A 133,073-nucleotide genomic window follows, 5' to 3' on the forward strand; every position below is an offset into this window, starting at 1 on the left:
ATTTCACAGATTTTAGTGTTGGGTGGAGAGATTATTCTTTCCAAGTTGGTGTTTTCTATTGGATGTTCGCGTAAAATTTGAGAAACTTCCATCGATTGCCATATGAATTTGGCCAGGCTTGGGGATTAAGTCCACGATAAGCTAAGCTATCCTTTTGAAACAGTTTGTGCTTTCAGGGCCTGTAAACTCGACAGAAAAATGTTTCAAAAAAACAGCCGTAATGTTTGCAGCCTTGGGGACGATAAAATGCATGATCAACGACCTGGCTGCGAGAGTTTGTTCAGGTAGGCGTAGGCCGATGTCACAACGATAAGAGCATGCCAAGGAATACTCATCCAGTATAGCTAGTGCCTACATTAGTTCGGGTAAATTTGGCCATGCACACCCTAACTAGGCCGGGAGCATGGCCAAATAATCTTCCGACCGAGCAGTTTGTTCGTGTCGTCTGCCAAGAGAGCTGGATGGCGTGATTACTTTTCCTTGCTACAAAGGGAGCACTTTTTCCCCGGTTAAGCATGGGAAAGTCATGAGGTTCTGAAGCAACGATAGGAGCAAACGCTTCTTTTGGTAAAACCCGCCCATATTTCTATTCATGTGGCTGTGAGCTTCCTGAGCCTGCTGCTGTTGCTTTCGGTATTGGCTGGCAAAACTGCAGGGGTAGGGACGGCGCCTCCTGCAATGGCAATTTTGGCATTTTGACGTTCTCTTGTTTCATCCATTTTTCTGGTTTTGTTGTTGTTGTTCATTGTCATTTTTGGTGTCTCCAAACTTGGATCGGCTCGTATCATCATCGTACTACTTTATTCCTCCTTCAAAGAAAAGGTTTTACTTTATTCATATTCCTATCCAGGGCTATCCTTTATTACCTTGCATCCAGTCCATCTTGTTTTTGTTGACATTTTTTTATTTGATATTAACACGTTTGCTTCTTTGCTAATTAGCGCGAGACTATCTTCAAACCATTTAGCTAGGTCCATCTTAAAATCCTGTTTGTTAACATGTCCTCTGATTGATGAATAAAAGGGTCCATGCATTGCAAGCAGCTGGACATGAAGCAATGCATGAGTTAAACAAGCTGGAATGCATGGAGGATTGCTAGTAGTTTGTTACACCTGATGTCGCGCATAGCTCTATCCTGGGATGATCCCATTAGTAGTTGCTAAAAATATGCCTTGTGTCCTTTTCATGCCCCTTTCCACCTGTCCATTCAGTATGCCTTTTTCTCTTCTTAAACCTGCTGGTATATTCATACTTATATCTACGTTCATCTGCCCGGTGTCCTTTGTTAAATTTCCCCAATTTTTTTTTTTGAAGGAACCAACTATTTATCTGAAATTCCGGCATTCCTAGTGGAGCCTGATAAATATGAATTGTAGACTGTGTGTAGTCGTCTTGCATATACAGTTGCATACCCTTCCTAGTTTTTCTATTGTTTGTTGAAATAGGTTTGGGATTAGGACATTTTGTGCTCGTGTGACTTTGAACCCGTCCACACATTGTACGTGATGCGTCCTTTAGGTAACTTCTAAAGCGCATTTTGGAAGTTATATCCTGAGGTTTGCTTAGCACCTCCTTGAAAGAGGCTTCTTTGCGGGAAAGCTAGGCTTTCTCGACTAACCTGGCAACCAACGTGTGTATTCGGCCAGTTTGCGCCTTGCCCATGTTCATGTCTTGATGAGGTTGGGCAAGCGTTTGATCTCACCTTGATATTTTATCTTTGCTCTAAAATTCTCTCACTTCTCGTTTATATAGATATTATATACTTTCTCCGTCTCATATTAAGTGACAAAAATTTGTCCAAATATGGTATCTATATCTAAAAAACGTCTAAATACACGTAATACAAAGTCACTTAATATGAGACATAGTGAGTAATATTCTAGAAAATATAGATATTATATAGTGTGTTTGAAGCATGCAAGTTGAAGCTTGACCGTAGTTTTGTACATATATAGTTAGTAAAAAATCCCAACCGTAGTAAGGAAGTACTCTTGAAACTCCCGAGAAAAGAGTTACTATGCCGCTGGGTCTAAGTTAGTCTAGAACAAGCGTGTACCACGAATTAAAGTTCTTCTTTCTTTACATCGTGGTTCGCCACGTCTTAGAAAAGCGCTTTCCTTTTTGCAATCTTAAAAGGGCGCGCACTCCGCGAGATTACACGGCCAAGGTCGGCCATGTGGTTTTTGATGCGCTATCCGTTGGATTGGGGCCGGCCGTGCAGGGCATAAACGGAAACGGGTGTCAGGGTGTGCTGCTGTGTGCGGAGCATTTCTCGCGTTTCGGTGGTGCATGACTGTGCGGGCTTCCAAGCTTTTGCCCACCTTCTTCCCTGTGATCCTTGTATGTGGACTGTGTCACTACTAGGTATTCGTGGACCCTGCCGCCCTTTGGGTCAGATGTCTTTTGTTTCTGGCAAGTGTAAACTTGGGTCTGATTGTGTCTTCTTTTATTTCACAAAAGCCGGTTGCACACAAAATGATGTGGACTGAATCTTTAATTAGTTCCCTCTTCTAATCTAATTTATAGTTGCTTGTTCTGGTGTTCCTTCATCCTATAATATTCCAGTTTTTTTTAGATAATGGACCTTTAATATTCCAACATAAACTTCATTGTCTTGCAAAAAGGATGTCCTTTTTTCCCCCTTCTAAAGTTCGATGCCGGTTAAATTCCGTGCGTTTGGCATTTTTGGTGTTCGTGTGTGTGCGTGCGTGCGTGGGTGTGCGTGTGTGGAATAAAGTCATAAACACCCTGTTCCCATTGATGTCTTTGAGGACACATATGCAAAGGGAGGGTCACATCAGGCTAACCAATCGCCATAGCCTACGTACACAGGGTCTGTCGACATGCCCACAGAGCTTTATCCAACGCGATAAAGTACGCCCACGCAGGAGGAAATTCACCCACAGGACTGCTCTGAATATTCGACCAAAAAGCCTAGCAAAATCAACAACAGACAAATGCAAGTCGTCCAGTTCTCTTTTCTAGAAACTTCTATGTTCCGGCCCCCTTGCCTTTACCATTTTGCAGAATAGTACTACTGTATTGTGTGGTGACCTGACGTTCTCTCGCTTACTTTATGTCTTCTTTTAGTGAATATCTCCTTTGTGGTTGAAAAGTAGCCCCCATATCTGTCGAGCAATCCAATTTGCAAACACATCTACAGGGAGCAGTGTGGGCCTCTCCCTCTGTTAAATAATTGAAAAAATCTGGTGGTGTCTCTCAATTTGTTTTTTCTGTGACTAGGTATGGAAATCAAGTATGGTCCACGCTCTGATTTCCCCGCTAGCTTAGAATTTTGTGCCCATGCTACGACTATCGCAGACTAAATTATACTTCCTCGCTCTCGTCGTATTATATTAAATGAGTTTCTATTACATTATTTAGACATTTTTAGACATAGATACATTTTTCGGATTTTAATATTATCTTGGAAGACAGTATGTCCCAAATTATCTCCACAAGCGAGCCCGCAAGTCAGCTATGCTTGCACGGCTGAGACTTAACACGAAGGTCACGTCAGAGTCCTGCATGACAGCCATTTCTGCAATCTTTTTTCCCTTTTCTGTGTCCCGGGAAAAAGCGAGAAAGGAACAGACGGATAATGACAGCAGCAACACTTGGACAGCAGCAAAGCATACAGAGAAAGGTCAAATCCGAGGCAGGAAGATGCAGACGGAAAAGAAGAACAGGTGTCGACCGGGACGATTTAGCTAATAAAAAAGATGAAGTGCAGATAAATCCAAGAGTTTTATGATAAGAACGGAGAAGACGAGCTAGATTTTTTTGTGCTCGTCTGAAAGCGAAAGGTTTGGGGTTTCCTGCTTTGTCTTTGGGCTTTTGGATTGGTACGCTTGGGAAGAAATTGGCAGAAGACACGGGGGTTGTCGTGGCCTGATGGGCTTTCTCCAAGCCTTTAAGCCCATACCTCGGTCACGTAGCCCACGTATTCTTTTAGCGACCCTGAGCAAGCCAGAGGTCCCAAGTCAGATTATTCGTAACTGCTTTATTTCCTTCTCCGATGACGATTGACTGCTGATGCTCTAGGATCGCGCGGTACCTGTTCGACGAATTGCGCCGCCGAAGCTGGTCTCTTCGTGCCATGGCAACGGTGCCACTGCTACGCCCCATGCTCTCCTGGCCACCCTCGCCATGCCCCGCCACCTCCAGGCACAATTGCTTCGTGTTCTCTCTTCCGCGACAGCCAGGTGAGCCACGCCGGCAACACGGTCGCCTTCTAGCTTTTCGCCGTGGCCCTTACCCACCGGCCCGGCCGGGCAACAAGTGTCATGTTCTGCGTCTTATCTGACAGGCCGCCGGCGCGCCGCTTACCCCAGGATCGAGGCCACGGCGAGGCGCGGCGCGCGGACGGAGAACGCCAAGGTCAGGAACCGCCGGCTGCAGAGGAAGGTACGCTTGCTGGGTTTCAAATTTCCACCACTACGAAATTACGAATCTGATGTTAAGCTGTGGCTAACGAGGGGAGTTCTCTTGCAGTACAACGGCACGGCGGCGAAGCCCAGGCTCTCCGTGTTCTGCTCCAACAGGCAGCTCTACGCCATGCTCGTGGACGACCACGGCAAGAGGATCCTCTTCTACGGCAGCACCCTGCAGGAGGCCATCTGCGGCGACCCGCGCTGCAGCACCGTCGTAAGGAGTAAAACCGAACCCGCCCCAACTCAGCATTGCATATTTGCATCTCAAATCTCAAATAGGAGTATAAAACCACGGTGGGTCATTGTTTGAATTGTTGGCGAGCAGGAGGCGGCTCGGAGGGTCGGGGAGGAGCTGGTGAAGGCGTGCAAGGAGCTGGACGTCTCCGAGATCTCCTGCTACGACCGCAACGGGTTCGCTCGAGGGGAGAAGATGATGGCGTTCGAGGGTCCGGTCGCGCAGCACGGGTTCCTACCGAGATAGCACCATCGTTAGGATAACAGATTGTCTAGAATCGGTAGGAAAGATGTTTGCTCCGTGGAATTACTGGATGTATGATAGAAGAAGCATGTAAGCCACACACCGTTCGCAATGACAAAGGTATTTCTCCATTTGTCTTATGAATCAAATGCCCAACTGCACATCTCTTCACCAAGAAATATTCACAAAAGGTTCGCAAGCTACTCCAGTATATCAAAAATTAAAAGAGGAAAAAAGAACAAGTTATGCATTCAATGTCGTCAGGACGCCTTACAGAGACTCAAAACTTCCAACAGCCTAAATTCTCCAAATTTCTTCATCTGGTGGACTAGGTAGAAGGCAGGATAGCATACTATGCTGAAGCTGTTCCTCTTAGTCCCATCTTGTAGAGGAGGCCATGGACTTGTGATGCCTGGGCTAATGGATGTTTGTTCAAGGAACCGTACAGCTTTGTCACCGGCCAATTCTTTGCACCAACCCATTCGGTTCAACATGCCGGATCCTGGACAGGCACATCTGCTAAGAATGATAATACCACATAGGCAATGTATTAAGCAGCGAATGATGAAGGACCTTGCATCAATACTTGAGCTGAGCAGCTCAGCAAAAATCGAGTGCTGTTCATCCTCAAGTTTGTCCCAGCTGTGACACCCAGCATGCTGTGCAGGGATCCATGGAAGTTTCTCCAAAATCAAGCCTCCGGAAGGCCTCCAGCAACCGCCCAAGGTACATAAATGTATCACACCTGTTATTAGTAACAACAAAACCTGAATGGATTGTTTTGTCGTGGTCCGTATAAAATAGGAAAAGAAAGCCCCAGATATGTAGTGTCATAGTTACTTTGGATACAAATTGTTCTCATGTTGTGGCCCGTTTCTTTATATGTTGCTTTCCACAGACCACAAAACAAGTGTAAGGTTCCCCGAAAATTGTTCTCATGTCAATTCCGATGACATCAATCCCTTCCGATGTTCTACCACTATGCACAATGAGCACGCTACATTTTTAGTGAATAAACATTCATCAAACATGTAGAATTAAGCATGTAGAGTGAAAAAAAATTCCTTTGCCAGAACACAATGAGCTAGTAACCAAGATGCAAGGAATCAGCAATCACAGAGAATGCGCCAAGAGAAGAGATAAATCTAATCAAAACGCGGCCTGTGATGAGTACCCAAACATGTTTAAATGAACATCTTCAGGTATTTCAGTGGAATCTAACTGTTTATGGTGCCAAACCCACAAGATCAATCAATTAATTCCAATCAAGCCTCCCACTTCGTAGATGTAAGTGTCATTCACTAGTTACTTGAAGTTGCTAAACAGTTTCTCCAAAACCAGCAAGACTTCAAATTTAAGGACTTCTGCAAATTTTATTCACTACTCCACTAGATGTAAGGACCTCTTAAAGTAACTACTCCCTCCGATCCTAAATTGTTGTCGAAATATTACATGTATCTAGACACTTTTTAAGAATAGATACATCCATATTTGGGCAAATTTGAGTCAATAATTTAGGATCAGAGGGAGTACTAACTATCACCGGAGTTCACAGTGTATAATTTATTTGAAGCTCATTAGGGTAATTTCATCACCTTGTGGTGAGCCATCATTATTGGTGACACACACAAGGTAATGAAGATATTGGTCTTGGGATGTAAAACCGGCCTCCGGTGCATGCCAGAGCCAATCCTAATGACAATGCACACCTGGTTGTGAAGAGTAAGATGTTGGAGGATTGATCTTTAAGAAGCCTGAGCCTTCAAAGTTAAGTATCGACAATGCCAGGTCATGAATGTAACTTTTCTGTGTGTATGTATTACAGTATGGACTGCTACATATATAGTACTCCCTCTGATCCAAAATTCTTGTCGTGGTTTTAGTTGAGTATATGTTATAGCTAAAACTGCTCTAATGAAGGTTGAAATTGGCTTCTTCTTTTTTGAGAATAGAAATTGGCTTTTTTGTGGCAACCCTTGTCTATGTACCATCACCTGACTCAACTTGACTTGTCTATCACTAAAAGAAAGCAATTGCACAAGTATTCTGATTACCTTAGCCTTAGTCGCCGCTTGCCACCAGCCTTACACCTTTGGGTTTGACATTAATCACCACACCATTGGCGAGAAGACGGAGACAAATTGAAACAATCCATAGGCATTGTCTGGTGTGAAGTGAAGATGGATTGCCGGATTGGCATATTCCATCTGGCTTCTGGCTGACATGATATGCTTGTGAATTGTGACCCCAAGGATGGCTAGAAAGGGTAAACTACTGCAGCGGCAGAAAGGTTGTGCTCTGGCCTATAGTCTTCTGGACCCTGCTCTCATTCATGGCATGTCTAATCTCTGTGGCCTCTGCTATCCGGCCAACAGAAGTGTACATATCACTGAGCAAAATGTAGTAACCACCCTCCTCTGGGTTAAGTCTCCTTAGCTCCTGCACTGCACGCTCTGCCATGTCAATATCCCCATGTGTCCGACAAGCACCGAGTAGAGCACCCCAGACCACAGAATTGCTGGGAATTGGCATTTGCTCAATTATTCGGACTGCCTCCTTGAGATTCCCTGCCCGACCAAGCATATCCACCATACACCCGTAGTGCTCGATTGTGAGCTGCACTTTGCCATAGTCACCACGCTGCATTGTATTGAACATGGTACGCCCCTCCTCAACACAGCCATTGTACGCGTACGCCATAAGCACTGCGAGCAGTGTCGCCCCATCTGGCTTCACAGTTTTCCCTTCTGCCAACATATGGTAGAACACAGCAAGCGTGTTGCCTAGATCGCCATGTGATGCATATGCAGAGATAAGTGTGTTCCAAGATGCCAAGCTCCTCATCGTCATCCCGTCAAACAAAGCGCGTGCTTCAGGGAGGCACCCACACTTAGCATACATGTCCATGAGTGCATTGCGGAGTGACACCATCCATCCAAAACCATTGGAATCGATGTGCCTCCGCACACGCTCCCCAGTTGCAAGATCCCCGATTGCGGTGCATGCAGATACAATACTCACCATGGTCACCTCGTCTGGCTGCATCGGCATTGCATCAAACAATGCCAATGCCTCCTGTGGCCGGCATGCCTTGGCATATGCAGAAATCATCGCAGTCCATGAAACGACATCCTGGTAAGGCATCTGGTCGAACACAGCACGGGCAGCATCCAAATCATTGGCTTTGAGATGCGCGGTGAGCAGCCCTGAGAAGGAGACCACGTCCCGAACGGGAATTTCCTCAAACACCCTGCACGCGTCGTCGACTGCCACACGGCAGGCATAAGCGTGAAGCAGCGCATTGTGTACGTGCGTGTGCGCGCTGAGCTCCCCGAGGCAGCCGTGCTTGATCGCCTGGGCATGGAGGTCGGAAGGTAACCGCCGGCGCGAAGGGCAGCGAGAGCAAGACTTGAGGACGAAGGTGAAGGTGAAGGCGTCAGGCGCGGCGCCAACGCGGCGCATCGCCGTGAAGAGCCCGATGGCGTCGCCGGGCGAGGAGGACGCGGCGAGGCCGCGCATGAGGGTGCTGTAGAAGAAGGCTAGGTGGGAAGAGGCCGATGAGAGGAAAGGGAGGTGGATGGAGAAGATAGCGTTGGCTTGGCGGAGGTCGCCGGCGGGTGAGACGGCAGCGAACCTGAGGAGTTTGGCGAGCGCCGCGACAGCGTCGGCGGCGGGGAGGAGGTGGCGGCGTCGTAGGATAGTGCCGTGGAGGAGGCGGAGGTCGCGCTTCGTGGAGCACCGGCCGGAGAGCGCCACTAGATCCCCCGGCGAGATGGACGGCGGCATCATGCCATCATCGGTGTCGTCCGCCGTAGCCTGACCGGGTTGGGGTTGTGTTGTATGAAAATTCTGACTGTTGTGTTCACTCTCAATGTAAAGCTGGGTGAAAATTCCCCCGATGCTCTATGTTGCAGGTTAACTTGTCAACAAAAACTCTAATCTGTAGTGCTCTATGGTAGTGATGAACAGTACATTGGGCTCATATTCACAGTAGATTTTTTTCTTTTGTTTCTCGAACAGCTATCGAATTTGGATTTGAAATTTTGTAGCATATAGATATATTTTGTATCATATTGTGTAAAGAAACAAAATATTTTGTGTTTTTTTAGCTAGCAATTATGAGTAGGTGGCAGGGTACCACCTACTAAAAGAGTAATAACACTAAATATTTCCTTTGAGTCGTTGTGAAGCAAATGTACCAAAAGACAAGCCCTTAAATGGCCGGCCGGTGCGGCAGCAAAATTCCAAAGACTTGCGTATAACTAGTGGACGGCTGAGACTGAGAGGCTAACATATGCTATTTCAATAGAGGGGTACTTAACACGTAGTACCAGTATAGTTCAATATAAATACTCCAAAGTACTAGTATCGGTACTGGCGTACTGCCCTGAATCAAACTTGCCGGAGAATCCGACGGCACAACACGAAGGGGCAGGGGCTCCTCCTGGAAATGCCTCTGCTTATCGTGTAGCGTAGTCGTCCACCACTCCACCTTCTGGTCATCACTGAGCTGGGTCACTCAGCTAGAATTGGAAGATAATCGCACGTTCACGTCACCACCCAAAAGCCAAGCCAAGCCAAGAAAACGAACTAAACAAACCGCAAACAGCCGCTGCTACACACACTGCACTCTCTCCCCAGTCCCCACAGGCTAACGAGATCGCAGCTCCCCACCCACGGGCCCTCCCGAGATCTTCTTCCAACCGCCGCCTGCCGCCGCGTCCTCCAAATGCCGGCGGCGATCGTCGGGAGGCGGCGCCGGCTGTAGCCTGTGGGCTTGCCGCGATGGCGCGGTCCAGGCCTAGGGTTTGGCTCGTGGCGGGCTGCGCGGCCGTGCTGGTTTGGGCCTCCGTCGCGCAGCTCCTCGCCGTCGGCCGCCTCCTCGCCATCTTCGGCCTCGCAGGTGGCGCGCCCGGGCCCTCGCAGCCGCCTTCCCCGCTTCCACCCCCAAGTGCGTGCTTTCCGGGTTATTTTGTTACTAGCAGTAGTACTGGCTAAAATTTTGATAGTATTAGTGTGTTTTTGACTCCAAATAAGTGGGGAAGTTATCAAATAGTAAATGGTATTGGAGATGTTAGAGTCGGTGCAATTTGTGTTATTGCCCTTCCCCAACTTCATTTCAAGTTTGTAAATGATATTGGAGATGCAAGAGTGGATGCATAGCTGCAATTAGTCAGCGAGATGCTGCACTCTTAAGGGCATGGCAGATCAGTATACTGGTGCCAGTAACTGATTGATATTTTGGGAGATTTATTTTAAGGTGCATATTAAAGTTGATTTGTTCAGATACTTATGTTAAAAAAATGTAAATGCTTTGTCAAGATAGTACTGTTTCAGTAAATCACCACTGAATATGGTGGAATTTTCCCCCAGGAATCTACAAAAGCAATGGTTATCTGAAGATATCTTGCAATGGCGGGCTTAATCAGATGCGTTCAGAGGTCAGTTGTTTTTGCTTACTTCCGTCGTTCAATCCTAAAATTCCCATTGTAACTCTTCTTCTTGTTTGAACCCCTTGTGTTTCAGATCTGTGACATGGTGGCAGTCGCACGTTTGCTCAACCTCACGATGCTTGTACCGGAACTTGACAAGAGATCATTCTGGGCTGATCAAAGGTACAGTGAGTCAATTTCCCTGAAGAGGTGCTCTATCTATCATCAACCTGGCTGATGTCTTAAGCGAGTAGTATTCTGTATGATTTTCAGCAATTTTGGAGACATATTTGATGTGAGGCATTTCATCGACTCATTAAGAGATGAAGTGCACATTGTTAAACGGTTGCCAAAGAGGTTTGGTCCAACAGATTCAAGCACTATACTTGAAATGCAACCTGTCAGCTGGTCAGATGAAAAATATTACTTGCATCAGGTTTGTCAACTTATCTGGGATCTACCCTTGCGTTCATGGTACCTGCACACCTTCACAGTCTCTCACCCGTGCAGATCTTACCACTATTCAGCAAATATAGAGTCATCCATTTTAACAAGACAGATGCTCGGTTAGCAAATAATGGCATCAGTACAGAGCTTCAGCTGGTTAGGTGCCGTGTTAATTTTCACGCACTGAAGTTCACCCCTCAGATTGAGGCATTGGGAAATAAACTAGTACAGAAACTTCGAGACAAAGGAGCATTTGTGGCTTTGCATTTGCGATATGAGATGGACATGCTGGCCTTTTCTGGTTGCAATCATGGTCTTAATCCTGAAGAAGCCGAGGAGCTCAAAAGAATGAGGTACAATTTTCTTGTGCTGTCTTAGACATCATAAATACACACAGTAGCTTTCCGGATCTGGACTCATGTAGATGTAGTTCCTCACACAAGGAAGACATAGATACTGTAGCGGGTACTTATCTACAGTACTATGGCAATGATGACATATGTGATGTATTTAATAGTCTGTCTCATGTGGTCCTACATACAGTTCTCATTTTACATTCTGGTGTTCAGATGCATAGTCCTTGTAACATCAGTATCAGTCTAAATGTGTTGCACATTTTTGTACACGGTTCATTTCCCTTTTTTTTTATAAATTCATTTTGATGGAATAAAAATGAACTGATCATCTGTTGATAACATCGCCAAATTAGTTGAGGGCTAGCTAATCTTGTTCTTGCTGTTTTTTAAGAGCTGGAAAGTGAAGCTTAAATTTTAAGTTACAAGAATTTAACTTTTTTCTACCTATCAGATATGCATATCCATGGTGGAGAGAAAAAGAAATCGATTCCAGAGGCAAGAGATCAGAAGGACTATGCCCACTTACACCTGAGGAGACATCACTTGTTTTGAAAGCCTTGGGCTTTGAAAAGGATACTCTCATATACATTGCTGCTGGTGAAATTTACGGGGGAGAAAAGAGATTGGAACCATTACATGCTGCATTTCCAAAACTTGTAAGTGTGCATGCATTCTTTGCTAGCAGTGTGTCAATTACCTTACCTTTTCCATGCGTCGTGGAAAGGACTGTAGTGCAGTTTCTACACATCATATGGCAAGTGAGAATTTACTTACGTTCGCCAAGACTGCATTGCAATTTCATGATCTTGAACGACACATATGGTGGCATCCTACTCCCTATGTCAACCAAACTCGCTAATACAAGCAGTGCTGAATATCTTTCAGGTAAGAAAAGATATGCTGCTAGACTCAGAAGCTCTGCGTCAATTTCAAAACCATTCTTCTCAAATGGCTGCACTTGATTTCATTGTATCCACCGCTAGTGATGTTTTCCTTCCGACTTATGATGGTAACATGGCAAAACTTGTTGAAGGCCACAGAAGGTACACATCAATATATCATCTTACGGATTGAATTACTTTTCAGGATGTAGTATGGATATTTATCCAGTATTCTGCAATCAGATTAGTAGTTTACTTCTCTTTGTGTATAAATTAAAACTAGTATCATCTGGTTATGATCATTTTGTTGCATTATTATCTTCAGGTTCCTAGGTTTCCGGAGAAGTGTGTTGCCAGACCGACGGAAATTAGTTGAACTTATAGACCTGTACAATAGTAATACAATTTCTTGGGACAATTTTACATCTTCTGTCCAGGAAGTTCATAGAGATCGTGTTGCCCAACAATCCTGTCGGCAAAAGCTTGAAAACAAGCCGAAAGAGGAGGATTACTTCTACGCTAACCCCCACGAATGCCTGGCCAATTCAAGCCTGTGCAGTGGAACCAAGGACGCAGTTACTGCAAGGTGAGCACATTTGCTGCCTCGCCTGGCCAAGTTACTGTTTCTAATGATCGGTGGACTGAAGCCAACAAGCAGGCAGAGTCCATTACGATCATTTAACCACTGTCCACTGTTACCATTGTCTGTTGTATAGGTCGGGGGTTTTTTTTTTCAGTCCTGCTGTCGATTCATTTATTTCCGGCTTGCCAAAATCGGGAAGCTTTGTGTAAATTTTGGTTTGTTATATCTGCTGAATTCACGATGATAGCCAAAGAGATGAAGCCTTCTTTAGCCATCAAAATCACGCGTTGTCATAAGCTCGCCCTATATTGTCCGTTGAAAAGTCATCAGCTTAGGCTGCCCTGCCCAGTCCTTGGATTAATAATACTCGCTGAGAAACTTAAACTAGTCTTTCTAATCTAGCATCCTGATCTTCAGAAAATTCATCAACCAAGAAGGCGAGAAGTATCGCATGACAAGCAAGCTTCTCTTGAAGCAGTAGCACTGACAGAACGCATGAATCTATTCAAGTCAGTGAATCTAACACAGCATACTCTTCCAGAGAATGATAAAAGCCCTGTTTGTTTTGCAAGGTGAAACATGAATGCCCTTCTGGGCTTACAAGAACAACCCCAACGAGCTCGAGTTTTTTTTTCCTAGAATACAACGAACTCGGGTTTTGACTAAAGCACAAATAGAACAAAGAGCATTCACACTAATCAAACTGCCAACAAAGCCAGACGCATGTGACACTGAAGTTCACCTCAAAACCTTACAAAACAAAAGCAGACCAATCCATCATTCTGACGCCATTTGACTACATTGCCGTCGTAGCAGTGACACCTGCTCCTGAAGCCCTACCAGAACACCCGCCAACATTACGCACTGCACCGGAAGAAAAAAAACCAAACAATGCTTTATAGATGATCTTTACCCCCGCAAAATCATCTTATTTCTAGCTGAGTAAAACCACAAAGGGATAGAGGAACACAACATGACTCGATATGGAATTACAATGCCAAAGTTTGTACCTCCAGTGTAGAAGCTCGTGTAGGGCATGATTTTCTCGAAGAACATCTTTCTGTATATCTTCCTGCTTCGGCCTGAATTGAGCTCAATTTTGAACAACCCAGCCTCTGTACTCAGGAAGATGGCACCAATACCTTCTGCAAAACCAACCACCGAGGCTTTCAGCAGGGCACGAGAGGGGAGCAACGGTTTGAGCGCAATGATCCTGCAGCGCACCCAGGCCACAGCTCCATTGGGACCAGCCTCCATTGACAACAGGTGGAGCTTAGACTCCCTCAGGCCCGCGAACAGCAGCATGCCGTCCTCTACTCCCACAAGGGCAAGGTATGCCTGGTTGAACGGCTTATTGATCACCGCTAGCTTATGTTCACCCATGTTAAACTCCACGATTTGGGTGCTCTGCTTACAGGGGAAGTACACCTTACTTCCCAGAACAGCACTGTGCCCGGCCTCCATAATGGCGTTCGGTTGGTTCAGGAAGATCACCTTGCTCCATTGATCAGTCTCTGATGAGTAGACTGAGGCGAATGTGCCCCGTTGCTCGTCGGATCCCACGAAGGCGACGAGGAAAGGGCCGCCATGGCAGTCGAGGTGGTCGCAGCGGTCCTTGGCGCAGAGCACCGCGGCGTTCCAGGTCTTCTCCTCCTCGTCCTCGTCGCCGTCCTGCGGTTTCCACATGACGTCCGAGTACCGAGGGTCGGCGTGGATCGCCCAGCGGTCGTCGGTGATGGGGTCGCAGACGACGAAGTCCTCGTCGGATTTAGGGGTGTAGAAGAGAGCGCGGCCGTGGCGGGAGTCGAGGGCGTACCAGTGGCGGCGGCCGTGGCAGGCCGGCGGGCGGAAAGAGGGCGTCGCCGTGGTGGAGACGAAGTGGGAGAGGCAGTGCGTCTTGTAGCATTTGTTGTGGAGGAAGCCCAGCATGGGCGGCGGCGGCCCGTGGAAGGCGCGGTAGTCGCGGGCGAAGGAGGCGGCGTCGTCGGAGGAGAGGAGGATGGCGCGCCAGGCCTTGCAGACGGCGGCGGCGCGGACGAGGCTCGCGGGGTCGTCCGGAGGGACGCGCAGGAAGATCTCGCGCATGGCGTCGTCGACGAGCGCCGGCGGCGGGTGGCGGCCGCGCTGCGTCGGCGGCGGCAGGCTCATGGCTTAGGGCCTAGGGGAACTGTGCCCGCGGTTGTGCGTCGCGCGATTTTTGTTTTGTTTGTTTTTGTCCCGCAGGAATTATTTGGGGGCGCGTCGCTTTAACAGTGGAAGTCGAATGGATTTGTTGAGATACGAGCAGTTCCTGTTTTCCGAGATAGTATAGGAACGTGGCATTTCACTGAAGCCGCGTGGGCAACGTGGAGGAATTGGATCGATGGACCGGCCCTGCTGTTGCTGCATAGGAAGAAGAAGACGAGGGGACGAGTAAAGAAAAATGAAAAAGTCAAGGGATCCAATGAAAAAGACAAAGACGTGATGTCTGACAAGCGGGATCTGCTTGAAAGAACTGTCAAAATCAGGTGAGCGTTCGTTTTGGACGAGGCAAGACAATTGGGGCAGAATTTGTGGTTTTGCGAACAAATTAGCAAAAACAGTGTCTTGATGAGAAAGAAGCCTCGAAAGATGTGGTTCCGTAAAATTTACTTTTCATTAAAAATCTCCATGACCGTCCAGTTGAATCGATTGTTGTTTTTCTCAAACTCAAACCGGTACATGTCGAAGTCTCCTGGTAAGATCCAAGGACCAGCAATTTGCTGCGCTGTGGCACTGATTGATTGCAAGAAATCCGACCTGAGTTCAGCTGAGTAGGGCGCAGACCCTAAACCCTTCGGATGTTGGTCTTGATAAACTTAATCAAGTCAAACGACATCACGAGGCGCACGACGGGCTTCTCTTCTAGCACTTGGCAAAATACAGATTGAGAAACACCAATACCCTGTCGGGGTTATTACAGACTAACAACACATGGAAATGACTAAAACTGACGAACTCAAGTTTTGGTACCAACACACCAAGCAGAAGTTCAGTTCAAATTCTTACAATCCATCCATCATTTTGGCACCATTTGATCATACCGTTGTAGCACCAAACAAATGGGCATGAAGCTTCTCAATCGGTGCGGCGCCCCGTTCTACACAATGAGAGAGAAGGCTTCATTAGATGATATGATGAGTAGGACCACAGGAAATGCACTTTTCATTACTCCTATAAAAGACTCAAGTAGCACCATCATCTTGGGATAAAACTATTTGTTGATTTGGCACAAATAATTAAGGACGAGAATGAATATAAATATATAATTTAAGATAACAACAATCTATTTAGACATGTAGTGGATTTATTTAGACATGGCATTGCACAGGTATTAAAATATTCATAATAAACAGTTCAAATCAACCAAGCAATAGCAAGAAGCATCCACAAGAAGATTTGATAGAGGCACACAGCAAGGAAATCATCTCTTTCCCTTGGGAAGATTCACAGAAGCTCTGACTAGGTTAACCTATTCGTAAGGCCTGGTTTTTTTGGATTAAGGAGAACAGCTCCAGATTTCAAGGTCTGTTAAGAAACAACAGAACAGGAAAAAGAGCCAAACCTCCAGCTCAAGCTGCTTGGTTGCCAAAGTGCCAATTCCACAAAACTTACATTAGTTTTTTCTCTGGCATGTATCAACACAAACAACATGGCAGAAAAATCACTGGCTACTCATTAGTGCCAACAAATCTATAATCAACCGAGTTTTTTTTTATAAAAAAACTAGCAAACCTACATAGAAACATTATCAAGTTACACACAAAAATGAAAAGAAAAACCTCTGCATAATCGTCGGTGTTTAGAAATCATATGCCACATCGCGAACTCTCAAAACTGAAAGCATTCAACAATCTAAGCTACAAGCAAAAGCACTCGAATACCTGTGTTTAGTGTTCATGACTTCGTGTGCATGTTTGAAAAACAGTATGAGACTAGTCTGTACCTCCAGTGTAGAATCTCGTGTAGGGCATGACTTTGTCGAAGGATGTCCCTTCATGTACCTTCTTGCTTCGACCTGCAGTGAGCTCGATTTTGAACAACCCGGCCACTGTCCTCAGGAAGATGACACCAACACCTTCCGCAAAACCAACCACCGAAATGTCCTCCCGGAGAGCACGAAGAGGGAGCAACGGTTTGAGCTCAATAACCCTGCTTCGCGCCCATCCCTCAGCTCTGTTCGGGCCAGCCTCCATTGACAATAGGCAGAGTTTAGAGTTCTGCACGGTCGTGAACAGCAGCATGCCATCCTCTGCCCCCATGAGGACAATGTCCGACTGATACTCAGATGGCGCGTCAATCACCGATAGTTCTTGCTCAGCCATGTCGTAATTCACGATTCTGTTGCGCTCCTCACAGGGGAAATAGACATTATTTCCCACAAGGGCACTGTGCCCCCTCTTGTCGATGGTCTCCGGTTGCGCAATGGAGTTCGTGCCGCTCCACTCACCAGTCTCCGATGAGTAGACAGAGGCAAGAATTATCCCCTCTTTATCATAGGAGCCCACGAAAACCACTTGGAAAGGGAGGCCATGACAGTCGAGGTGGCCGCATCCTTCCTTGGCGCAGAACATCATGGCATTCCAGGTTCTGTTCTCGTCCTCGTCATGGTCATCCAAATCAGCCGACATGATGTCCTTGCACTTTGGGCTGGCATTAATCCACCATCGCTTGCAGGTGACGAGGTCGCAGACAAGGAAATCATGGCGCGTTTTGGGGGTGTAGAAGAGGACGAGGCCATGCCGGGAGTCCAGGACGTGCCAATGGCGGCGCTTGCGGCGTGCAGGCGGGCAGAAGGACGCGGTGGAGACGAAGATGGAGGTCCAGACCTTCACTTCGACCTCGTAAGGGAGCCCGGAGACGAAGGCCATTTCGTAGCTTCTCCTGATGGCGTAGTGTTCGCGGTTGTGGAAGAAGCCTAGCACGGGCGGCGCGCCGTGGAACTCTTTGTAGCAGCGGTCGAAGGCGGCGTCGGAGATGATGCCGCGCCAGCTCGTGCAGACGGCGGCGGCGCTGCGGCGGAGGCGGCAGGCTCATTGCGAGGGGATCGAGGCCGAGTTACCGCGGGGCTCGGCCGCTCGGGGCTTCTGTCGAGGGTTATTAAAGGGCTTTTGCATCCTGGCGATGGATTCATCACCGTACATGGGCTCGGGCCGCTGGGCTATTGTGCGTCTTGCTCTTTGGGTCGGCAAACCGCATACTGTGAAAATTTGGTGCAAACCACGTTTACAAAGTAGAAAAGGCTCTCAAAATACGGCACGCTTGGGCTGGTGCTGTTTAAGACCAACATTCAGGTTCAGACTATGCATATTCGACAGGTAACTTCCTCCAGAAAAAAAAGGGTGTAAACTAGTACGAAATTTTACGATGCTGCATAAATTCCGTCCCAGACTGTTTTACTTGTTTGTCAGCCAAACCTGTTTCGGCATTGATATGTCCTGTTTTGGCGTCTGCACGAGCACGCTGGACGACCCCGATCAAAATTGTCACTCGAGAGAACAACACAGCCCACCTTGTGTTGCAAGGTCAAACATGAAACATAAATGCCCTACCGGGGGTTAAAGACATAACTATTCAAACGAACGAGCTCAAGTCCAAAGACAAGGCACAAATACAAAGGCCATCCACTCTACTAACCAAACTGTCCAACACCAAGGTTCACTTCAAATTGTTCAGGCAGCAGAAGTGAAACAATTCGTCTGTACGTCTGACGCCATCTGACTACGGCCCTACGGGCTTGTTTGGTTTGGGTTAAAACTGTTTTCTGACTTTTGGCTTATAAGCCACGAAAGCACCAAATTAGATGCTTTCGGCTTTGGTTTTTGACATTTGACTTGATACTGTTAGATGATGGTATAAGCAAAAAGCCAAAGTCAAAAGCAACTATTTAGGTGCTTTTGTGACTTATAAGCCAAAAGTCAAAAAACAGTTTTAAACCCAACCAAACAGGGCCTACATCCTTGTCGCACCAACAACTGCATGGAAGCTTACTCAGAGGTCGGCTGCCGCCCCCACTCTGCACGGTAAGAGACAATACTTTATAAGATGATATGGTGAGTAGGAGAGGTGCACACATTGCCCATCAAAATCATTTCAATTGTAGATGTCCAAATCAACCAAGCAATAGAGAGAAGCATGCAAATTGCAATATGATTCGATCTGCGTCCAAATCGGGAAGTACTAATTGTTAAATAGCAAGAACCATGTGTCTAGTTGCCTGCATGGGACCAATTTATCCTACCCAAAACACCATGGAGTTCTTTGGTCAGCTGCTTGGCTAATCTACCTTAGGCGATTCCACACAACTACTAGGAACTCTAAATATAAATGTCTATCTAGTTACACAGAAACATGAAAAGAAAAACTCTACCCATGATGTTTAGAAATCAAATGCTGAACTCGGAATTCTTGAATGTAAATTATTGAACAACCTAAGCTACAAGCAAAAGCACTGAAGATCTGAAATAGTAGTTAATGGTGTGTTATACCCATGGACGTTTAGAAATCAAATGCTGAACTGGGAATTCTCAAATGTAAATTATTGAACAATCAAACCCGCAAAATTTTTTTGAACAATCTAAGCTACAAGGAAAGCACTGAAAATCTAAAATACTGTAGTTAACGGTGTGTTAAATGTTCATGACTCACATTTAAAATAAAAAAATAGTAGGAGGCTAGTTTTCGTTTGTACCTTTAGTGAAGAAGCTCATGTAGGGCATGACTTTTGTGAAAGATGTATCTCCATCTACCTTCTTTCTTCGGCCTGAAGCAAGCTCAACTGTGAACAACCCAGCCTCTGTGTTCAGGAAGATGAGACCAAGACCTTGCGCAAAACCAACCACCGACACGTCCAATAGGGCATGAGAAGGGAGCAATGGCTCAAGGTTAACGACCCTGCATCGCGCCCATTCCTTAGTTCCGTCAGGACCAGCCACCATTGACAACAGGTAGAGCCTAGAGTTCTTCAGGGTCGTGAACAGCAGCATGCCATCCTCAACCCCCACGAGATCAACCAGCTCGCTCTCAAATGGCGTATCGATCACACACAGCTCTTGCTCACCCATGTCGTACTCCACGACACTCTCGGTCTCCTCACAGTGGAAATAGACCTTGTTTCCCACAACAGCACTGTGCCCCGTCATCAAAATGGCATGCGGTTCGTCGATAGAGATCATGCCACTCCACTTCCGAGTCACCGATGAGTAGAAGGAGGCAAAGGTCTTCTCCTCGTCGGAGCCCACGAGAGCCACGAAGAAAGGGCCGCCATGGCAGTAGATGTGGTTGCACTGTTCCTTGGCGCAGATCACAGCGGCATTCCAGGTTATGTCCTCGTCATTCGCATTCGAGATGACGGTCCGGAACTCGCTGATGGCGTTAATTCTCCAGCGGTCGTAGGTGACGAGGTCGCAGACGACGAAGTCCTCGTCCCTCTTAGGAGTGTGGAAGAGGGCGAGGCCGTGGCGGGAGTCGAGAGCGTGCCAGTGCCGGCGCTCGTGGCACGCAGGCGGGCGGAAGGAGGCGGTGGAGACGAAGTTGGAGACCAGGTACGCTTCGCGGCGCTTGTTTCTCCCTTTCCCGTACGTCCTCTCGTGGCGCTTGTTGTGGAGGAAGCCTAGCACGGGCGGCGCGCCGTGGAACTCCCTGTAGCAGCGGTCGAAGGCGGCGTCGGAGAGGATGCCGCGCCAGGTCGTGCAGACGGCGGCGGCGCGGACGAGGCTCTTGGGGTCGTCCGGCGGGATGCGCAGGAAGATCTCGCCCAGGGCGTCGTCGACCAGCACCGGCGGCGATTGGCGGCCGCGCTGCGGCGGAGGCGGCAGGCTCATGGCGAGGGGATCGAGCCCGCGTTTGGTCGCCTGACTGGATTGGGTTTTCTGTCGAGGGATTTGGGGGCCGTGTCGAGGGATTGGGGAACTGCCGCGGTTTGGAGTGGAGTGGAGAGGGGGCGATAGACTCGTGAGAGAGAGAGACTCGTCTCAGTCGTCAAACATGGGCCAAAGGAACCGCTTGAGTACTTTTTTAGGCTACTATTCATTCCTCTTGGGCTGGGCCTGGGCTTCATGAGGCCGAGGAAACAGTGTTTTTTTGTCCCACGGTGAAGGGCTGTGAAGAAACAGTAGGAGTAGTACTTTACTTGGTCAAAAAAGAAACACAGTAGGAGTACGTTGACGTGCGAGCACCACAAAAGACAATTACCCATAATTAGCATCCTCCCCTAAAAAAAACCATAATTAGCGGCCGATTATTCTAAAAAAATAATTAGCGGCTGATATTAATTCGGACGCATCCTAAAAAATTTTTAGTACCGTTAATACATGGACGGAGATAGCTAGATCATTCTCAACACATTGTTGCACACGAAACTGTGATGGAGATGGAACCCTAGAGAAGGGTGACCTGACGACGAAGACATTAGGATTCTACTCACGTTCTTTTTACATTATTACTCATTATGGTTTAACCCTGTGACAGAGGGACGCAACTGACTATCTTGAGCCAATTTATGACATTAGGAGTATTTCTTTCCGATGCATTTTGTTTATTATTTTCCGTGACGTTCTTATTGTATTGTATCAACAGAGTTGTAATATATTATAAAAAAAACAGAGTTGTAATACATGCATTTGTGCATCTATGTAAATTTATCACGTCATAGTTGAATTGATATGTATGCATACTTACTATCCTTGAGAAAGTACGATGAGCATATCCAGTCCAGAAATACTTGTTATGTAATATCATAGGATTGAATGTGACATTGTCCTTAAGTGAACAACTGTAAGCTTAGGATAATTTTGGCCAGGTATTCCCGTTTCCTAACAGTCGCACAACATTGGCGATACCAGTGAGATAGTATCGTGCAAGTAATTCGCATGGGAGCGGATCGATCGAAGGGCACGGACAAGATCTCATGAAAGAGATTGTTAGTTTAGGGTTACAAAAATTAGAGGATTTCATACGTCGGTATAGGTGGCTAATTGTCTACAACTTATATTGCTAAAGTCTACTTTCAAGATCTGATGGTTGTGGTTCATTAAAATAGCTCTGAAAGTACGTCTCACTTTGGCGGGTCATGTTTTGGAGAACCAAAATCATTCAAGTTCCTAATTATTATCATTTGTAAACTATGTACGGAATTTTAAAATTACGTTCCAGACCATGGTTCTCCTGTTTGTCTGTCAAACCTGTCAGCATTGATGTGTCCTGTTTTGGCGTGTGCACAAGTACGCTGGACGGCGCAGATCGAGATTGCCACTCGAGAGACCAACACAGCACACCTTTGTTTCAAGGTGAAACATAAACATAAACGCCCAACCAGGGGTTAAAGTCTTAAAGACATAACTATTCAAACGAACGAGCTCAAGTCCACACACAAGGCACAAGTACAAACTACAAAGTAAGGCCATCCGCCCTAACCAAACTGTCCAACACCAAGGTCCACTTCAAATTATTTGTGGCAGCAAAAGGTGAAACAATTCATCCGTCCTGACGCCATCTGATTACGTCGTTGTAGCACCAACAACTGCACGGAAGCTTAGTCAGAGGTCGGCTCCCGCCCCCACACTGCACGATAAGAGACAATGCTTTATAAGATGATATGGTGAGTAGGAGAGGTGCACACATTGCCCATCAAAATCATTTCATTTCTAGCTGCTCAAATCAACCAAGCAATATCAAGAAGCATGCAAATCACAATTTGATTCGATCTCTGTCCAAACCTGGAAGTACTACATTGTTGAATAGCAAGAACCAGGTGTCTAGTGGCCTGCATGGGACTAAGTTATCCTACCCAAAACACCAGTGTTGGCTCGCACCAAAGCTCTGGTCACTTGATTGCTTTGCAAATTGTTCATGGCAGTGCTAGGGTCTGATCAGCAAAGCTCTGACTAGGTTAACCAACCCGTTAGGCCTGATTAGCCCAGTATGTATACTAGAGCAGCCTGCAAAACATACAGCACCAACTATAGAATGGAGCTCCTTGGTTAATCTACCTAAAGGCCGATTCCACACAACTGCTGGGAATTCTAAATGTAAATGTCTATCTAGTTACACAGAAAAATGAAAGAAAAACTCTACCCATGACGTTTAGAAATCAAATGCTGAACTGGGAATTCTCGAATGTAAATTATCGAACAACCTAAGCTACAAGCAGAAGCACTGAAGATCTGAAATAGCAGTTAACGGTGTGTTAAACCCATAGACATTTAGAAATCAAATGCTGAACTGGGAATTCTCGAATGTAAATTATCGAACAACCAAAGCTACAAGAAAAGGCACTGAAAATCTGAAATCGTAGTTAACGGTGTGTTAAGTGTTCATGACACCATGTGCACATTAAAAAAAAATTAGTAGGATGCTAGGTTAAGTTTGTACCTTTAGTGTAGAAGCTCATGTAGGGATGACTTTTCTGAAAGATGTATCTTTGTCTACCTTCTTTGTTCGGCCTGAATAAAGCTCAACAGTGAATAACCCAGCCTCTGTATTCAGAAAGATGAGACCAAGACCTTGTGCGAAACCAACCACCGATACAACCGATAGTAGGGCAGGAGTAGGGAGCAAAGGTTTGAGGTTAACGACCCTTCTTCGCGCCCATTCCTCAGGTTCGTCGGGGCCAGCCTCCATTGACAATAGGTGCAGCCTCGTGTTCTGCACAGCCGCAAACAGCAGCATGCCATCCTCAACCCCCACAAGGTCAATCTGCTCCTCCTCAAATGGTGTATCAATCACAGACAGCTCTTGCTCAGCCATGTCGTACTCCACGACACTGTCGGTCTCCTGACAGGGGAAATAGACCTTGTTTCCCACAACGGCACTGTGCCCCATCATATCAATGGCATGCGGTTTGTCAATAGAGATCATGTCACTCCACTTGTGAGTCACCGATGAGTATACGGAGGCAAAGGTTATCCCCTTTTGCTCGTCGGCGCCCACGACGGCAACGAGGAAAGGGCCGCCATGGCAGTAGATGTGCCTGCATTGTTCCTTGGCGCAGAGCACTGCGGCACTCCAGGTTATGTGCTCGTCGTCGTCGTCATCATGATCTTCCCAGATGGCGCTGGGGAACTGGAGGTTGGCGTCAATTCTCCAGCGGTCGTAGGTGACGAGGTCGCAGATGACGAAGTCCTCCTCCCTCTGAGGAGTGTGGAAGAGGGCGAGGCCGTGGCGGGAGTCGAGAGCTTCCCAGTGGCGGCGCTCGTGGCCCGCATGCAGGCGGAAGGAGGCGGTGGAGACGAAGCAGGAGACCAGGAACGCTTCCTCTTGCTTGTTTCTCCCTCTCCCGAACGACATCTCGCGGATCTCGTTGTGGAGGAAGCCCAGCATCGGTGGCGCCCCGTGGAATGCGCGGTACTCGCGGGTGAAGACGACCTTGGAGAGGATGGCCTGCCAGCCCGTGCAGACGGCGGCGGCGCGGACGAGGCTCTTGGGGTCGTCCGGCGGGATGCGCAGGAAGATCTCGCTCATGGCGTCGTCGATCAGCGCCGTCGGCGAACGGCGGCAGCGCTGCGGCGACGGCGGCAGGCTCATGGCGAAAGGATCGAGCCCGCGTTGGGTCGCCGGACCGGATTGGGGTTTCTGTCTAGGGATTCGGGGGCGTGTCGAGGGACAGGGGAACGACAGGGGCGGGGGAGTGGTGGAGTGGAGTGGTGACTGGTTTTTTTTAGCGGTGGAGTGTTTTTTTTTTTCTTTTTGAGCGGAACGCGGTGGAGTGGTGACTGGTGCGGGTTCGGCCGTGCATCCCTGGTGAGATGGGCTACTGTCAGTTCTCACCCATGGGCCAGGGAATCGTTTGCGCTGGTGCGTTGGGCTATTCCTCTTGGGCTTGTGCTCCAAAGGCGAAACTACGAGGCTACGAGCACACGGACTAACACATATATGAGGTGGAGACCAAGATAATAAGTCCACCCCTTCCAAAAAACAGATAATAAGTCCACACCATCTAAAAAAAGATAATAAGTCCACAAAATCTCACTGAATGCACCAGCGTGCGTGGGCCGATGCGATGCATTATATATGAACTTATGAAGCACACTCGTGCACCCGAACTCCACCGGAGCGAAAAGACAAAATAGAGTCCGCAACACGATGATGCATAGGCACACTCTTCAGTCCAATCGTGATGGATTCATGATACAAAAATGAGAGGACGAGTTAACTATGAACAATGTTATGATGTTCCCACACAGCGTTCACCTTGTAGAAATAGACATCCTTGCAGTCGCAGACAACTAGCAAAAACAAAATATCTTTCTTTACTGCCTCTTATTTCCCATTTGACGGTGATTTCTGTGACACAACGTATGGCTGCACAATGACAGGCATCTATGCAAAACAACAACAATGGTAGAAACAGCTTACACGGCATAACAGCGTAAATGTGCATTCTCCGGTTCATCATGCTGGTACAGCTACAGGTCTTTGGCTGGTCTTAATTCCGCTAATAGCTGCAAGTTGCACGAGGATGGTACAATCCATCAGTATACATTCATATCTAAGCACTTTAAAAGGTAGAAGAATTAAGTGAATGCCGTTGAAAAGAAGCCATACCTTCAGCATAGTCTTTAGCCCCAAAAACCGCAGAACCAGCAACAAGGGCATTAGCTCCAGCTTCAATGACCTGTCATTTAATAAAGTGGATGGCAAAAAATCAGCACACTTGTTGACATAGGAGATCGCCCAAGGAAAATGCTATCATGGAAAAATCAGAACAAAAACTAGTGCTAGACAATAAAAAGAGGTAGAAAGTAGGTCACCTTGTAGGCATTTTTGGGACTAACTCCACCATCAACCTCAATCCAGGGGTTCACTCCCTAAAACATTAGGAAATTGAATTTGAGCATTTTTAAACATCTGGGCTTGAGAACACCTGCAAGGCTGCAAGACATAAGGGATATATACCTTCTCTTCACATAATTTTCTCAAATCTGCAATTTTCTTTACTTGACTCTCAATAAAGCTTTGCCCACCAAATCCAGGATTGACTGACATAATCAATACCAGATCAACAGCTGCACAGACAAAAAAAATTGCAATAGCTTGTCAGCTGTCAGTACATGATGGATGGTCAAGAAGATCACGAAAAGGTGATATATATTCCTTGTTGAGCTAATTATGAACTAAAGAGATATTTACTTGTCTACTGTAAGGCAAAGTAAGAAAGACAAATAAGTGTTACTGACATTGATCTTATCCAAGGCAAAACACTGTTGCACGGAAAGCAATAAAAGAGGTGGACAGTGTGAGGTACACTAAAAAAGCTGCTTGAAAGTTTTACTGTGAATCCAGTTATCTAATGTTATCCAAGTCACCCCATGCGAGTACATGTGAGATAGTCTAGAAAGTCAAGATGACCATGTAGCAAGAACTCAAATTCTCACCAGAAGCAATTCCGTCTGGAGGGAGTAGCATTTCAGTTAACATGCAAATTGTGCCGCTGATAGAAGAAAGATGAGTAGCTAAATTACTAGCCCCGCCCGCAGAATCACATGCATACCCTGAATAGTTTCTGTGCTCCTTCCAATACTAATCCTTTATCAGTCTCCATTTTAGTATTAAATATTAATCTGGTACCATCAATGGGTTTTCCAAATACATTGCAAGATACCATCAGTATTGGAGGGAGAAGAAATCTTACATTCAAGTACATACTCTATCGCACTGAGTGGGGTCCCAGGGTTCAAAACAACTCCAGCCTTTGCTCCTAGACTTTTAATCTGGCAAAAATATATGAGATGAATATAATCAATCCAGATTTTCCGTGTTAAATATAATTACTCACAAGCAACAGTAATTTAGTTTTGGCTCAGAGAATGAATATGCTATTAGGTGAAACAACAATTAGACAGGTGAGAGGAATCCAGGCATATTACAGCCCTTGCCACAACATAATGTGACTTATCTTTGGATTAGCTGCTGATGGTTACTTAAAAGGTGCAAATAAACCATTATCGCTAGGATAGTGAAAGATCTAAAGAAGAACTTGGTGTGTCAAGTGGTCCTACATGGCTACTTTACAGTGCATCAACGAATGTATAGGTGTAACACGAATACTATCAAGTAGAACAGGCCTAGTAATAAACTAATAATCCAGCTTATTTAACGCAAGGCTCACTCAACTCAGAAGGAACTCACGGTGATGTGTTACTTCATGCATGAAAAGAAAATACAGCATGGTTGTCAAGTACAATACTCTGAAACCCTCCTTATCACTATAGCAGATCTAAACAAAAAAAATTCTCAAGGAGCAAAAATAATGTCAAAGATGACATGGACTCCAATGAAAGTTGAAGTTGCTCACATTCAAATGTATTATCTGAAATATTGGCATATGGATATAGACACTGAGTGAACATTTACCTGATCAATTGTCCGGTGCAGATGGATGGTTGCCGTTTGCTCACAATGAACACTAACAATATCAGCACCTGCTTTGACAAAATCTGGAATTCGCTGCTCAGGTTCCACAATCATCTGCAATTAAAATCACAAATCACGACAAGGATCAAAGGTGGTGAAATTACGGCACACTAAGATCATGAACTTCACTAGGGTTTGCCAAGAAGTACCAGATGTACATCCAATGGAAGATCAGTCACTGGACGCAGAGCATCAACAATCAATGGTCCAATCGTGATATTTGGCACAAACCGTCCATCCATGACATCAACATGAATCCAGTCACATCCTGCAACCTCCACAGCTTTTACCTAGTAATATTAAAACTGGGTCACAAGATGACTGTGAACTATTCATCAAATGTTTTAGAAATAATAAATTGCAGAGTAGTAACATTATCAACAATCATTTGCGTCATGTAGGTGTTGGTTGCATATAACCATTACACTATATCAAGCTACTTATCCAACAGTAGCCTAAAGCTATTATTTTTATACATTAGCAATTCATGTTCAGTAGACTACAGCGACCATCTCAGAGCTATGTGGTGCGGTCGGATGTTAGTATCTTAACGGACCTGTTCACCAAGCTTGGCAAAGTTTGCAGAAAGAATGGAAGGGGACACAATGATGTCACTCTTTGAGAACTTGTCGACCCGAGATGATGCCTTCACTTGGAATACCTTCCTGGACACCATAAACCAAAACAAAAGAGGAGATAAATAAGTAGACAATTCAGAACTAAACGAGACAACACCCAGATCACCAATATGTGTCCGTTCCATATTAATTGAACGGAGGGAGTAGTCATCAACAAGTAAACTGACTAGAATTTTATCTTTGCCCCTTTTTGTATGTAACTACTGTAAAAACAAGTGCCAAAAGCCCCTCGCTCTAGCTGCCTAGCTGCGAGGCGAGAAAATTCGGTGCTACAGGACAGCGGTTGCTCAATTCCCTGGAGACGTGGAGCACGGCTCTTCACCACAAGTCCGGGAACAAGCTGCACCGCGGGCGATGGCGCAAAGGCCATTTGTACTCGCACGCGCTTCGACGCTCGGTGCCATGACATCGGGCGGCAGGCAACGGAACAAGGCGTCGCTAACTACCCCGCGGAGCGCACCCCGAGATTGCCACCGAACCGAACCAGGATCGAGTCGCCTCACGTTTGGGCGGGCGCGGATACAGAGAGAGGAGAAAAAGGCCTCGCCGTGGCGGGGCAGGGGCGCGTACCTGGTGGAGGAGAAGACGACGCGGCGGCGGTGGCCGAAGGAGGCGGCGCGCGGGTAACCGAGGCTGGAGCAGAGCGACGACGACGGCGACGCCATCTGTATCTGTCTACCAACTCCCCTTCGACGAGCAGAGCAGCCTTTGCCTTTGATTTCCTTCTGGAATGGAAGCGTAGGCGATTTGGTGGGGGCTACACCGACGCGCCTGGCTACGAGAGGAGGAGGGGAAATCCAGCCGCAGCCGCAGCCTCACGGCTCTGGCTCCGATTCGCTCGTTATCTGCTGCCCCCAACCCGAGGCCACAGAAATCGCAGCCGCGCTTCCTCTCGCCTTTTCGGGGGCGCAGCACATTGCGTAGGTTTTGGTTGGTGGCGGCGGAGCGAGGCAGCCAACGACCGGGGTTTCGTCGTATGCCAGCCAGACTTGGGAGGCCCGAATGCGTGTGTGTCGTGTGCGCCTGGCCTTCCGCCTTCCTGCCCTGTGCCGCCCACGATGCCGCAATCTAGGACGGAGCACCGGAATGGCATCAGGATCTGGCAGGGGCATCTGTTTCTTTCCTGTCGATCTAAAATCTGTTTCTTTCCTGGATTTTATTTTATTTTTGCCCCGGGGTCAGATATCCTGGATTATTCAGGTCTACGGATTCCTTGGCTCTGTGTTGGACAGGATCGGCAAGGTGTTTAGGCAAACAACGAAGCAGAGCCCCAAATACCAACCAAAGTTTTATTACAGACCCAAGACACCCACGAATCATGAAACTGTATTAGAGGTATTTATTAGGGGTTGAGCTGTATTATCATGAACACTACGTACCCAAGACATCCACGAATCATGAAACTGTATTACATGTGTTATTAGGGGTTGGGCAGTATTGTCATGAACACATGGTATGTCCGTTTACATTCGGTAGGATAAGAGATAAATCCATCTGTTCCTTCTTTGTTGGATATGAAAGAAGGATGTAGCATTCCCAGTGTAGGCCATCAATCCATCATTGATCATGGTTAAAACAATGATCTTCTGGTATCAGCTTCGGATGAGCAAAACACGGGACATGCTACTTTTTTACTTTTATTTTGGTGTGAATGAGGCATCCTACTAGTCTACTGGAACGTAGCAACACACAACACTAACCATCTCAGAAAACCCAGTCTAGGCAGGTTATCGTGCCACACAGCATCGTGCAATTCAAACTGAAGTCTACATTTGATTAACTGCTTCCGAAGAGAACAACAGCAGAATTCAAAATGAAATGTGTGAACTTTCATGGTATTATGATGTTCAGCCATAGCTTGATGTGCAAATTGAAATCGAACATTTATGAGCTTGAGTCGCCGGGTTCCCTCTTTCTCCGCTGCAACAGTAGAAGTGGGGCTGCTTCACTCGTCCACGGCACTTGAAACCCACACGATCATATCTAGTTATGCAGTTCCGGACATATCACAAGGTATCATTCAATGATGCTTATTAGGACATCTCCAATGGTGGTTGGTACTATTTTTTTTCTTTTTCAATATGTTTTCTTTTTTCTTATTCTTTTCTCTTTCTTCAAGGACCCACATGGCACATTATCTTCTTTCTTGGTACCCGCGTAGCAGCGGTTACTTATTTAAGTAACCCATACTTACTTGTTATATTTATCTCTCCTCCTCATTGGCTAGTATCTTCTTGGTACCCATGTAGCAACAAGTAAGACATCTTCAACAGGGCACGCGTATAGGGTCCATGTCATCACTTATCTCTTTATTTTAATCTCATCTCTCTTTTATTATATAGAGGACATTTATTTTATATTTTTCTCTTTCCTAGCAGGTCCACTGTCATCCTCTTTTCCAGTCTTGGTGCCCATGTAGTAGTGGTATCTTGCAAGAAAAACCATCTCTTCAACTTTTGGTTCCACCTCAGCCCAAAAAGCAAGAAAGAGAATATAAGTACCTGCTAAGTACCCTTGTTGAAGATGCCCTTACTAATTTCTATTTTATGGTTTCTCTCTCTTATTTCTCTTTTTTATTCACTTCTCTTTCCTAATGAACCCACATGGCATCCTCCTTTTGTTCTTGGTTCCCGCATAGAAGTTGTACTTCTGCAAGTAACAGGTACTATTCTTTTCTATCTATCTCTCCGTCACAGAGGACTGGTACCTGCTTAGTATCAACCATTGGAGATGCCCTTAGTATTCATAGGATTCAGCATTCTGAAAAAGTTGCTCTAGAATAATCATGCAATAGAATTGATGCTCATGAAACAAAACGTTTAAATCTCAGTTGATAGTATATGGACATCATCTCTACTCCCTTCTCTTCAACATTCATTCTGAATCTTAAAGCACGATTTAGATCCAATGGCTGAACAAACTTATCACTAAATAAAAATCAGGCGACTCAGATATAGCAAACCCGAATATCTATTTGATTTTTTTAGCATGTATGGAGATATTTCTAGAAATAAAAATTTATAACTATATATTTACTCTTATAAAGAAGATACTTGATAATCCACCTCCATGTGTTTTATTCTTGCGTGAAATATTGAATTCTTAGAAATAAAACATAGCATCGAGTTTATTACACAATTTATACTTGCATGTGATGTGATGTTATACTTACATGGGACATAGATAAGTTATTACCTACTTGCAAGCCTATTCAAATATCAAGTTATTACCTGCTTGCAAGCATGTTTAAAACGTGACATTGTAAGAATTATTATAAAAATACAAACAAACACATTAAATGCACTTTTGCAACTGTACAAAATAAATATTGAATGATATATGTCTGTTGTACAAGTATGATGCATTCTTCACAAAATCTAGTGTCCACTCAAGCGATGTTGTAAAGAAAACTTAGTACGAATATTAAGGACATTTTTAACTTACTTTAGTTCAGCGAACATGTATCCAATCATTCAATGCATTTATTGAGGATGGACTTCATGGATTTTTTAGTAAATGTGACCGACTGCCCAAAACCTGAACTATATTGATAGCGACAGTATTGTGTATTGCCAGCAAGTTTGCACATCCCAGGCATCCTTAAAGTGCAGTTGGAACGAAATTGTCATTAACATTGAGCGCTAGTATCTTGTACCGGGTCGACATGGTGCCTAACGAAGAAACCATGTTACTTAGGGTTAGGGTTCGGAACTCATCCAGAGAAGGAAGGAACGGCAACGACACTCGAGTAAGAAGGAGGTGTTGGAACTCGGAACATACCAGTCGCAAAGATCGGGTGCTCCGGCGCGGAAGGAGAGAGTGAAGAGATGGTCTTGGATGCTTGGGCAAGAGAGAGGAAATCCTACTAGTCTACTATACCAAATTGACGGAGATTAGTTCAGTATTATTACCCATGGTGTCAAGCCTGATTTTTTCAATACACATTTTATCTATTCATTGAAGCATTTATGAATAAATGTATATACTATTTTTTGTCTTAAAAAACCGAACAGTTAGTCGGTGAACTAGTGGTCCGATTGGTAAAAATCTATAAGGTCTCACCGAAGCTCCACCATTGCGGTCTCTGGCGAGACCCTACCACCCGTGCGACGGGCTCCTTCTTTCCCTTTCTCCCTCCGGTCGCCACCGCCCCGAATTGTAAATTATTTGATTTTTTTCAGATAGATAATTTTGCTATGTATGTAGACATATTATATTTAGGTGAGTAAAAAAAATTACACATAATAAAAAAGTAAAATAGCTTATAGAATTTAATAAAAATAGATAAATTACTACATATACTACAACGAAAATAATATGTATATGCGAAAGCATAAGTAAATTACGAACTTAGCCTCCCTAACTTGGCGGCACATCTCAAGGTAATATTTTTTTAGCCTCAGCTGGGATACATGCTATAGAAACTGATCAGACGCTTAACAACACGTACGCACACCGGCTAAGCCCCTAACAAGACCTACAACCTATACCAAGTAGGTCCCAAGAGACTTCTGAGGCCGATGGCTTCAGAAACGGCGGTCATGTTGTGGCTCGTGGACGTAAGACTGAGGCACCTGTAAAAGTTATTTGGGGACAGGGCCTCTCGTGAAACGTCCAAATATTCATTCCCGCTGGGAATCGAACACGGGACAGCCGGAGGCAGGAGATGTGTGTGTGGGGGGGGGGGGGGGCGCCTACCAAGCAACAAAATAACCATGAAAGACATAATATAGTATGTGCAAGTTCATCCAACATGAATAAAAATTACATATGGATTAATTTAAAGTTGCCTCTACGACTTCGGAGATCAAAGGTCTAGAAAAAAAAGGCGTAACTAAATTTGGCTCCACGTTTTCCTGTCAAATTTTTTTTTTGGCTCCACGTTCAGACGGCTGCGACCTTGAACTAATTGGTTTCAAAACGCTATCAACCTTTCTCTTCATAATTTCTACTTCTGTGTGAGTGTTTAGGGCACCAATTTATAAACAATTAAAGAAGCCATGAAGAAGTACTCACTAACGCCTAAATTTGCCGTGACGGCCGCCGACGTCGCCCGTCTGCCGCCGCGAGAGAAGAAAAACGATCGGGGCGCACGGGATCGATTGGGAATTGGAGCAGGCGGACGTGCATCGATTGGGTTGCGTTCTCTGTCAGTTACGGGCTAGCTGGCCTGCTTTCTATTGCAGCTGGGCTTTAGGGGATTAGGTGCCAGGGTTGGAACTGGCCAGTGCCAGTCAACCACCGAGCTAGCTGCTCGTTCTCCGCATGTCAAGGTATGAAGGTGAGACTCGAGCTAAAAAAAAATTAACACAACATTCCATAATAGGAAGAAAAACAATGCTCCAGTTTGGAAGAAACATGTCCAATGGAGACAAAAAGGATTTTCTCCAGTTTGGAAGAAACATGTCCAATGAAGACAAAAAGGATTTTGTACCGTGAAATTTTTTTCTGAGTTTCACCACGAATGGGACACGAGATATGATGGTGTCAGAAAAAAAGTCCATCACGATTATGGTTGAAACAATGATCTGTTAGTATCAACTTCTTTCAGCTTCTGATGATCAAAACTCACAAAACAAGAGACATGCTACTACTCCCTCCGTTCCTAAATTCTTGTCGCTATTTTAGTACAAATTTGAACTAAAACAGCGACAAGAATTTACGAACGGAGGGAATACTTTTTTACTTTATTACTCTTTTGGTGGAAATGCGGGATCCTACTAGTCTTACTGGAAGGAAGCAACAGACAAACCCTGATCTCAGAAAACACTCAAGGCAGGCAAACTTGCAACACAGCATCGTGCAATTCAAACTAAAGTCTACATTTGATGATCTGCTTGCGAAGAGAACAACAGCAGAATTCAAAACGAAATCTGGGAACTTCCATGGTATTATGACGTTCAGCCATAGCTTGATGTGCAACCTGAAATGGTTGAAAACTGAACATTCATGAGCTCGAGTCACCAGGGTTCCCTCTTTCTCCGCTGCAACAGTAGAAGTGGGGCAGCTTCACTCGACCGCAGCACCTGAAAACAACAAAATCACATCCAGTCACACAGTTAGCAACATATCATGACAGGGGCCTGTAGCTGGTATCATTCTATGATGCTCATTACTAGTGTTCACAGGATTCAGCAATCTGGAAAGTTGCTCCAGAATAATGGCGTGAAGAGAATTGCATGAAACAAACAGCAAAAATATTCAAGGATAAAAGGCTGAAAATAGAGAAGAGGCAGACATTTCCTGAATCATATGGGAAGAGCTGACATGCCATACCCGCAACCAAAAATGTTGTTTAGAGCCTGTGAGATGCCAAGATCATGGCCTACTGTCTGAACCTATGAATTTCGGAAGGTGCACACAATCTACAGTTATTGGTAGCATTGCATGTATGTCCCTAAGAGTGTGTGAAATGTCCATTCCACAAGCAAAATTTGTGTATCAATACCACTGTACATGTAGCTTTGATGTTCTATGCCACCTTCAGTAATCAATAGTGGAAAAAATAACAAGATCCATTTGTTTTGTTGATTAGACTTGTCTCAGTTTGGAACAAGGGTATTTTGGTCTTTTTCCACCGTTGCATTGAAAGTGGCATCAAACATCAACGCCATGTATTTTTCTGACAGCAAATACAACAGTACTACAAAAACTCTGATGTCAGAACTAACTCTTGAAAATCACAGTGGCATAAAGATATTTTTCCCTACATTCAAAATGGTGATGGTACCACTACAAGCGTAGCATCTAAAGTCTAACATCTAAAGTGACTAATAGTTGTTTAGGTGAATAGTAAAGCAATCCGCCAATCAGAATCAGGCATAAGGAAATGGTATATTTATTTTTTATACAACGATGAGTAGTTACAACGTTAGCAAGATCATAACAAATTAGAAGCACTGACACGCATATCTTCAGTTCTAAATGTACCTGCAACGGACAATCACTGGAACAGGTTTCAAGGCTTTGGGCCCATTTCTCAAACCCCTCTTATACTTTGAGATCTGAAAATGCACAAGTATGAGGTGCAACCATCATTATCTTTATAACTACAATATAAAAAAGCAGAAACCCAAGAACAAAAAAAGCAGAAATTCACAGCTGAAGCATCTGTCTGAGGGCAATGAGATGGTGCAGATCCTCTGAAGAACACATAGATAGCAGACCTGAATATGATGGATCCTTACAATATATAGTGTTGAGGATGTGAGTTTAGTGTTACAAATGTTATTATTATTGTAGGAATAATTCATTTATTACACCTAGAAATTCTAGCACTTTGCATGTACATTACTGCCAAAATGTGTTGGATAATCTCGTGTTTTCAACCAGCTGTTCAGACAAACACACCCCTGTATCGGACCTTATGCTTGAACTGAATCTAGCTTAAACGCAACCCACTATCTACAGGTGGTCTGCACCATATACCTATCGGCTATGTTCCATTGGCATACTATTTCGGCGGTGCTGTCTAGTTTCTATCCACCAGGCAATTGAACGAACACCTAGAGTGCACCCTCTCGGTGCTTGGTTAAATCAAATAGAAGAGATCACCAAAACTGGTGCACTCGTATGCAAATGAAAAGGATAACCACGGAATAGAAGGGAAGATAAGCGGTGAGACCTTCTTCTTGGGGACGGCCATAAGTTCCATAGCGGGGCCGACGGCGGCGCCAAGGCCGGGGAGCACGAGCGACTGAGCCTCCGGGAGAGGAGCGGGGGGAGGAGTTGGCATGAGGGGCAGTCCAGAAGGCATGCGAGGCAACGACACCGCCGATGCAGCTCGCCGGAGCCAACCAGCCGCCGCCGCCATGGATCGCCTACGGGGTTCCGGGGTTCAGAGCCCGTCGGGAGGTCTCGGCGAGGCGAGGGGAGGTGAGAGGCGCCGATCTAGACCGTCTACATCTAGTGGGCGGGTCAGATCATCAGATGGAGGAATGAGAAGGCGGTAAATTCAATAATACGTAAACGGCTTCATAATACGGAACAGCGGTTTCCAGATCGCGGCCTCCGTATCTTCAACCGCATAAAGCCAAAGCTAAAACCCTCTGAATTTTTAGGCGTCCTTCGGATTTTTAGAAAAAGAGCTTTTTAGGAGTCCTTCGGATTGGAGTTTTTGTTGTGAGTTAGATATATCTGTGGAGTAAATTTCAACGCATTATTACTTGCTCAAGTTCATTTTTATAGATCCAATGAGTTTTATGGCTCCGTGCACTGTGCATCGATCGATGCAGAGGTTGAAGAGTTGACGATCTAATAAGCTTATGAGCATCTCACTCTGATAAAAAACTTGGTGTAATAGGCTACCTGTTGTGAAATGTAAGAAGTTTTTTGCATTTTAGAATATAAGTTCCGTCAGCAATTGGTGTCATAAATTGTGAGTTGTAAAGTGATCACAACTAATTGCACTCAAGACTATAGGCCTGAACAATCTCAGCGAGCGACGCGCTTAATCACGGCGTCCGATCAGCTAATCCATGCGCAATTGAGTTCTTACTACATCATGAAATGCTTCCCCTCCTCTGCCACATTCAGATTTAGAGAAAGAGCAATTTTCCAAATCGAAGCATTCATAACGCAGAGAACAACATTTGAGATGTGAGAATGTACTACGTTCATGTGTTACCGTGAGTTTTGTGCGAATTTGATGCAAGACTGAGGATGGATTTCAGCCCACGTTCCTTTCTTTCACCTGCTTCCGTTAGCAGAAAGGTAGAGTATTAAATTCAGCCAGTCTGAGTCTGACGGTCTTCGTAACAATAAAAACACCTGACCTACACTGACAGCTCTCATAGCCGTTGCTACTCCAGCAATCCAATTCCAGATCCGAACGTTAAACTCCAAAAAGCTTTCGAGTCCAAGCAACCACCCCCGCCGGAGTAGCCGCCACACTGCACACCACCAGAGCAGTACCCCTACCACGCCACTCGCATCTGAAACAACAACCAGCCAGCCAGCTCACGGGCGTCGGCGATGGCCGCCGGGGGAGCGCGAGACAACAACGCCGACGAGTGGCTGCAGGAGCTCCGGAGCCGCGCGACGCGGCTGCTGCTCAAGGAGGACTGGGAGGGGTACATCGGCGTCTGCTCCCGCATCGTCGACGACGCCAAGGCGGACCGCCGGGTCCTCTGCTCAGCGCTCGCCCACCGCGCCGACGCCCGCGCGCGCCTCGGCGACGCCCCCGGCGCCCTGGCCGACTGCGACGCCGCGCTCGCCGCCGACCCGGCCCACCCGGCCGCTCTGCTCGCCAAGGGCGCGGTCCTCCGGGGCCTCGGCCGCTACGTGCTTGCTGCCGATTGCTTCCGCGCGGCGCTGCTCCCCATGGGAAGCGGCGCCGCCGCGGACGAGGTGCGGGAGCTGCTCGGCCAGTGCAGGCGCCTGGAGGCGCAGGCGAGGAGCGGGGCAGTGGACTTGTCGGAGTGGGTCCTCGCGGGGTTCGCCGGGAAGTGCCCGGATCTCGCGGAGCACGTCGGGCCGGTGGAGGTGCGCCGGTCCGCGCACGGCGGCCGAGGGGTCTTCGCGTTGAAGAGCGTCGAGGCGGGGGCCACTCTGATTATCGCCAAGGCTGTGGCGACCGGGAGAGGGGTGATCCCGGACGCGGACAATAGCGGCGAGAAGATGGTGGTCTGGAAGGACTTGGTCGACAAGGTGCTCGACGCCGCCGAGAAGTGCCCGAGGACGGCGTCGTTGATCTATGCTCTGTCCACCGGCGAGGAGCAGCAAGACGAGCTCGCCGTCCCGGACATGGCATTGTTCAACCAACAAGAGCCCGAGGATCTCACTCTCGGCGCTTCGTTGGTGTCGGGGGCAAGGAGACGAGAGGTTCTCGATGTGGACAGGATCTTGAAGGTGCTCGACGTGAATTGCTTGACCGAGGACGCGCCGTCCGCCAATCTGCTCGGCAACAATGGCGTCGTCAACTGCGGCGTGGGGCTGTGGGTCTTGCCGTCGTTCATAAACCACTCCTGCCACCCCAATGCCTGCCGCACTCACGTCGGGGACCATGCCATCGTTCACGCCTCGAGGGAGATCAAGGCCGGGGAGGAGATCACGTTCCCCTACTTCGATGTGCTCGTGCCAGTGGGGAAGCGCCAGGAGGCAGCAAGAGCGTGGGGGTTCGAATGCCGGTGTGACCGGTGCCGGTTCGAAGCCGAGGACGCTATTCTTCGGCAGGAGCTTGTAAGATCAGAGAACGAGTTGGTTAATGGAGGAGGAGATATGGGGGCACTGGTGGTACGGCTTGAGGACAAGATGAGGAAGTCCATGGTGAAGGAGAGGCGAAAGGCATTCTTGCGCGCGTCCTTCTGGAGCGCGTACTCCGCCTTGTTCGACAATGGCAGGTTGGTCAGGAAGTGGGGGAGGCGGGTTCCAAGCGAGTCTGTTGTCGCTGCGAGCATCGCCGATGCGGTCGGTGCGAATGAGAGTGTGCTGAGGGCAATGCTGAGGGGCGCCAACGATGGCAACGGTTGCGGCAATCGGCTGGAGGTTGAGGACAAGGTGGTGAGGATTGGGAGGGCTACCTATGGCAAGGTAGTGAAGAGACAGGCAATGAGAGCTCTCTTCAGACTTACATTGGATGGTGACAACAGCAAATGCCTCTAGATTTTAATTTAATCTTCTTTCTGATTCTTTATTCATTAGTTCGGCTGCTTTCTGTAGGTTCATAATAAGAGGATGCAGCAAATGTTCTTGTTTGCACAATGTTTGTAATAGGAGGATTGCTGAGAAATCAAGATCATACATGAGAGCTCTATTTTCATGCTCTCTTGGTCTTGGTTTCAGATGATTGTTTCATTGCTTGACAGGAATTATCCCATTTTATCCATTTCATTGAAAAGTGATTAGGTATGAAATTGTGCCTTCCACATAACTCACAGCTGATAGGGTATTATTTTATCAGCAGAAAAGGAAATCAATTGTGATAAGCATGAATGTTCTATGAATGCAATGTCGGGAAAGTTCAGGAATGCAATGTTGGATTATATTTTCAGTGTTGGCATAAAGACATGAACGATCCTCATTTTATACATGGAACTTTTGAGGTGATCTTCATTTAATTGTACTGTAGTTTAGGAGTGAAATCTTGTCTTACACATCATTAGCAACTTCTTTTTTTTTTGAAAAAGAGGGGGATCTCCCTCCTGTTTCCATTAGAGAAACCGAAGTTTTGCTACAAGTCTCAATGAGCATTCAGCTCTAAAAGAAAAACAGAACGACCAGAATTCCACCAGCATAACAACCAGAGTTTACATCAGCACTACATCTAGCAGAAAAGAGATAGAGCAACCAGCAATAGCAGCAGCTCCACTGAGCAAACCTCCATCTCCTCCCTCCCAGGTTAAAGCAGACGTAGCACAATGGACTCCAGAGTGTGCGGTGTCAAACGCCCAGCAAGATCCAAATCCTCCAGGCAGTTAAAGTAGAACACAAAAGCATCTCTCATTTCCTCAGATCCAAGCTATCTGTTGACGCAGAGGATTCCATCCCTTGGCAGCTTCAAAAATCTCTCTTGACACTTCCTCAACTAGTCTTACTCCCCATTGAAGCAGGTTTCTGTTTCTCTCCTTTGTCTGCATTAGTGACCACAGGTTAAGAAAGTAGCAGAAACGCTTTATAACTCCAAATGGAGAAGTCAGTCTAACATTTCTGAAACAAGCATCATTTCTAGTATTCCATACAAACCATACCAAACCAGCCACCCCCACCATTGCCAGCTTCCTGTTCTTGCCAGCAAAAGAAGGAAGCCACGCAGTCCAGATTTCCTCAACTGTATTTGGGAGACTGGGTAAATCAAAAGCACATCTTATAATGTTCCAGCAGAAGCGCGCCAAAGTGCAATGTAAGAACAAATGATCAATTGTCTCAGTTGTTCCACAAAACTGACATCTAGCGTCGCCCTTCCATCCTCTGTGCAGAAGCACATCTTTAGTTAAAATACTTTTCTGGGTGATTAGCCACAGAAATATTCTAATTTTCAGGGGCACCTTGATTTTCCACAAAAAAATTTGTGGGAAGTCAGTGCTTTGTTGCATTAACTGTCTGTAAAAGGAACTGACAGTAAATCGGCCATTTTGATTTAAGTTCCACCAAAGTTTATCATCACCATTTGATAATCTAACTTTGTCACAGAATTGAAGCATATATGTGAATGAAGCCCTCTGGCCTGTAGAACATTTTTTTGCGAGGAAGGACCTGTAGAACATATTTGGCAGTACATTATTAGATGTTCTCACAAATTGCAAGGTTTCATTTCATTTGCTTTGTTTCTGTTACAAGTTTCTAATAAATGGATTTCAGCCACTTCCATCGAGAAGATTTGTGATTTTCAGCATTTTGACATTCAGGGGGAGCATCAAAGCACCTCTTGATACCACCCCCTTCCATTTCCAATTTGCACAATTTGTTTTAACTGACAGATGGATCATTTTCTAAATTAAACTCATTATGCACACTGGTTAGTGCAGTTCTACTACTGACCACATGAGTTACACAATCCTAGCTGTCATCAAATGCTTCAATTGCATGTATGGTAAAGCAGAAAGAAATGCAGAATCCATGTTCTGGCTTAGCATAAAACACACCTAAAATACCGAGTTATCCATATAAAATTGAGTCTTTTCTTGGTGAGCATATCACAAAAAGGAAACAAATGGTCAGCTCCAACTTCTCAGGGAGTTAGGTCAGGGACACCATGTGAATGAGGCGATCTTAATTCCCGGTCACACCAAGATTGTCCTCAAGGTTGGTGCTTGGCAGCAGCATTGCCCAATATATCACCGAACCAAGCCATCTAATGCTACATAGCATTCTGTTGTAGACTGAACACCCCCCCCCCCCCCCCCCCACTCCATGAACAGCCCCATGGAGGAATCTCATGACATGCCGGTGACGGCCTTCTTCCCACTAGCAGGGCTCCACAAGTACGTTGCCATCTTCGTCATCGTCCTCTCATGGATCTTGGTCCACAGGTGGAGCCTGAGGAACCAGAAGGGGCCAAAGTCATGGCCAGTCATCGGCGCGACGTTGGAGCAGCTGAGGAACTACTATAGGATGCACGACTGGCTCGTGGAGTACCTGTCCAAGTACAGGACGGTGACTGTTGACATGCCGTTCACCTCATACACCTACATTGCAGACCCGGTGAACGTCGAGCATGTCCTCAAGACCAACTTCAACAACTACCCCAAGGTGAAAGCACACCCCAACTCTCCAGCCTTCTGAAAGAAATGCCAAGGCTTCGGTACACTGAAACTGGTACAAGTATCTGAAATTGTGTAGGGGGAGGTGTACAGGTCCTACATGGATGTTCTGCTCGGCGACGGGATATTCAACGCCGACGGTGAGTTGTGGAGGAAGCAGAGGAAGACGGCGAGCTTCGAGTTTGCCTCCAAGAACTTGAGAGATTTCAGTACCATTGTGTTCAGGGAGTACTCCCTGAAGCTGTCGAGCATACTGAGCCAAGCCTGCAAGACCGGCAAAGTTGTGGACATGCAGGTATCTCTATCTGAGCATTTCTTGGAGGACTGATCAAAATTGCAAGATTGCTTCTAACTTGTAATGCATGAACTGAGAGTTCAGGAACTGTTCATGAGGATGACGCTGGACTCAATCTGCAAGGTCGGGTTCGGGGTGGAGATCGGCACGCTGTCGCCGGACCTCCCGGAGAACAGCTTCGCGCAGGCCTTCGACGCGGCCAACATCATCGTGACGCTGCGGTTCATCGACCCGCTGTGGCGCCTGAAGAAGCTCCTGCGCGTGGGTTCCGAGGCCTTGCTGGAGCAGAGCATCAAGCTCGTGGACGAGTTCACCTACAGCGTCATCCGCCGGCGCAAGGCCGAGATCGTGCAGGCGCGAGCCAGCGGCAAGCAGGAGAAGGTAGTTAGCTACAGTAGTAATCATCGTCTCAAGCTCTCCGTCCCTAGTTTCTGCAAATTAATTCCATGAATCAGAGATGAAACATCGGCGTGATGCGTGCGACAGATCAAGCACGACATCCTGTCGCGGTTCATCGAGCTAGGCGAGGCCGGCGTCGACAACGACAACGGCGGCGGCATCAGCTTGTTCGGCGACGACAAGGGCCTCCGCGACGTGGTGCTCAACTTCGTGATCGCCGGGCGCGACACGACGGCGACGACACTCTCGTGGTTCACCTACATGGCCATGACCCACCCGCCCGTGGCCGAGAAGCTCCGCCGCGAGCTGGCCGCCTTCGAGTCCGACCGCGCCCGCGAAGAAGGCATCTCGCTGATCCCCTTCTTCTCCGACTCCGACGGGCCGGAAAACCAATCCTCCTTCGCGGCCCGCGTGGCCCAGTTCGCGGCCCTCCTGACCTACGACGGGCTCGGGAAGCTGACGTACCTCCACGCGTGCGTGACGGAGACGCTCCGGCTGTACCCGGCGGTGCCGCAGGACCCCAAGGGCGTGGCGGAGGACGACGTGCTCCCGGACGGCACCAAGGTGAAGGCCGGCGGGATGGTGACGTACGTGCCCTACTCCATGGGCCGGATGGAGTACAACTGGGGCCCCGACGCCGGCTGCTTCCGGCCCGAGCGGTGGATCGGGGAAGACGGCGGGTTCCGCAACGCGTCGCCGTTCAAGTTCACGGCGTTCCAGGCCGGGCCAAGGATCTGCCTCGGCAAGGACTCGGCGTACTTACAGATGAAGATGGCCCTGGCGATCCTGTTCAGGTTCTACAGGTTTGAGATCCTGGAGGGGCACCCTGTCAAGTACCGCATGATGACTATCCTGTCCATGGCGCATGGGCTCAAGGTCCGCGTCTCCAGGGCGCCAGCGCTCGTGTGAATGATGGGGTGATCTCGTCTGGTCGGGGAAGACGGTGCATGATGCTCCGGCGGGCGGCGCGACGTGGCTAGCTAGCTAGCTCGATCTCGGTTTTAACTTAGCAAGGTAATAATCTGGTATATGTTGTAGACAGAGCTCGGGAGGGTGTTTGATCCCGATGTGTGTCCATTGTTACCGTGTAGTATGCTTCTAGAGTGCTTCATGTTTGTGTGGATTTGATCTGTATGTTGTTGCATGGAACCTGATACTCCAAATGAGATGAAATCGAAGAAAATGCAGTTAATTATAGTCAGTGTTTAGCTTAGAGGAAATGCACTAGTATTTCTCATTCTCCCGTGTGCTCTGCTGAACGGTGCGCGCGCGCTCTGTCTCAGTCGCACTTTTGGCACCGGAGATGCTGCGGAAGTCTGGCGCGCAGCGCCGGCAGCCGCCGCTGTGGCGGCGGTGCCGTAGCCTCCGGCAAATAAAGCAGGTACACGCCCTCATGGTGCTCCGGGGCTTCCTATCGGACCCCTCCGCGCTCCGCGAGCTCCTCTTCGCCTCCGCCGTCGCCGTCCGCGGCGCCATCGCCCACGCCTACCTCGTGTTCGACCAAATCCCGCGCCCGGACCTCTTCATGTACAACACCCTCATCCGTGGCGCCGCGCACACCGCCGCGCCCCGGGACGCCGTCTCCCTGTACGCGCGCATGGCGCGGCGCGGCAGCTGCGGCGGCGTGAGGCCCGATAAGATCACCTTCCCGTTCGTGCTCCGAGCGTGCACCGCGATGGGCGCGGGCGGCACCGGGGCGCAGGTGCACGCCCACGTCGTCAAGGCTGGATGCGAGTCCGACGCGTTCGTCAGGAACGCGCTCATCGGCATGCACGCGAGCTGCGGGGAGCTGGGCGTCGCGAGTGCTCTGTTTGACGGCAGGGCGCGTGAGGATGCCGTGGCGTGGTCGGCCATGATCACCGGGTGTGCAAGGAGAGGGGACATTGTTGCCGCACGGAAGCTGTTCGACGAGTGTCCTGTGAAGGACCACGTGTCTTGGAACGTGATGATCACGGCTTATGCAAAGCGGGGAGAGATGGCACCAGCAAGGGTGTTGTTCAACCGGATACCTGAGCGTGACGTTGTGTCCTGGAACGCCATGATTTCTGGGCATGTGAGATGCGGCTCACATGTGTATGCAATGGAGCTGTTCGAGCAGATGCAACGTATGGGACAAAAGCCAGATGTTGTCACAATGCTCAGCTTGCTGTCAGCTTGTGCTGATTCCGGTGATATAGATGTTGGACGAAGGTTGCATTCCTCTCTCTCAGAGATGTTCTTGAGAACTGGTTTTACTGTCATCCTGGGCAACGCACTGATCGACATGTACGCGAAATGTGGAAGCATGAAGAGTGCACTTCAGGTGTTCTGGGTGATGCGAGATAAGGATGTCTCAACTTGGAACTCAATCATAGGAGGATTGGCACTGCATGGGCATGTCCTGGAGTCCATAGATGTGTTCAAGAAAATGTTGAAAGAGAAAGTCAGGCCTGATGAGATCACCTTCGTTGCTGTCCTCATCGCATGCAGCCACGGCGGGATGGTTGACAAAGGACGTGAGTACTTCAACTTGATGCAACATCATTACAGGATTGAGCCCAATGTCAAGCACTATGGTTGCATGGTTGACATGCTGGGTCGTGCAGGGCTCCTGAAAGAAGCATTCGAGTTCATTGACACCATGAAGGTCGAGCCTAATTCTGTCATCTGGAGGACGCTTCTTGGGGCTTGCAGGGTCCATGGTGAGATCGAACTGGCTGAGCATGCAAACAGACAACTACTAAAGGCGAGGAATGATGAAAGTGGGGATTATGTGCTCCTCTCGAACATCTATGCTTCAGCTGGGGAATGGTCTGAGTCAGAGAAAATGAGAAAGTTGATGGATGATAGTGGTGTCAACAAACAAGCAGGTCGCACGGTTGTAGATGGCAGCGCGAAGGATCTAATGCAGTCTTTCGGATAGTCAACATCACATCCTGGAGTGAAAGGGTCTATTAATTATGTCAACTTTGTGCTCCCATTTCGTGGGTCAGAAACTGAACATCCAGCACTGGTAAAATTGAGATATGGATGTATCTGCGGGCGAAGAGCAAAAGGCTGCTTTGAATGCTGCTTCTCATGCTAATTTAGCTGACTGGCTCTATTCTATGCTTGCCAGACATTATTGCTGAAGATTGTGTTGGCCTATATGCAGCTGAAAAGGCTAGATAAGACTGTCTGCTTTAGAAAAACAAATTCATACATCCGCTTGCATACCTTCTATTTAATCGGACTGTGTTGATGTGGAAGCAAAAGTCACACCTTGAGCAATGCAAATAATGGCGCCTGTCATTGGTGCCTGCACTGAGTTGTGAACAATCTTGGTTGATGCTCCTGCAAGAAAAATTAGAAACGGAGCACGTAGCAGTGATAAATCTGAGATGTGGATGCATCTGCCAGCGAAGAGCAAAAGGCTACCTTGAATGCTGCTTCTCATGCTAATTTGGCAAATAGGCTCTATTCTATGCTTGCCAGACATTATTGCTGAAGGTTGTGTTGGCTTATATGCAGCTGAAAAGGCTAGCCAAGACTGTCAGCTTCAGAAAAACAAATTCATACATCAGGTTGCATACCTTCTATTCAATTGGACCGTGTTGATGTGGTAGCGGAAGTCACACCTTGAGCAACACGAAGGATGGAGCCTGTCATTGGTCCCTTCACTGGGTTTTGAACAATCATGGTTGATACTTCTAAAAGAAAAGGTAGTTCTTCAATGAGCTGAAGCGGCACACAGGCTACTGAAAATAATGACCCACTGAATTCACCACCACATGTTTTATCAGGTGGTGGTAATCAACATAGGGATATCATCCAAGGCCGCTCAACTGCATATCATTTTCCTCCCATTAGATTAGGAGGTATGAGAAGTCAACTCTTTAGTTCAAAAAATGGAGAAAAGAAGTACGTATGTTGTTTTAAATTTCCTCTAAACCTTTGCTCAGTCTCTTGAACTCTTCTTTTCTTTGCTTACTCCTGTGTATAATTCTCTGTCAGAACTCAGAACCTTTCTGGCACCCTTTGACAATAAAATAGTCTGTTCGTGCAAAATAAAAAAGTTCCTGCATCATCTCAAATATGTAGAGTGCAATTTTCATCCATGGATTCGTTATTTAGTTTATTATTCAAGTGGATCACAGTTTTTTTTAATAAAACCTTTTCTAATATTGCATCCCCTTATTAGAAAATTCAGGTGCAAATAAGTACCTTAATTTCAATTTAGATGTGTACCATTTTGTATGGAAATGGTAAATTCCATTCTACCAAAGTTTTTAGGTAGATCTAAAAATTTAGTTGTACTTCTTAGCTTCAAAGGAACATAGTCGTAAATGAGGCCCCATTTATACTTGCTAGTTTTTTGTGACTAACAAGATGCAAGTTAATAAAAAAAATGCAAGTCAATTCATATGTAAATCTTGAGCGTACAGGCAGTCAGCGAGGCAGAAACAAATGTTTAATTCACAAAAGAATCTAAATCGAGCAGAATGGTGCAAAACCAGACGTTAACCCATCGTATAACAAATTTTAAGCGATGGACACATAGAAGCAGAGTGCAATAGAGAAAAGGATATCGAATTTTTCATGATTTACGCATACACGATACTTCAGGATTGACACAAAAGGAGAAGACTCTTGTTCACAGATGGCCATTTCACACAAGACATCGGCCTCCTCCACTCCTAAGCGCGCCTCGGTTAGAAATCAGCATAGATTGTAGGAAACACCAAAACTTTAGCTCAAGATTCGCAGGTGGGGAAATAAAGTGCCTTGCAAGTCCAAAAGTGGTCACAAGGAGAAACAACTCTGGCTTTCACTATCTGCATTTTGGATAAAGAACAGGATTACTTTCAAGGGTCGTTGAACTAAAAAGTGTGAATAGAGGAGCTGTATAGGTACATTGATGTATCCTTTGCTTTTGGAACATTTTTTATATTTCATTGCACAAAGATTTCCAGCTCTTGAAATGCTTGTGAAAACAGGTTGTGGTATGATTTGTTTTCAAATGCTACCTTTTCTTCAGCATTTCGCGAAGGCGCTCACTTGCTTCATGTTCTTTTCTTTTTCTCAATTGAGGGATGTCGATTTGTCTCATCATTGATACAAGAACAATGGTCCTGATGTTCCTTCAAGGTGCCAGCTTGGAACCACAATGTGATCAAAGGTCAACTCCTCTTGCTCAAAGAAAAGGTCGCTTCAACTGGTCGGCATATCACCAAAACTGTACCAGAAAAGTCAATAGATGTAAATTATAACTTATAATTTATTACGCATGTGAACTTTAGTTGTTCTTTTACACAATAATTGAAAGATAAAAACATGGAGTTTTACTTGCTTAGAGATGGTTAAATTACAAAAACCAATGCTTTCAGAAGACTACCTGCTAGGGTAACAACAAGGTGCTTTTGATGTCAATTATTAGAAAATACAGCACAGCTCGTTAGGACAAAGGGCATATCAAACATTAAAAAAATGTCGCCTCTTTATTTATTTTAAGGTGTTCAGATTTTAAAACTCACTGCCAATTTTTAGATTGCCAAGTGTCTAAAAGACCTTATGTTCGTTATGCTGTTCAGAGTCCAAGGAGACACCGATATCATTTTGTTCTGTGAATTATGATCGATAACACATGTATGAGCATTTATGTTGGTTTAATTGATTTGTTGCTAGGTCATCCATATCATGTGAAGAAACTTGTGATTTTATTGTCCCTTCTATACCCAAAAGGCTGCAAAATACACATCAGAACAATTAAACATCTGTTGACAATATGTGCTCAATATACTCGTTTCTTTTTACTAGTACATGCGGCCTTTTAGAGACAAAATAAGCTAAGGGGACAAATTGCTACTTGGCATCCCTTTTCGTATTCTCATGCAATTAATTGAACCACTCATTCAATCTTCATCCAATGTTTCCTCAATCCCACCCCCACCCAATAGGATGTAGCACTTAAATTATTTGTCCAGGAAAAGTAAGGGTAAAATGATTAATTAGGCTTCAGGAGTCTAAATGTGCAAGTATTTTGAGGAAACTTGCAAGGGATGCATCATGCATGTACAAGTGACAAAGAAATGGAAGCTCACCAGGAGTTTACTTCTTTTCCCTAGTTGCGGAGCTTGTAAGGCCCTACAGTACAAGGTAAAAGAACACCAAGCATGCATATTATTTAAAGAAATTGCTACATAAGTCAATAGGACCAAATATGTTGTAATTAAGCAGAAAATATTATGTACCTCTTTTCTTAATATTCACAAAGGTATGTCAATTAGCTGGGAAGCATCCACAGCTGCAATTTCTTATAGGCAGCCATGATGAACAGAAAGAGATTTGTCATAGGCTCAATGTCCATGTATTGCCACTGTTCCATTTTTACAGAGGTGCAGAAGGTTGTACCTCTAGCTTTAGCTGCACCATTTTAACTGTAAGTCTTGGATAATTTAGCCCATTTATGAACAGAAGCTTTTAAGCTCCTTCAAACTACTAACCTTTTGCTATTTCAGAATCACAGGCTCAAAGATGTGTTAAAAATGCATGCACTTCAGCCAGAGAAGGTCGGACAGGGCAGGACAAGGGCTTAGAGGAATCTAAACAGCAAAACTTTGCCCCGCAAACTGATATCCCAAATGCATGCTTCAGATAACCTGGATGGAGATTTTGATACTGTTGCACCCAACAATGACCAGACTTCAGTATTATGATGCAAGACTGCAAGTTGCACGATGCACATAGAAACCCGAGGGGGCAAATGTTCCGAAAATTAGAGGGCATGCATGCTTACAAAGGCCGTGTACTTCTAAATAATCAATGTGAAACAACATTATGTATGTTTCTAGCACGTAACATCCCAAGTGAGACTTTATAAGCTTCTTGCACTTCATTTCCTTGTTTTATAAAAAATAATGGTAGTGTGAAGTAAATGCATCTCTCTTTTAGTTTGATTCCCGCGCCAGTAGTTTTCATTCCCTAGAAATGACAATATTCCTCTAGCAAAAGCTATAATTCTATAGCTCGTTCTTTTTCCAAATACATGTAATACTCCCTCCGATCCTAATTAATTCAAATTTGTACTAAAACCATGACAAGAATTTAGGATCGGAGGGAGTACTATTTTGTGTCTTGTTTTCAGGTAAGCATATGAGGTAAATTTGCAACACGACTCCCCTGAGTTTTTCAATCCAGTTTGTCTTAAAGTCTTAACAAGGCATATTTTGACAATTATAATGAGGCGCAACCTTTTAACATCTGAATTTGGGAACAGGAAGGGGACAGGACATCACTAAATTTGTTGGGATACAGACTAGCAAATCAGGGCTACATAAATGGACAACTCCACATCAATACAAGAATTTTTGTGAATCGCACAGTGTCAGTCACAGGAGACATGTACCCTGCACGTCCAAAAAATACGTCTCAAGATTATTAGGCTTAAAAAAACAAGAGATGGACCACCCCTCTCCCCGCTTCAACTATCATCGATAATGGAAGGGTGATGGAAGTAACATAGTCTGATGGTATACATCATCCATTACTTCTATATAACTGAACACACAAACAGTCGCTTCTGCTCATCAAAAGTTGATTACCTTGGAGCTTCGAGAGCAAGCAGTCACAGTCCTACAGACCTTCAGCATTGAGTGGCAGCACAAGTACATGCCTTAAAGGCTTAAATATCGAACCCCGCAATTTGGTCCCAAAAGACTGCAGGAAAATATGCAATTGTGTCTCAGTATACCACAGAAAAAGGAGGGCCTTCAAGAAAATAGAAGAAAGCAAAATGCAACAACACAAGACAGCACCAACTACAAAGGAGCATATGCCACACACTAGCAATAATACCTCGCAATGGTGATGAAGTGAGGGAATGGTTCTTGAAGCATTATTAGGCAAAGTATTATTTGACGGTGTTGAGGAAACCCTTTTTTTTGTAGTAGCTGTGCAGTGTAGAGAAAACTTCGACTAGCAGTGATCCCATGTTCCTGAAGCTGCTCACCTGCTCAGCACAGTGATGCAGGGAACGATGCCTGAGCTAGATAGCATAGCACTCAATCTGGTAGACAAGGATCAGGAGGTGCAGCCATTACATGTACTTTCAACAGAGTAGTTGATTAGGTATGCTTTGTGAGGGACTGAAAAGCAGTGGGAGCGAATCAAAGAAGTGAAAGGCCTTTATTCAAGTGATAATGATAATATAAGCAAGTTTGGGGATTATTCTTTCCGTACTAGAAAATATGACTTTGTATGATATTACCTTCTCGTGACCTCTTCAGCTGTGAGTACAACGTTCAACGGTTCAAGTTGTGATTTTGTATTGGCTGATTTCATTGAGTTTTGTCAGTTCCACCATGAGTCTAGTGTTCAACTCGACAATGGACATCATTTCTGAAAATCACACATCAGAATTGGTTATATCTTTGCATCACAAATCCTTGCTTCCTATCATCCTTCATAGGGAACACACTCGAAATGAGGTTTGACAAAATAGGCTGTTCATATCCTCCAGTCTTCTTATCAGTACGGCTTAAATTGCTTATCACAGACCAATGCATCTCAAAGTTGGGTGTGTGTCCTGCTTGCTGCATGTCATGCAAAAGTTGTGTGGCTTCCAGAGTATTGTTACTCGTGCAGTAGTTATCAAAAACAATTCTGTACATGCCAAAGGAAGGTACAGAACCAAAGGTCATTAGCATTTCCAAAATATTCTTAGCATCACTTATTCTTCCAATTGCACAAAGGCCACGAATGAGTGCATCGCATGAGATGTCACTTGGTTTTAGGTGTTCCAACTTCATCTCAGCAAGAAAGTCAAGCGCTTGATCGAATTCTTTCAATATGCATAGCCTGTATATAACAGAGCTGTAACTAGCTTCACCCGGAAGTCTGCCTTTCTTTAACATTGTATTCAGCAGATTAACAGACATTTCCACGTCTCCCTGTATGCAGAATTCCTTGATTAGGACGTCGAAATTGATGTCAGATATAATTAATGCATTTCTGCTGAGGTTGTTCAGACAAGATTTTGCTTCAGAATGTCTTCTAAATGAAAGAAGACTGGAAATGAGAGTCATCTCAATGAGTAAACCATGCTTCCATCCACTGCGCTCAATCAGATAAAATAATTCTAGTGATTTCTCAAGGTTACCTAACCTGCAATAGTGACTCAATACTATTCTGAGACTGCGGTTGCTTGGTGTTAATCCCTGAGCAATGCAAGCATCAAGCATACTAACTGAACGATCAGAATCCCCAGACTTGTGAAACCCGTAGACAAGGAAGTCATAGGTTGTTTTGTCTGGAGAAATACCGTTATGTTTCATATCCTTCAATACATCATGAATCTGCAAAATGTTTCTCCGCCGAATAAGATAGAATATCAGAATGTTGTATAAAATCAGATCTGTTGACTTGTCGCTGTCTTGGACCAGCTCCTTAAGTCTTAGCGCGCTAGAAAACTGACTTTGCTCACACATTCTGTGGACGAGAAAGCGGTAGCTAGAAATAGAAATGCTAGCATGAATCTTTAGCATTGTGCAAAGAACTGCATCTACCTTTCTCCACTTGTTTAGACAACAATAGGATTGTAGGAGGGAATTTACAAATGTGCCACTTGATCTCATTCCCAAAGTGGATGCTTGAAAGAACGACAATGCCTGACCTATTTTTCCAATTTGTAGTAATTCCTTCACAATGCAACTGCAAGCTGAGACAGCAGAACATTCCAGGTTCATAATAGGTTGTACCAAGTCCATGCATCGTTCTGCATCAAACCTTGCTAGTGAAGAGAATGGAAATTGGTAGGTCAACACATCTGATACTCTGCTTTTATTAAGCCACATGTCATACAGACCAATTGATTCAGCAGACTTCTGCTCCTTTAGGAAGCCCTCTGTCACGCTAAGAATTAGTGAGTGACGCACAGCCACACCCTTTTCTAGAAGAGCCTCCAGCATTGCACATCCAACACTGGTGTAACCCGTCCTGCATAACTCTTTGAGAAGTGCACAATATGCACTCAAACACAAATTAGGATAGCAGTCGGTCAGCACGCTGATAAGCTTCAAGGCTTCCTCAATTACTCCCCATTCGCACATGTGACTGATGAGGGCTATCATATCTTTGCTGTCAGGTGACCAACTAAACTCCGTTGCAACATTCCAGCATTCCCAAAACCCCACTATGTTCCTTTCTACGCAGAAGCCTAAAAGCAAATAAGTATAAGTATCTTGATTAATTGGCAAGCCTCTTCTGGACAGCCTGTCCAAAACCAATCTTGCACGAGCTGACATCCTATTCTTACTCAATGTCTGCACGACTAAATTTAGAGTTTGAGCATCAAATTTATCAAATGTACATGGCATTTCCTCCATAAGGTCAATAGCATTCATAGCATGTTCAGGGCTCATGCATAAGGTCTTTATTAGTTCTGAGCAGCTCGCTGGTGAAATGTCATGTCCCCATTGAAAAGCTTCATCTTTCATCAGAAGAGCACTTGCAACATTACCTTGCTGACATGCACTGACTATCTCCGAGCTAATATCGGGGTAAAGAGCATTATTGAGAATCTGTACCAACAAAGTCTCAAACTTTTTGGAGTCGGTATCCAAATAAAGGCCATTCCCTACTGAATCAAAAAACTCCGCTTTTGGAAAGCCAGTGGCATTATCTCTCTTGACCTTCACTCCCAAGTGGTCTAGCCCCAGAAAGGATAAGGCCTTAGAGAACACACAGTTTCCAGAGGGGGGGTCATTTATACCATTGGTTTTCATAGTCCTCAAGATTTCTTCTATATCATCAAACTGCCTATACTTGCAATATCCTGCCAACAGTACCTTATATGTTAAAAGTTCGGGCATTATCTTTCTTTCGATCATGTCTTCAAAGATATATTTTGCATGTCTGTACAGTCCCTCCGTGAAAACACTACCTATAATAGCATTGTAAGCAGAAACTTTAGGTTCAACATGTCTAGAAAAGCACTCAGATAAATATAGGAATGCAGCTTTGAGTTTCATTTCTCTACAACTATGGCTTATGAAAATTCCAAAGGTTGTAGCATCTGGCGTAAATCCTAAGGCCTCCAATCTTTGGAAGACAAACCATGCCTCGTCACTACCAAGATTTGTGCACAAAGACACAAGAATTCTATTACAAAGACGCAACTCAGGTAAATGCTTCCACTCTTCCAGGAAATTCATCATATCTCCGATGTCCTTCTTCTGGCAAAATTCTTTTGCGACGGTTGACAAGGATCCCTTGCTTATTTCAATGTCCAAGCTCTTTAACTGCCGAATTACACCAATTGCTTGTAAAAGTTTGTCTCTCTTGACTAAAGCCTTGATAACAAAATCAAGAATATGTCCTTCTGTGCAAGAACCTAATCCAACTTCAAGCATGTCCAAATATACTCTTAAAACTAACTCATCTTTTCTCTTTCTAACCAGAAGATTAAGAAGTACTTGATAGCAAGAGGCTGAAGGAATCAAACACTTGTACCTTGCATGATCAAAAAGTGCCACCGATTTGTCAAGGTGTCCAGTTTCTGAATACGCCTGTGTAATCTGACTGAACAGTCCACCTGCATTGGTCAGAGCCTTGTTGTCATCCAGCAAGAGAAGCAATGATTCAGCTTGGTTGAACATCTGAGCATATGCAAGTATTGACACCATGAGGTCGTTCGACCTTGGAAGATGTCGAAAGTCCTTGCTCTGCCACGAAGCCCACCTGTATAAATTCCACAAAAACCTTGCTTTTCTAATTTCTGCTGCACCTTGTCCAAAACCAATCAAAATGTCAAAAAAATCCTCGGGCTTCAGCGTCGAAGCACGCCAGAACCTGCGGAGGGTCTCCGGTGAGAGCCAGAGACCAGGCTTAAGAAGATCATGCAAGCTGCAATTCCCTTCAAAGGTGTCCCTTCCACTCTCAAAAATGGATGAGCACTTGGCTATAATCAATTCCCCAATACCAGGGCACAATTTTACTGCAGAATGGACATCAGCTCCACACTTTTCCGCAGTTTCTTGCTCCACATTGAATCTGGCTACCTCTGAATGGCACACAGAGGTGCCTTCTTTCTTCCCTAAATTGCAGCAATGTTCACCTTTCAGCAGGCGCCCTCTGTTGGAGTTCAGTTCTGGAACATTACTGGCATAACTTCTTTCTTCAATCTTGGGTTCTCTCACGTTCGCGCTGGAATTGGTTGAAAAAACAATTAGTGCGCAGGCACCAATAGGAACAGCAATGCTATTCTCGAACTAGAAGCTCTCTCGCGACGCACCTTAGACGACACCGCAGAAGGATTGCTCGGCGCAACTGCCATGACTTCCACATCCCATCCCTCACCACCTAAGCTGTTGGGGGGACGCTCCTCCCTCGGAATTCTAAAGAGACGGGCCGCGCTGGCGTAGAGGCAATGTCAGGTTGCGCGGGGCGTAGACGGCGGGTAAGGGGCGCGACGGCGGCGCTGCGAGGTCGCCGCCGGCAACGAGTGGTGGAGATGGGGAAGGGCCCCCGCAGAGCTCGTTGCCGTCGTGGGACACCGGAGAAGAGACGCGGGGGCGAGTGTGAGGAGGGGGGCAGGACGAGGCGCGCGGTAATCCTAGCCGGTGAAGACGACCGGAGTTGCGCGGTGGACCGCCCCCCGTGAGCCGGCGACGCGGCGATGGACTGAAGAGAAAAATAATCTTACGTCATGCTTTAGGGAAAAAAGGCCTACCCAAGGAAGCCCAATACAAAACTGACACAGGCTTCCTCGGCATGTTTTAGAGAAAAAAAGGCCCACCAAGGAAGACAAAAAAAACTGGTAGTGCTCAGTAAATTTGATCGGTCCCCTAAAAAAAGTAAATTTGATCTCTGCTATGGAACAAAAGAATACTAATACAGTTTTGGAACACCAAAGGTAGAGTCAGGTAAAGCACATACGTATTTCGGACGCTTTGCCCAGCCGTGGCGTGCGTGTCTCCTTTGGGTGGTTGTCAGGTCGGGGCTTACGTGCACGCAGAGAACTCGTCACGCATCCCAGCCCGGGTTTGGCCTTGGTTTCACTCTCATTTCGCTCCAAAAAAGAGGTCAATTTCGTGCAAACAATACGAGGGCCCAAAACATATTTCTGAACCCTCTACAGTTAGTTTTCAAAAACAGAAAAAAAAAACCCTCTGCAATTCGGTACATCAGATATTTCTGTTTTGATGACGAAGGTAAAGCAGATATTATACGTAACCCTTCTACAGTTGATGTTTTGATCTTCACGTAGTCACAACCATCTCACTTAGAAAGTCGAAACCCAAAGGAGAGAAACTTCGGAAACTCGTTTCCCGGAAGAAACGGCGTGTAGGGCCTACGCAGACTCTGTTGCCTTTCCTTGCAAGAGTTCTCAACTCTGCTTCATATGCCTCGTGGAGCCTGTTTACTTATTGGCACAGGAATCAATTACAAGAAAGCTCACAAGTCCATCACCGAAAAGACAAAAAAAGAAGAAGAGGAAAAACAATACCATTGCAAGGAGAGCAGAGGGAGATGACATCGCCAAGCCTGACGACATACCGGCACGCTGTAGTTCATCCGGGTGCAGGCAGGAGGATCGTAGCATGCAGTGGCATCAAGGTGACGCCGATCAGATCAGGAGGGGAGAGTTCAACATCAAGATCAAGGAAGAATTGTGTTATGAATGTCTCGTTGTCGTCGTCGTCGCCGCCGCCGCCGCTGCCGCGAGCGATCACCACTTGCTCTCTGAAGCCTCCGCCTTCGCACCGCGGCAAGGCGAAGGACAGGAAGAAGATCAATCCCAGAGACCTCTTCACCTTCTCCTACAGGTTCAACACTGACATCCCCATGGGTGAAACTCCAGGGGTAGGTTGCTGCTGTCTCTGTCTAAAGCTTTTGAACTTCATTTCTGTTATTTCTGAAAACTCGACTTTGGAAATTTGGTAGTAAGCCGTTTCATGTGATCTGATCCCCTGAGAGGTTCTTTCTCTCTGCAGGCTTCCATTGACGATTACCTCAATAACAGGCCCAGGATCGTTGGAGCCGTGTTCCCTGATAAGCGCAAGCGAACCAAACTCAACGATGTGAGTGACCTTGTTACCATCTCTTTGCAAACATTTTCAGTGGTCATCTTTCATTCCACCGGCTCTGAGTCTGAACCCCAGAAAATGTCACAACGACTTGTCACGCTTCTCTTGCCGGCAAAGCTGTCATGCTTTGAGAAAGAAAAAAAAACAATACTACTGTACCATCGTTGCACGCAGCTCTGACAAAAGCACGACTGATCCGTCAACTGATGGACCTCGCAGGAGGAGTGGAGCGTGCAGCTGCTCCCGATCCAGTTCCTCTTCCTGTCGGCGTCTCCGGTGATCGCCATCCGCTTCGTCTTCAAGTCCGGCGGCAAGGGTTACCCGCCCCACGTCCCCCTCCGCGCCACCAGCCTCCTCCTCATGGAAGTCGTAAGTAACACTACCAAAATTCCCCAATTCACTTCCATTTCCCTTACCTCGTCCGTGGCGAACCTGAAGCCTGAACTCACCGGGCATGGATGGATGCAGACGGACTACAAGCTGAAGGGACTGGAGAGCGAGGCGATGCCGCCGCACCTGGCGCTGACGGTGCGGGGGGCGCTGTACCCGCAGCCGGAAGGGAGGCGGAGCCTGAGGGGACACGTGGAGATGAGCGTCGGCTTCAACCTCCCGCCCGTGCTGGCGCTGGTGCCGCCGGGCATCATCCGGGGCGTCGGCGACACGGTGCTCAGGCAGCTCGGGGAGCAGATGAAGCACGACTTCGACAAGGGCCTCGCCGCGGACTTCAAGAAGTACACCAGGGAGAAGCTAACCGACAAGAGGACTAGACACTGACTTGATCTCCTTTCCTTTCACCGCCCAGAAACAACAGTAGCGATAGAAGTGAGTAGTAAATTTTACATAAGATTCTTTTGGATCTCATCGCATGATCAAAAAGATAGCACGCACACAAATAGCGTCGCGTTATTTCATCAGTGCGATGGTGGAGCATGAGTGAGAGGTTAAAAGAAGTTAGGATCTCATTTGTTCACTGTAAATATTGAAGTAGTACAATAATATTTACATGAATATTCATTCAGCCTTACCATTGAAGTTGCCGTCTCAAGCTTTATTCCTTCCGGGCAACTAACTGAAATGAGAACATTACACTAACTTTTGTGAAGCATTCGCAACCCAGCTAAGAATAGTACCAACGATCCTCTTATCACTTTCACGTGCCATTAAAATTTCAACACCAGTGTATCGTACTCCTTACACAAATTCACGTCAGTTAATTTGAGACGGAGGAAGTACTATTCATCAGCGGGATGATAGGACTGAGGGAATAGTACTCAGTAACTTAAAATCTCATTTATTCACTGTAAACAATGTACACAAATACAAGAATATTCAGCTTCACAGCCTGCTAATCTGAAGCTAATTTATGTGTTTACTGTCAGACTTGACTTCCATAATCATTGAATCTATGTACCAATTTTTTTTTGTATCTCTTTTTCAACTTGAATCTATGTACCATGTAGGCCTTTGCTTCAACAGCTAGAGGCAATTAACAGATCTATACACTGTAAACCAAACATCCTAGTCTTCTAATGAACGGTTTCTTGCCCTCAAGTCACGCTGGAGGCTTTGAGGCATTGGAGGAGTCCTTCCACGGCGGAAAAGGACAGCAAGAGCTTTCATTTTATGGCAAATGTTGAAAACCTACAAATAAATAAGAGTATGATCAGTCTTCAACCACACAATGGTACTTAGAAGGTCATGTCTATCTGTGATCTTACTGATGATGCTTCTAGCTCTGCAATTCCCTCACATCCTTGACCACCCCCCTGTAGAAGGTCACAGTATTTTACAGCATCATCCTTGTCTTCAAACACCTGTAGCAAAAGAGGGACATAATCAAGAAGTATATAGAGCAAGCACTTACCAATCTTTTTGGCAACAAGCTGGTATTTAAGAAAGTGGCACCAACCACGAAAGCACATGCTCACAGACATAACACATGAACCAACAGAAGAGCACAACCTTCAAAATGTGCCTTAAGAAGGTTGCCAAATAAACCATCCAATGCACATATAAACAGTCCCTTATATTCTTGGCTTCTCGCCCAGAGACATCAAATTCAGGAATTTAGAGTTCCAAAATGCAGTATTTAACAGTATAGCAAACTGAAATCATGTTGCCGTACTAAAAATGTACTCATTTCTAGAGGTATGAAGAAAAACACTAATGTAGAGGTCCTCATATGGTCATATCAGAAAGCACCAAATCTTTGTATGTTGCCTGATAGCAAGCATAAAACATTCAGTCCTGAAACAAATCTATGTATTTTATCAATATTGCAGTCCTTTTCTAGACCACACAGTGCTGTTTAGTCCTTCTGGTCCTTCAATAGATGAACAGGCTAATTCTACTATGATATACCGACAGGGGACCTTACAGAAGTTACAGTCATAAACAGTAGTTTATATTAACCTCTCTTCCTTTAGAATATGCACCAAGCACCTTATTAATAATTCTACTCCATCTGATCAAATGCCTTATCACTTTTTCTTGCATGTCAGGTTACAAATAGGCGGATGTTTCTTTTCTTCCTTTTTTTTTGCGGGTGGCATGTTTCATATATTGAATGCACACAAACCCAATGTATGTAAAGCGACGGATTTAGAAAAATGCATTAAAGGCACCATATGGCAGAGAATGCAGGGCAAATAGCTGGCCTTCAAGAACGTATCCACTAGAATGTACTCCCTTTGTAGTAACTACTCACCAGTACTCCCTCTGTGATATCTTCAACAAGCATACTAAACTTGGAGCCATACTTCGATTTAGTCCCAACTCCTGAACCCCCTCCCTTTGAGAAAAGCATTCCGAGTTCCCTTTCAACTTCACTGCAGAAAATAATAGATAACACCGTGTTCATAGTTTTCAGTTAAACGTCCAATTAGGACAAACTAGTAACATTAGCATAACAATTGTCACCTGCGGTTCCTGCGGGTTTTCATTGTCCATAGTTGATTATCTCTTCTAGCCAGAACATAGACTGGCTTGGGTTGCTCTCTCCATGGATTTGTCTCCAGAACTGAACCATCATGAAAAATAGGACACGGTTACTACACTTAGAACTTCTGCATTCAAAAACAAATCTGTGTTTCTTCATCACACACATCCATAGAAATCATTATAACAAAAGTCATTTTTAAAGGCCTCAATCATATGGCATGGTTCATGAGCATCAGTGCATCAGCCCTTAAGAGTCCAGACACCACTAACTCCAGTTTGCAGTCTTAGTGGGGGCAGCATAAGCACAGACCATAGCACACATGCCTTCAGCACTTGATGCAAAGACAATACAGCATTGCACAATCCATGATAAAACCTGAGGAGACGGATGGGACTTGAACAGTTACTAATCGCACAATAGCAGCATACACATGATCATATCTTGGCCTACCGCAAATTAAACATCCCAAAATACAATAGGCTGAGCGCAAAAGCTTCACGTAGTCTATGCTGATCTTCAGTTCATTTCAACACGCAATTATCCCGTACACACAAAGATCACACATCTTTGGACGCTTGAGAGTTTGGACTCCGCATATCGTCATACACTAGGGGTGCTAACCTAAACACTACCAAACCTCGATCATTTGCTATTAATAATCACCGGTCATTAAAGCCGCTAAAGCTAAATTTTGAACCCCTCATACAATCTAAAACCCTAAGCGAATCGATCCGATAAGCATCCGATACATGAGAAAAAAGCCTAATATCTGAAGATCTTTTACCGTCGTAGGCGAGGGAGTCGAGCGACTCCATGAGGTGGCGCCGCATGCCGTAGGCGCGTGATGAGACGCGGCGCAGCAGCTCGCCGGAAGTCCCAGGGATGCTGCCGTCCATGCCCAAGGCCCTCTCCACCTCCTCCTCCTCCTCGCCGCCCCCTTCCGGGGACGGCGGAGGTGGGGGCCTGGACGAGGCCGCCGCGACGACCGCTCGGCGGGGCGCGGCGGCGAGGCGGGCCCGCGGCGCAGGGAAGGAGAGGAGGTTGCTGGCTAGCGCGGTGGCCGCCGGGGACGGCGGCGGCGGGAGGGACGGAAAGGAAGCTGCCATTTTTACGGTCTAGTGGAACAGTGGAAGGTGGGAGGAGTTGGGACTTGGGAGTGAAACGTGGACACGGCACGGCAGCGCTGGTCTCCTTGAGTTCCGGAGATTTTTCTACCGCGGTGGCTGTGTCCGGCACGCTGCCGCGCGCTCGGGTAGGTCGGGCCGGCGCCGTGCCGTGCCACGACTCACGAGCGGCCGTGGCTGTGTGATGGCAATCCGGCCGTCCGCGTTGCAACTTGCAACTGGACCGGTTTTCTTTCAAATTGTATCGCTTTTTTGTTGAACGCAATGTCATTAGTGGTTAGCGGAGCTTCATTGGACCCTATCACGAATGCGGACATGTGCTCTAGCTAGGTGTAGGTACGGTAAATTCGGCTATGCTTCCATCCACTTTCTTTTTTTATCAACACTAGATCGAAGTTGGGAATCATGTCTCGTTTTCCCTCTATCAACCATGCCATCCCTTCCACTCCCCAGAGAGGGATCTAATTTTCAATATTAGATTCAAAAAGACATCGCGTTTGATTCAATATTAGTACTTGGGTCACTTATTTATTTAAGGGGATGTTTTAAGAGAGAAAATAGTTGTGTAAATATATGGTCTCTTATATATTCTTTTTCCACACTTCTCTTGTTTGGTATAGCTTTGTTATGCATCATAGCAATATCGATGGACGGTCTGTGAAAGGACATGTGTAAGAATCGTCCAATTTCTTTCCGCCAGCCCTTTAATCCTAGGAAAATCTTGCATCAAGACTCTAGAAAGATCTTGCATCAGAACTGTACAGATCATCGACCTTTTGTTGATGGATGAAACTAAACATATCGTACAGTAACGCAAATGGGTCACCATTAGAATACCCGCCTAACCCAGTTCGATCAAATGAACTAAAATTTTAAAATTGTAGTCTCATATTTTGAAAGAAAAAAAAGATAAATGAAGGATGGTGACCCATTTGCATCGCCAGTGTTTTCTTTTAGAATTCGTTGATTATTTATTTTTCCTTCGCTGAATCGTAAGATTGCACTGGCGGGATCCTTAGATAAATTCGAAAACCAAACACGTCTAAACGAGACCGAGCTACTCATTTGCATAACCGGGCTTGGGTGCATTCGATCCAGAGCGAGTGACTGCACAAGAGGATCTAGCCCGCTTGACGCCACATCTGTCTGTTTTAAACACGAGACCTCGCGCACACGTAGAGACGTGCGGCTTAGTTCTGTCCCCGTCGGCCGTCGCGCTGACACGAATCAGGTCGGTCGATCACTGGCAGTATCAGCACTCCACGCGGCCCACCGAGCAGACGGCCATGCCTTTGGAAACGGCTCGTCTCCGTACGCGACGTACTACGCCAGGGCCGAAGAAGAAGAAGAAGCCGAAGCGACTAGAAGCAGCCCGTCGTCCAGAGCGATCGATCAGCTGATGAGCACCCTTTCCGATGACCCCCCACGACGTGTCGCGGCAACGTGCCACCTTGCCAGGACACCCGTCGCGGCGCCACCAGCCTCGCTCATACACGCGTCCAACCACTCCTTCCCCATAAAACCCCCCCGCCCGCGCTCCAAAACCCAAACCCGATCACTCCTACTACTGAGACTCCCTCGCATCCAGTCAGTCCATCTCGCAAAGCACACGATCAACAAATCGAACTAGAACTAGCCAGTTTGAGCCAATGGCGGCCATGTCGCGGTCCAGGAGGCTGGCGGCGCTGCTGCTGCTGCTTGCGCTGGCGGCCGCGTCGGGCGTGGCGGCCAAGCTGACGTCGACGGAGCAGCAGGGCGCGGCAGCAGCGGCCAAGGAGGGCGACCCGTCGTGGACGGGTTGGGCCAAGGACAAGATCTCCGAGGGGCTCGGCCTCGACAAGATCTCCGAGGGCCTCGGCCTCAAGCACGCCGTAGCCGACGACGAGGAGGACGCCGCCCGCAAGGCCGGCCACACCGTCAAGTCCGCGCGCGAGTCCGCCCAGCACGTCGCCTCCGGTAACCTTACTTTACTTGAGACTTGAGAGATCTCGTATTGTTCCTTCCTCGTGTTATCGAGACTGACAGAGCTCTCGTATTGTTCGTTCTGTGTGTGCGTGTGCAGAGACGGGGAGGCAGGCGAGCGGCAAGGCGGGCGACGCCAAGGAGGCGGCGGAGCAGGCGGCGACTGGGGCGGCCAACAAGGCGGGGCAGGCCAAGGAGACGGCCAAGGAGGCGGCGACGGGGACCGCCGGTACGGCGTCGAGGACGGCGGAGCAGGCCAAGCACAAGGCCAAGGAAACCGCGGAAGCTGCCAGCCAGAGGGGCGCCGAGGCGCACGAGCGGTCCAAGCAGGGGAAGGCGAAAGTGGAGGAGACGGCCAAGGAGAAGGCCGGACAGGGGTACGAGACGCTGAAGCAGACCAAGGACTCCGCCGCCGACAAGGCCGGCTCCGCCAAGGACACGGCAGCTCAAAAGGCCGCTGCCGCCAAGGACGCTGCTGCTCACAAGGCCGGTGCCGCCAAGGACGCCGCCGCTGACAAGGCCGGTGCCGCGAGGGACGCGACGTGGAAGGCGCAGGAGAAGGTGAAGGAGTACAACGAGGCGGCCGCGGAGAAGGCCGGGAGCGCTAAGGACGCCGCCGCGGAGAAGGCGGCGGCAGCGAAGGACGCGGCGGCGGAGAAGGCAGCGGCCGCGAAAGACACCGCGGCGGAGAAGGCCGGGAGCGCCAAGGACGCGGCGTGGAAGACCGCCGAGCAGGCGAAGGGGAAGGCGGGGAGCGCCAAGGATGCGGCGCTGGAGAAGACGGAGTCGGCGAAGGAGGCCGCGTGGGAGACGGCGGAGGCGGCCAAGGGGATGGCGGGAGACGGGTACGAGAAGGTGAAGGAGAAGGCGTGGGAGGCCGCTGACGCGACCAAGGAGAAGCTCGGGGAGGTCAAGGACAAGGTCACCGGCGCGGCGGACGGCAAGCAGAAGAAGCTCCGGACGGACGACGAGCTGTGAAGAGGAGGGAAGACGATGATGATCCCCGCATTTCTTGCCGTAGTTCCTTCTTGATGATGCATTCGAAGTCCCTAGTTTGAGTTACGCTCTTTTGCTCTAGTTCCTTCCTTTTATGTTGCTCCAATGCTCCTTGTAAAATAATGTAAACAAACTTTTTTATCTTGCACGAACAAGTTCTTGGCTATTTTCCGGCTGTATTGGATTCGGATGTGCGTGTGCATAGTGGTACACAACGAACACGAGAAACTTTTTTGAGAGAGAAATACACGCGTGGCCCAAACGACGCTGGAAACAACTCGAAACTCATTGCCCACTGAAAACCTGAGGTAAAACTATGAACGACGAACACGACGGCTAGTACAGAGAGAAGCCTCCTCCCAAATCTAATTGGAAAGTGCAGCTCTAATAAAATTTATCACTTTCCTTTTCAAACCTAATTGAAAAAGGATTTTCCACATCTCCTTCCTGATGCAGTACATACAGAGCCAGCCACGGATGAACGAAGCTTCAGAGACTTCAGACAAGCAGCGGAGCTTCCAGCGCGGCAGACGCTCTCCCTCCGTCTCTCATGTCCTCACCGGCGTCGTCGTCCCGCAGCCTGAGCGTGGACACGACCACCAGCGTGAGCACGGCCCAGCACGACGGGATGAGCCCGGCGCCGTAGCGGCTGGCCGTGTTGAGCCCCCTGGCCCCGGCGCCGCAGCCGGGCCCGACATCATACGACTCGAGCACGAAGAGTGCCACCCCGCAGGACATCTTGTCGAGGAAGCTCAGCGAGCCGTAGACGAAGGCGCAGCCGTTGAGGTCCTCCCCGACCAGCGCGCTCTCCAGCCCGATCGTCGTCACCATCACCAGCGCGTTGGCGGCGCCGATCACCATGGCCAGCGGGTACATCAGGTTCCGCATCTCGCCCGGGAGCACGAACACCGCCGCGCCGGAGATCACCCACAGCGTCGCCCCGATCGCCAGCAGCGACTTGAGGCGCCGGCTGTTCCACTTCATCTCCTGGAGCACGATGGACACGAAGAAGCTGCAGCAGAATATGATCCCTGGAATCTGCAAACATGTGACAAATACCAAATTAATGTCTGAATAAAGAAGCAAGTTGTTTTTCCTTCAAGTCTTTGGCCGTCAGCAAGTGAGCAATAAGACTGAATGTGATGAACTGAAAAAAAGCTTACGATTGCTTTCGAGTATTCGTTCATTTTCAGGTCTCTGGTGACGTAGAACGCGATGAGCGACTGTAAACAGCAGAAACAGAAATAAAGTTTGTATTCAGGTTAATCACAATGTCATACTGAATCGGTGGTCTTCTGATGACTGAGAGAGCAAGGTTGTTGCTAACCTGGGAGACGTTTGTGATCAGTCTCGCGAGCATGTACAGGAGAGCGACTTGGTAGTACAGGGTCTTCTTGAACCAGTAGCTCCAGGCAATCCGAGCCCGCTTCTTGCAGTTAGGCTCAGATTTCAATCTGCAGACAAGAACACACAGGATTTCGTTCAGCAAACACTATTTGTTTGTTTACAGTTACACCGATGCTGAAACTTGATACTCTGTCAGCAGGCATACGTTGGTTCCTTTGTCCCAACATGGAACAGCACCAGGAAGCAGCATCCTACGAAGATGGAAACGTACGCGATCCATCGGTACTGCAGGCCAAGAAATGGAAGGCAATTACAGTTACAATGCATGTAAAGCAAACTGTTCATAAAAGGAGTGGTAAAGGTACTTAAGAAGAATAACTCTGAAAAGGTTAGAATTTCACCTGAAGGACAATGTCTGTGCATGATTTCGCCTTCACTGCACCAAAGACAGCTAACGCGATCCCATATAAACCAAGGTTTGCCACCTGTGTTTGCCACACTCACTCGTAGTCAGAATCTTCCTTATGTGAAAAAAAAATACTCGGTGGAACAAGACAAAGGTTGGTACTACGTTAAAAGTAAGCATGAATTGCTTCAAGCCACGTTCAGCCAGAAAAGGAAATCCATAAAGAGATATACGGAGTAGTACTGCTTTTCCTTTTTCAAAATTCTTTTGGCCTCCTATATATGTACACCAGTTATTACAGCAATAGGATTGTGTGGAAATATACATGGAATGGCAGAATTCCGGAGCTAACTCCGGTAACAAAAGAATGCGGCCAGTTTTTAATACTCACCATAGTGGACGCATTTCTGCAGCTCGCCAACGCCACCCGGCTTGTCGGATTCGATGTCATGCAGTTCACCATGGACCTGGATCAAGGTACAACCAATCAATCAAAGCTGAAAACACTCGTCAGAGAAAAGGTTCAGTTCTTCAGCCATCCAGAGTTGAAGAAGCAAATTCAAGGGCGTTTATTTACATGTGGGAAACTTGTGTGGCCGCCCAGCCGACGTTGAACACGGCGGCGAAGAAGCTGTAGCCGATGGTCTTTAGAAGGTAAGAGTCGGTGCCGAGGATGGTGCAGAGCAGGCATCCGCCGAAGACGGAGGAGAAGGAGACGCCGACCAGGACAGAGCCTCCGATGTGCCACAGCTTGAAACGCCCAAACCGGTCAATCTGATGATCAAAACACAATTAACACAATGTTCAATTCACAGGATCCAGAATTTCACTTCCGAATGAATGTTTGTTTCGAGTACCATCTCGCCTGCGACAATGGTCATCAGCCCGTCCGCGACCTGGCCGGAGAGCATCACGATAGCCGCGTCCCTGCAAGGAGATTAAAAGCTGATTACAAAGATGTCGAAGCTTTGGGGTGGAGACAGCTGCGTGCGTTACGCCATTAGTTACCTTGGAGCGAGGCCGATTTCCTGCAGGAAGAGCAGGAGGTAGGTGAACCAGCAGGCGGAGGTGATGTCGTTCAGCATGTGGCCGACGCCGTACGACAGCACCGGCCACCGCCCGAGCGGCCTGGCGGCGACCTCGGCCAGCTGCTCCACGCCGTGCTTGGGATCATCTGCCATGGCGCCTGCAGACTACAGACTACAGAGTTCAGAATAGAGAGCAGCAACGGCAGCAGCGATTGTTTCTGAAGAAAGATGCTGGATCCAGCGGTGGTATTTATAGGAGTTCAGAAGAAGAAGGCGCAAATTAAAGGCAGGCGCCGAGTCCGCGACTGATTTTTCTTTTTTTGGTTCTTCTTCTGCTGCTTGGTCTTCGTGACCTGGTGTTTGGCCTTTCTTTTCTTTCGTTTTTCCTCTCCTGCGGCTCTTCCTCTGCATTCTCGATCTGACCATCTTTTGCTGCTTTCTTTGGCGCAGCGGGAGAGAAGGGAATTTTGCTGGCTGGCTGGCTGGCTGGCTTTGATGAGATCAGTTACTGATCAATGCGAAAGATTTTGCGGCGTGATATATTGCTCGATTGCGTGGAACTGTCTGTCGAAAAGAAGAAGCAGATAAATACGACATCTATGTCATTAATGTGAAAGTTATTGCACGTTGCTTCAAGGGCAACAGGCTAGCTATCACACACTATGATGAGTACGTTCTCGCCCGGTTACAATGATAACATTTCGGCCGGGCCGAAACCTCGAGTTGCTTCTGGTACCGTCGAACCTGAAATACATGCACCGAGTGTTAAAGGTTTAAAAAGAAATTCAACATGTATCTACCGTGAGTCCATGGCAGTGGCACGCTCTTTAGACAAAAAGAAACTGGAGAATGGGAAATAGGTGCTGGTTGACCCACCACACGGAAAAAAAAATACTCCCTCAGTTCCAAATTAACTTACAAATCCACGTCAGTTAGGAAGTACAAAAATAAACTAAGTGTAATCCGGAAAAAAGAATGAAAAAAAAAAACTAAGTGTAAGACTAGTTATGTGCTTATTACACTCTGTTTGTTCATTTCGTTAGCTAATAGAGTATATAGTACTCTTTCTAATTCTAAATTCTTGACTCAAATTTGTCCAAATATAGATATATCTATTCTTAAAAAACGTCTACATACATGTAATATCTCGACAACAACTTAAGATCGGAGGGAGTAACGTTTTATATGCATGTGCATTACGAGGAAGCAGCACGTTGACAGTCAAATTGATCCTGGCCAGAGGTAAACAACACAATGGCTTGCTAATCGAGTTACAATCACTGCTCTCGTGCAATAAAAAGATCATCCTCTGACTAGCTGGGTCAACAAAACAATGTGAAATCAAGAACAGATTTCCCGTGAAGTCATGTCAGATTCGGTCATCAAAGAAATCAGGAATTGACAGATTTAGCCGCCTGCCTGTCGTGTACTATTATGAAAGCGTAGGTGCTTAACTAGATTGCTAAACCCAGTCTTGTCGTCAGCGTTTGCTAAAAGGCCGGTGATCAAACTACTCTGTCAGACTATAGCTTCCATGTGAAAATGTGATGTACAGTACCACTAAAAAAATTAAGGTGGCTATTTCCATTACTAGAAGCTGCATGCATGTACCAACCTTTCAATGGAGGCATGGAGCTCAGGCATGTGCCCTGAGCCATATCTTACAACAATCATGCAAACTTTACTGTTGTTGGGGCATAACAAAATGAGGAAGATGGAAAATATGGGTTCTTTTAGCAGAAAAGTTGAGTGGGTAGGTTTTAAAAACTATGCAAAGTTGTCAACCACATGGACCAAGCAAGCAACCAAATCATTCCATCTTAAAGAACAGAGATGAGTCCATCTATGAAGGGTTAAGTAGATACTCCGTAGAAGGTGTTGGGTTTCTTGCTAAATACTGTATTATATTTCTCTTGACCATATTAGCAGCCCATGGTATACGCTTACGACCATGGGCTTGACTTGCCTACCATTTGTCACCGTCCGCGTCATCACCTCCATTGCCCTGTGACAGTGATCGCATACAAAAATCACCCTAAATATGTTAACCTATGCTGAGTTCTGTGTCGAATTTCCCTGTGACATAATTCTCATGCAGAATTTCGACAAAGCCTTAGTAGGCCTGTACACGCACACCGGGTGTATGAAGCTGTTACTGAATTGCGATTCCTACAAGAAAGATCTATGATAGACATTTTCAGCCATAACTCCCATATCAAATCATCTATACAGATCAGATGCCACAACTTGCAAGGGCATAACAACCAGGCAGGAAGGTTTTCAAAACATAAACATACGATTTGGGGTCTTGGTTTGTCGCCAAATCACCATATCAAATCATCTATACAGATCAAATGCCAAAACTTGCAAGGGCATAACAACCAGGCAGAAAGGTTTTCAAAACATAAACATACGATTTAGGGTTTTGGTTTGTCGCCAAATCTGAAGTTTTTTTTGTTGCCAATCCTTGGCACTGATGGGCAAGGCCCAAAATTTTGTGGGGTTGGTTTTGGCACAAATCAAACACACCATTATTCCTCTTACATTTCAAGTATAGTCTGCTGCTACAACACATACAGTTTGACATGCCTAATATGCTAACAGCAATGAATAGCACATTCATGAGCCTCAGGATAAGGTGCGCTTTCTGCTGTCTATCATCAATAGCATCAGCTCACCAAAATCTTGAGCACTTCTGGATGAACCATCCATATTACGGAAGGTTCCTCTTCCCCTCAGAGACTCCCACATTTTCATAGGCAACCAAGGTTTTGGTGTCCTCTTTCATAAACATCATGCAACTTGGTCAATATCTGAGAACTATAGGAATAGGAATGGAACCAACAGATGCTCATTCTGGCAACATAATGTCTCTTCGCTGCAATGCTGGGGTACTGTCATACTGGTACCCATATTCCAACTTCCCATTGATGGGTTCTTTCAAAATCTGTTTTTCTTTACCGTCAAAAATAAATACATTTGAGCATGTTTGCACTAGACAGACAGCATACTCAAACTTGGAGCACTTGGGCTTGGATAATGTGGGCCTTCCACTGACGACCTGCAATTGTTGACCACAAGTTTGCTATGAATGATCTGTGCTGGCCCCTCCGGACAAAACTCTCGAACATGCGGGCACTGTCAATCTCAATAACTGTTGTTGGGTCAGAAACATCAACAAGTGTGATGCTCATATTATTGCGGATAATGCAGAGCTTTCCATTCAATGAGACCAAAGCTGCAGCTTCAGAAGCCCGTGAGCTGCTCAGATGGCGCCTACTGTCAATGACTCTTGTCCACAATCCCGTGTCCCCATCATAAACTCTTAGCTTGCAGCCATCCCGGCAATCCACTGAATAAAGTCGACCATTAAAGGAAATGCTTGGATTCCGCCAGCCCGCGACCATTTCAGTACCAGTGCTTGACCACATGTTGAATGTTGGCAGATAGACCTCACTCACGACCTGCTGATGAGAATCAACTCCTTTTAGGAACCACTTGCCATCATATACAACTGATACTAAAGGCACCATTCCTGTGCTCATTTCAGTAATACAAGCCCATCTATTCCTGTTTGGATTGTAAACCTCGGCAGATCTTAGAGTTCTGTGTATCCCTTCACACTCCCCGCCAGCAACATAGAGGCAGTTGTTTATGACACAAGAGCCAAAGCAGTGCCGCTTCCGTAGCATATCTGGAGCCCGGTGCCATTTGTTTGTCCGAGCATTATAAAACACAACACGCCTCATAGATCCTCGTACCGGATCTTTGCCACCAAATAAGTACAAATAGCAGCCACTGAGAACAGCACAACCAAAGCCTGTAGCTTCTGAATACTCAGGTGGAACTGGAGGAAGTGACTTCCAGAGCTGGTGCACTGGATCAAAAGCATGCCAAGACATCTTCTGATCACGATCTCTTTTGAATACATAAACCCATTCTTCTGCCATGCCAAATTTCTTGCGCAATGAGTAATAATAATTACCAGATAAAAGTCGGCTCCATCGTTTACAGACCAAACGAAGATTAGGGTGCTCGACTCGAGGAACCCGCATCAGACATGAAATTGCCAGGTCATCAGGAAGGCCAGGCAGAAGTGGCGCCTGAGTTCGGCACCTCTCCTTGCGTGAGCTCCTTGACTTGCGCTTGTTCGGTTTAACATCAGGTTGCATGCATAGCTTAGCACCAGAGACAAGCTTTCTGGCATTCACAACAGATTTAAGGCCTCCATCTACCCTGCAGTAGCAGGACACAGACTCTACCTGCAAACGCATTGACCAATCAAATAAGATGCTTTAATTGATCTGAATGCAGGACAACAAAAGTTTGAAACAAAACCAAAGGGATGCAAATGCAATCCTCCTTTTAGCTGTGCATCATTTATCAAGGAGACAAGGACACAAAAACAATCTTGTCCATCCATTAGCAAAATATGGTTGACATAATACTCGGTACTGGAAGAGTAACGATGTTTTGCCATTAATTGCTGCTTATAATAATAAATAGAGGGAACAGATCACAGGGCTCTATTGGAACAAAATATGTAATAACTTACGGGTTATCTTTTTTCTCAGGACCTAATAACTTATGGGTATTAAATCAAGTAACTTGGCTTAGAAGTTACACCCAGGCTTGTTACTGGACTTTGCATGACAAAATGAAAAATAAAATGGCATACGAAACATGGTTAAAAAGGATTTAGTGCTCGAATTAATTTAGTACAGGAGCACTCAGCAGCTAATGTTCAGACTTGACTCTAAAATTAGAACAGCTTGGTTTTGGCTCCAGTTATACTTTCTCGGCGAGGTTTTTAGTACCAAAAATAAAAATCTATTCACCATGCTCAAAATTCATAAGGTGTAATCATGATTAGTATGTCTTCCTTAAAACCAGTGCACATTGCACAGGTTGACCATGAATTGACTACTTCTCTAGTGGCTGTAAAATCAGCTTGGCTGCAATTTAACTTGGATGGGAACCCTAACCAACAAATTTAGGACGACTTTGTTGTTTGCTACTATCACCATATCTAAAATATCTGAAATGAAAAGCCTCACAGTACACTGGCATTATATGTTGCACAGAACCACGATACCAGTAAGTCATGGAGATTCACTATTTTCAACAAAGAATGGTGGGATTTTTTTTCAATGATGGAAGCTCTATTGATCTCAACGTCGCATCTAGCTATACAAAAAGAATGGCGACTTAGGAACACAATTTAATATACTTTAAGTACAATATATTAACATAATATATAACCTATTAATCTATACGTTTTTGCTAAACTGAAATAACAAGAGGAAACATGGAAAATGAACCTCAGATATGGTTGCCGGCACTAAGCAGTGTGATGATGAAAAATCAAGCATTGATAAATGATAAGAGGACTCGGTCTTAAATTTATCCAACTTATCCAAACTAGAACGACCTAGAGTTCAAAAGGGAACTTTACTCTCAGTTCTACATAGCAACGAACTCGGTTGCTGCCCAAATTCAGCGGCTATGGCGTGCAGGGAGAAAAGGAAGGAGAGGACAGGGAGCTCACCATGGCGAGGGAGAACCGTCGTCGGGTAGGGTGGGTGGGCCGCGGACAAAGAGGATCGCCCCCTGCGTAGATCTGCCGATGGACGAGAGGCTAGCGGCAGAGACAGGAGGATGGGATGGCAGCCGGTCGTCGGAGAACAGAGGCCGTCCTAGCTGGAGAGGTTCGGCGGAACCTTAGAGCTCGGGAAGGATGAGGACCTCGGCGATGTGCGCTGCACCTGGTAGCGGTGGGGGCACCAGGAGCAAGGGAGGAGGCTGGCTTGTGGTTGGGACGACGCGGGCAGTGTCAGCCATGGACGAGGTCCACCTCCAGCCACGACGGGAAGATGGGTAGTGGCGATTTGATTAGGGACGAGGACCAGGTCCGGCGACGGAGGTGAGCAGCATCGAACGAGGAGACGGAGGCGAGCTCCGGCCCGTAGAGCAGCAGGATGGGGGCGGCCAGCGACGTCGGAGTGGACGGCGAGAGACTCAGAGGCGGATCTCGGGATTTGGCAGGGAAGATGATGGCGGGTGGTGGGCCGGAGGTGGGCGAAGGGTGCGGCTGAGGTGGGAGAGAAGGGACGCGGCGGCGCCGGAGCTCGGGAAGGGCGGCAACGCCGGAGCCCGGGAAGGACGAGGGCGGCGCAAACCCTAGAAGACCGGGAGCCGGAAGAGAGACGACCGAGCGAAGGACAAAGAAAATCGGGCTCGGGGCCGTGCTGGTTCTGGATTGGGGCTCGGTGGCAAAACGGGCGTAATTAGGGAACCAAGTGGTGGTATTTTCTGAAGCAGTGGGTACAAAAGTCTGAGAAACTGGTGTCTGTGTCTCTGACTTGGCTTATCAAAATGAAGACTACGAAAGAAACGGAGTACTCGCTCCGTCCAACAACAAAAATGTTTCAATTTTGATCAAATTTGAATACACCTATACACTAAGTCATGTCTACATACATTCAGATATTAATAAACTCGAGACATCTTTTGTTGAACGGAGAAATACGAAATTTCCACGAGGAATAGTGCTTTTAACCGATATGATCATATTTCTAAGATTAAAGCAGCACCACGCCACTAAAATGGTTTCACAAGGGAACAAGAAAAGATAACACATACACAAATCACGCGCGCACACACAAAAAATCATAAGAAAATTACCATCGGTTGCAAGATTGTAAGGTTGAACCCAAACTCTAGGAACAAGGTCACGGATCCAGATCTAAACTCAAATTCTCAATCTCCCATACCTCAAAACATCAATTGCATGGTCATAACTTCCAACCAAACATGGCAAGCAATACACCTATAACATGTCTTGATATGAAAAAGGGTGCTTGGGGCTAAAATCAGGGTGAGGCCTCACCTTAGATCTGAACATACGAGTGCCACTAACAAATGGATCCGTCTTCACTCCGTGTGCTGAATCCATCTCAAGATTAAGTAGAATCTCCAAAAAAAATAGCGTGATTTTACCTCAAGGTGTGGAGAAACCCTTGCCTTCTCACTAACGAAGCCTAAGAATAATCTCGGGGCAAGGGCACCTTGATTTCAAACTAGCTTTAGGTACCCGATGCCTAGTGCAACATGGTCTCGTCGAAGATTGGTTTTTTGCTTCGGAGAGATGGCCGGGTCTTGATTATATATGATCTTATTGATTTTGATTCCAAATATTTGAGTATTAATTATGGATATTAACTCCTTCCGAACAATCTAGCTTTCTATTAAATGCAATTAGTTTCACAATCTTCAAATGGCATCCTACCATTAAATGAGGTTACACATCTTCAGAAAAGGAAAATAAAATTCAACTAGTAATATGAAATCTCAGAGAAGACCAGCATGGCATGAATTACACTCGTGTTTACATCATTATCCCATGGTTCGACCATTATGTATGGTAACTCTTCAGTGACGTCGTTATTTTATCATTATCATTTCCAATGGTGTTCATACTTTGTCGAAGTAGTTTTTATTACAAGCTTTAGCATGTTTGACTTTATTTTGATTTTAAATGTTTAAATTCAAATAGGGCTTTAAGCTTGATATGAACTACGAGCTCCATTTTAAATTTATAAAAATTCCAGAAGAATCATATTTGTGTTTGTTAAGATATTTAAATGTCAAATAGAGAATCAGGTAATCATTTGTTGAGTTTATAGAGTTTATCAAAATAAGAAAATCATGTATATTTTGAGATTGTTTTCGAGATTAAGGGTGAAACCAACTTTGTCGTGGTTAGCCGTAAAAGAACTTTGTCATGCTTTAGTTGTGTTACCATATTAAAAATCTCGAGTGGCTTTTAGAGGGCATGAACGTCTACTCCTGCTAATATGCGTTTCAAATCTAGATTCAACCACTACGAAGAGAAATGAAGCTATGCTCTCCTTGCAATTTTTCATTTTGTGGCCGGTATGGCGAGCAACGAAAAGCAATCTAATTACATCCCTGATGTTAGGTGAATTCAGAAGACCCGCTAAAAAGGTTTTGAAATTAGCAATATGAAAAATTACAGGTGTGGATCGTGGGGCCACAACATGGACTGCAGACCTGGGAACAGACACACATGACCACTGTAGATCCACTATCCTGCACCTGACAGGCTGGTTCCACCTGACCTGCCTTTAACTGACAAGCGGGTCCCACCGGCCGGCCGGCCGGCCTTCCCCAAACCACTTGCCACGTCACACGCGGCAGGGGAGGAGGCGCCGAGGCGAGGAGCGTGTGGGACCCACTGGAGCCGGCAAAACGGGCCCGCGTGGCAGATGGGCTTGCCGTCCAGTCCGTCCCCCCTCTCTCTCTCTCTCTCTTCCCCGCTCCTAGCCTCACTCCACACTCTCCCGTCCCGTTCCCCCTCTCCGACCGCGCGCTCTCCCCTCCCCTTATCTGCCGGCGACGAGGTCGAGCTCTAGCTGGTGCTTCGTACAGCCCGCGGAGGAGGAGGCGGAGATGGAGCCTATGAGCGTTGACAGCAGCAGCAGCGGCTGCGGGGGCCTGGACGCGCAGATCGAGCAGCTCATGCAGTGCCGCCCGCTCGCCGAGCAGGAGGTGAGGTTCCGGACGGATGCGCCGCCGTTCTACCTTGTTTTATCGTTTTTATTGGCGGTGGTTCAGCAGCGCGATCTGGCGAATGCTGGGTTTGATCTGTTGCGAGGGGGCGTCTCTAGGGTTTTTAACCTGGCCTTGTTGGTTGGAGGCCTTGGATTTGGTTTGTGATCCGGCGATTTGGTCACGATTTTGCCCCTTTTTTGTGCTGGGTAATTTTGGTGGCTTAGAAGGAGGGTACGTCGAGTGGTTTGTGTCCAGCGAGTGTGGTTTTTGAATCATTCTGATCCTGTGCTTCAGATTTGGTTTCTCGTGGTAGATCCCTTGTAACAGTCGCGGCAAAGTAGTACAGTATAAAACTTGGAAATTAGCAAAGCTCATGTGGTCACTGCTGTAACGTTCTGTTTAGACTTTAGAGCATGCCTGGTTTAGAGGACAATTTGTTGCCTAACGCAACTGCAGCCGTAAAAATGGTATTTTTAGGGTCAAGTATATCTTTCTCATGAAAAGAATGCCAGGTATATATATCACCTGCAGGATGTCATGTTTTGTTCGGTATGCAAGGTGTATGGGCTATTGATCAAAAACAGAAATATTTGATGCACATAAACGTATAGAGTTGATATTCTTAAATGGAATTCTTATATTCCTGGAATTGGAGATTCTTTCTGTGTCCTTAAAGTCCCCACATGTGCAGGTTAAAGCATTATGCGAGAAGGCCAAGGAGATATTGATGGAGGAAAGCAATGTACAGGTATCACATACTATCAGAGTATCAGTCCTCATCTCACTGTTGAGCGTTGTATCTTTCATTTATCTTTATGTATGCAAGGGGTATCTTTATAGTTGGTTCCAAAGGTTGTTTGGACTTATTATGTCGTCTTGTCGTATTAGACCGACAGCATCCTCGTTGGGTTGGTCCAGACTCACATGCCTGTTCTTTTCTTTCCCAGTCGTATTTGTCGAGGGCTTTCTGATCAACATGCTGACCTTCAAATGTTTCAGTTATAACACATGCTTCAGTGCTTTTGAGCTTAACCCATAAACCAGCAAATACTGGTGCTAAAATGAACATGGGAATTAAGTTCTTCTTCCTTTAAGTCCATTGCATCGGCTTAATATTTACCTCCCCTTGTATGTCACCATATGAAACAAAGCTCCATGTAAATTGCCCAGTTTATGCATTCATACACACACGACTCGATTTGGTGTTCTTCCTTCCATTCCATTTCATTGCTTAAAAATTAGCTCTTTTTGTAAATCACGGTATGGAATAACTTTCCGTTCAAATAGCTCAAACAAAGCATGCATACAGACATGATATGAAAGTACCATGGCAAGGTACAAGCACAGATAAGCGTTGGCTTTTAAGGTTTTGCATTTTTTTTGTTACGCAGCCAGTAAAAAGTCCGGTAACAATTTGCGGTGACATTCATGGACAATTCCATGATCTTGTTGAGCTTTTTCGGATTGGTGGGAAGGTACTATTTACATTATCTGATCTTATATTTTTTTCCGTACCCCACTTTACACCATGCACTGAACATCGTATAACATTATTCCTTTTTTTTTTGCAGTGCCCAGATACTAATTATTTGTTCATGGGGGATTATGTGGATCGTGGCTACTACTCAGTCGAGACTGTTTCTGTAAGAATGGACCCACATCTTTTCTTTGATCAGCATTTATATATACTTTCTCCGTCCCATATCAAGTGACTTTCTATTAGACGTATCTAGACGCTTTGTAGGCATAAATAGGGCAAATTTGAGTCACTTAATATGGGACGGAGGGAGTAGTTTAACTGAATTTGCCATGTTTCACAGACCCAGTACCTATTTCTCATTAAGTCTGCAAAATTTCTATTCATGGAATTTTCCTTAATTATTCTTTCTAATGATCTTATGTCTCAAGTCATGTTATATATCCGTGTCCAGCTCTTGGTAGCACTGAAGGTCCGCCACCCACATCGGATTACAATCCTTCGTGGAAACCATGAGAGTCGACAGGTACTGTTAGACTTTTTTTTTTCTTTCTCTCAATGCTTATGTGTCGATGTAATTTTTTGCTACAATTGTCTCGTATTATAAATTGGAGCGAACTTCTCTGGTTTCAAATCTTACATTTCCTGTTTTATACAAAAGTTTATTACAATTTAGATGATGTTTTTAATGGTATACTTGTCATGTTTTGTTTGTCAAACTTAAAGTTTTGTATTTACAATTGTTGCAGATCACACAGGTCTATGGATTCTATGATGAGTGCTTAAGAAAGTGAGTTTGTTTGGGTGCTTTGGTGAAAATTTTGCTTAATCTTGTTCCATGTCTAGCCTGCCTTTTCTGTACTGTATCATTGCAACTGTGCTAGAAAATACATGTTTGTTCTATCTGGTTATGGTGTTTCTTGCGTTCTAGGATTTCTATCTTATTCCAATATTGATGCGTGCCGCTTGTGCTGATGCGTGTGAACTATATTGGGCATCTTCTATTCATCTGCCTTTTCTGTTTCAGTATTTATAGATAATCTTTAGACTACTATTGACTTTGTGTTGATCGTATACTGGTGAGTTGTTGACCTGGTCATATGCTCTTTTTTTCTGATGGTACCCTATTACCAATTTACCATGCTTGTGAGCTGCATATGCTTTAAGCAAATTTGAATAATTATATGGCATTGTTGTTATATACAAACCCTTAGTTTTATGTAAGTTGTCTACGTAATCATTTTTTCTGCAAGTCTGCAATGCAGTCTTGATATATCATTTGTGTTTTTGACTCTTCTCTCTAACCAGGTATGGCAACGCCAACATATGGAAAATATTCACAGATCTTTTTGATTACTTCCCACTAACAGCGCTGGTGTGTCCCCTGCATCTGTGTTCTCCTTTCTCTTAATTTTATTTTATCCGCCTTTTCCTAAGATGCATGCAGTCTTAAGTATGAATTTATTTTTGCACTTCTTAATTGCATGGATGTCTAGTTTCTTTGGCATCTATATGAGTTGGTAGCTGTGAACATGTCCATTTGCGTGTCTAACCTCTCCATGTTGTGAGAGTAACACTCCATAATTTTCTGCCTGTTAGGGTGGATGATTATGTTACCTGTTATGTTAGGTGTTTCCAGCAGATGTAGAATCGAAATATCTAGAAATTGGGGCCATCAGGGAGTTGTATGGCTTGACACCAACTAGGCTGTTTTTTAGTGTTATTAGGCCTTGAGTTTCTCAATTGTATGGATGGACTATCAAGCTGATAGTATACTCATCTTTTGGTCATGCTGTATGAAAGAAAATTCTTCGTTAATTGTAAATAAAATAGCTTCCCTCCACTCTCCAATAACCAAATAAGCTTTCATTGCATTTTTCTAAACATGATGTATTCCAAGGACTATATTGATATCTTATTTACATTCTTGAAGGTGGAATCTGAAATTTTCTGCCTCCATGGTGGTTTGTCTCCATCAATTGAGAATCTTGATAGTGTGCGGTGCTTAGATCGTGTCCAAGAGGTTCCGCATGAGGGACCTATGTGTGACCTTTTATGGTCTGATCCCGATGACCGATGTGGCTGGGGCATATCTCCTCGTGGTGCTGGCTACACATTTGGGCAGGTACTACAATGTGCCTCATTAAAACAAATAAGCCTCATTAAAACAAATATTTGCAGAGTTTTTGGTTCTACTTTGTTCATTCTTTTTTTTTCACAGGACATATCTGAACAATTCAATCACACCAACAATCTCAAACTTGTAGCTCGGGCTCATCAGCTAGTTATGGAGGGATATAATTGGGCTCATGTAAGCTGGTTGAACTATTCTTTTTTGGACTGCGAAGCTGGTTGAACTTTTAGATAGTTTATCAGCTGGTGTTGTCTAATTAATATGTTATGACTATTCACTCTGTTTATACAGGAACAAAAAGTTGTTACCATATTCAGTGCTCCAAACTATTGTTACCGATGTGGCAACATGGCATCCATTTTGGAAGTTGATGACTGCAACAGCCACACATTTATCCAGGTGATAACTGGTTTTACTTGGTACTACTTTCTTTCTTATCAGGCTCATTGCTGTGGCATCATCCAGCTAGTCATGCAATGTTGACCAGTCATTTATACCCCCATGTTACTGTAAAGTGATTGAAACTTTATATAGAAACGTTAATTCAGTACTTCACTCGATTTTTAATAGACATTCTTATGATAACTTATTCATGCCGTACTATGAAATATAGGTATATCATGTTGTGTGCTGTCAAAATGAATCTCTTATATACTCATCAAGCTGGTTTCCCCTATTATTGCAGTTTGAGCCAGCCCCTAGGCGAGGTGAGCCAGACGTGACACGGAGAACGCCTGATTATTTCCTTTGAATGAATCGGCAGCACCATTTCTCAGCTTGTATTGCGATAACCTGCACCGATCAGTGAGATTCTGCTGGGCCCAAATATGCACATGAGCCGACAAACAATAACAAAGGGGGTTATCAAAACCTTATGTAAAACTTGAACCCCCATCGGTCAATTCAACCAAGGGGGTGCTACCCTGAAACAAAACAAGGTTGCAGCCACTCCTGCCTGAGTTCCAGCTGAAAAAAAGGACCAATATCCATCATCTCCCTCCTCACTAGGCAATTTCATAGATTTCTCTTGGCAAAGACTGCACTCCTACCTGTAGCGTAAGCTTGCATCACTGGGCTTGTAATCTGTATTATTATCAATGACAGGATTCAGTTTAATTAAATCAGATTTCAGTATTTCAAGTTTTTCCAGCAAGTAAAAAACATATGAATAGGCAGTCAACCTCAAAGTGCCTCATCTAGAAGCCGCACGACACATAGTTTGCAGGAACCCAGGTCGAGGAATTGACACCTCCTCGGGTTGAAGTTTGATGATGGCTATACCTCTCTTCGGGGTGTCAAACTGGGACGCTGCCATGCAGGCACGCAGCCTAACATTTTGGGTCATGCTCCAGCCAATGACCCACACTCTCGACCCGGGGCCAGGGACGCTGCGTCGACTCACGTTCCCGAATTCTATTGCACGGCACGAGTACAAGGTTGCAGAACTCCAAAAGAAAATGCAAACAGTCTCAAAACACTCATGCAGCAGTGTGCGATTACATGGTATATATAACCCAAATATAAATAGCCAAAACCAGTTTTAGAGTTCAGAAATAAGTTCCAGTAGCAACTGCTGATCGATAGCTTGAGTTCACCGGGTAGAACAACACTTGGACGCACGCACTGACTCTCGCCACCACACGCACGCAGGCTCACTCACTTCTACTGAAGACTGAGTCGTGGATCCAGCTTGAAGATGGACGAATGACCATGACCTCCTCGCCATCGACGGTTCAGAATAACCACGCAGGCAAACTCTTGGTTCTCGTTCTCAATGTGAAGTTGCGTTCAGAAGGTCTGAGAGAAAGTCAGTTCTCAATTATAATGAGCAGCAGGTGGTCTCCTCAGACTCAAACAGGTCCGAGAGCTCGACGGCACAAGCGGAAGACAGTTGCAGAATGTCGTCGTTCCTGAGCAGCGGCTCCAAGCCCTTGGCGGCGAGTCTGGCAGAGCAGAGTTGGCATTAAGCCTGCACCAGAGCTTGTCACTCCAACTTGCGCCTCTTCCTTGCGGATTCCTCATCAAGGCACGGGCTCATGGAAAAGGAAAGGGAACGGCAGGAAGGATCCAGCGTCAGGTGGCACGCCAGCATGGCTGGTAGGAGAGGTGAGACAGGGATAATTTCGGAATCTCAATATTAGTGGCAACCACTTAACAGTTTAACTAACGGATTATGATGGAAAACTCACAGTGGTGGTATTTTGGCATGCTAAAACTGAACTGTTGTGGTATTTTGGCATGCTAAAGCTGAACTATCTTTGTCTAGCTAGATGCTCGTAAAGCCTCCAAGTCTTACTCGATGTAGCCTCATTTGGTGCAGCGGTGACTTCCTCGGCAGCTGCCCTTAGCAACAGCGAGTCAGGAGGAAATACCATGCAAAACAACACCCGAGACAACACACGCACGCGTGGTAGGGAGACAAAAGATGAAACAACAACTACGGATACTGATTTTACAATAGTGAACAAAGATGCAGCTATAATCGCACACTGGGAGATGATGAAAGAGGAAACCTTACAGACACACGTAGACAAAAGAAACTTGTGAAGAGACCATGGAGATGAGACGTAGCAAGCGAGGACTGAGGACACTTCCACTGCAACTAAAATGTGCAGATGAACAGTAGCATGACCGTAGAGCACATGGCTGAAACATAAACCCATCGAACCACCTTGGCAATTGTAATGGACAATAAACATATTTTTCTTTGCCTTTCATCATCGCATGTAAAGAATACCAGTGAGTACATAATTTTCACATATTCAGAGTGTGCAGCTGGTGGCCATGACTGATTAGCTCCTAGAGAAGCATTGGACTTTACAGGGGGCAGTAGACTAACGGCCAGAAGGGTGGCGGTGGAGTTGGCCCAGGTTGGGAACAGTATTGGCAGCTGGCAGATGGGAGTAACCGGCGCAGTGGACATCATAGGCATCAGACGGATCAAGGGGCAGGGCGACACTGCCGGCCACGGCGGCAGTGAGAGCCATAGTTAGCCATGGGCAAATGGGCGTCAGTTAACACCACTGGTTGTGTTGATTGGATATTCAGGGGATAGACAAACCCTTCAGCAAAAGCAACGTAAGTGTTAGAACATAATAAGAGCAGCGCTAAAATTGTACTTCCTCCGTTCCTAAATACTTGTCGTGGTTTGCACAAAAACCACGACAAGTATTTAGGAACGGAGGGAGTATTAGACAATGCGTACGAGTGGATCACGTCAAGATAGGTAAGTACTATTGTCCCAAAGTTCACATTTTAATTCATGAGCTGCTCACATTTTTTAAGGCTATTTTTTGCCACAAGCTTCTGCATAAGAGCTTAAACTCAGCAATACTACAGTGGATTATAAACAGAAAACATAGCACAAACCTTCCATGGACTCATGTTCATAAACCGGAGAATTTTGCAATCACTATCCATATCTGTACTGAGGATGATGCCAAAGAGAAGCTACAGTGCTTTTCAATTTGTCCGGTGAAGAAAGGCACCAGATTCCCAACTTGGAAATTGCCCCTTCATAATTATACATGATATATTCATATGGCTAATTCCTGAGATCTCATGAAGTTTGATATACCAAATATAAAGCCTCATAACAACGAAACAATAAAACCAAGGAAAAAGCATTCGAGCTAATTTTTGCGCTTCCTAGCAGTAACATTGGCAGACGCTAAACAAGCATGACACCATACCGAGAAAATATTTGTATGTCATTTTAAAATTATGAGTACTTAGATTTTACGAGTTGTAATTTGGAAGTTGTAACTCCAGTATTTTAATAGTTAAAGGCCATGAATAAAGTAAATACCGGAGTAAAAAAAGGACAATACCATATAACAATTTTTGTCAATATTATTTACCTGATCCTGATAAGGTAAAATTTGGGCAATTAACATAACTGTTGCTTGGATGTGGGCAATCAATATATCCATTGAGATATTCATCGTCATAGCTATTGTTCAACATGCCTTGTTTTTCTTTTTTGAGGGAGTTCCACATGCCTGGTTGTGGTATCTGCGAACGCATGATTAAATTTTTAGTGCACTATGACAAAAAAAAGAGTGCATAAGAATGCATGCACAACATAAATTAACATGAGCATAACATACCAAGTTGTTTAGTGATAAAAGATGATAATTATAATTACAATTATCATTTGGTGCATAAGTAACTTCCTCGACAAATGATCTGACACAAATAACAAACAAGTAAAATGTTATATATTATCTCGTATAATGATATCTGAAGATTTAAGAAATTATATAACTAGTTTAACAAATTTATATCAGCAAAATTCATGAAGACTTACGCAAACATAATAATAAAAATTACCTGGGAGTTGCATTCAGATAATCAGAGAATGCACAGGAGTGGAAGTCTGGTTTGAAATAACCAAGTCGCTCGGAAGAAACTGGTACAAGCATTTCCACGGTCTTCTTTCCAAGGTCAACACCAATCATCCACCCGTTCTTATCATCAAATCTCACCTTAGACACAAGGTAAACAACATTGTCAGCGTCAACGCCTAGGGTCGGGTAAGCTGAATACAGATTCCTGAGTGTCGACCTCCTGGCTTTAGCATCCCACAACTGTGGGAGAACCATAATGTGTTCAGCTTTGTCAACCCAAATGTCATCAATATCAACACTGTGTGCCTTGCGCCAATGGTCCCAGGAAGTATGCCTATAACATGTCCGGAGCTTCCAACCATCAGCCACCATAGTAAATTCATTAGGGTCAACACGAATGTCATCATTGCCGACGAGCAGTTCTGAGTCATAGATGATATCAACGCTGTCAAGATCCTTGGTCATCTTGGGAGGCTTCTTGTCAGAATAAGGAACAATCGTTTTAAAGCGATGCTCCAGCTCCACAAACTTGATGAAACCATCACAGCAGGTCACATCCCGGACAGGACGGGCATCACCTATCCGTTGCTCATTGAGCTCAAGCATGGGTATTGGGATGAAACTTAGGACGGGTTTCTCCTCAAACACGTTGCATCTGACAATGCCCCGCCAAAGGTCAACCCAGCCTACAAAACCTCCTCCAAGCATGATCACCTTGTCGTGGAGAGGGGAGGGCAGGTCATCTTGCCCGGCCCCAAGAGGTATTTCCAACCGCAACGGCGTGGTGGTCCACTTGTCCGTCTTGGAAGAGTAGACGTGAAGGTTGTAGTCAGAATGGAGCTGTGTCATGGCGAGATCGGCGAGGAGAAATTCCTCATCGTCGTCGTCGAACGGCAAGAGGCAGACCCGGATTGAGCTTATGGTGCGTGGCGGAGCAGGCGGGATCGGTTTGAGCGACGGCTTGCTGCCGCGGCCGGCTCTGTAGACGAAGTACTCGGCCAAGTGAGGGTTTTTGCCGGTGCTACGGGGCCCGACGGTGAAGGAGAAGCGGAGGAGCACGAGGCCCTTGGCGGAGAAGAGAAGCAGGGGCTCGATCTTGAAGTCGTCCCGCTGGAATCCCGGCCCGTGAACGCAGAAGTGGGAGATGCCCGGTGGGTCGGCGAGGCAGAAGGTGACCTTGACGGCGTGGCCGGTGCTCGTGAGGGCTTCGGCGGTGGTGGCATTGTTGCGGACGGCGAAGTAGGCCTTCGTGTCGAGGAGAACCCAGGCGGGGTAGCGGCTGGAGCCGTCGTGGACGGCGAAGTCAGGGGGGCGGAAGGAGGAGGCGAGGAAGGATCCCTCCATGTTAGTCGGCGGCGGCGGCGGCGGACAGATCGGGTTCGAGAGAACAAGTCGAATTTTATGGGTTCCGGGCGGTACGCGGGCCGAGCCCGAATTGGATTTGTCTTCCTGTTCTTATCGGAGTGCCTTTTGGTTGGGACGCTCTGGGCGACGGCCGAATTCTGCCGACATGACCCACCGCCGTCCGCCATCCCCGCTGCAACTGCCGCCGCCCTGACCTGCGACTGGCGCTGCAACCTGCAACCACTGATGTGTCACCCCGCTCGTCCCACGGCCCTGCCACTATAGTCTCCGCCGTTGCAACCAGCAACGGTTGTTGCGATTCCGCCGTCGCATGCCATGCCGCACCCGCCGCCGCCGTGACCGTGCTCGCCCTCGACGTCGCCCCGGTGCCATCACGTCGTTGCCGCCGCGGGAGCCACCGGCGTGGAGAAGTTGTCAGTTTGTTCTTTTATTTTTCAATGTTGGAGAGGGTGTTTCCTAATGCCGTGTGTGTATTTTGTTTTCTACTTACCCAAGGACATTATGTTGCAACAGTCCTCGGATGTGCCGTGAGTAGATTTGTTTGGATGTTGCAAATACTACCTACCAGATTTTTTATGTTGCCAGGGAACAGTGTTTGCAACGAATTATTGTTTTTATGTTGCGAAGGACCAATGTTTGCGATGAGTTTTGATGTTTAGACGGTAAAGAACATGCGAAAATTTGATTTTGTGACAAACGGATGGTTAAGATTTGTTATTTTTTCACCTTAAGCGCCTAGCCAAGAGTCTTGGCATTTGGCATTGGAGATGACCTTATTAACCATTCGAAATAGAGGACTGCTCAAAAAAGCATTCAAAATATACTAGATAAGAATTTTTGGCTCAAATTTATTCAAATATGGATCTATCTATTCTTAAAAAGCGTCTACATACATGTAATATTTCAACAACAATTTAGGATCGGAGGGAGTACCTAAACAAGGAATCATATAACGTGACTGGTCAAAAAAAAAAGAGAAATCATGTAACGTGGAACAAATAGCTGGGTAGCAGCAGTTTAATACTGTAACAAATTCTGTACTACTTCCTTTGAAACGTAAAAAGTGTCGGTTAACTGTTTCGTTTGTATACACCGTCGGTTGCAGGAAGACTCGTCTAAAAAAAAACAGAAGGGAATTAATCATGCGTGACATCGATCGGTCAGGATACAGCAGGCACGTAGGACGACTAGTGTACACGCCGCAGCGCATCTGGTAGTTGGGTTCGGGGCCGGCTTTGATCGGATCACACGGAAGCCGCGAGAACCGTGGATGCGTCGGCGGCGAGCCCCCTCCCCTTCATGACGTGCTTCCTGAGCCCCGGGATGTGGACGTTCGTGATGTAGTCCGTCCAGTCGATGCTCCTCACGTCGAAGTGGAACCGCGCCTTCTCCTCCGCCGTCATCTCCGCCATCAGCGCCTCCGTGTTCCCGTTGTCGAACCTGCATCCCCAACAGCATCAGGAACAGCTGAAATTGGCACGAGAGAGAGGCCAAGATCACTTGATTCACCTGCCGGGGTAGAAGGTGTAGGGCTGGTAGATGCAGCCGAGGTGGATGGTCTGCTCGACGGACTTGGCGCAGAGCTCCTGGAGCCGCTGCGAGAGCCGCTCCCCGGCGGGTCCCGCCCGCGCGGCGGCGCTCCGGACCAGGGCGTCCGTCTCGACGTAGCTGGCGAACTGGTCCATGGTGTCGAAGAGGCGCATGGGCGGCACCGCGATGGGCTGCCCCGCCGCGTCGCTGTAGGGCGACCGCGTGAAGTGCTGGAAGAGGAGCCGGCTCAGGTCACCGAACACCAGCGGGTTCACCGTCGACGACGCCACGTGGTACACCCACTGCTTCTGCTTCATCGTCGTCCCTTCCGACGCTTCCGACGGCCGCCCGTGCTTCGCCATCGCCGCCAGCGTCGCGTTCACCACCATGTCCGCCGGAACCTTTTGATTTCGAACAGAAAAAGGCTCGCTCTTAATTGTACTGTACGTTCGTATGTCCGGCCGGGAGATTCAAATCAAAATTAAGGCGTCTAGCTGCTTGATTGATTTACCACGTCGAGGACGCCGTAGGGGTCGGCGAGGAAGCCGCTCAGCTGGCCTTTGCCGTAGTACAGGACGACAGGGTCCATCATCCTGAGTTCATTGGTTCGATCGACCGCCAATGGAAAGTTAGAAACAGGTCACACAATGAAAACGAACTGAAGACTGACAATCTGAAACAGTTACTATATGTGTATAACCTGTTCCCTTCCATCCAGCCCGGGAAGGGGTCCCTCCAGGTGCTCTCGATCACGCTGGGTCTGATGGTCACCACCGGTATCTCCCCTCGCATGCTGTTGATCACCATCTCCCCCATGGCCTTGGTGAACACGTACGTGTCTTGCCACCCATGGAGCTTTGCCCTGCCAGTAACCAGCAGTGCTAATCAAACTCTAACTAATGTTGCTTCATTCAGAATTTCAGACTGAGATTAACGGGTTAATCATCCAAGAAAGATGTGCTGTGTATTAGTACTACCTTTCTAGGCCTAAATCCTTCATCTCCTGGGAGAACGAAGCCGAGTCATCGGAGTGCCTCCTCGAGTCAAAGGCCAGCTTGATCTCCGCCTCGATGTCCAGCATGGGGTTCTTGTGCTGCTCTGAAGAATCAGAGGAGTCCTTCCTTATGGTGTCCCCCAGCCGAAATGGCTTCTCCAGTACCACGCCTTGCGTCTGCCCGTTCACATATGCTGATATATTGCCCATGGCAGAATGCATGTATGTCACGTTGAAAACCTCTCCCAAGATTTTTGAAACTAACAAGTACAGTACAGAAGTTGTTTTTACTCCAGGAGATTTCAGTTTGGCATGTCCTGACCTGTCGACACTTGCAGGAACAGCTTCAGCCTCCGGAACCGGTGCGCGAAGCTCATTATCCGGAACGGCCCAACGGTGTTGATGTCCATCGCGACATCGTACCTGTGATGTTTTCAGAGTAAAAACGCTTATGCTGGCTATGGTGTGACTGACTGTAGCATAAATGTTGGGAGCAAATTAAGCACACGAGTAAAAGGGCATGGCGGTCGATCGAGTTACCTCTCGTCGAAAGTGGTATTGGCTGCCGAGTTGACGATGATGTCGACTCGTTCCGCGATCTCGTCGGCTAGCTCAGGGGCGATGCCGATGTTGGCCTCCCTGACGTCGCCGACCACTGGCACCAGCTTTGCCGCCACGAAACTGTGGTAGTCCTTCCCGTGGATTTCCTGCAAGCACCTGAACAGCTCCGTGTCCACTACCTGCATGCATACCGATCGCGGCCCGGCCAGTAAAACAGTTGCCATCGTTTCCACGAAGAAGTTAAAAGCTTGGACGACCTGTCAATCCAGCATACCTCATTTCGCAGTCTCTGCAATGCCGCCTCGCTGTCCTTGGCCTTGATCACCACGTAGATCTTCCCAACATCAGGATTCGTCCTCAAGATTTTCTCGATAAGAACTGACGCAGACGAAGGGAAACAAAAAGGAAATTAATCGAGCACAGTCGATCGGTCGTCATAATGCCGTGCTAAACGCAGAAAGAGAGACGTGTATACGATTACGTGTGTGTACCTTTCGCGAGGAAGCCAGTCCCGCCGGTGACGAGGAAGTTCTTGCCCCCAAGGAACTCCTGGATCCCGAGCCCGGCCTCCGGTGCTGCCGACCCGGGCCCGGAACTCTTGCCGTGCGCCGGCACGGGACCGCCCATGTACCCGTTCGCCATGCCGCAGCACGACACGCCACCCTCGATAGCGCGACTCCTCGCCGACGCCGACGGCAATGCGAGCACGCTTCTCCTGTGAGCGAAGCCGCGGCCGGCAGCCGGGCGTCTCGCGGCGGCGCGGGAGAGGTTGACGCACGGACTACTCCCCATGGCCGCGCCCGGCGTGCAGTGCCAACAAGGAGAGAGGTAAGGTAGGTTGTAGGTTCGTATACGTACGTAGACGAGTAAACAAAGCTTGCTGCAGTGCAGAACCGGAGGAGATGGCGAGTAGGTGGCTGTGTGTTGCGAATCGGCTACTACTTCCTGCCTGTCAATTCACCCGGCCGGCCAGGGAAACAACTAAGTAAGTCACCTAAAAATCAAGCTCTCTCGGATATTGAACCGATGGATCGGCAGGCCAGGGGGGAAGCAAAGAAGTTGGAAGGGGAGGCTGCTGCAAACAAGGTCGCATGCATGGATCTTTAAAGTTTCTGGTGAGAGCCGTCGATGGTCAAGGATCGGAGGGGGGCCTTCTTTTTACCGCCGGCCAGACAAATGCGGCGCCGAGCAATTTATATGGATCGCTCGCTCGCTGCGGGGAGATCGAGGGAGAACTTAGGTGTAGGTGTACGGGTGGCAGTTTGGCCGGGAGAAGAAATAGTGACACGGAAAGAGTGTCCGGCCCCGAAGTCTTTTGCCTGACTCGCGCGTGCGTGCGCGTCTCCGGCAGGGCATGCAAAGTTCGTGGGCGCAGGACTTCTTGGAAATTAATGGAACGAGGCTCAGGATATTATCAGTTGTGGTGGTTCTTGTGTGCAAACAACAGGGGACTAGGCTAGCTTGTTGCCGGCGAAGAATTTAGTAAGCCGGTAGGTGATGGCACTTGGACTGAAATCGACCTAGTGTTAACTAGGATGCATGGAAAGAAGAGTAGATTACCCGACTTCATATGGGCGAGCATCTGTACACGTGACGTAAGACTTGTTGGCATGATAAAAAAAAATCCGATTAAGAAGGCCACACCGCCTGGAGTTAAAATCAGTCAAGATCGTTCGAATCCACGACAGACCAAAAGTTTTTTTTTTTCAATCGAGTGACCAAATGTACTATACGATTTTGAGTTAAGCGATCATTTCTACAATGTGGTGGTGCAAAATTGAGGGACAAAAATATACTATTCTCTAAGTTACATGTTAACTTTGCTTAAAATAACCCCATACCTTAGATAACAATAGAAATATATCCTTACCTTCAATGACACTTCTAATTCTCAAAACTCTTTCGGTTCAAAAAAAATAAAATCTCAAAACTCTTTGTTAGTACTCATCCTCCAAGTGAGAGAATGGATTTACCTGAAAAAGATGTCATTTTGGTGTTAATTCCAACGCAACTCATACTCACCCTCTCTGAGTTCTAACTTTGGTTCAACTTCGTTAACAATTTCCTTTTTTCCAAAAAAATATCGCTTTTAAACCATATTTATCTGTTCCCCCCTTTTGTACTATTTCTCTCTTTCATTTTTCTATATATTATATTTTTCTTTCAAGAGAATTTTTGAATTGTTCCTGGTTAGCAAAACTAAATGGAAATATTGTTTAGCTACTTCGAGTCGAAAATATTCCTCAGTTAGAGCTCGGTTCGACCGGCACATGGAGTGTCCACTCTCCGTTAAGAATGTACTAGTTGAGTGCCCGTGCGTTGCTACGGATTGACAAATTCATGGACGATTTTTGACTCTTATCTTACCGCACCCAAATATATAATGCAATGATCTAAAAGGACACTGAATTTAATTACCTCAAATAATCAATCTGTAAGCTACAAAATTCTGGCATGCATAATTCTTTTGGGACCTCTTGTATGCCCAAAACGTCTAATGCTTGGCCAATGACATCTACAACGTTAGTGGAGACAAATGTCAGAAAAAAAAATAGAGTTCCAGATATGTGTGGCAATCCTAATACTGATTCTACTTTTAGCTTTCCAAAAAATTACCTGTCAACAAACCCATAGTGGTGGAGAGGTATCAAGTCGAATCTCCTTGTCCCTCATTCAACACTGTGTGTGCTCCAATGTGCATAATAAAGCTGTTCCTTCCATTCACCATTATTCCCCGCTTTGGTCTTCATTTAGGAGCTATTTGGAGTGAAATTTCTTCTGTTTTTTCATGCAAACGGTGGCAGTGCTTTTCAATCAAATCGTGCGTTTTTTATAGGAGTTTAGAAAAATTACTAATCTGACCCATAATTCTGATGAGGTGTACATGAGAATGATAACACATTTTTTTAGTCAGCAAGTGGGTGAGCGATTTATGAGTCAGGAGGGCGATGCCCTCACAAGTCCAAACCCGAGTTAATCACTCCAAGCACTTGTAGGTCACTATCTCTTAATATGGCACACAGCAAACACAATGTATGATTAAAACAAGAAAAGAAAAGGGAGACAATTGGAGCGTCATTAAATGGAACCTCGGCTGTCTCATCAGATCCTCATGCCTCCAGGATGGACTATATAAAAGATAACTTCATGTTCTTTCCCCATCGCCTCTGAGTTCTTCATCCGGTTTCTTTTTAATATTAAAGATTCTTTGATTTTAGAAGAACTGCAAGTCTGCAACCAGCCTAACGAAATGAGCACATAGGTACCCATAACATTACAAATTCAAACATAGTCCATACCATAAGCCCTTAAAAGATGCACTCCTCATTCTCCACAAAAAATATGTACTTTTCATGTTAACAGAAGGACCATAGATCATGTTCTGCAAATAGACAAGGATGAATGAATAGCAGTCAGTTTAAATACATCTGAATATACTATACACTATGAGGAATCACTTCAGCTTTACTGGGATTTGCCATGTACGCTTACCCTTTTAATAGGCCCATAAGCTTCAAAGTGCATTTAAACCTTCTGCTGCAAAAGTTGGAAAAATGTACTGAGCATTGATCAAGTTATAAAACGAAAACAACTTTTTCATCAGCTATGCTGACTTCACAGAAAGCATTGATCTGGAAACTATGCTGACTTTTTCATCAACTATGCTGACTTCACATAAAGCATTGATCAAGAAACTATGCTGACTTTTTCATCAACTATGCTGACTTCACATAAAGCATCATAATCCAGTTTGGAAGCACATAAAACTTCTGTTTCTAGAATCCATATCATGAGGATGCATGTATATTGTATACCAGATTTACTACAAGAGCAGGAGCAGATGATACTTACAATATGTCCTTTCTCCTGTACTCAAAGTAAACGTTTAATATAGGAACATACATGCCTCAATCCGCTGCAGATTTATGTAGCCTTTGGATTCTGTACTGATCAGGTATTCATAGATTTATTATTATTAATCTTAAAGGAAAAACATCAGTAAATGGTCAATGTTCCGTTCTCCTGGAGTTATTGCTTGCTTATCACATTTCCAACTTCAGTACAAAAAATGAAAATACTGCATAGAAGACATACATGCCCCCAACTTTTGAAGTAGCATGCCTAACTGAATTACTAATAGATCAACAACGTGGTTACCTGTTGAACCAGCAAGAAAACTCTTCCGTAGCTCTCAAACAGTACAGTAGACCAATCATGATAAAACATGAAACCACTGAACTTTCCAGAGAAGACAACTAAAGATAGTATAAATTTATTTTCATATGTAAGCTCTGAGCTGTGAAGCACTGAAGCTCATCCACGCCTAGATGAAAAACAGGAACTCCAAAGCCTACAAACTGTAATTATAAGGCAGAGCAAAGTATAGGTGTTCGTTCATGACAAAAATCAAGGAAGTATGCGTACACCTTTCTCTTCTTTTACTTCTTCTCTTGTAGCTCCAATGTCTATACCTGTATCGAGATTTTGTAGATGGCAGCGACCAGCGAGAGAAGTTGTCAGAAATTTATACTGGTTCAACAACTCCAGTTGAAAAATATCCATACTCATAACCTAAAAATAAACCACATCTTTGCTTGGAAGCCAAAGAGGGGCGAGCAGGACCAGACTCTACACCTGCCGGAGTTGGCCCCATCGTGGGACGCGGCTAAGGAGCGCGGCATGCCCTCGGAGCGGCCGATGGCCTGCTGTGCCACCCCGTCAATGTCCGCTCCTCCTCTGCCGTCGGATAGCCACCGAGGCCGCTTGGAGAGCGCCGCGTTGCTGCCTCCGCCCGCGCGGCCAGCACCACCGCGGGGAAGTGGGTGGGAGGGAGGCGGCGCCGCGGATCAGGAGGAGGCAGGGAGAAAGATGCAGGCGGCGGCGGCACGTCATCGCGAGGAAGGCGGCGGCACGCCCTCGCGAGGAAAGCGGGGGGGGGGGGGGGGGGGGGGGGGGGGGGGGGGCAGTGTAGCGGATCAGGAGGAAGCAGGGAGGAAGAGGCAGGCGGCGGCGGCGCGTCCTCACGACGAAGGCGGAGGGACGGAGGGGGCAGTGGGGCGATTTTGCTGGCGAGCGCGGAATCGGGAGGGGGGCGGGCGAGATGGCGGCAGCCCTCTGGCGGTATGGCGGCAGCACTCCCGCGTCCCGCGCGGCGTGTCCTCCCTCCTCCGAGGCGCGGCGCGGCTTCCCTCCTCTAAGGCGCGGGTCAATGCCAGGCGCGGCGGCCACCAGATCCGAGATCCACGGCGGCGCGGGTCAATGCCAGTGACAGAGGGGCGACGGCGAGGTGTGGAGGAGGGAGAGGGGCAGAGCCGCAGAGGGCCGGTGGCTCGTTGGAGGAGGAGGGAGGGGTGGCGGCTGCGGGTCAGTGAAGAGGAAGGTCTTTTTTTTTTCCCTTCGGGGCGGGGAAGACTGAAGAAACACGCGGGCGATTTAGCGCGGTGGCATCGCTCCCAATTTTGCGTTCGGGGCGGACGACGGACCAAGTACCAAACTGCAAATTATAAATAGCAGTAAAGATTTGTTATATTGAGGATTTTTTCGAAGATTGACGGAAAAAAAAGAATATATAAATCATAGTGAGATTTTGTGTAGTGACTCCGTCGATCTTCAAACTCTGTGACTCCGGAGGTAAGTGTAGTCTGTGCGGTTTCATTTTTGAAAAGAAAATTTGCATCAGGGGCAACGCCGGTGGGCTGATCATGAGGCCCTTTTTGTTCCGATTTATTTGAGTTTTTTTATTATTATTTCCGCACTGGAATAGCAGCACGGGCGAAGAAAAGGTTCTGCCGCTTGGAATCAGAAATTCTGCGTCAAGGAGGAAATGTTTCTTTTAGAATGCCAGGGAGGAAATGTTAGGCGGCTGATAGCGCAGCCCGCTCTGGAAAAAAAAGTGTCGAACAATCACAGGCCTTCTCGCAAATCCAAGGCACGAGGACCCTCAATGCTTTGGGCAGACAAATCTGGAATTTCCAACCAGCAAAGACCGTGCAATATTTGGGCCTTCTGCCTGGCTGGAAGCCTGGAATCTACGCAGACACCGCGTTTTCCTTTTCGAAAAGGCTGCATGCGTGTAGTAATTCCGTCTTCAGTTTCCTAGCTAATTCTCCCTCCACCCCCCTTTGTTTCCCCTCAAAAAAAAAAAGCTAATCCCTTTGCGGTCGCTACTGCTACCTCACGTGCGCACGTGATCATGAATGCTCGGTCTAATTAAAATTGCTGAAGCAGTCGGTAGCAGCTGCAGCACTGGCCAGCAACCAGGCTGGGCGATGTTAACAGTACCAGCACGACGCTTTGTGTTGAGCTTTGGGCCGTCAGCTCTTCCTACTCGACTACTCGATCCCTCCGTCGAACAAACCAAATTTCGTCCAAAATATTATACCGGAGTAGAGCAAAATATTTAATTATGGTCGAGTCCTTTACAACAGACTGATCATTTATTGAAATGACATTTTCTATTTTGAAAAGATCGAGCAATTTCAGTCAAAATGACCACAAACTCATGGACGCTCCCCTTTGGCTGGCTTCAGTTTGGAGCGTCTTAGTTTATTTTTGTTCGCGCAAGGGGGCAAACAGCACTCGAGTCTAATACAATCCACCATCTGCTCTTTGAATCATTGGCTGTACATGGTAGCTTGATGATGATTTTTTTTTTCTCCCGAAACGGAGGCAAAAGGTGTGCCTTCTTGAGTTTCCCTGTGTGCTTCACGTCTAAATGCAATCCACCGGCTGCTCTCTGAATCATGTTTGCCGGACGACCTCTGTTCCGTTATCTGCCAACAGTATCTAAATACGAAAATAATAAAATATGAACACTCTTGGTCGTACAGATTGTTCAGTTTCAGGACAAACAAAGATGTATGCAAATATATAATCGTGCAAGTGTAACCAAATCAAGCGAGCAGGTCGATCGCTAAGAACCAATAGATTGGTCTCTCGGTCGCCACAGAAAATGCAGCAGGTTAGCACTACCAACAGCTCATCAGCGTGACAGCAAGACAAGTACAGCTTAACTCCATCGGGTATCTTATTGTTATTTATTGATGATTTTCGTCGAAAAGTCTTTCAGAGAGAGAGGGATGCTACGGCTTTTCCCTTTGCAGGTTGCGGGCAAACCTTGAGAAGAAAAAATCAACAACTGCTAATCGCGTCCTTCCAATTCAAGACGAGATGTACGTACACGTATACTGATACTATTACCACCAAAGGAAAAGATCCACATGAGGACAACGTGGATCGTATAGGAAAGAAGGGCGCATCGTCGTTTGCAGACAATGCCATGCATGCCAAAAAAAAAACATGCTTTAGTTGTTAATCGCGCGCCCTCCCTGGATCGAGATGCATGCATGTAAGCGTCTCGCAGATATTCTCAGGGACCATATATGTAAGGAAGATCGCATCGGTTGTACTATGGAACAGTTTCCACGTCAGATGTAAATTTCCCTACGATCCTTTTCTCGGCGCAAGGGACGATCATCAGACAGCTTGCACACACACGAGTACGTACACGACCCATGCATGAGGCGCGCGTGCAGCCGCAGGGGCCAAACATGCATGTGCGTGCTCCTGCATGCATGCATGACTGTCTGAATTTGGAGTACGTACGCGTACTTGAATGAGTCGAATGGACGATGCGTGCGCTCGTACGTACTTGTACGTACTTGATGGATCCATCGACGTATTTAAAAACGAAGAGCTAGCAGCTGATGAATCCACATGCATGCATGCACTTGAGCGTGCAGGATCCATCCATCATGGTGCTACGGATGAGTTTGGTCCTCCGTGGTTACTGCTGATATGCTTGTGTATATTCCGTGGAATGTGGTCCTTAACTGTCAGAGCATTATATACAGTAGCACAGAGCACGTCGGTGAGGAACCCATGTTCAGCATCCTCGAGTGGAAGGAAAAGGAATCTACCACCTCTTAGTACCCGTGGAGTACTTTCTCCGTTCCTAAATACTTGTCGTGGTTGCACTAAAACCACGACAAGTTCTCTCTCCGTTCCATTGTCTCAAATTTGCTTAAAAATGGATGTATCTATTTCTAAAAAATGTCTAGATATATGTAAGATTTCGACAAGAATTATGAAACGGAGATAGTATTTATAAACTGATGGAGTACAACGTACAGACACCGCAAGTGGTATTCCGTTGCATACTTTACAAGATCACAATGCCTTTCCTTTCCTTTCCTTTTCTTTTCACTAAACTTCAGATCGATCGGGAACCTTCAGTCATATGGTACGTAGCCCCCCAAAAAGGGAAGCTGCGAGAGTTGGCATGTTGCCATGGTTAATGGACATTAATGGAGCCATGAGCAGGACAAATTAAGCCAGATTAGTGCAGATCCGGTTGCTGATAATGTGAACAAGACAAGTCAGCTATAGCTAGCCCGGACCCAGCCGACCGATGAGACCTGTGCCTTTACATGACGTGATCGCACCCAGAGAGGGAGAACATACGCAAGTGCTGATGCCACCACCACCCCTGCCCGGTCCGCATCGGGACACAGAGCTCCGGACGAGGAGAAGCAGACAAGCACAAGTTACGTACAGTGAGTAAATGCAGTGACGCATGCACATGCAGCGAGGTCTCGGAGGAAAAAGACAGCGTGCTAATGCCGGTCCTTTGCAGACAGCGTCAAGTGCTAAACAGTGTCAAGTGGAGTATTAACAACTTGTCGTGATAACGGCCCAGAACCAAGGCAGGCTTTTTACATGGAAGGAACCGAAGAAATTGGAGGAAACTAGCTAGGAGTCTAGGAGAGGTCCGAGACAGATGCGACTCACATGTAGGTACTCACATTCAGTTCCAACAAGGCAGGACTGCAGCCTGCAGGACTACGGAGATGTGTATCAAATTTGGCCGGCTTTGTACTCCATCTAGAAAACAGCACTCACATTTTCTTTTACATAAAACCAAAATCTCACTGGTGCGTATATAAAAGCTGTGTGAACCTTTTTTCTTCTTCTCAGGTAGTAACTCAGATGGTGTACACACATATGTACATCGTGCGATTTCCAGTCGTTGCCGCAGCACTCACAAACAAAACGGGGTTGACTGAGACAAGACATACGTACGGTCACGAAACGAAACTAAATTAAGCCCTACCACATTGTTTTACACTGGGTTGAGAGTCCTTTTTCACTTTCGCGCGGCGTCGTCGTAGCAGCGGCTCCGCCTGACCTCCTCGGGCGGGATGAACGCGTCGGGCCCGAGCCCGGGCACGTCGAACGCCACGTCATCGATGGTCCACGCCTCCTCCATCCGCGTCACCACCCTGGCGGCGCGCACGCCGACGCCGAACCGCGCCAGGTGGGCCGTGGACCGGCCGGAGTGCGCCACGCAGACGTGGACGCCGCCGTGGCCCTCGACGTGGCGGTAGTCGGCCAGCGTGGAGGCGATGGTGGTCTCCCAGTACATGGCGGGGGCGCCGGGGGAGGACTGGATCCGGGTGAGCTGCGAGTCCTCGATCCGTGCCAGCAGCCCGCTCCGCTGGCTGAAGTACCCCGTCAGCGCGTGCCGGATCACCTCCGCCGTGCCGTCGCTCCAGCTCGACAGCGTCGAGGGCCCCACGTCCAGCCGCAGCACGAAGCAGTCCTCCCCGTCCACCACCTTCTCCCCCGCGTGCTCCGCCGTCGAGAAGATGGACGCGATCATCACCGGGTCCAGCCCCTGCACCAGCACATAATAATCGTGTCATTCGCATCTTCTGACCGTCAGTTGGGGACGCAGAGATACACTGTGAGACCGTGCACATGCAGGTGAGAAGTGAGAACTGATGAGAGCTAGCGGCAGTCTGCTTCGAGTCTAGTTCTCGGTGTGCACACTTGTGTGATTACAGCGACAGGGTTTCAGTAAAGTTGTGCGGATAATAAACAACACTATGATCGGCAACATGGCATAGGGATAAGGTGTCAGTGTTTGGACCAGCAGCACTTCTGGAAATTTTCTGGATAGTATTTCCAACTCTGCACTGTCTGTCACGTTACAGCTTTGAGAAACAGAGTATTTAGCTATTCCTAGCACACGGATTAAAGTACTCCTGCGAAATGATTAAGGTAGGGTGACTGGCAATCTGGCAGTGCGCATAATCTGTTGTTGTGCCAGGGCGTAGCATCTTGGCTTAGGTAAGAAGAAAAAATGTCATCTATTGGCATGCAACAGAGGACAATGCTGATACATATTAGAAACAAGATGATGCCCGCACGTTGTTGCGGAAATACATGCATGAGTGAAATTGAGTAGCAACAAAAGATTATCCAAAACTCAAAACATAGGATGAAATTGTCTGATAAATTCTTCACGTAGTGAGGATAGCATGATGGAAAATATCATGCATGCATGTGTAACAAATATAAGTTTCTCACTAAATAGGTGTGAACATATTAATGATGTAATGATGTGGCATGCTTGCATGTTGAGAGAAATCAAGTAGTGGTTTTTTCGTATTTAGATATAATATAGAAGATAGGATGCCAGTGGCCTTAAATTAAACACCATTAATTGCACTACAACCTTTCTCTCTGGTACAAACAGCTAACAGCTTCTATAAGTATGCAGCAATCGTACGAGCCACCGGCGTAACGTTTTCCCTTTCTTTAATTTAAGTGGGGGCATCATTGCTTTTCTTATCGGCTCTACAGAGATTTGGTGAAAGTTTCCGTACTCTTGGAGCGAGACTGCAGAGTTAACAAATGCACAAGTCCGCGCAATAATTAGCACAACTCTAATCAGAACCATGTATCTTTAGAAACCTAAACCTGCCGAATTAGTCGACTAAGTCTGAAATCTTCGCAATTACTCAACTAAGCCCTACGCCAGCTTGGACAATTTACACTGTCAAGTTGAGGCAACAGTTAGCATAAACGAACGGCTTAATCGATAAAATAAGTAAGGCCACATAGACCCACCACCGAAACAGGTAGACCTGCTCAGGCGTGAGGTACTCTACGGAGTTATTTAAGATGTTTGGTAAGCATGACTGCATGAAGATTTTTAGGGATCAGATCATGACTTCAGCATCCAAGCCCAGTTGATTGAGAAAACCAACTGTCGACCTATAGGCTATAGTTAAGTGTGTATAATCTGGTTTGATCAAATACAAACTACACATTCTATGGCAAAAGAAAAACCACATAATGTACCGTCCAGATTTACTCAATTCGATCGGCCAGATATACATTCCTGAAAAACGTGTACACATTTTTTCATGTCGAAAATTAGTGGTATTCTCGTTTCATTTCCAACTTCAGAAGAGCATCAGCCTGCTACAGGCAACTCTTACTTGCACAAAACATGTATGCTCCCGATGTTGATCAAGAACTCATACGGCCAATATCAATTGTTCGATTTGCCAAGCTGCTCGGGATAATGGTAAAGAAAAACGCCCAAACTATTGTATTCCAGTGAGCTCGACCACACATGCTGACCAAACATTCGGAAACGCAGAGATTCTAGTCCCATGTGAGCTCGATCACACATGCAAGGCTAGGCTAACTGGCTAACGCTAACCTCGCTCACACCTAAAGCCCTCTCCCCAAGTCAAACGACACCTCCTTTTTCTCTCAAGTCTGCAAGGAAGCATGAGGCATGCAGCACCAATAATGGCATCAACAGTGTGGCATAGCATGGCATGGCATGCCGGTGTGCTAGCTACCAGCTCTAGATCCCAAGATAACAACTGTGCAGAGAGGGTGTGCATAAATGTCGTACTACTAGTATATCGAACTGCTTTTCACAAACAAAGATTGTTCCTCGCATCAGGTCGTTCGCCTCTCTCATTCGAGTTGTATACGAGAGCTGCTGCACGGGACGCAAAGCGAAAGGCTAGAGCGTGCAAAAAAAAAGCAGGATGTAAAATACGATGGCAATTGGCAAAGCTACAAGGAAAGATAGGGATGAAGGCGCGTGGGGCCCACCTGCCATCGGGGGAACGGGGCGAAACAGCCAGGTACTACTAGCTACAGAGCATCTGGTAATTAACGCAGCGCATGCGAGCCATGCGGTGGCGGTGACGGTAAAGCTATGCGAGAAAAGAATGAAAAGGTCGGGAGAAGGAAAGAAAGAAACTAAAGCAGACCCGAAAAGAGGACGAACGAATATGGTATCATGACGATGGACGCTGGGATGCCGTTTTCAGTGAGCACGAGAATGCAGTAGTAGTCGTCAGAGGTGGGTGCGAATTTAACCTGGAGGGCGCGGCGGAGGGGGCGGGAGCCGCCGCGGGCGGCGTGGGCGCCGAGCCAGGGGGTGCGGCGCCAGGCGACGCGGCCGTCGCTGCCGGCGGCGATGCTGTGGCCGGCCACGGCCATCTCGACGAGCCACATGGCCGGCGCGAGCTGCCAGACCACGAAGCTCCCCTCGTGGTGGCGCCCATGGCCTCCTCCTGATGCTGATGATCCGCCGGCGGGCTCCTGCAGCATCGCCAGCCGCACCTTCCCGGCCGCGTACATGCTCTTGGCCGCCGTCTTCCCGCACCCCGTCGTCGCCCTGAACTGCTCGATTATGTACTGCGCCGACGACGCCACCTACGTACAGATCGATCGATAATTAAGCAAATCACCGAACACATGACGGGCATGGAGATGAAGAGTAGCTGACAAGCGTCATGCGCGCGTACGTGTTTGGGGAGGCGCGGGAGGATGGGGACGGGGGAGAGCGGGCAGGCGAGGACGGAGAGGAGGACGCGGAGGTCGGCGGCGGGCCGGCCGTCGTCCCCGGTGCCGGCGCCGGACAGGAGGCGCGCCCACCGGTGCAGCGCCGCGTGGAGGCCGGACCGCCGCCGCCGCGCCGCGTCGTCCTCGCCGCCGCCGGGCTCCTCCGCCAGCGGCTCCAGCGCCACCCTCGACCTCATCTCTCTCTCTCGGTCGGTCTCTTCCAAGAACGTTAACGCGCGGCGCGTCCTCTCTGACTCTCTTGTCGTTCTGCGCGTAGCTTGGCTTAGCTTCTGTGTCAGCCTGCCGCTGCTGCAACTGCAAGAGTTTGTTGCTTCTGCCGCGGCTCGTTATTATATAAGCAAGCGGCCGGAGCGGAGCCGAGCGAGTAAAGAAGCTTTTAGCTCAGCTCAGCGAGTGCAAGCACGAACCCAAAACTCTTTCCAAATGGTTGGCACGGACGACGGGCGGGCCCGAGATGGCAGTGAGCCAGCCGGCCGGGTTCCGTTCAGGCGCGCGTTGTGGAGTGCAGAGGAAGGGACGGGAGCGTTGAAGGGAGGCAAAACACGACGGCGACACCGCGAGAGCGAGAGCGAGACGTGGAGGAAGGAAGTGGGGTTCGGGGAGCCGTCAAAATCTCTCTCTCTCTCTCTCTCGGTCGCTCTGGCGCCCTGGAGAAGGAAGAAGAAACGGAACTGGGGCCATGGCGTTTGTGTTTGTTTGTTTCTTGCTTATGTCCACGACTCGTGCCGATTCCCGTAATAAGCATCGGATCGATGCAAATCTTGACGGTTTCAGTAGCGTGATGGCGTGAAAATGAAACGAAACGAAGGCGACGCCGCAACTCTAGCTTTTTTTTTGCGCCGCCGCCGGCAGCGCAAACAAACGCCAGCCAGCCAGCAGCGTCCGGCTCGTGCGCCGATGGTTGGAAACTGGACAACGAGGGCGACACGGCAACCTCCTGCCCGGAACTTCGCCATCGATCACCGGCCGTGTGAAGCTGAAGATCTCCTGGTACTCTGTTTCAGGCCAGCGTACGTGGACCTGAGTCGGCCGAGCTTACACTTGAAGGTTTATCCCAAGGATCGACGTGCTGCGTCGTCTGGTTTCAGCAATCAGCACACGGAATTAACCAAACGTGGACTCGACCCGACCTTGCAAAGGTACTTACCGACATCAGGAACTAGCTAGGCAGCATTCAATTATCATGCGTCCGTGCGCTACTGTACCTCACTGACGACTCGTATCTCGCTTTTTCTCCCCTGTTCTGCTGAATTTCCCAATCATTTCAGAAAATAATGGCTGATTCTTTTATCATTTGGCTCATACACTGTCCCAGCAATCATCAGAGTCCGTTTTGTTTAGCCCAATTAATGCCCTGACATTGAATACTGCCGAATTAGTACAATCCAGTTCACAGGTCATGGCAATTGTAGAAAAGGACGCACCTGTCTGGATCTGAACACAAGTTTTGAGCAAAGTAAAACAAGTAGAATTGCGTAGATGGTACTGCAGGATCTGGCCGGCCAGTAACATCCAGACTTACACTACAAGGGTGGATCGACAGGGACAACGCCAGCTACGTGCATTGCATACCAAGCAAGTTCAAAGCAGAGGAACATTTCGGACTTTCAGTTTGGATGTTACTGTCAGAGACGATGGCCTGCAGCTGCTGTGCCTGGCTCGATTTGGTCAAGGCCGTTCTCCACATAACCAAGTTGGATTCGACATGGAGTAGTATTATTCCTAGGAGGGGACATTGGGCCATGATTCCTGCTGAGTTCGAGCCCATCATTAACAGAATTCGAGGAGGGCGCGGTGTCCTTCTCCTGCGACTCGAGTGCTGTTTGGTTGGACAAAGTCCGTTCAATGCATGCATATGCTCCGATCTGATTTAGAATGTAAAGTTTGTTCTTTTTTAAGTACTGCTACTACTAATAAATAATGCAAAGTTTGTGAGGCTTTCCCGGCACTGACAATGCAACATCACCTTACTCGATAATTTCAGTGGCTTGTTTTTTTTAACGAAAATGTCATCTGATTAATGTCCATAATTTAACGAGCAAGGTACGTTAAGTACACAAGTTTTAGATCGAACATTAAAGACACAAGCATGCTACCATGACGAATGAGTGAAACAGCCGAATTTTTAACAAGACTGGCTTGTCGGTCACTGAAGTTGCTTACCTAGAGAAGGAAGATCTCGACCAAAGGTAGCTAGCTAGCTGTCAACTTGTTTCTTTAAGTTCTTGTAGAGCTGTTTTCTCTTTGCTTCTCTCCATCATGTAAATATTTACGTCCCTCGTCATCAACTTCAAACACCATGTGGCAAGCGTTGTAAGCAATCTCAAACAAATCTTCACAACTATGTACATTTAAGTTTCCTGAGCTGACAGCAATAACAACAGTGAATATATCGTTGATGATTGCATTAGCGCGCCAGACTGACGCCCCAGCAGTAACATTATTTGCCGTGATCAGAAGAAAAGTATAGATGATTAATTTGCATACAACTTGATTAAAAAGTTCATTCTACTTCCTATCTCATATATGTGATCTTATGACAATCTTTACCTCATGTAGAAAAACCTGTCCGTTTCCCTCTTGCTTGTGACTTTGTGAATTGTGACAGCTTGTATTATATTCCACTACCTCCAAACTGATAAACTAACCCACCTGTCAGGATGACGTGGAAGCTAGCGGTCGTATTTAGGTGGGGCAAGTTTGTCGCGTTAGCGTAAATAATATGATAAAGGTAAAAGTTGTCGCAATTAAGACAATTTGGCAAGATATTCTCAACTGGCCTCTTAGGATTTCACAAATAAGAAAAATAAATTGTAACCCGCCTTTTAGGATTTCCCCGTAAATGTAAACAAGAATTCCCCTTGTCGTGCTCCTCAAAATAGGAGTACTGCTAAGCTCCTCCTGTGATGACTGTCACTGTATTATTATTGTGTTACATGTGTCTTTTTTTGCAAGAAAATATGTGTACTTTAACAATATCAAAGACGCCATGAGCTTTTTATTTTATTTTTACGTCGCCTTAAACATTTATGCACCTCAAACCTTGCTTTGTTATTTATAGGCTGATGTGAAAACAAGCCACTTCTGTTTTTCGCCATGTGCCCATTTCCACGGCCACTACCATTTATGCTTGGTTCCTCCTAAATCTGCTCTCGTTTCACCCTGCAAATTTTGCTCCTTCTTTTTCGCATTCTGCCTCACATGCCTCTCGTCAGGAGGTTCTGCTGGCTGATGGTTCAGGACATTTGGAGGCAATGAGAGGTATGGTTGATGGTTACTTTTTTTTTTAACACAAATCGCTTTCCATGATCTATTTGATTACTTGGTCTATAATGCTCTATGTTGGAGCAAGGTGAAATCTAGAAATCAGCAATGGAATATTCATTTTTTCATGTGCATTGTACTTCTGTGGTTTGCTTTTGTTCCAGATTTGCTAGCATCATACCATCTCTTTACGAAATATCTCACAGAGACAATTGTATGATCTTATCATCAGCGGTAATTATTGCGCAGAATCCACGATTGATGTGCCTTGACAAGATAGAGCAATGGAAGAGGAAACATGAAATCTGTTTATTTTTCCTTTCTAGAATACTCCAAGCGGCGTGTCATTTTCTTGACAAAAGCGGCGTCTCATTTTCACTAAGAGGCTCTAAGATAGCGCAAGTATACATGAAATCTGTTATTAAGACACCTCATGCATGTTAATTCATATAACCTGCATTTGATGTGCTTTGATTTTGCTTTCTTGCATAGGTTGTCGACGCACTCATAAAGAACACAGTCACTGCATATATCTAAAACAGCAGAAGAAGCAAGGCATACCATAGGAAACCATAGACACGAGGAAAGCGAAAAAACTGCCACGTTATTACATTTTGTAATCAGAAAAATGGGTTTGTCGATCTCATACCCACCGGATGACTACCTGCCAGCGGATGATGAAAACTCAGACAGGTTGTTCGTTCGGTCCTTCAGCTTCGACAACCTCAGCACCCTGGAGACCCTGGAGTCACCACCATCATCCAGGAAGGTTGCGGTAAAAGGGTCCTTAAACAGCAGGAGAAGAGAGGGTAATCCATTGCACGTTGAAACTATGATATCCATGGTTAGTCCTAAACCTGACAAGGAGTGTTGCAACCACAAGCACAGTCATGGCCTGCCAAAATATGGGCCCACCGACCTGCCACCAAATTCTCCGGTGGTCGGGATGGTCAGCCCGCAGCACCAGGCTGCAGCAGTAAGGTTGCAGAAGGTGTACAAGAGTTTTCGAACAAGACGGCAACTTGCAGATTGTGCTGTTCTTGTTGAACAACGGTGGTATGTAAAATTTTCATGCACTAGCCATCCATTGCCGTATTTGATACAGTGTACTTTTGTCAATGGGGTAATGTGCCTGAAATTTGTGTCGTTGAATTCAGGTGGAAACTACTCGATTTCGCGCTGCTCAAGCGCAGTTCGGTGTCATTCTTCGAGGACGAAAAGCCGGAATCTGCCCTCTCAAGATGGTCTCGTGCGAGAATAAAGGCTGCCAAGGTATGTGCGCATTATGCTGGCCCGATCCTTATATATTCTGAAATAATTGCTGTTTTGTTTTCCTTACAGACTATTTCGCTGACTTCCTATGGGTGGTGTTTATTTGCTGTTCCATCAGGTAGGCAAAGGTCTGTCCAAGGATGAAAAGGCTCAAAAGCTCGCACTTCAGCACTGGCTCGAAGCAGTATGCCTCAAAAACATTCTGTTTAAACACTATCCAGTTATAGCACTGCACTGAACAAACTGAGAATCCATAGTGTTTCATGGGCAGATTGACCCTCGACATCGGTATGGTCACAACCTCCATTATTACTACCAAAGTTGGCTTCACTGCGATAGTCAACAGCCTTTCTTCTATTGGTACAGTTCAAGCTGAAGTCCGAATATTGTTTGTAGTTTATGAGCAAAACAAAGTTTAAATTTCTGAAATTACGTATGTGATATAGGTTGGATGTAGGTGAAGGAAAGGAGGTCAATCTTGAGGACCACTGCCCGAGATGGAAGCTGCTGCAGCAATGCATCAGGTATCTTGGTCCTGTAAGTTGCCGCAACCTGCGAACCAATCAATCTAAAATCTTAAATTATAAAATGCTCATAGCTTTGAAAAAGAAAAAAAATAGTGAAAATGTTACACACTCTGAGCAGAAGATGGTATTGCTACTCTGTGCAGAAAGAGAGGGAGTTTTACGAGGTAACAATCGAGAACAGGAAGATGATGTACAAGGTGAGCCGCAGGATTATCGACACGTCTGAGGGCCCGAAGAATGCAAAATGGATCTTTGTGTTGAGCACAACAAGAGTTCTGTACATCGGCACGGTCAGAGACTGGTGGCATTTGTCACTTGTCAGTAGTATTCCACTAGTACCTGAACCATCAAATTTAACTGAAACTGATGAAATAAGGACGTTGTTGCAGAAGAGCAAGGGCACATTTCAGCACTCCAGCTTCCTCGCCGGTGGTGCCACATCTGCTGCAGGGAGACTAGTCGTGGAGAACGGAATCCTAAAGGTGTCTGGATCTGCAGATTTCTAGTAACCCGTCTCACAAATTTGACGTTTGTAGCTCCAGCCTCACTTGTCTGATTCAGTTACCCATCGTGTTCAGGCTGTCTGGCCTCATAGCGGGCATTACCGGCCTACGGAGGCGAATTTCCGGGAGTTCATGAAGTATCTCAGGAAGAGGAACGTCGACTTCACCAATGTAAAGGTGAGGAGACCAAATCTGAATCTTTCGCTACTAAAGAACAGTGTCATTATGTTAGAAGTGTTTCACATCATTCTGGTTGCCGGATTTGCTACAGTTGAGCCCGTCAGAAGGCGAGGAGGACGAGTGGATCAGGCAGAGCAGCAGCCTCTCCCAGATGGTCCTAACTCCAGAGAGCAGCCAGCAAGAGAAGCAAGAAGACCCCAAGCTCCATCCCCCTGACGCCGACAACGACAAAACCAAGGCAACCGCCACGCCGGCCACGCCGCCTTCCACCCGCGCCGAGACGGGGTCGCCGACGATGAAGCGATCCTCGTCGGGCACCCGGCTGCAGCGGAAGCGGCCGCCGAGGCTGACGCTGAGCAAGGACGGGCTGGGCGGCGGCAGCAAGGCGGAGCAGGGCGCGGGGGCGTTCGGGGACTGCCTGGACTTCTGCAAGGAGAACCTGTTCAGGGGTCATGGCGGCGAAGCGGAGGGGGAAGAGGAGGAGGAGGTGGTGGTGCCGCAGGAGAAGATCATGCACCGGATCAACTCCAAGATGGCGCACAGGTCGTACCAGCTCGGGAAGCAGCTGTCGTCCCGGTGGACCACGGGCGCCGGGCCCCGGATCGGCTGCGTCCGCGACTACCCGCCCGAGCTCCAGTTCCGGTCGCTGGAGCAGGTCAGCCTCTCTCCCCGCGGCGGCGGCGGTATGCCCAGGATTGGCGGAGGGACGCCCGGCCGGCAGAGCCCCTCCTGCGCGCCGCCATTCACGCGCACGGCATCGCCGCTTGGTGCGGCCGGGACTCCCACATAATACTAGGATCGGAACGCACCGAATGGTCGGTTCTCGTCAGGTGAATATAGGGGGGGTTGTATCTAAAGCAAGCTGTTACAGTCAAATCACCATGATCAGAGAAGAAGACACACTTTGCAGCATTCCCTGATCAGAGTTCCAGAATCGCGAACAAAGTTGACGACGTTCAGGCACCTACGAAACGCGTCACCATTAAATCACAGGCTCGATCGACGATCGTTCGTAGCAAAGCATCGACCAGGAATACTTAAAGGTACTCAAGTATACGCTCCCAGCCATCGTAACACAAACAAAGAGAGGACAGTTCAAACAAACCAAGACAGATTACTAGTCGTACTAGCTACCACATCTATCTGTCACGTAGTACTACAACACGCTTTAATACCCGGACATTAATTCGATCTTGTCCAAACACAGATCGATCGCCGGCCGTTACACGGGTGCTTGACTGCTTGTGCTACTTCCGAGCCGTTGATCCCGCGGTAGCGCTGCAGGGGGGACGGTGATGATCGATCGGGTCTTAGAAGGAAGCCGCGGCCGGGAACTCCCTAGGCAGGAGCAGGGCGAGGTAGCCGACCAGGAGCAACGCAGCCAGCGCGACACCACCGGTCGCCGTGGATGGGGCGGCGGCGGCCCCGTTGGCGGCCTGCTGCGTGCGGGAGTTTGTCGTCGACGTTGTGTTGTCCTTCCCTGCGAGGAGAATCACACACCGGTGCATCAATCGTTAAAGTCTGTCGAGAGGAGGAGCTGCAGAGATTGCACAGCATTGCCGGCGGGAACGCAAATGATGCGCCGCAGCTTATTATCGACCCTTATTGTCATTCTACAGCATCGTTTCCTTACTGAAGCCCCTTGCCTTGGAATGCTAGGAAATACAGGGATTAATGATCACCTGGAGTTGCGGCGGGGCCCTTGTCGCCACCGGGGCTGAAGATGGCGGCGTCCTTGGAGTTCGGAGGGAGGTGCAGCAGCTCTGCGGCACACGAACATAATTCGATCAGTGCTTGCTTGCATACATAACTGTGCAGTACCAAAACGGGGAGGCAAAACAAGCTCAGAAAACGGGGAGATGGTCGCCGACGAGAAGAAGATCGAGCTTAATTACCGGGGCAGTGGGAGACGTTGGCCTTGGTGGCGCCGCACGCCGAGGGGAGCGCGAGTGCGAGGGAGGCGTTGATGTTGATGCCGAGGTTTGGGTCGTCCTTGTCCTTGACGAGCACGCAGAGGCACTTGGGGCTCTTCCCCAGGACCTGCCGCAGCCCGCCGCAGCAGTCCGGCGCCGGCGACCGCGCCTGCCCTTGCACGTACTGCAGGCACGGCGCCAGCCCCACCAGCTGCTCCGCGCACTCGCTCCTGTCCGCGCTCATGTCCGCCCTCACACACACTACTGCTGCCAACAACATCACCAGCAGCACCGAAGCCCCTGCAGCCGCCATGGCTTCTTGTTTCACCTCTCTTTCTCTCTTTTATCGATTCCTTGGCTTTGCTAAGCTCGCTGGTCGAGCAGAGCTAGCTGCCGATTGATGTGCTCTGGACTCTGGTGAGAGTGGGAAGCCGGAGAGTGAAGTGAAGTGGCTAGGTGGGAGTGAGCTGACTGAGAGGGTTGGTGAGGGAATTATAGCGTGGCGGGGGGCGGCGAAGGTGTGGAACCGGTGAGCGTGACAGGTCGCGTATACGGGCACACTATTCCACGGCTCATGCATCATGCGTGCCCGCCTCGTAGGGATGCCCGGCAGCTCTGCGGGCCGCGGGCAGGAATTATCCAGAATTTTACATGCGTTTCAATTCAGAGGAAACCTAAGTTTGAGGCCTATACACGCTAGATGGGGCAGAGTCTCCGGCTACTCGCTCGGTCGGTCGGCTACTGGATGTGCTGACCGGGTTTATCGATCTCTTGGCGACATACGGTGTGTTGGTAGATGGGCAGCAGTCATTAACTTCGGCATTCAGAGCACCGGCGACTGTACCAGTGTACTCGCACAATCATGCAGAACGCCTCCATGAATGAATTCACCTCCATGTGCACGACCTGCAAACGGGGGCTGACACCGAGCAAAGGAATTATTGTTGGTTTCTGCTGCTGCTGCTGGATCTTTACAAACTGGAGTAGAGTAGTTAACCACACCATGTTTTACCGGTGCACCCGTTTCATCGTTCCTTCCTTTTTGCGATACCCTTGATTAATTAGCAGGAGTGGTAATTGGTAAGGAGCAAGATCACAGAAATGATGTTCATGAATAGAAACATGAAACATGAGGCTCTCGCTTGTCGATTGCCAACATGGACTAGCACGTGTGAGTTGTGTGACGACGTATTTTACTTGGAGAGTTGGAGCCTTCGGTTCGGTAACGGAAGAACACAAGGTGAGAGTAGGTTATGGACTCGGGTTTCAAAAGGAGAGACTGGCGGCGAGGGGCGAGCGATCTAGACATCTGGTGCAGACTTAACTCTTTCAGCAAAAAAGGCAGGAGCAATGAATCAGGGGCAGAATATTAAACAGGGTACAGTACTACTGCTAGAGTTTGGCGTGGATCTGCCGCTAGCTACCACTTCGTTGCCTCCATCAGTAAACTCGGTTTGCAATTGCTCTTAATCTCCACAGATAATTGATCACGAATACAGGTCGGCCTCTCCACTATCCCAGTATGCAAGTGAGATTGGTTTATGTCCGGCTTGTACATTTGCAGTTCAAAACATAAATCTAAGACATTTGTCTTTACTAATAAGGTGACCTTGTCATACCTATCCATACTAGTAAGGTACCCGTGCGGTGCTACACAATACAAAAAATAGTCAAATATCATTTTCGTTCGTGCTTTTCTCTTAAATACGTCCTTCAGATTATTGACATGATCTCCGATATGATGTTTTGACCACCAGTTTGTTTAAAAATACATTGATTCTCACTGAAACAAACTCATAAGACATTATAAAACTATATTTCAAGAAATGTTTAGTAGTATCAAGCTGCCGTTGTCAATGTTCATAACCGATAGCAATGCATTTTGAAATGATAATAAAAAATAAAAGATTTGATGAACACATATTTGAAAAGGCAGTACTATTCGAACGAAGTTAGTTATAAAATAAGCTGAGATATGACTTACAAACATTCTGGTAATCATCCGAGGTTATATAGGTTAATCATCAAGTTACTATCCCCAAGAGCGGAAAACCCTTGTAATTTCTTCAAGGAAACCGCGAGCTTCAATTTTGGGAGTGCTGGAAGACTACAAGTTAACACTCAAAGAATAAGGAATCCAGTCTCCTTTAACACTTCAGCATGAATCTTTCACCACATATAGTCTATATTGGTTTGCCAAGTACTCCGTCCTTTTCACAAAGGTTGGCGTAATTTGTTTCGTTAAGAAAAGACTTTGGCCAATGAAAACTCTATTGATATGTGTTTTTTCATACATGAGATCATGGTTTCGTATCATAGGACGTACATATTAATAGAGTAATTCTTGGTCAAAAGCTTGTATTAACGAAACCAAATATGCCAACCTTTGTGAAATGGAGGGAGTAGTTCACAGGAGATATAAAAAAGTTATATGAATAGACTCCCAACCCAAGCTCATATTGGTTGGCGAATATACTCCCAACTCATCAAACAGATGCTTCAATCCGAACCCCCAGTGCACATCCCATTCAACACCCGAGTCTCTATTCTAGACATGGCGAAGAAGAAGAAAAACAGAAGCGAACTCTGTTCAGCCATTAGAGCACAATAAGCAGTTCCTGGAAGCAGCTCCATACCATGTAATGTTCACATCAAAATAAGAAAAAGAGTATGAGAATATATTTGCCAAATAATATAAACAGATATGTGGCCTTCAGAAATAAAATTCTCATTTCTATGCTACGTAAAAGCTGAAACCTCATGAAACAATCAAAGTTATTTTATTCTTCTATGTTAACATAGTTAGTATTTATATACCAATTACACATAACAGAAAAACCAACCACTTGTTAAAGATATCGAAAATTATTTATGCTCTCTGCTTACTTTAGAAGTGCAGCCGTTTCCTTTGAGGAGGTTATCTCTGTAATAAGAGACTGAAGGTCTGTCCCCCTGGTCCCTGACCAGCACCCTCTGTGGTTCAGTGAGCACCTCCATGACCAACAACTGAAACATGACGAAAACATGTATAATCACACCTTAAGTTTCACTGAGCCTCCAATATTTTCCTAGCATATGCAGGGCAGTTTGGCCTTGCGGTATCTCTAGGAAATATAAGTGTCACATGGAAAATTAGAAATTGTGTAAGCATAACACTCATACTGGACGCCGTTCCCCGTGGGGCACTTGCACACTCTGCACCCGTACGTCTTCATTACACTCAGTAGCATCCAATCGCCATCTTATCTAATTTAGCATTTAAGCTAAGCCAGTTATCGGGAAAAAATTACTTATGAGCAGTGTTGATACATGGAGTTTCCAGAACTTTTAAAAGCAAAAGTTTGCCATGGAGTTTCCAGAAATTAAAGACGCAAATTATTTGTAGTGAATTCAAATAATCACCGCTTGCCTCAGGTGCTGATTCTGAAGCATGAGTTCCCCTCTGGCCTCTACAGACATAACCATGGTCGATCTTTAGTTAATCCGTATTTGTTTCACTGAAATGGAAAGAACCAAAATAACTCTATTTTAGAAACTGCCCTAGCAGCCTTCTTTGCATCTGTAACCAATAAAGGAGATGAATAATGATAGGAAGCTTCCATTAAGCATAGTATACATTCTCAAAAAGAAAGATGGTTTGAAACACACAGTCATCCAAACATCTGAGTGCAAGTGTGCAACACATAACTCTTATGCTTTGGTATCATGATGTGATATTTGACATCTCATACTTAAAAAAATGGTTTTGAGCTACATTGATGGCACCATAGGTGGATCAGAGAGAAGGAAAGAGAATGCCAAAGTGGGGATTCAGGGTACTGAAGAAGAGAGGAAATAATTAAGAGGTAGGATAGGTCCATGCCCAGGAATTATATATGAAGCTCAATCGACCAAATGGAACAGGAAAGAGCGTGCCCATGTTATTCTGTTTTGGATGTTATAATATAATTCTGTTAATTTAATTCTCTATCTTCCCTTTGAACATGGTATGTGTGGCTAAAAGCCTAAAACCATAGGGTTCAGGTGGTGAAATATAGTATCTTGTTGCTTGTTTTCATCTTTTATATTGTTTTAGTTATTGGTGTACCAAAGAATTGCTTTGCTTACTTGGCCTAATCCATAGTGGAAGTATGTGTTGTGACTTCAGCTGTAATTAGTAAAACCTGCAAACAAAGGAGACATTTCAGAAGTCCAGGTCTATCTCACAAATGATCACTTCCATAAGAAAAAGGCAGACATTTTCATTACTCACTACAACTAATAAGGATGCAGGTCATTAATTAAACCTGTGGTACAATACATAATACTCACACATAGGGGGCAAGAAAAGGTATAAAGAGGTAGAAGGGCTGAGTGCCTACGTACGAGCCAGTAGAGCAACGGTAATAGGAAAGAGTACGGAAGCCGGGGCGACAGGACAGGGCGGCAAGCGAATCTGGTACAAAGCCCAAAGATGATAAAACATGATCCGTGCTTGATTTCTTACCTGCAATATTTATGTGAACAACTGTGCGTGCTTGAAAGGAAGAGATCGACATTCTCTACAATAATTCCACAATGCTAATCACCATATCATATCTCGGCTTGAATGAGTTTACAGAGCCTTGAACACCTTCGTTTCTGTCTACTGGAGGGCCTTAGACGCATGCTGTTTTTTTTTATTTTCAGTACTGCTGCCATTGTTGGCTGACTGGGTTGGCATTTGCCAGTTTAATTTCGCACTCTTATGTATGACTACTGTCTCATTAATAAAATGGGACTGGGGGGAAACCCCTATTTTTCTAAAAAAAAAAACACAATGCTCCCATCTGTTGTCCTCACGGAATTGCTCATCCAATAGAAACTGAAGCTCTGCAAGGGACTAGATCTGCAAAAAAGATGGACAAAGAGGATCTCCAAACATCCTATCATACTTGTGAGATTACTCTTGCATCACATATCCACCTATACAAGTTTGGCTAGACACGAAATCTACTGCAAAAGACATACTTTTGTTCCCAGACCTGCAGCTCAGTTGCACATTGAAATTTATCCCAAAATGTTTATTCGGGTTGGCATACCTGACACGAAAGGCCAGACAATCAAGAATCCCACGTTGGCTCTGAAGGGCGCTTCCGTCATCAAGGAGCCAAAGAGGTCGGTCATCGGCGCTCTGGGCGGGCTTGTCCTAGGACATGAGATGGGCTTCTGGAGGAGCAGGAGCGTCGTGGTCGTGGAGGTCGATCAGAGGGGCGAGGTCCTCGGGCATGAGCTCCTGCGGCATCCGCCCATCATGTCGAAGCCCATGGTTGAGGGCGGCAGAAGGGTGGGCTAGGGCGCCGGCTCAGCCTTCTTTGCCGGTGGTGGGCGGAGATCCCCGACGGCGGCGGATCGGTGAGGAGTAGGGAGGCGGCGGCAGAGGGCGGAGGGCGAAGGGCGGCGGCTGGTAAGGCGGCGCTCGGATGCTGCTGCGAACGGCGGCGCTAGCCCGCGGCGGCAGAGAGCGGAGGGGCGGCGGCTGGTAAGGCGGCGCTCGGATGCTGCTGCGAATGGCGGCGCTAGCCCGCGGCGGCAGAGGGCAGAGGGAGGCGGCGGCAGAAGGCGGAGGGCGGCGCGTCGCTTGTTTAGTACCACACCGTTAATTTAGTGAAAGTTCGACCTGTTTATAACGCGTAATATTTCTCTCCCGTTGCCTCCACGGTGAAATGAACAGCCATCAGCTGCGAAAGATGCCACAGAGCACAGCCCGTGATCCAGCACTACTCGTGCGCACGGGACCGAAATAAAATAAAAAAGCAGTGAAAAGATCTTCTTCGTGAGTGAGATGCATGGTAATAAATTAAATGTGTCCTCCGTGGTGGCATGTGGCATGTGCTAGACATCAGCACCTGGTTTTCATTAAATTATGCATTTTTTTAGTTTACAAGGTATTTTTAACGTGAATTTTTCTAGTTTACAAGGTATATATTTTTACGGTGTATTTTTCTCATACAATATATGTCTACAAATTTATATTTACGTTGTACTAGTCAAAAAAAAATCCCTGTTGCAGTCCGCAAGCTTATGTAATTTTTTAGTTTTGTTGTACTAGTAAAAGAAAAATCCTTGTTGCAGCCCGCAAGTATATATTCTTACCGTGAATTCTTCCCATATATTTATGTCTACAAGTTTATATTTGCGTACTAGTAAACAAAATCCTTGTTGCAGTCCGCAAGGTACATATTCTTACCGTGAATTTTTTCCATATGTTTACGCCTACAAATTTTTAATTGCCATGGAGTTAGATTCTTGCCGTGAATTTTCCCCCATATATTTATGGAGATCTCTAAATTTATGCCTACAGATTTTATACTATTTTCCATGGAGTTATTGTTGGGCAACGTGACATTGTTGCATCAAAAATATTTCATGCGTTACAGAGAGACAGCTAGAAGCATAGCGGTAGGTGGGGCCGCCGAGGGGAGGTGGTGCTCTGAGTAAAATCCTTACAAAAGAAAAGTTATTTTATTCTACTTGCCGCCGGAGCATCATTGTGTACTCAATGGACAATTGGACAGGTAAATGAGCGGTAGCGGCATATTGATCTCGTGGATGGACTCTGGGTCCATCTGATCCGAAATCCGACGAATATAGAGTTTGTGTAACACAAAAGGTATGCAATTTAATTCTTATCCGAAAAAGTATCTAATAGAATAGTTTTATGCCACAACATTAGTAATACTAAACGCTTATGAATATGTCTAGGAGGACTGGAAGTTTTCTGCACCTCGTAGTGCCAGAATGGTGGCAGAAGGCGACAGGAACCGGTGAATCCTGAATCCTGATGAAACTTGTGCGCTTTGCGTCAAATTCCAAAGTTCTCTGAGCGTCCTTGCGTATCAGGTAGATGGCTATGATGGAGCACTATACTTTTTTTTAGAAACATCTAGATTTAGGATTCAGAGTACAGACGATCGAAAAAACTAAAATAAAAGCCAACATCAAATATTCGTGATAAAACTAGAAATTACACTAAGATTTCTCATAGTCAAAAGTCGGTAGAACTGTCAATCATATCTCCAGAGAAACTGTTGTAGACCAGACATGCTAGAGTAACCTCGTATGTTTCGAAAATTTGCTCACCCCCAAACAATGAGAACATAAGATCGTTGAACTTACTGTGGCGAGTGACATACCCATTACAAAATTGGTTGTCGAACCCAGATTTCTCGCCAAAATGACGAGTAAGATGACCTAAATAGCACAAACCACGAGTAAACGAGTAGAACGTATTGACTATGGCATGACCAAGATGGAGCTGTGAGATCATTATTTCATACGTCGTTGCCTCAACTGGCAGTTTGCCCTCAGCCGACTCAGCTTGTGCCAGATGTTACTTAGTGGTTTCTCGTCTTGCAATTCCAAATGGGCGGTCGGAGATGAGGAACGGACAGAAAATCATGACTCTGACGATACTTTTCCGACGGCTAGCTAGGGTTCCTCATGGGAAACCATCCAAAAAGAATTACTACTCCGTTCCATAATTTTGTCGAAATCTTACATGTATCTAGACACTTTTTAGGAATAGATACATCCATTTTTGAACAAATTTGAGACAAGAATTATGGAACTGAGTGAGTCCCTCAATTTGACGCAGCGGGCACCACCCTTTAGCTGCATCAAACACTTCTTTAGCAACCTGTTCTACCAGGCTTGTCCCCCACCAAAGCAGAGTTCTGCTTTCCTCCTTTGTCTGCAAAAGGGACCAGAGATTAAGCCAATAACATAAAAGTTTCACCATACCGAAAGGAGAGGTAGGTCTGATATTAGAAAAGCAGGCTTTGGTTCATGTATTCCATAAAACCCACAACAAAGCTGCCACTCCTACCATCACCAACTTCTTAACAGATCCAGAAAAAGCAGGCAACCAAATCTGCCATAATTCAGTCACAGTTCCAGGTAATCTTGGCAAATCAAAAGCACATTTTAGCACATTCCACATAAAACGAGCCAAAGGATAATGTAAAAACAGATGATCAATAGTCTCCTCCATCCCACAGAACTGACACTTAGTGTCACCCTTCCACCCCCTATGTTGCAACACATCTTTGGTCAAGATACTTTTGTGAGTAATGAGCCACAAAAATATTCTAATTTTTAGAGGTACTTTGATTTTCCATAGAAATCTCTGAGGGAAAACCACACTAGACCACATCAAGTGTCTATAATAGGAACTAACAGTAAACTGGCCATTCTGAGAAAGAGTCCACCAGACCCTATCCCTAGTAGCATTCAAAGTGACTTTGGCACAGGAGGCAAGGAACTTTCCCCAATCATTAGCCAGCTCCCCCCACAGAGTTCTCCTAAAACAGACCGTGGCACCTTTCCCTTTAATTACTGCAGCCACAGAAACATTTTTACTATAACAAATTTGATAAAGATCAGGAAATTGCAATTTTAAAGGCTTGCTCCCAATCCACCAGTCTTCCCAGAATCTAGTACTCAATCCATTCCCAATTCTAAATTTACATAAGTTCGGAAATTCATTTTTCTGATGTAAAAGCTCAGACCAGAACATTGAGTCCCCAGCTCTATGTTTAACCCCCCCAAAACAGCAGCCCTTGATATATCTAGCTCTAAGCAAACATTGCCACATGCCAGAGCTATTAAATAGCTTCCAGAGCCATTTCCCCAACAAGGCCTTATTCATTACATCCAAATTAAGGATCCCCAAACCTCCTTGCTCCTTAAGGTGACAAACTTTTTGCCAACCAACAAGGTGGTATTTTTTAATTCACTCCTCTTCCTGCCAAAGCATACGAGCTCGATAGAAATCAATTCTTTTACAAATCCCAACAAGGAGCTCATAAAATGACATCATATATAAAGGAACACTGCTCAAACTAGAGTTAATTAAAATATTTCTGCCCCCCACAGACGATATTCTCCCTTGCCAGCAACTAAGTCTGTTTTCAACCTTATTCTCAATCTTCTTCCAATGCTTATTTCTTATTCTAACAGCATCTACTGGAATAGTATCATCGGCATATTGCAAAATGTTAATGCCCCCATCCACTAGTTCAGGAACAATCCCCTTAACCAGCTGGTTCTTATTAGCATTTTTAAGCAAAATAGCCAAGGCATCAGCTGCCAAATCAAAAAGCAAAGGGGACATAGGGTCACCCTGCCTCAAACCGGTGTGGGTTTTAAAGTAGGGGCCAAAGAAGTCATTAACTCTCACACTAACTTTCCCCCCTCTCATAATACTCATCATCCAATTACACCATTTATCAGGAAAGCCTTTCAATTTCAACATTTGGTACACAAAAGGCCATTTAATTTTGTCATACGCCTTCTCAAAGTCAACTTTAAACAGAATACCAGATTGCTTTTTTACATGTAAAAAATTCAAGGTTTCATGCAATACCATGACACCTTCCATAATGTACCTCCCTTTTAAAAATGCAGTCTGGTTAGCAGCAATAACTTCCCCTATGCAAGAAGTTATTCTGTTCATTAGGATTTTAGTTATAATCTTAAAGCTCACATTAAGAAGACAAATGGGTCTAAACTTCTGAAACTGTTTAGCGTCCTTGCATTTTGGCACCAAGGTAATAATGCCATAATTAAGTCTTTCAATTTGTAATGAGCCATTAAAGAAATCAATCAGCAAGCCATAGAGATCCTGATGAACTATATCCCAGTAATTCTGATAGAACTCAACTGGAAAGCCATCAGGGCCAGGGGACTTGTTCCTTTCCATCTGGAAGACTGCTAGTTTCAGCTCTTCCATGGAGAATGGGCGGATCAGCTCCAAGGCCTGATTATCACTAATTCTACTAGTATCCTCCACTTCCAGTGAAATGGAATTGTTAATTGAAGGTCTAAAAAGTTTTTTGTAAAAGTCAATGATGTATCTCATGAGATCTTCTTCCCCCTTAATTTCCCCTTCCTCCTGTTCTAGAGAGAGAATGATATTTTTTCTCCTCCTTCCATTTGCTTTAGCATGAAAGTACCTTGTATTATTATCACCTTTCATAACATCCTTCTCCTTAGACCTTTGTTGCCATTTGAGTTCTTCCTGTCTTAACAACCTATTATACTGCAACTCCAACTCTTTCTTATGCTCACTTTGAGAAAATGACAAACCACTAGTTTCAGCCAACAAATCCAATTCAGCAATCTGAGTAGAAATCTCTTTCTTTAATTTTTTGTATACAGCATCTACATTCCTATTCCAGCCTTTAAGTTTTTTCTTAATTTTCCTCAAAATCCATTGCCATTTATCCACATTAGCTAAATGGGTAGGGGCAGATTGTCATATCTCCTCAATAATTTTCCTAATCCCCTCTCTCTCAAACCAACTAGCTTCGAAACGAAACATAGGATCTTTTTTTAATCTAACTCCCGAATCCAAGAGGAGGGGGGCATGATCAGACAAGATCCTATCTAAAGCATTAACAACAGTCAAAGGGTAGAGATCTTCTCAGTCAGTACTCATAAGAATTCTATCAAGCTTTTCAAATGTATGATCCTCATGGTCATTTGACCAAGTATATTGCCTCCCATTCAAAGCTAACTCTCTAAATCCAACTTGTTCAATAACAGCGTTAAACAAGAAGCTCCATCTATTGTAACCCCCCTTTTTATTCTTTTCCACCTCTTTCCTAATTATATTGAAGTCACCCCCACAAGTAATGGGTAATCACTTTTTTGGCAAACCTGGGATAATTCAGTAAGGAATTTCTCTTTCTGTTCAATCTGAGCAGCACCATAAACAACAATTAAATTCCATCTGGTTTCACAAATCTTATCAAAGAGAAGTAACCTCACAAAATGGTCCTCATTCTGTTGTTCAACAATTTCAAACACAGAATTATGCCCACTAAAATCCGCCCAGATCTCCCTTTGGATGAGGACCATTTCCAAGAAAAGATTCCCCCCCCCTCCCAAAAAATTTACTCAGCTCAATTGCAGAAAATTCATTCTTCATAGTTTCTTGGAGTCCCAAAAAATCTAAGTGATGTTCTGCAATAAGCTCTCTAATATGTCTTTATTTTTCAGCCTTCCCCACACCCCTAATATTCCAGAAAAGCCCTCTCATCTTTTTTTTCTTTCTGAATTTCATTAGTGCCTTCGCACTGATAATATCAGGTGATTGCTTTTTCTTTTTCTTAGTTTTTTTTATTACAAACAAGCTGAAATCCCTCATTATCAGGATCTTCAGCTATATTTTCTTCAGCATCTAAATCAGCTAATAAATCATCAAGCACTGCATCTCCAGTCTGAATTTTATTTGCCCCAATAGGATTGCCCAAATCAGGAATCCTATCTTTTTGCTCATATAAACTAATCCTAGCATGCTCAAGGTAAACCTATGTTATGATCCACCATATCAATCGCCACACCCAAATTGATTCCAATACTAGAAGCGATTTGATGTCAAGACATATTATCAATTGGTAAGAAGGAGGAACTGTCATTAGTTCCTTTGCCTAGATTGTTTTTAGCGTGTGCCCTCTCAATAGCCAAGTCTTCCACCTTCTTCAACTCCCTCTCTTTCAACCTCGCCGCTCTTTCAGGATTTTGCTTTCCATCAACCTATTTTTTTCCCTCATGGTCCACATCTTCCAGGCTATCAATGTTTCCATCCCCTAAGTCATGAAGCTCACCACTTTCACCCTGTTTGTCCTGACTATCAGTGTAATCAAGTTGTTCCTCTTCATCCTCAATTTCTTTACTGCCTTCTTTATTTTCAGATTCCTGACTCCCAGGCACCTGAACCCCATATCCATAATCTTTATGAATCTCCAGCAGCTTTTGAACTTCTCTTAAGTTGTCTGTTAGTCTTTTCCGGCTGCATCATGTGATTCTGAACCTCAAGCTCCACCTTAGCTTTCTCAAGAGCAAGGTCAGCCAGCACCTTTTTCTCTTTTCCAATCAAAGCTGTTTTTCTAGCTAATTCCTCCTCAGCCTCCTGCAGCTCAACCTGTCTATTAGATTGAGGCACCACCTCAGGATCTCCTCTCTCATTCATCAGTAAAGGAGCAAACCTATTGCCTCCCCCCCTTCTGAATTTGTCTTTGCAGATTCAAACTGAGCAAGAGAAGGGCTTCCAAGCTGAATTATCTCTCTAGAGCTAGGAGCTGTCTTCTGTTTCTTAAGATCTCTAGGATCATAAGCATCCTCCGGCATACTCACAGCCCTTGAGGTTCCTCTGCCATCCTTCTTCAACAACACTGTCCAAAGAGAAGAAGAGATCATATAAAAGCAGTTCTCTAGTGGTAATCTCAGTCTGAATGGGTAGTTTGGCGGGATCCCTGATCCCCATCTTGATCTTGATCACATCTTTCTCCCTGAGTAACTCCATATCCACATCAATCGCAGGTCCAAGAATAGAACCTACTTCACATAGTCCCATATAATGTTTCAAGGAATCTGGCACACCTTGCACCTGAACCCATATGGTGTTTAATTTACCATTCGCAGTCACATTAGGAATCCATTCAGTTACTCTAATGGAGATGCCAAGACCCTTCAGTTTGAAGTCTTCAAAATTGCAGAGTTCCTCAAGTTTGGCCCTACTTGGCATTCTCATGAGAAATTGGTTTCTTCCATTAGATTTAGCTCTCCATTCCCAGTTTCATCTAAACATAGACAGCCACTTGCAGCTCTGTTATCCCCTCTCCTTTAGTATGAATCACAACCATAGGGTTCACATGTTCAGCTAAATGAGATACTTTAGTATTATGTATCATCAGACATCCCAACCCTGGAGCCCCATAACCCACAAAGCTAGCCACAGGCTTGACTTGCTTAGGCCAAACACAGTTCTTAGAAAGATGAGTATCTTTGGCACAAATGATACAATGAACTGCAGTTGTACAATCCTTCATCCCATGACCCAATTCCTTACACTTCTGACATTGGACCAATCTCTTAGCGCCCTGAGCAGCCTCCTGATTCTGATTGTTCAAGCCAATCTGTCTCCCTACAGTTCCCCTCTCCCCACTCTGCACCCCCACGGCTCCCCTAGGACCCTGCTGTTCTTCCGAGTTAGCACTCACAATCCTGTGCGACACTATGTGATTACCCCTGCCCCATATGCAGAGTTTGCCCCATCGAAGTCCCTTGCAAAGACCGACCACCAGCATCCCCAAAATTCTGATTCTGTTGAGATTGAGGAACTGGGATTGGGGGGGGACAGTGATTCTGAATCACCTGAGACTGGGTATGATTCTGCACCGTCTGAGACTGAACATGATTCAAGGCTTGAGTGCCAGCTCCTTGACCAAATCCCTGCCGCTGGGTGTTGAAGTTGCGTCCGCCATCACAATCCCCCGCCCACTGGCGGGGTGCGCCACCGCCACCGCCACCGCCCCTGAATCCCCCACGCCCTCCCCAACCATCTCACCGCCGCTATCGCCCTCTCGTGCTACCCCCTCACCCACCACCGAACTAGTTTCCCTAGAAACCCTAGAGCCGCCTCTCCCCCACAAGTGCTGGAAGAAAGGGGAAAGATGTTCCAGGAAGGGCCTCGCACCAACACCCACAAGGCCTCCAAGTGGCAAGCCGCCATTGCTCGGAGGAGCAAAGCGATTTGGGCTCTGGACACTAGGCCCAGTCATCAAAACCAAGTCCATCATGAGAGTCTCCAATTGATTTTGATGTGGAACAATATCCCGCCATTGCGGAGATACTGTAGCTTCCTCACAAGACGTCAACGGAGAGACCTCAACTTCATCCCCATGAATCTCAGGGCGCTCTACCATCAGAGGCTCCCAATCATCCCCGTGCCCAAACAATTGAATACAATGGAGTGGTGAGGAAGGCATCTCCTCAGCCACCCGCAAAATCGGATCAGAATCCGTATCAGGCACCACCTCACACCTCCGAGAAGAACTACTCACATCTGTGCTCAGCTGATTTACCTGATGTAACATCCCAATTTTTTCCAAAACCCTTCATATGCATTGCATTTCATAAGCATCATGTCACCTTTGCATTTAATCACATTTAAAAACCCTAAAGTTTAAGTCAGGAAACTCATCAACAAAAGTACTTTTATTTGAATCTGGCCTTCTTCTTGATTTTGGTTGTTTCCACTTTAGCCCATGAGGGGTTTAATGCATTTATAAAGCTACCCCATTTATTGGCATTTGAATTTGATTTGAAACACTATTTATTTTAATAGCCAAAAAGCCCTAAAGGTTGGTTTATGGGCAAAAGTATTTTTAAATATTTTATTTTGAGGGAATTCTTGTCCCAAAAGTTGAATCATATGAAAATATGATTTTACCAATTTTGTTGCAATTTATTTGGTTTGAATTGGAGCTCTGAATCAAAATTGGTATTCAAAAAACAGAAAATAGAAAAGGGAAAAAAGAAAAGAAAAGAAAAGAAACAGCGGCCGGCCCGGCCAAATGGGCCGAACCGGCCCACTCACCTGCGCCCGACCGCACCAGGCCGCAGCCCAACCAGCCTGCGCGCGCTGCCCGTGCCGCTGACAGGCGGACCCCGCTGTCAGGCTCCGTCTTCGTCTCCAACTGCTGCTCCGAAATCCCCGGCCACGCACGAGTCCGCGCCCACGACGACTCCGCCCGATTTCTCCGGCCACGCAGCCCCACCTTCAAACTTGAGCGTGTCACCCCGAAGCCCACAACCTCCTCTCTCTTTTCCCCCATCTCTCTTGCCCGTTTTCGCTCTCGTCTCGCCGGAATTGCTCGCCGGAAAAAGCATCTGCCGCCGCCGTTTTCTCGCCCCCGCCAACGATTCGGTGAGTTCCGCATGCCGCCGCCTACTCCCTTCTCTTCCTCTCTCTCAGGCGCAGCCTTTGACGCTGTTGTTTTTTTCGTTTTGGAGCTTCGCAGCCGTCGCCGACGTTAGCCCGAGCACCGCCGCCGGCCGTCCCTTTCCGGCGTCCTAGGCGTCGTTTCCATCGTCCCCGAGGAGAGCAACCGCCGCCTTCGCCTTCGCCTCGCCGAGCCGCGTCATCCCCACCAATCCTCGAGCCCGCAGCTTCACCGGACCGCCGATTCTCGCCGCCGCTAGCGCCCCCGCCGGTAAGCCCCAAGCTCCTCTGCCGTTGGATCTGTTTTAGACGGTTAGGATTAGATCCTTTACCCGAACCGGTACCGGCCAGTGAATTTGCGCCACGTGTCACCGTATAAAACTAAAACTTGATTCCCGGCCGAAATAATCGGCAGTTTTGCAGAAAAGCCCATGGATATTCAAATCATCATGTCTTTTAAACCGTTTGACCAAATTTGAAGTTCTATACCTTTGTGGAATCCTCACAACATGTAGAATCTTTTGGCATGGTTTAATTTGGACTTTGAGCAACTTTAACAGAAGAAAATTGCAGAATGCTTAATTAGGGTTTAAATTTCATATGAATTATTTCAAACTAGTTTTGAACATGTTGGCTTGTTGAAAAATGTTTTGAGTATACTCTCTGTCCTTTAGGACCAGAAGGGAAATTATTTTTTTAATAATATTGCCACACAAATTTAATCTTGCTCTAGGCTTTACAAAAATCAAATAAGCTTTTAGTTGAAGCTCAGCTTTGCTTTGTGCAAAGTTAGCATCTTCTTATTATTGTATAATCTGTCCAAATCTTTTGTGAAACTCCCTAATACAGAAACTAAACATGTTAAGTTTAGAACCAAACTAAATGTGCATCATCATGACTATTGCACCATGGCATGTTTTTTATTGAATAGCATGTTTATGTGTGTGTGTGTGTGTCCTTTTATTTTAGATTGTGTGGATTGTGAACCTTGTTGTTGCGAAGAGTGCGAGAACTACCACAACCTTGGGCAAGGCAAGTTCACTTTGATCATTTTCCAAATACTTTTACTATGCACTAGTTGTTTTATTAGTTGCATTAGGAACATTACTTGTACCTCTATGCTAGCTATAAATCCCAGGTAATACAGTTTTACCCTCGCCATTCCTTACTACCAATTTGCCATCGATTGTAGTTGAATGCTAGACTATGGTAGTATCGTGGGGGAAATTATTACATTATGATATTGTGATGTCTATGGGGAAATGAGATGTTTTATTAGAGTAAGGCAAAACAATTAATTTAATGAACCATCCTGGGTGGGCGGCTTTGAGGATTTTGATGTTATGCGGCGTCAGGTCCATTTCTATGGGTCCATTTCTATGAGTCGTCTCTCCATGTCTGTGGGAGCGCCTGCGTCGCAAATGTGGAATGCCACCTGGAATAACCGAGACTGGACTAGTTTCCTACTTAGTAGCTTCCAGTACAACCACAATGCTAAATGGACTCTGGCGAGAATAGAGTATGTTGTATGAATCTAGACCCGAGGAATTGTACTGAGGTAGCCTGTGTAGGGGGGAGCGTGATTCTCTCGTGGTTTAGGGAATTACCTCTGAAAATTTCGTAATCGACGCCGTTGCTACTCTACCCTGAGGACAGTAAGGGATTAACACGTCGGTTTCTTGTGAAGAATGTGTACAAACTCTCGAGAGTGTCAAAACTAAGTACTTAGCTGTGTCCCCGGTTATGGACAGTTTTGAGCAACTAGTTAGTGGAGCTGTAAGGAAAGTCTCACTCATTCTAATTTCTTAATAAAATGAATGGTCTGAACTTGGGTTTAGAAGCATTGATGTGTCTACTCAATGTTCTTAGTTTAATAGGAGCATGGGTGTGTCTACCCCGTGTCCAATAGTGATAAAATTATTTGATTAAAAAGATAGATTTAAACAATTAAGCTTTTATGCAAATAGTCTGAACCCCACCTTGCCAGATTATGCATATTCTTGGTAGGTTCTGATATAACTACTAGTGATTTTGCCAATACATTCAATGTATTGACCCTAGTGGCAGTATCGTTTAATGATGCAGGAAGCTTCGACGAAGAGTAAGGGTACGATCTGATCTTTGGGTTACGGGCCTACATTCCAATACGCTCTCACCGTGGTATTGATGTAGCCCTTGTATCTTTCACTTTCCGATGTTGAACTGTTGTTTTAATTCCAGCTAACCCATGAGGTTATGCGAGTTTGTAAGTACTCTTAAATTCTGGATGATGCGTTGTAATACTTGAGACCTTTGTTTTATGATATTATATCTTGAAACTGTGTCAGTAAGTCGATCCAGGAAGTAACACTAAAAGCACAGAAATCGAACCCGTGTGGGGACGGTCACTTCACCTGACCAAGACCAGTGTTCATCTCCCTCCCAATAATAGATCTGAACGATCCATCTGCGTTCCGATGGAGCGAACGCCACCATTCTTCCCGATGCGCCAAACCCCCACCCAGCGGACGACCGCCTGGCGCGAACCGCCGCTTGGAGCGAGATTTCTCCATCGCCAAATCCACGAACTCCCCGAGCAGCGGACGCGGAGATGGTGCTGCTGAAGCCCCATCCTCGCGCGCGACAGCCCAAAACCTAGACTCGCGCTCTCCTCTCATCGCCTAGGCTCTCCCCAAAACAGTTCATGTACTCCTTTTTCTCCCGGTTGAGGCGGCCGCGACGCAAATCTGACCCGGCTTCTACAGAAAGCGAGAGTAGCCCCCGTAGGTGCCGGCTGTCAAGCCCGCCACGCGCCACGCCCATTAACGGCCGTGATACAGGACCAGACGGCGATTGCGCCACCAGCGTGACCCATTCGTCGCACGGCCGGCCGACGGTGCCGTGCCGTGCCCCGCGGGCGTCGATGCCGACGATCTGGCATGGCCGGCACTAGGAGAGGCACGCTCTGCAAGGGACCGATTTGAGCAGGACTACAGTAGTAATTAGGCACGCAGCTTAAACACAGCTCGTGGACATAGAATGTCGATATCGATCTCCATTCCTCATAATCCCGAGTTTCCGGACCTCATTGATTGGAAGTTGAAACCGCTGTTTCCCTTTGGAGATCGAGAGATCATACTCACGAACATTAGCTACAGTCAAAATAGGATTATTAGTGTACTGATTAATTGTCGGCTGGTTTCTGCCGCTGATTTATTTGGCCGGAGTGTTGCCCTATCATTGTGTAATGTGGAAACTATAGCGATATTTGTTATGTCTCACTTCTATGGGATACCGGGGTACGTGGGTAGGAGCAAGTGGCCCGGCTGCAAATCAAGCTCGGCACATGACATGAACGATCCGACAGAGATGCCTAACCTCCGAAATAAAGCCACTGTGATTGCATTTCCACGTCACGCTTTTGGTCAGTACATACACGAGCACGCCGAGCACAGGAGGACAGAAACGCAGCACTCTTTTCTTGATTTCGTTTCTATATTATTTTGGTGGTTCTTTTATTCTTTTTGAGTAGTACAGTGCTGCTTTTTGGGGTGACGGGAACATGCCTTTCCGTGACAACACCGTCTACTTGCTCCTACGCTGACACGCCCATTCATTGCAGGGAAAACGAGAAGGACGTCTAGTTGTATACTTGTATAAAGGCTCCCGTATGATCGTATCCCGTAGAACCAGCGGGATGACCAACTGCTTGGATCCGCCGGAGTTCGCAGGCCGTCGGATCGGAAGCTCGGACGGTCGAGATTGATTAGTCCAGGTGCCCAGGGTCGATGATCGGGGTTTGGTGGAACTCAAGTTTGGGCCGCAGCATCACGAGCTAACCGATACCTACCCCGGTATGCTCCACATGTATAAGACACACGGTATGGGTCATTACCAAGCAACAGTGGCAAGGGATGTTGGTGTTGTAAATGTGGCTGTATACAATGTTCCATGTATGAAATACACAAAACCTGTGCATAATTAACGTTTAGCGATTGCTAGCAAGCAACATTGTCATAACAGACTGTCGCCACATAAATTTTCAGAACACTTTTTTTATAAATTACTTCCTCCGTCCCAAAATAAGTGACGTGAATTTGTATAGATTCTTATAAAAATCAACGTCACTTATTTTGGGACGGAGAGAGTACTAAAAACTCGGAATACTTATTTGCATCACATTTCACACATATATGTATTATCGACTTTAACTATCCACGGTGTTTTTTTTTGTTTTCTACTCTTTATAGTGCAATAAAAAAATCGACGTTAACTATTTATTTCATAGTTTTTCACTACATTTTGTACCAAATAGTCTATGGACTCAGACTTCGCGGAAAGTTTTCTTACTTTGAACGTGCAATCAATCCATCGGTATTTTGACAAACTTCAGTCATGTCGAATTCATTTGCTGTCCTAGGAAACAAATAAGACCTAGATCACCTACTTAGATGTACATGTACCTACTTAGATGTACATCTTCTAAAGAGGCTAAAGATACACAGCGTTAGTTGCTGAAGTGTGCACCTACTTAGATGTACACATTCTAACTGGAAAGCTGTACACAACTTTCAAAAAGAAAGTTGTACACAAAATCTAAAATACGTAACCAGTTTTCATCAAATAAAATGTCAACGTTTAGGGTCATCGATGTCCATGATTCTAAAAAAAAAACGCTCGTAGCAGACAAATCCCAGGTTTTTTTTTGTCAGAAGAAACACTTTCCACGCAAGTCCTGAAAATTCCTGAACTTACAATCCACCCATACGCAGCGGCATCGCAACCCGTGTGAGATTGAACCGGACCTTAGATCTATGCTTTGCCGTAGGACAGACGATGGAATTTTTTCACTCCCCAAAGGAGTCGAACCCAGGATATCAGGGGTTCCACTAGAGTCCCAAAACCATCATGCTAGAGACTTCCAAGATGTTGATGATTCTAGACTCCGATTCTACATCAAATGGAAACCGGACAAAGAAGACGCAAGAAATTGTGTGCAAATTCAAGTTTTGTAAAAAAATGTTCAAAATTAGTTTTGAAAATTTTAAACTTTATGATTAGCAAACTGGTTGACAGAAGAATAGCACACTCAAAAAGTAATATGCACAACTTTTTTTGTTTTTATTTTGACAAGCAACAAGTAGAAAGTCAGGACACACACACTCACCCATACATGTCATCACACTGCACTAACACGTCACCTCATGAAGACCCGGAGTCGTGGAGCATCAATGTTGACAAAGTCACCGTAGCAACCTCATCGTCCACCATGGAAATGAGGTGGTTGTGATGACTTTGTTAACATTAAAACTTCGGAACCCATCTTCACAAGACACGACATGATCGAGCGGGGTGTGTGGTCGTGGCAGGGACATTGGTAAAACTCATACTCCCTCCGGTCCATTAAACGACCATAATCACCGAGAGTCTTGGTAAATCATTCTCACTCCGATTCATGGAAAGTGTCGTCCATTTTGTATTAAGCAAGGATGCTTTTTATGAATCGGAGAGAGTAGTATACATTCTTCGGGGGCTCATTGATTAAATTTTATGAGAACACAATACAAACGCAGACGCTCACAACACGCGCGTACGCTCATCCCTATAAACGTCACGTAGGCGCCTCGCTGTTGACGGGTATGTCACATATCACTGAAAGAATAACGCCGGTTAAATCTTGAAATAATGCAGGAAAAATGTGACACTCATGTCAAATTTAGTACGTGAACCAAGCAACCAGACCACTTAAACTAGTCTCAGTCGCACAGATTAAAAATACTATGAGTTCAATAAGAGTAAAGTCCAATGCTAAGCGTATACTGGTGTCCAGTGCATCGTGATAGATGAGTGCAGGTCCTGGTATGTTCCGAAAAAGTCATGGTATTTTGAATTGTTTGTACTAGCGATTGCTTCTCCACGAGACTCGTACCAGACGCTACGGGACGAAGACTTTTTTCTGTAAATACTGCGTTGCATCAACACGTTAATCACCCACTCCACGAAAACTTGTCTTGTCCATTCTCACACAAACAGCCCGACCGACTCTCACGCAGCCACGCGTCGCCGCTCTATAAAATCCTCGCACCTACTTTGTGCGCAGCCACAAGTGCGCAGGAAAAGCCAACGTAAACATACAGGTAAGTTTGAACCGTCCCGGCCGCGCGTTCGAGCTTAGCGCAATGGTGTTCAGCAGCGACGAAGCGACGACGAAGCCGACGCCGTTCCCGGACGTCCACAGGTGCGACGCGTCGGCCTCGCGCCGGGGTTCCCACACGGTGGTGTCCAGCCTCGGCGGCACGCTCCTCCGGTCGCGGAGCGCCTTCCCTTACTACGCGCTCGTGGCCTTCGAGACGGGGGGCGTCCCGCGGCTGGCGCTCCTCCTGCTGCTGGCGCCGCTCGCCGCGGCGCTCTCACGCGCCGTGTCCGAGTCCGCGGGGCTCCGCGTGCTGGTGTTCGCGGCCACGGCGGGCGCGCGCGTGTCGGACATCGAGTCCGCGGCGCGCGCCGCGCTGCCCAGGTTCTACGCGGCCGACGTGCACCCGGCGGCGTGGCGCGTGTTCTCGGCGTGCGGCGGCGGGCGGAGGCTCGTGGTGACGGCCACGCCCAGGGTGATGGCGGAGCCGTTCCTGCGTGACCATCTGGGTGTGGATGCCGTGGCCGGCACGGAGCTCGCGACGTGGCGTGGGCGCGCCACGGGGCTCGTGGACGCGCGCTGGGGCGGCGTGCTCGTTGGGGAGAGGAAGGCGGAGGCGTTGAGGGAGTTGGTCGGTGACGGGAACCTGCCGGACGTCGCGCTGGGCGGCCGGCCGTCGGACTACGAATTCATGAGAATTTGCAAGGTCACGTCATTCGCTAATCACCTCTGTGTGTGTTTCTACACGTTTTGCACATGCGTCTACACGCAGAGGGCGTGCATGGATCATGCACTTCAGCACTTGCATCGGCCTTGATTGGCTGCAGGCCGGGAGCCACCAACACATATTCAAGTATTTCCCTTTGGCATTGGAACGTGGTACTTAACTGTGTGTGCCCGCAGGAGGCGTACCTGGTGCCGGACACGCCGGTGGAGGCCGTGCGCGCGGACAAGCTGCCGAAGCCGGTGCTCTTCCACGACGGCCGCCTCGTCCAACGCCCGACCCCTCTCGCCGCCCTCCTCGCCGTGGCATGGTTCCCCTTCGCCTTCCTCCTCGCCTGCGCGCGCGTCGCCACAGCCTCGCTCGTCCCGATGCCGTTCCTCTACCACGCCATCTGCAGCCTGGGCGTGCGCATCGTGGTCCGGGGCGCCCCCCCGCCACGGGCCGAGCGCGCCAAGGGACGCACGGGCTCGCTCTTCGTCTGCTCCCACCGCACGCTCCTGGACGCCGTCTTCCTCTCCGTGGCGCTCGGCCGCCCCGTGCCCGTCGTCACTTACTCCCTCTCCCGCCTCTCGGAGCTCCTCTCCCCGATCCCCACCGTCCGGCTCACGCGAGACCGCGCCACGGACGCCGCCGCCATCAGGGAACTCCTGGCCGAGGGCGACCTGGCCATCTGCCCCGAGGGCACCACGTCCCGGGAGCCATTCCTGCTGCGGTTCTCATCGCTCTTCGCCGAGCTCACCGACCACATCGTGCCCGTGGCCACGGACTGCGAGATGAGCATGTACCACGGCACCACGGCCAGGGGCTGGAAAGGGATGGACCCCTTCTACTTCTTCATGAACCCGCGCCCGCGGTACACCGTCACGTTCCTCGACAAGCTCCCCGCCGAGCTCACCTGCGGCGGCGGTGGCAGGTCCTGCCATGAGGTGGCCAACCACGTGCAGAAGCTGCTGGCTTCGTCGCTCTCCTACGAGTGCACCGGCTTCACCCGGAAGGACAAGTACCGGGCGCTCGCCGGCAACGATGGCATCGTCACCGTCAACACGGCCAAGAATTGATCGAAGAGGATATCTGTTGCGGCAGTACATATATAAACACGTACAGTACAGACGTCCTTAATTAATCGGACTGTAACTTCACTAGTACTGTTCTTGGATGAACTGGGCAATGATTCGTTGATCGATCGAACGGTATATATATGTATGTAAACACGATGAGTTGAAACAGAGAAACAAAGATCACTGAACAAATGATTTTATTTCGATTCGCTAAAAAATCATCAATCATGGCCCGGTCAGCAAACCTCTTACAATGTTCATGCATGTGACTATAAGGTGCATACGTTGCAACTCCTCCGGCACAAGCCAGTGTTGAAGTAAATTGTCTAGTCTCTTTTCATAAGTTCGGGCTTTTGGTTTAGATAGCTAGCGCATGCAGTTCAATATGGTATCAGAACGGGAGGTCTCAAGTTCGACTCCCGGCCAACGCAGTATTTTAAACAAATATTTGCGGCACCCCAAACAAACGTAGGGTGAGTGTTGAATTAAATTGTCTAGTCTCTTTCCATCAGTGGTTTAGATGGCCAGCGCAATGCTGGTCCGCACCTCGCTCATCACGCTCTTCCCGTCAACCACCGTTGACTTCTGCAGCATGCCCTCCGCCTTCGCCACACGCACAGCCGTCAGCCCATGCATGTCAATTTGTCGTTGTCAGGTAAGTGATTAAGCGTGCCGAGACAGAGAGATTCGAGCGAGCACGCGAGCAAATAAACTCATCACTTACCAGCGCGACGAGGTGATCGCACTCCGCCGCCGACAGGAACCCTTGTACAGGAACGCCCTGGACAAGGAGATAAGAGGACCACAATTATAACGCGATTGGGCCTTGTTCGGAGGGCTCTACGGTCGTATGGGCGGAGAGAGGGAGATTGGTCGGTCACCTGGGGCGCCACGAGACATGGACGGCGTGGGAAGGGTCGAAGCGTCCGCCGCCGCCGGAGAAGGAGAAGAAAGCCACAGCGTAGGCGAAGCAGACGAGCAGGACGGCGAGGAGGACGCGCTGGAAAAGGAGAGCTGCCATGCGGTGCGGCGGCGGGGGCGAGGTGCGCGTCATCGCCGGGATCTTCTGCTTCGGCGATGGAGACGACGAGTCGAGCTATGGGTCCGGTTTGTCAGCGCCGGAGTTCCTTTTTAGACACTGTCAGTGCTGGAAGTAATGAGCAGCCGCCCCTTGCTGTATCCATCCCAGTGACGTCGGCGAGACCTTCTGGAAGGGTCGGTGACGCGGCGCCAGATAGGGGCCATATGGACTACTCGCCGGCAGGCCCGTATGGGCTTGGGCTTGGTTTGACTATGGAAATGAAAGCAAAATACACTACTGTTAATATTTATGCAACGAAATCAAAACGAAAGCTTAAAAATCGACCAGGTCCTAACCTTTTAGTCAAAAGATACCGATGACTGTGAGCCCTCGCCAATAGTAAGCACAAGCGCTTATGTCTTCGGGGTCTAGAGGTTGACAATGGCTTTGTTGTAGATCAATGTTGGAGGAGCGATATGACAAACGGCAGTCTTGCTTGAAAACTTGCATATGCTCCACAACCATTTTGTCACAACAATAGGATGACCCGTAAATAAGTATGTAGTAATCATGATTCACATTATAGATTGAATTAGGGCAATGATTAGTTTTTGTTGGCTTTAAGTATCTCAGCGATCAAGAAAACATATGGTTTTTTCACTTGAGAGACTGCAACTTTGTTATACTCACTTTCATTCATAAAAAACTACATCTCTGCCTATGGTTCAAATATGTATTTTTCCCACGAAAGAACATTGAAATCTATGATAATACTGAAATGTACAAATCTCGATCGATAAGACAATGTGTGTTAGGGAGATTATTATCCACTTTGCATCTCTCAATCTCATTTTGTAAAACAAAGCATGTTGAAGTCAAAATGTACCCCCTAGTCATCGGCTCATGACTACCAGGCCAATCATAAAATAGAATCTATGACACATATGAATTGACATGGCACAAGATGAACCCGTGGAGTCGGAAAAAAGAAGTCATTTGCATCGATTTTTCATGAAAAAATCCAACAATCCATTCTTAGTGGCACACAAATTCTTTTTTTAATCAGCCATGGCCTTTTACGAAAAATTGAAGTTATTTCTGTCGTACCAACACCTTTTCTTCTGACGGATCATATCCTGATGCAATAACCAAAAGTAAGAAAAAGAAAAGAGGACAAAAAGTACGAATCTAAATGTACACATCGCCCATCCATCCGTGCAGCCGCCACCCCCGGATGCCGTTAAACCCTAACTTCCATCTCTCCTATTTCTAGGGTTTTTCTCACTGCCAACTCTCCACTCCCTTCCCCTGCTACCCCCCACCCCCTCCAACAGCAACACATCAAAACCCGCCGCCGCCGCCGCCGCGCCGCCAGACCGGCGGAGGAACGAGCCACCATGGATCGGTACCAGCGGGTTGAGAAGCCGCGGCCCGAGGCCGCCGCCATCAGCGAGAACGAGATCCGTATCACCACACAAGGCCTCATCCGCAACTACGTCACATACGCCACCTCCCTCCTCCAGGTACCACACCAGCCGCCACTCGCGCATCCGTCGGCCATCCCCTGTTTCACGGGAGCAGCCTCGCATCGGTGCGATATCCTGCTAGATCTCGTTGCTGCACGAAAACAAAAAACATATCCGGCAATATTTGGTAGAAATGCCCTGTCTGGGCCCTGATGGAAATGCTTGTGGGTTAGCCACCCCCTGTGGTATCGGACGCACGATGTATCGAGTGTTTGGGTTCGAGACATGCACCTTCTGGGTAGGAACCTTTGATTTATTGTGTGGAGTCCCTTGTAGCTGGCGATTAACATGTATGATATCTAGTTTTGCAATTTGCATTATTTCTACGAGATTTGGTGCTCCAAGACCAAAACCCCAAATTTACGGCAATGTGATATTTTCCCACCCTCTTAAATGGAATGTTATTCGGTCCAGGATATATGCCCGCTGTGCAATACACTATCGTAGAGTAGTGAGTAATACATTCGGTCAGGGGTGCTGGTTACCGATTGTATCCACATTACAACAAATTATGCTCCTCTTTCTCGAGTGCAAATTGACAACTGCTGTTTACTGCACTGTGCAATGTTTTCTTTCGCTCACCTTTCAGTGATCTCGCTGTACTTCTAGTTCTGATGACTGAATTCACTCAATTCAGAGGGTTCTCTTGACAGTCATTATCCGAAACAGATTCCATCATGTTTAGTTGGCAAAGGCTGGTATTCTCTTGGTGTGAACCCCTTAATACAGAGCCAATTGCCAATAAAGGAATTGAGATTCGAACCAAAACACTGAATGGGTTCCTTGCCCCTTCTGTTCTTAGATGCATCAAACGAGTTTCCCTGCTGGCCCTTTGCTTGCACCTAGCCGATATCGTTGCTGTTATGCTGCCAGCATGGCTTGCTGTTTTGTATTTTCTAGATTACTACTGGTCATTGCCATTTCCAGAAGCTAGGTGCTTTTATTCATCTTACCCCATTTTACCTTGGTAGTGATACGGTGATACCACATCCTGGAGTCTGTTTATTCCTTAATCAAGGAGGATGCATCATGCAACAAATGTGTTAATCTCAACCTTTCTTGTACAACTATGACCTGCTAGTTTATATCCTGTGATGCCATTTGTAATTGGCTCACTATTACTACTCACCCAAATCATATGT

At 46.6% G+C, this 133,073-nt stretch overlaps 25 protein-coding genes and 1 long non-coding RNA gene across 50 annotated transcripts in view; 12 read left to right on the forward strand and 14 right to left on the reverse strand.

Moving 5' to 3' along the window:
- Positions 1-3,936: 3,936 nt before the first annotated feature.
- LOC100842105 (50S ribosomal protein L18) lies at positions 3,937-5,055 on the forward strand. The gene is made up of 4 exons (XM_003561974.4): positions 3,937-4,205; positions 4,310-4,407; positions 4,495-4,647; positions 4,759-5,055. Exons 1-4 carry the CDS (start codon positions 4,100-4,102, stop codon positions 4,912-4,914), a joined length of 513 nt encoding a protein of 170 aa, XP_003562022.1. The 5' UTR covers positions 3,937-4,099; the 3' UTR covers positions 4,915-5,055.
- On the reverse strand, positions 5,054-8,913 carry LOC104581867 (pentatricopeptide repeat-containing protein At5g56310). Of its 5 annotated transcripts, none has more exons than XM_010230829.3 (3): positions 6,966-8,913; positions 5,485-5,656; positions 5,054-5,413 (listed from the first exon to the last, which is right to left on the reverse strand). In XM_010230829.3, exon 1 carries the CDS (start codon positions 8,698-8,700, stop codon positions 7,183-7,185), a length of 1,518 nt encoding a protein of 505 aa, XP_010229131.1. In that variant the 5' UTR covers positions 8,701-8,913; the 3' UTR covers positions 5,054-5,413; positions 5,485-5,656; positions 6,966-7,182. The 5 variants fall into 5 exon arrangements, with proteins under 5 accessions (XP_010229131.1, XP_024313796.1, XP_024313795.1 ...); XM_024458028.1 differs by adding an exon at positions 5,752-5,890 and having other exon boundaries at positions 5,054-5,656; XM_024458027.1 differs by adding an exon at positions 5,752-5,908 and having other exon boundaries at positions 5,054-5,656.
- A 553-nt stretch (positions 8,914-9,466) lies between these two features.
- On the forward strand, positions 9,467-12,890 carry LOC100826488 (O-fucosyltransferase 3). The gene is made up of 8 exons (XM_014897209.2): positions 9,467-9,862; positions 10,285-10,352; positions 10,438-10,526; positions 10,617-10,779; positions 10,854-11,143; positions 11,598-11,802; positions 12,032-12,189; positions 12,353-12,890. Exons 1-8 carry the CDS (start codon positions 9,697-9,699, stop codon positions 12,615-12,617), a joined length of 1,404 nt encoding a protein of 467 aa, XP_014752695.1. The 5' UTR covers positions 9,467-9,696; the 3' UTR covers positions 12,618-12,890.
- A 222-nt stretch (positions 12,891-13,112) lies between these two features.
- On the reverse strand, positions 13,113-15,584 carry LOC100842413. The gene is made up of 2 exons (XM_010231952.3): positions 13,621-15,584; positions 13,113-13,474 (listed from the first exon to the last, which is right to left on the reverse strand). Exons 1-2 carry the CDS (start codon positions 14,756-14,758, stop codon positions 13,407-13,409), a joined length of 1,206 nt encoding a protein of 401 aa, XP_010230254.1. The 5' UTR covers positions 14,759-15,584; the 3' UTR covers positions 13,113-13,406.
- Positions 15,585-15,596: 12 nt separating this feature from the next.
- Positions 15,597-18,013, reverse strand: LOC100842719. The gene is made up of 2 exons (XM_010231953.3): positions 16,575-18,013; positions 15,597-15,728 (listed from the first exon to the last, which is right to left on the reverse strand). The coding sequence occupies exons 1-2, from the start codon at positions 17,497-17,499 to the stop codon at positions 15,667-15,669; spliced, it is 987 nt and encodes a 328-aa protein (XP_010230255.2). The 5' UTR covers positions 17,500-18,013; the 3' UTR covers positions 15,597-15,666.
- A 169-nt stretch (positions 18,014-18,182) lies between these two features.
- LOC100843023 lies at positions 18,183-20,559 on the reverse strand. Its single transcript, XM_003561977.4, has 2 exons — positions 19,320-20,559; positions 18,183-18,644 (listed from the first exon to the last, which is right to left on the reverse strand). Exons 1-2 carry the CDS (start codon positions 20,449-20,451, stop codon positions 18,616-18,618), a joined length of 1,161 nt encoding a protein of 386 aa, XP_003562025.2. The 5' UTR covers positions 20,452-20,559; the 3' UTR covers positions 18,183-18,615.
- A 1,345-nt stretch (positions 20,560-21,904) lies between these two features.
- LOC100826802 (ribulose-phosphate 3-epimerase, chloroplastic) lies at positions 21,905-28,551 on the reverse strand. 5 transcript variants are annotated; one of them, XM_024456748.1, is made up of 10 exons: positions 28,249-28,551; positions 27,597-27,705; positions 27,190-27,330; positions 26,981-27,094; positions 26,259-26,337; positions 25,523-25,632; positions 25,378-25,434; positions 25,172-25,241; positions 24,983-25,068; positions 21,944-22,189 (listed from the first exon to the last, which is right to left on the reverse strand). In XM_024456748.1, the coding sequence occupies exons 1-9, from the start codon at positions 28,341-28,343 to the stop codon at positions 25,019-25,021; spliced, it is 825 nt and encodes a 274-aa protein (XP_024312516.1). In that variant the 5' UTR covers positions 28,344-28,551; the 3' UTR covers positions 21,944-22,189; positions 24,983-25,018. The 5 variants fall into 5 exon arrangements, with proteins under 5 accessions (XP_024312515.1, XP_024312514.1, XP_024312516.1 ...); XM_014897296.2 differs by lacking the exon at positions 21,944-22,189 and adding an exon at positions 24,694-24,852; XM_003558677.4 differs by lacking the exon at positions 21,944-22,189 and having other exon boundaries at positions 24,694-25,068; positions 28,249-28,550.
- Positions 28,552-33,163: 4,612 nt separating this feature from the next.
- On the reverse strand, positions 33,164-35,585 carry LOC100827106. The gene is made up of 3 exons (XM_003558678.4): positions 35,303-35,585; positions 34,609-34,682; positions 33,164-33,704 (listed from the first exon to the last, which is right to left on the reverse strand). The coding sequence occupies exons 1-3, from the start codon at positions 35,489-35,491 to the stop codon at positions 33,626-33,628; spliced, it is 342 nt and encodes a 113-aa protein (XP_003558726.1). The 5' UTR covers positions 35,492-35,585; the 3' UTR covers positions 33,164-33,625.
- An 863-nt stretch (positions 35,586-36,448) lies between these two features.
- Positions 36,449-38,531, forward strand: LOC100843629. Its single transcript, XM_003561978.4, has one exon. It carries the CDS (start codon positions 36,652-36,654, stop codon positions 38,278-38,280), a length of 1,629 nt encoding a protein of 542 aa, XP_003562026.1. The 5' UTR covers positions 36,449-36,651; the 3' UTR covers positions 38,281-38,531.
- A 278-nt stretch (positions 38,532-38,809) lies between these two features.
- On the reverse strand, positions 38,810-45,216 carry LOC112271723. Of its 2 annotated transcripts, XR_002965006.1 has the most exons (4): positions 44,968-45,216; positions 44,767-44,883; positions 39,366-39,445; positions 38,810-39,248 (listed from the first exon to the last, which is right to left on the reverse strand). It is a non-coding gene; the product is annotated as an uncharacterized LOC112271723 (long non-coding RNA). The 2 variants fall into 2 exon arrangements; XR_002965002.1 differs by lacking the exon at positions 38,810-39,248 and having other exon boundaries at positions 39,256-39,445.
- Positions 40,510-42,749, forward strand: LOC100827415 (cytochrome P450 704B1). The gene is made up of 4 exons (XM_003558679.4): positions 40,510-40,866; positions 40,957-41,172; positions 41,257-41,553; positions 41,659-42,749. The coding sequence occupies exons 1-4, from the start codon at positions 40,528-40,530 to the stop codon at positions 42,478-42,480; spliced, it is 1,674 nt and encodes a 557-aa protein (XP_003558727.1). The 5' UTR covers positions 40,510-40,527; the 3' UTR covers positions 42,481-42,749.
- LOC100827715 (pentatricopeptide repeat-containing protein At5g15300) lies at positions 42,845-45,616 on the forward strand. The gene has a single exon (XM_003558680.4). The coding sequence runs from the start codon at positions 42,875-42,877 to the stop codon at positions 44,471-44,473; it is 1,599 nt and encodes a 532-aa protein (XP_003558728.1). The 5' UTR covers positions 42,845-42,874; the 3' UTR covers positions 44,474-45,616.
- A 367-nt stretch (positions 45,617-45,983) lies between these two features.
- On the reverse strand, positions 45,984-54,734 carry LOC100843937 (pentatricopeptide repeat-containing protein At5g15280, mitochondrial). 8 transcript variants are annotated; one of them, XM_014896994.2, is made up of 10 exons: positions 54,463-54,734; positions 53,819-54,207; positions 49,796-53,730; positions 49,384-49,594; positions 49,131-49,245; positions 48,033-48,207; positions 47,781-47,952; positions 47,631-47,673; positions 46,557-46,765; positions 45,985-46,364 (listed from the first exon to the last, which is right to left on the reverse strand). In XM_014896994.2, the coding sequence occupies exons 2-3, from the start codon at positions 53,869-53,871 to the stop codon at positions 49,941-49,943; spliced, it is 3,843 nt and encodes a 1,280-aa protein (XP_014752480.1). In that variant the 5' UTR covers positions 53,872-54,207; positions 54,463-54,734; the 3' UTR covers positions 45,985-46,364; positions 46,557-46,765; positions 47,631-47,673; positions 47,781-47,952; positions 48,033-48,207; positions 49,131-49,245; positions 49,384-49,594; positions 49,796-49,940. The 8 variants fall into 8 exon arrangements, with proteins under 8 accessions (XP_024317300.1, XP_024317297.1, XP_024317303.1 ...); XM_024461532.1 differs by lacking the exon at positions 54,463-54,734 and having other exon boundaries at positions 45,984-46,364; positions 49,384-49,537; positions 53,819-54,220; XM_024461529.1 differs by lacking the exon at positions 54,463-54,734 and having other exon boundaries at positions 45,984-46,364; positions 49,384-49,673; positions 53,819-54,220.
- Positions 46,666-48,125, forward strand: LOC104582424 (the record flags this gene model as incomplete). Its single annotated transcript, XM_010231954.2, has 4 exons — positions 46,666-46,788; positions 46,856-46,932; positions 47,767-47,968; positions 48,048-48,125. Coding segments are annotated over 4 exons (480 nt in total), but the record flags the coding sequence as incomplete, so codon positions are not given.
- Positions 54,735-54,935: 201 nt separating the features above from the next.
- LOC100828232 lies at positions 54,936-56,645 on the forward strand. The gene is made up of 4 exons (XM_003558681.4): positions 54,936-55,389; positions 55,521-55,607; positions 55,833-55,982; positions 56,082-56,645. The coding sequence occupies exons 1-4, from the start codon at positions 55,057-55,059 to the stop codon at positions 56,385-56,387; spliced, it is 876 nt and encodes a 291-aa protein (XP_003558729.1). The 5' UTR covers positions 54,936-55,056; the 3' UTR covers positions 56,388-56,645.
- A 216-nt stretch (positions 56,646-56,861) lies between these two features.
- LOC100828534 lies at positions 56,862-59,751 on the reverse strand. Its single transcript, XM_003558682.4, has 5 exons — positions 59,339-59,751; positions 58,533-58,632; positions 58,321-58,441; positions 57,332-57,427; positions 56,862-57,254 (listed from the first exon to the last, which is right to left on the reverse strand). Exons 1-5 carry the CDS (start codon positions 59,658-59,660, stop codon positions 57,132-57,134), a joined length of 762 nt encoding a protein of 253 aa, XP_003558730.1. The 5' UTR covers positions 59,661-59,751; the 3' UTR covers positions 56,862-57,131.
- A 1,472-nt stretch (positions 59,752-61,223) lies between these two features.
- On the forward strand, positions 61,224-62,802 carry LOC100844536 (embryonic protein DC-8). 2 transcript variants are annotated; one of them, XM_014899069.2, is made up of 3 exons: positions 61,224-61,634; positions 61,741-62,300; positions 62,334-62,802. In XM_014899069.2, exons 1-3 carry the CDS (start codon positions 61,328-61,330, stop codon positions 62,616-62,618), a joined length of 1,152 nt encoding a protein of 383 aa, XP_014754555.1. In that variant the 5' UTR covers positions 61,224-61,327; the 3' UTR covers positions 62,619-62,802. The 2 variants fall into 2 exon arrangements, with proteins under 2 accessions (XP_014754555.1, XP_003562029.1); XM_003561981.4 differs by having other exon boundaries at positions 61,741-62,802.
- A 50-nt stretch (positions 62,803-62,852) lies between these two features.
- Positions 62,853-65,958, reverse strand: LOC100828832 (major facilitator superfamily domain-containing protein 12). Its single transcript, XM_003558683.4, has 9 exons — positions 65,398-65,958; positions 65,247-65,316; positions 64,967-65,163; positions 64,781-64,856; positions 64,385-64,468; positions 64,189-64,268; positions 63,964-64,090; positions 63,800-63,859; positions 62,853-63,674 (listed from the first exon to the last, which is right to left on the reverse strand). Exons 1-9 carry the CDS (start codon positions 65,568-65,570, stop codon positions 63,135-63,137), a joined length of 1,407 nt encoding a protein of 468 aa, XP_003558731.1. The 5' UTR covers positions 65,571-65,958; the 3' UTR covers positions 62,853-63,134.
- Positions 65,959-67,747: 1,789 nt separating this feature from the next.
- LOC100844846 (F-box/kelch-repeat protein At1g55270) lies at positions 67,748-71,656 on the reverse strand. Its single transcript, XM_003561982.4, has 2 exons — positions 70,966-71,656; positions 67,748-69,679 (listed from the first exon to the last, which is right to left on the reverse strand). The coding sequence occupies exons 1-2, from the start codon at positions 70,966-70,968 to the stop codon at positions 68,429-68,431; spliced, it is 1,254 nt and encodes a 417-aa protein (XP_003562030.2). The 5' UTR covers positions 70,969-71,656; the 3' UTR covers positions 67,748-68,428.
- Positions 71,657-73,719: 2,063 nt separating this feature from the next.
- LOC100829134 (serine/threonine-protein phosphatase PP2A-4 catalytic subunit) lies at positions 73,720-78,742 on the forward strand. 2 transcript variants are annotated; one of them, XM_003558684.4, is made up of 11 exons: positions 73,724-73,988; positions 74,683-74,739; positions 75,383-75,466; positions 75,563-75,634; positions 75,923-75,994; positions 76,218-76,258; positions 76,777-76,843; positions 77,402-77,593; positions 77,690-77,779; positions 77,894-78,001; positions 78,288-78,742. In XM_003558684.4, exons 1-11 carry the CDS (start codon positions 73,890-73,892, stop codon positions 78,351-78,353), a joined length of 948 nt encoding a protein of 315 aa, XP_003558732.1. In that variant the 5' UTR covers positions 73,724-73,889; the 3' UTR covers positions 78,354-78,742. The 2 variants fall into 2 exon arrangements, with proteins under 2 accessions (XP_024313183.1, XP_003558732.1); XM_024457415.1 differs by having other exon boundaries at positions 73,720-73,988; positions 75,383-75,634.
- A 5,504-nt stretch (positions 78,743-84,246) lies between these two features.
- LOC100845156 (fatty acyl-CoA reductase 2) lies at positions 84,247-91,330 on the reverse strand. 7 transcript variants are annotated; one of them, XM_024458095.1, is made up of 14 exons: positions 91,037-91,330; positions 90,829-90,873; positions 89,894-90,752; positions 89,018-89,783; positions 88,820-88,916; positions 86,893-87,182; positions 86,676-86,779; positions 86,381-86,580; positions 86,163-86,263; positions 85,824-86,034; positions 85,547-85,708; positions 85,358-85,439; positions 84,826-85,247; positions 84,247-84,756 (listed from the first exon to the last, which is right to left on the reverse strand). In XM_024458095.1, the coding sequence occupies exons 4-14, from the start codon at positions 89,031-89,033 to the stop codon at positions 84,561-84,563; spliced, it is 1,881 nt and encodes a 626-aa protein (XP_024313863.1). In that variant the 5' UTR covers positions 89,034-89,783; positions 89,894-90,752; positions 90,829-90,873; positions 91,037-91,330; the 3' UTR covers positions 84,247-84,560. The 7 variants fall into 7 exon arrangements, with proteins under 7 accessions (XP_024313863.1, XP_024313864.1, XP_024313860.1 ...); XM_024458096.1 differs by having other exon boundaries at positions 89,018-89,632; positions 89,701-89,783; positions 89,894-89,938; positions 90,254-91,330; XM_024458092.1 differs by having other exon boundaries at positions 89,894-90,873.
- A 3,923-nt stretch (positions 91,331-95,253) lies between these two features.
- On the reverse strand, positions 95,254-99,414 carry LOC100845460. The gene is made up of 3 exons (XM_010230836.3): positions 99,025-99,414; positions 98,594-98,932; positions 95,254-96,077 (listed from the first exon to the last, which is right to left on the reverse strand). Exons 1-3 carry the CDS (start codon positions 99,256-99,258, stop codon positions 95,547-95,549), a joined length of 1,104 nt encoding a protein of 367 aa, XP_010229138.1. The 5' UTR covers positions 99,259-99,414; the 3' UTR covers positions 95,254-95,546.
- A 3,560-nt stretch (positions 99,415-102,974) lies between these two features.
- On the forward strand, positions 102,975-105,687 carry LOC100829947 (IQ domain-containing protein IQM2). Its single transcript, XM_003558687.3, has 9 exons — positions 102,975-103,402; positions 103,504-103,618; positions 103,737-103,802; positions 103,890-103,978; positions 104,065-104,155; positions 104,289-104,435; positions 104,535-104,627; positions 104,724-104,825; positions 104,920-105,687. Exons 1-9 carry the CDS (start codon positions 102,975-102,977, stop codon positions 105,616-105,618), a joined length of 1,830 nt encoding a protein of 609 aa, XP_003558735.1. The 3' UTR covers positions 105,619-105,687.
- Positions 105,688-105,862: 175 nt separating this feature from the next.
- Positions 105,863-107,461, reverse strand: LOC100830249 (protein YLS3). The gene is made up of 3 exons (XM_003558688.4): positions 106,724-107,461; positions 106,511-106,591; positions 105,863-106,308 (listed from the first exon to the last, which is right to left on the reverse strand). Exons 1-3 carry the CDS (start codon positions 107,052-107,054, stop codon positions 106,139-106,141), a joined length of 582 nt encoding a protein of 193 aa, XP_003558736.1. The 5' UTR covers positions 107,055-107,461; the 3' UTR covers positions 105,863-106,138.
- A 20,040-nt stretch (positions 107,462-127,501) lies between these two features.
- LOC100845764 (glycerol-3-phosphate 2-O-acyltransferase 6) lies at positions 127,502-129,593 on the forward strand. The gene is made up of 2 exons (XM_003561985.4): positions 127,502-128,308; positions 128,506-129,593. Exons 1-2 carry the CDS (start codon positions 127,649-127,651, stop codon positions 129,382-129,384), a joined length of 1,539 nt encoding a protein of 512 aa, XP_003562033.1. The 5' UTR covers positions 127,502-127,648; the 3' UTR covers positions 129,385-129,593.
- Positions 129,594-131,683: 2,090 nt separating this feature from the next.
- Positions 131,684-133,073, forward strand: part of LOC100830556 (glycine-rich cell wall structural protein 1.8) — a 3,939-nt gene continuing 2,549 nt past the window's right edge. The window contains exon 1 of the mRNA XM_010230838.3: positions 131,684-131,928. Within this exon, the coding sequence (XP_010229140.1) occupies positions 131,803-131,928 (126 nt within the window). The 5' untranslated portion in view covers positions 131,684-131,802. The remainder of the gene's footprint in view (positions 131,929-133,073) is intronic.

This window comes from Brachypodium distachyon, chromosome 1 (genome assembly GCF_000005505.3).
Source record: "Brachypodium distachyon strain Bd21 chromosome 1, Brachypodium_distachyon_v3.0, whole genome shotgun sequence".
NCBI classification, from domain to species: Eukaryota; Viridiplantae; Streptophyta; class Magnoliopsida; order Poales; family Poaceae; genus Brachypodium; species Brachypodium distachyon.

Bases quoted from the DNA above. Each gene is read 5' to 3' on its own strand.
- LOC100842105 (XM_003561974.4), top strand. From the start codon at position 4,100: ATGGCAACGGTGCCACTGCTACGCCCCATGCTCTCCTGGCCACCCTCG. The intron at 4,206-4,309 runs GTGAGCCACGCC...CTTATCTGACAG, and splicing joins CTCTCTTCCGCGACAGCCAG to GCCGCCGGCGCGCCGCTTAC. The intron at 4,408-4,494 runs GTACGCTTGCTG...GTTCTCTTGCAG, and splicing joins ACCGCCGGCTGCAGAGGAAG to TACAACGGCACGGCGGCGAA.
- LOC104581867 (XM_010230829.3), bottom strand. From the start codon at position 8,700: ATGATGCCGCCGTCCATCTCGCCGGGGGATCTAGTGGCGCTCTCCGGC.
- LOC100826488 (XM_014897209.2), top strand. From the start codon at position 9,697: ATGGCGCGGTCCAGGCCTAGGGTTTGGCTCGTGGCGGGCTGCGCGGCC. The intron at 10,353-10,437 runs GTCAGTTGTTTT...CTTGTGTTTCAG, and splicing joins TTAATCAGATGCGTTCAGAG to ATCTGTGACATGGTGGCAGT. The intron at 10,780-10,853 runs GTTTGTCAACTT...TCACCCGTGCAG, and splicing joins AAAAATATTACTTGCATCAG to ATCTTACCACTATTCAGCAA.
- LOC100842413 (XM_010231952.3), bottom strand. From the start codon at position 14,758: ATGAGCCTGCCGCCGCCGACGCAGCGCGGCCGCCACCCGCCGCCGGCG. The intron at 13,475-13,620 runs GTACAAACTTTG...CTTCCGGTGCAG, and splicing joins CACGAGCTTCTACACTGGAG to TGCGTAATGTTGGCGGGTGT.
- LOC100842719 (XM_010231953.3), bottom strand. From the start codon at position 17,499: ATGGCCTTCGTCTCCGGGCTCCCTTACGAGGTCGAAGTGAAGGTCTGG. The intron at 15,729-16,574 runs GTACAGACTAGT...CTCATTGTGTAG, and splicing joins CACGAGATTCTACACTGGAG to AACGGGGCGCCGCACCGATT.
- LOC100843023 (XM_003561977.4), bottom strand. From the start codon at position 20,451: ATGAGCCTGCCGCCTCCGCCGCAGCGCGGCCGCCAATCGCCGCCGGTG. The intron at 18,645-19,319 runs GTACAAACGAAA...CTTACCGTGCAG, and splicing joins CATGAGCTTCTTCACTAAAG to AGTGGGGGCGGCAGCCGACC.
- LOC100826802 (XM_024456746.1), bottom strand. From the start codon at position 24,151: ATGAGCCTGCCGCCGTCGCCGCAGCGCTGCCGCCGTTCGCCGACGGCG.
- LOC100827106 (XM_003558678.4), bottom strand. From the start codon at position 35,491: ATGGCGGCGGCGGCTGGTTGGCTCCGGCGAGCTGCATCGGCGGTGTCG. The intron at 34,683-35,302 runs GTCTCACCGCTT...GTGCATTTTCAG, and splicing joins TGGCCGTCCCCAAGAAGAAG to ATCTCAAAGTATAAGAGGGG. The intron at 33,705-34,608 runs GTACATTTAGAA...TGTTGTTTTCAG, and splicing joins CCAGTGATTGTCCGTTGCAG to GTGCTGCGGTCGAGTGAAGC.
- LOC100843629 (XM_003561978.4), top strand. From the start codon at position 36,652: ATGGCCGCCGGGGGAGCGCGAGACAACAACGCCGACGAGTGGCTGCAG.
- LOC100827415 (XM_003558679.4), top strand. From the start codon at position 40,528: ATGAACAGCCCCATGGAGGAATCTCATGACATGCCGGTGACGGCCTTC. The intron at 41,173-41,256 runs GTATCTCTATCT...CTGAGAGTTCAG, and splicing joins GCAAAGTTGTGGACATGCAG to GAACTGTTCATGAGGATGAC. The intron at 41,554-41,658 runs GTAGTTAGCTAC...TGCGTGCGACAG, and splicing joins CCAGCGGCAAGCAGGAGAAG to ATCAAGCACGACATCCTGTC.
- LOC100827715 (XM_003558680.4), top strand. From the start codon at position 42,875: ATGCTGCGGAAGTCTGGCGCGCAGCGCCGGCAGCCGCCGCTGTGGCGG.
- LOC100843937 (XM_024461535.1), bottom strand. From the start codon at position 53,871: ATGTGGAAGTCATGGCAGTTGCGCCGAGCAATCCTTCTGCGGTGTCGT. The intron at 53,731-53,818 runs GTGCGTCGCGAG...AACCAATTCCAG, and splicing joins CTTCTGCGGTGTCGTCTAAG to CGCGAACGTGAGAGAACCCA.
- LOC100828232 (XM_003558681.4), top strand. From the start codon at position 55,057: ATGACATCGCCAAGCCTGACGACATACCGGCACGCTGTAGTTCATCCG. The intron at 55,390-55,520 runs GTAGGTTGCTGC...TTCTCTCTGCAG, and splicing joins CCATGGGTGAAACTCCAGGG to GCTTCCATTGACGATTACCT. The intron at 55,608-55,832 runs GTGAGTGACCTT...TGGACCTCGCAG, and splicing joins AGCGAACCAAACTCAACGAT to GAGGAGTGGAGCGTGCAGCT.
- LOC100828534 (XM_003558682.4), bottom strand. From the start codon at position 59,660: ATGGCAGCTTCCTTTCCGTCCCTCCCGCCGCCGCCGTCCCCGGCGGCC. The intron at 58,633-59,338 runs GTAAAAGATCTT...ATGATGGTTCAG, and splicing joins CGACTCCCTCGCCTACGACG to TTCTGGAGACAAATCCATGG. The intron at 57,428-58,320 runs GTGAGTAGTTAC...CTTTTGCTACAG, and splicing joins ATATCACAGAGGGAGTACTG to GTGTTTGAAGACAAGGATGA.
- LOC100844536 (XM_003561981.4), top strand. From the start codon at position 61,328: ATGGCGGCCATGTCGCGGTCCAGGAGGCTGGCGGCGCTGCTGCTGCTG. The intron at 61,635-61,740 runs GTAACCTTACTT...GTGCGTGTGCAG, and splicing joins CGCCCAGCACGTCGCCTCCG to AGACGGGGAGGCAGGCGAGC.
- LOC100828832 (XM_003558683.4), bottom strand. From the start codon at position 65,570: ATGGCAGATGATCCCAAGCACGGCGTGGAGCAGCTGGCCGAGGTCGCC. The intron at 65,317-65,397 runs GTAACTAATGGC...ATCTCCTTGCAG, and splicing joins GAAATCGGCCTCGCTCCAAG to GGACGCGGCTATCGTGATGC. The intron at 65,164-65,246 runs GTACTCGAAACA...TTTGATCATCAG, and splicing joins CCATTGTCGCAGGCGAGATG to ATTGACCGGTTTGGGCGTTT.
- LOC100829134 (XM_024457415.1), top strand. From the start codon at position 73,890: ATGGAGCCTATGAGCGTTGACAGCAGCAGCAGCGGCTGCGGGGGCCTG. The intron at 74,740-75,382 runs GTATCACATACT...TTTGTTACGCAG, and splicing joins TGGAGGAAAGCAATGTACAG to CCAGTAAAAAGTCCGGTAAC. The intron at 76,259-76,776 runs GTGAGTTTGTTT...CTCTCTAACCAG, and splicing joins TATGATGAGTGCTTAAGAAA to GTATGGCAACGCCAACATAT.
- LOC100845156 (XM_024458095.1), bottom strand. The intron at 86,780-86,892 runs GTACACACACGT...CGTCTGCGTCAG, and splicing joins GACTGGCTTCCTCGCGAAAG to TTCTTATCGAGAAAATCTTG. The intron at 85,440-85,546 runs GTTATACACATA...CAATGAACTCAG, and splicing joins GGCTGGATGGAAGGGAACAG to GATGATGGACCCTGTCGTCC.
- LOC100845460 (XM_010230836.3), bottom strand. From the start codon at position 99,258: ATGAGGTCGAGGGTGGCGCTGGAGCCGCTGGCGGAGGAGCCCGGCGGC. The intron at 98,933-99,024 runs GTACGCGCGCAT...ATCTGTACGTAG, and splicing joins TCCCGCGCCTCCCCAAACAC to GTGGCGTCGTCGGCGCAGTA. The intron at 96,078-98,593 runs GTTAAATTCGCA...GTGCTGGTGCAG, and splicing joins CCCTCCGCCGCGCCCTCCAG to GGGCTGGACCCGGTGATGAT.
- LOC100829947 (XM_003558687.3), top strand. From the start codon at position 102,975: ATGGGTTTGTCGATCTCATACCCACCGGATGACTACCTGCCAGCGGAT. The intron at 103,619-103,736 runs GTATGTGCGCAT...CTGTTCCATCAG, and splicing joins CGAGAATAAAGGCTGCCAAG to GTAGGCAAAGGTCTGTCCAA. The intron at 104,826-104,919 runs GTGAGGAGACCA...GATTTGCTACAG, and splicing joins TCGACTTCACCAATGTAAAG to TTGAGCCCGTCAGAAGGCGA.
- LOC100830249 (XM_003558688.4), bottom strand. From the start codon at position 107,054: ATGGCGGCTGCAGGGGCTTCGGTGCTGCTGGTGATGTTGTTGGCAGCA. The intron at 106,592-106,723 runs GTAATTAAGCTC...CGTGTGCCGCAG, and splicing joins CAACGTCTCCCACTGCCCCG to AGCTGCTGCACCTCCCTCCG. The intron at 106,309-106,510 runs GTGATCATTAAT...TTCTCCTCGCAG, and splicing joins GGGCCCCGCCGCAACTCCAG to GGAAGGACAACACAACGTCG.
- LOC100845764 (XM_003561985.4), top strand. From the start codon at position 127,649: ATGGTGTTCAGCAGCGACGAAGCGACGACGAAGCCGACGCCGTTCCCG. The intron at 128,309-128,505 runs GTCACGTCATTC...GTGTGCCCGCAG, and splicing joins AATTCATGAGAATTTGCAAG to GAGGCGTACCTGGTGCCGGA.